This window comes from Cololabis saira, chromosome 7 (assembly GCF_033807715.1).
Source record: "Cololabis saira isolate AMF1-May2022 chromosome 7, fColSai1.1, whole genome shotgun sequence".
Taxonomy (NCBI): Eukaryota; Metazoa; Chordata; class Actinopteri; order Beloniformes; family Belonidae; genus Cololabis; species Cololabis saira.
The window spans coordinates 21,565,538-21,709,716 of record NC_084593.1 but is presented as its reverse complement, the minus strand read 5'-3'; the positions used below and the strand labels follow the sequence as shown (position 1 = coordinate 21,709,716).

The window sequence follows — 144,179 nt, the reverse complement described above, 5'->3', positions numbered from 1 at the left end:
GAAGGCTGCATTTAACTGCTGCTATGTCATTCCTGCAGTATTTCTGCAGGTGTTTTGGTCAGTGCTATTATTTGTAATATATTATATTATTTGTAATCAGCACAAATTATCTGCCCCCCTATGATAAAATCCACCATCCCCCCTGATTTTTTTTTACAACTCGAGTACTGGTCACACTGATGCTACAACAAGTTGTGGCAGAATGAGAGATAGCCTCTCTTTGTCTCAGCCACAGTTGGGCATATTTGCTCTAGATTGCGTAAAAGTATGTTAAATGCAAGGAGAACAGAATTTATCACCAAACACATATTGAAACACTTGCTATTACCAGGATGAAAACATCATTTTAGCTGAATTCTTCTTCATGTTTCACATGTAGGTAATGTATAAAATAGTCCACACAGTTTGGCTCCTTTGTTGATAGAGTCACTATTTTACATTTCAAATGGGACATAGAAAGTGAATCCTTTTACCTGAGACGTCTGTGTTTGCACAGTACAGTAAGTGGTTTAAAAGCTGTCTGTTTAATGGAAGGATTTTGACTTAGAAACACCCTAATCTGCTGTTACCGCTGTTGTGAGCAGAAATGTTCGAGACAGCTTTGTCAAAGGAGGAACCATCATTGCATGCGGCTGGCTTTGGTTCCTTTCTAACCAAATTATATTTTCGCAACACATTTTCTGAGGGTTCAATCATTTGGTTGGCAGCATTTGTTTGTTTATCCTGAAACGCTTGAAGCCAAATTGGTTGTTAAAGTCAATATCTTTGAAAAGATATGAAGACCGTGTCATGCCTCGCTGTCAAAAACACACTGTGTGTGAGTCAAATACCCTAGCTTAAAAGGTAATTCTTCAATATCCTGGCACATTTTAACCCTTTACCTCTACAGTATCAGAAGTAAAGGTCATCAGAGTCTTTAATCACGATGAAAAACATACATGCAATAATGTAAATTAATGAAAAAATTCACTTTACAGTAGCATATTGTGTGTGTGTGTGTGTGTGTGTGTGTGTGTGTGTGTGTGTGTGTGTGTGTGTGTGTGTGTGTGTGTGTGTGTGTGTGTGTGTGTGTGTGTGTGTGTGTGTGTGTGTGTGTGTACATATATGTGTATGTATAATGTAATTACCTTCTCTGACAAAGTCATATTGCCTCTCTGTCTTTGTATTTGTCTTCTTAGCAGGATTAATCCATTAATATCAGGCTACATTCAGGGAGAGTCATTAAGATGTGGATTATGAGAAATAAAGAAAGACCCATTCATTTGTAATTTTTTTTTTTTTTGGGGGGGGGGGGGGGGGGGTCACTAAAGAGACATCTGCTTACATAATCTGAACTTAATTTATTAATTCATTTTCAAATTTGAGGACATACATGTATGATTGTGTTGGATCACAGTCAAGGTATCTATGATATGAAATGTCTGACCGTACAGGAATCTGCAGAGACTTTCAGCTTCTCAAGTTTTTTTTGTTTTTTTTTACCAAATTTGGCTCAGGCAACTTTTAGACCGAAGGTCCCTCCCCCAGCATCTTGTAAGTTCTTTGCAAAGCCTCAGAAGAAGCAAAATTTGTCAGAAGAAGGAGATATTCATAGAAAGACAACGAGATTCCATGTACTGTATTAACGGCTAAGGCATGTTTACCATGATTTATCGCTGGGCTTCATGGACGTAATGAATGATGACAACTTAATGTAAATACGGGAAAACAATATCTGAATCAGATTTTAGTTTGTTCTTGTCTTGTGCAAGCTTTTCTTCTACTCTGACTTCATCCAGTTTGACTGCTCTGGAGTATCGAGCCAGGGAGAGAGGCCAAGTTTGATTGGTAAGTTTGTTAAAGGCATCCTAAAAGTTTAAGCTGAGTATGTTGGCAAATACCACTGATATAAAGGTTACCCCAGCTTTAATTTCCTTAAAATAGAAAAAGACTTAATTTAAATAATTTTAAATTTAAATAAGCTTCCATTTGCAGTGTTATAGCATAAAGTCTATTTATATAAAACCAAATCCAAAACAATCAAACTTCATCTGCACTGGGACAAAGCTTTATCTTCTGTCGTCTATAAAGTCAGATTTTACGTGGTGCACAAGCAGGTAACATGAAAACATTTAGTCTTTTGGATTTTCACATTCATGGCCTAAACCTCAATGAGCGACCTATCAGAAGAAGCCAATTACAAAATTACTTCCATTAGTTTCTGATTAGTCATTATTCAGTCTTACCCTATTTTTCCAAATTGAAGGTAATCTAGAAGTTCTCCATATGTGCAGATGATATATTGAGAAGCAATTGATTCAAATGGCTGCTGTATTTCTCACATCACAAACAACACATTTTTACAGCTGAAACAAATGTTTCTGCAAGATAAACTGGAACAATAGCTCGTTCAACAATGACATGCTCTGGTCCTTCCTTGCAGCGCCAAATGACCGGTTCTGATAGTCAGAAAAGGAAGCCGAGACAGTAATAGAAAAACCAGACTAAAGAAGGAACATCCAGATAGAGAGGGATGACAATGACAGAAAATCTGTCAATTTAAATACTCAGTTTATAATAATTCTCCCCCACAAGTCCTTCACAAACTATTAACATTTGGTAAATACAGACGCTTGCCTTGTCTTTTCAAGTTATCATATATTTATTTGATGTATGGTTTCAGAATAGGGAGCTAATAAGAATGGTCACAACCCTTTCTGCATTTCAAAACATCGACTGCAATGTTAACTTTTCCTTGAATGAAAACCAAATGTAATTTGTATTCCAGGCTGCGATTCTTCTCAGCTATAGCCTTGTCTCTATTCATTCACCTTGTTCGCAGCGGCTTTCGGTGACAAACCCAAACCGACACACTGAAAAGTGGTGCAGGAAGAGGGATCAGTGCCCAAGATATAAACACTGTCTGCCGTAGACATGCTCGTGTCAACGATCTGTGATGTCTTAAAGACACAGCAGCCCCCTGGAAACATTTTCATATCGATAGGGGTCAACCTTTGAAGTGGATCAAATGTTGATTACTCAAGTTATGCAATACCTTTGAACAATGTCTGTTCTTGTCTTAAGACAACTTTGATGAAACTTCCTGATCCCCTGTACAGTATTGTGCACATCTTACTACTAATAAACAGAAAATATAGGTACCTCCAGTTCTCAAACCGAAATAAAAAAAGACTAATATCACTGCAAACATCTTTATGATGGTCTCCTTGAAAACGGTTAAATCTGAGGATACAATGTATTTGCTTTAAGTGCTTTAAATTAAATTTCTCCTTTTAAAGTAGGGCAGCACCTTAAGTCAGTTAATTTCTTATTTCACTGTGGAGCTGTGGGTGGCCTTTGCCATACGTTTTGTTTTAACTTAATTCTGTTGCAAACAAAGGTGTTACGACTGAGGCCCATGTAGAAATAAATCATTTTATAGTTCATTGGTGTTTTGACTGCCTTTAGAGCTCAGTGAAAATCCCATTACCAATTACTGTAGCTGCCTGATAAGTTACCACATGAGGGTAAAGCCTTTATTAGAAGTCTGGCTCTTTTTCATTTTTTTGGTCAAATGCTCGGTAGCAACACAAGAGGAACAGCCTATAATTTCAATAAATCGTATCTGGAGCCTGTCCTAGCTGTCATAGGCTGAGAGGAAAGATCCACCGCTGACAGGTCGCCAGTCATCACAAGATGAACACACAGAATCAGAGACATTCATCCGACATTGTTCACTTGCATTATTCCATAATTTGTTTTGACAAAGCAGAAACGATGAAAGTGACAGCTGCATTTACACAGCAAACATGAACATATTTGTGATAACACTGTTTCTGCTGAAATGGTCAGGAGTATGCAATGAATCTTATCTGGAGCAGGTAAACTGACTTGTTTAAAGAAGTCAGGTCACTTATCTTTTCTCTAAAATTTTATACTGATACGGTATGTACTAAAACAGCTAATATTTGATAACAGATTAAACGTTACCTCTTTGTCATTTCTAAAATTTTTCATCATAGGACAAATTAAAAACAAATCATTTGGTTTTCCTTTGGTGTTACAGCCTGAGATCAGCGAAACATGGCATTATTGTTATGTTTAATATGTATTCAACAAATGAGGAAGTGCACTGGAATCAGCGAGGGTGCAAGAAGCTCTCTCTAACCATCTTTCTCTAACTCTGTCTCCAACCTCTTGACCCAGCGTGACTGTTGGAGTAACTGCACTTACTCTGCAGTTTGCCATGTTTACTGTGGCTTAATTGTTTTCCTCTGTTTTAACTCGCTTTGGATAAAGGCGGCTTCTAAATGAAACATGATGTTAAAGAAGTTAACCTTATAATCCTGGGTTGTATCGTATTTCATTCATTTTCTGAGACCCTGCACCACCACCAATTTGTGTTAACATGGTACCACAAATTGTGTTCAGTGTCACTTTCCTGTTTGACATGGGATTATTGCACACAGGCCCCTCAGCCCAGCCTGTTGCTGGGAGTAAGAAGAAGTGATGCAGCTGTAATAGACTAAAATAAAATGACCAAAGCATCGGTCACATGACCCATTCATTGTTTTTTTTTTAACTGTTTTGAAGCTCCTTTTGGACATAGACTATTAAAAAAGAAGAAGTATCTTTTATTCGTATGCTGTGGCTGCCAGCCTCTTCAGCTGACGCATGTTGAAGGAGTTGCACATCTGTCGGTGGATGTTTACAGCAGAATTACCAGTTTCAGATGTTGTTTCATAGAAGTCACATGCTGGGTACTGATTACTTCCTTAGCTTTATAGTATGATCACCCAGCATTGTTATGGATGTGAAGTCAAAAAATATAAACCAAAGTGGGTTTTTTTTGTTTATTTGTTTTAACAAGACTGTAAATAGGTTTAGTAAAGACAGTTTAAAAACAGTGGATATTTAATTGGACATCATATTGTGTTAAAATTTCTAAGATCAACATCAGTACTTGATGGACCAATATTTGGCCTCTCTAGACTTTCGTGTTATGTTTTTAACATAAAATAACACAACCACCACCATTTGTTTAAAGCAAGGATGCCTGTCTGCTCCTTTATTATTGTTTTTTGAAAAATATCTTTTGAAGCTAAACAGAAAATAAAAGAAAACATTTGTGAGATTAGTTAGCAATGGGAATCTTTCACAATTAAAACATTTAATTGATTGACAACCCTAATTTCAACACATTATAAATACTTTTAATAAAACATTTTCTCTGTATTATAAAGAGCCATTAAAGGGTTAAGTTGCTGCCCAGTATTGCTTACCACATGCAACTGATTAAGTGATAACCGGGTTTATTTCCCATCATTCTCTTCCATGTTCCTCCACCATAACTACCAAATGCAGAAAATTGCAGAAAAACAGCCCAAGGATACATTCACATCGATCACATTATTGTTCCCTTTTTAATTTCTCCCTCATGACATCCCATGTGACTTTCACAGGCATGGAGTCGATTTCATCTGGAAGTGACTTTGTGCCTGTGGTGACCTCTCAGACAGTACATGTTGTGTGAGAGTCCATTTTCTGGTAAACGGTTATGTTTCCCTTACCCACGCCAAACCGTTTATGCCTAAATCTAACCAACCCGTGAAAGAAAACAACCGTGACTGGGTCGGATTGGAAACAAACTCTGGTATTCCTAAGGACAGATGTGTGTAAACACTCCCTTCCATGAAGACTCCACAAAGCACCAGGAGATTTTCTCATATTAAAGTATGTAAACTCGATATCCTGTAACACGTAAACTTGAACAACTTTATAAAAGTACACACATTTCACTAATGGCTCAAATCATCTTGACTCTCCATAAAATCAACAGCGTAAACCGGGCAAAAACACTTTCAGGTTTGGGACATTTTCTGCAGGCTGGTGGCCACATTAAAAATGTGACTTCGGCCTCGGTGGTGTTCAGAACCATCGCAGGGTCAGATTATATAACGTCTTTATACTGTACAGCGGGGCACACAATGTCTCTCAGGGAGCTTGCCGGGTTTACCCCTTGATACAGATGCAGCATGATAGCTAATATAGCTTGAGTAGAAAAACAAGAAAAAGAAAAAAAACAAAGTGAACAAATGTGCCTACGTCCAGGCAGTAAAAAACATATTTAAAACATATAATCTGATGTTTAAAATTAATGAGCTATAAAGTGACCGCAGCTTTGTTTTTTCCTGATGATTAGAGAAGGCTGCAGGTCGGGGTCACCCGTAAAAGCTTCCTTTCCATTATTTCTGATCGCTAAGTGCTGTTGCAGAATGCTGCTTTTGTTCAAAATGTCCACGCCAGCAGCTCTTTTACCAGGAAACGCACACGTGCATTCCCAAATAACCTCAAGTCTAGAGCTCCAAACATTCAGCCATCAGAAGTCCGCAATGTGACAAATGAATACTGTCATTCAGCTAAACGCCTACTGTACGTGCACTTTTATTACAGTCATGTACTGTAGTTCAGTGTTTTGTTTTTCATCTTCGTGAACTGCTCAGAATAACGTGTTTTTCTTTCTCAAACAATGATTTAAAGCTTTCCTGGAAAAATTAAGTGAACTGCATAATAAATAGTTATATTTTTTGTTAAACTGATTGCTGTCGTCTTAATACAAACTCTACAATATCAGAATGTGTGACGGGAAGAGGCGGTTGAATAAACCTGTAACCCTGTGCCCTTCAAGCCACCCAGTTTTGCATGTCTGCCTGTGGGCCATTAGGGGAGTTGCTCAGGGAGTCAGTGTCACTCTGCATTAGTCCAGCTGCCTCGTCCATCCATCCCACCCTGTCTGATAGGATACACTCTTACATCATAACCTGCTGTGTCAAATCTGAGATCACACAGATGGCGCTGAGTGTTACGCCTCTGCTCTGACCCCAGTCACGTTGATGCATTCTTTCATTGAAACGGTTGAGGGCAAAGGATCCTGGTGAACATAGAGATGATCTTTACACATGAGGATTCTGCCAGTTCCCTGTACCAGGAGCTGAACTGTCGCTCACATCCAGAATTAAACGCGGAACCAAGTTCAGGAAATGTCAGTCTATGCTAGCCTCAATGGGTATGGGGCTGTGGAGTTGGCTTATAGCTGGAACTGTAACATAAGATATGACTATTTATTTTCTTCTTTTTCAATTTTTTTTAACCTTTTCATAATTTGTTTTAGCCATTAGATAATAGACTTTAAGACACATCTGTTAGACTGACACTTTACTGCATTTTTGGAATGTTTTGTTTGTTTATCTATTTTCATGAATTCTAAGATTGTATTGTAATTAATTTCTCTGAAACTGCAGGATTGAATGCATCATTAAAAAACCAGGACTAATAATAAACTTTTCTAAATTCATATTGTGTAAACTATTTTCTTTCTGTTGTTGCAACGTTTGTTCAGATTTGTAATGCTTCAAGATGAAAACTAAAGTCAAGTTAAAGTATTAAAAACGTATGACACTAAAACAGCCTTCATTTGGATTTTGACTGGTACAAAGTACATTCACACAAACACATCCATACAGATGCTTGCACTTCACTCAGAAGCATATTTTTGTAAAGCTAACAAAGAAGTTAAGGAGCAGAGCTAACCAAACAGTGACTTGAAGAGTCAAAAAGAAGTTAGGAAAAAAAAATGAAAAGAAAAGAAAAGAAAAAACGGCGAGCCTAACAGCAAGCTGTCAACATGAGTCATGACACTATTCTTTCCTATAATGACGTAGTGGGCAGTGTCTGCTATCGTCTAACTGGAAGGAAACCAAAACAATCCTCAGTCCTGTCACATGCCAAAGTGTCCATGGGCGTTAAACTGAGTCCTACATCACTCCGCTGCCAAGACCCAGCACCTAAGGGACCACAAGCCAGTGTTCTGGCCAGTCCTAAGTCTGGATAAATGGGGAAGGTTGTGTCAGAGAAATCATCAAATGTGAAACCTATGGCATATCGATACAATGCAATATCTATGTAGTAGGTGGTCCCTTCCCCTAAAAAATCCCCCAACTGCCCAAACCTCCACAACCCAAAAAGTAGAGAAAAAATCCATATGTAAAAAATAAATTATTAACTAACAATATGAGATGATCACGTACTACTCTACATATTTAGAAAAAAACTATTTATTGCCCAAAAATGGGACTATAGAGGGTATTGACTGACATTATTGCTCGTAGAGTTGATTTTCTAATCAAAGTGTTCATAGTCCAACCCTGTCATGTGCTCTAAGGCCCACAATTCATGCAAGAGAAGAGAGGAAAATAAAAAAAGTTCAATTTTACTATTACGAAGGAAAATGCCTATTTGCCAACAAGCAAGGAAAAACTAAATGAAATATTTAGACTCTGACTGCACTTGCAAGAGTGTAGGGTTCCTTAATTCTAATATAGATATATGCAAGCTAGAGCCTAATCTCTTATTAAGTCAAATCTAGGACCAGCCTCCACGAAGATGCTTATGTAAGGAAACAATTTAAGGTTACTTCCTTTGTTTTTCAGGATATCTGGGTTCAAGATGAATAGAAGAAACACTATGATGTTATTATGTAATTACCACAGGATGCACATTTAATGTCGCATGTAATTTTTAATTTTTTTGAAAAAAAGATGTAGAGGCTACAGTCACTGATTGTCGCGATGTTAAAAAGATTAAAAAAGAAACAACTGTCAGAAGCGGTTGCAGTTAAAATCTGATTTATCTGACACAGTCCTGTGCTTTGTCTGGAGTGCCTCTTAATGATGATGTAATATTGCTGCGATACATCTTCACAGTGATTAGTTTCTTTTTCTTCTCTTTTAGAAGAAATTATTTAATTAGCTTGGCCTTTTCAGGGAGCTTAACCTTTTTTTTAAATGTCAGGTGAGGAGATTTAAAACAAGTGCGTCATCTTCTCAAAAAAATCCCAGTTTTAGAGGAACATGACGACCTATAGAAATGTGGTAAAAAGAGGCTCTGACAGTGATGAATCTTACAGCCTTGAGCAATTTGTTATAGGGGCAATATTCTCCTGGAAAGCCCTTTTAAAGCAGAACTCCCACTCAGCTAAACTGACCCATCCAGGGGCTTGCATAACAATCACCTGTCTGCACTTTTTAAGAATTTAAGAGTTCATTATATTAACTTGTGCTCAAATGGGTGCTTTCTTTCTAAATAACATTAAAGAAAAACCTGGGATAGCTGGATCGGCAGTACAGGATGAAGTACAACTATTCCCCTCAGTGACAGGGCCATTTGTCTCATCCATGACAGATCAATCCAGCTCTATCTTCTTTGGGTTTCCTCTGCCTTTGTTGTTACCACTCTAGCTGTCTTTACTAATCATCAGCTTTCATGTCAAATAAATGAGGTATTTTATTGGTAGTGTTGCTGTAGCTCCACCACTCTTCGAAATGAATATGGGTTACTCTGCAAGGGCATGCGTGTATGCAGATCAAACGTAGCTCAGTCATAAAGGCCTCTGTCAAAGTAAATTGGATCACACAGATGACACATCCAGTGCACTTTAACTCTGGAAAGAAAAAAATAATAGAGAGGGGGAAAACATGTGAAAATTTTATGACTCTAAGAGGAATACGGTGTTCAGGAAAAGGGATGTGAAAAATGAGATAAACTGAGGTAAGTTCAAAAGTGCCACAAGCACAGAACGTAAAAATAACACATAAATTGTGGCTGAAAATCTTGTTTCAGTACGGTCATATCTGGATTATACTTTTATCTCAGAGATGCTGATAATGCCTTACTAGCAGTACAACATTTCTCTTATACCGCAGCATCCATACATGGCACAGCAGCAACAAAGGAAAAAGGAAGCACTGTTGTTAGAAAAACTACCCAAAGAATAACTCTTCCATTTGTCAGATGTATTGTGCAGTTAAGACATTCATTAGAGTATCTGTGCCTCATTAGCTCACCAAACAAGACCTCGTACATGCATCTTCTTCCTCATGTAATATATGATTCAGAATATATAGTAAGGCTTAATTTGTGCTATTTTTAAAGGGAAACGTGACACAACATAAATCCTTTAAGATATGTTGACATGTGCAGTTTGTTTTTTGGAAAGCTTAGTGGTAAATTGTAGTATTTTCTCAACAACAGTAGAAACCATGAGATATCCCAAGTCCTTTCACCTTTATTACAATGCTAGTCCATGTTAATCCTGAAATCTGATAAAAGGGGCAGTTACCATGTCAAATATTAACGATGAAAAGCTGTACTGGCCTGAAACTGCATCAGTTGAACTAATACAATGAAATAAAAATACAATTTTAAAAAGCCCTAAAATGTTGAGGAGCAGAAAACTTATTTTGAGCAAGATTTTGAACATTTTTTACATATGTATGTCTAAAACTGATTCCCTCAGTTATCAAACACTCAAAGGCTGCTGTCCCATTGTGGGCACATGATAATAATAAATATAAGACATAAGAAGAAGAACATAGCATTTATATCATTTACTTGACATTGCCACTTGTTTTTTATACACAGTTACAACTATTTTAGAAATGTAGATGTATTTTCAGGTCTGCTTTTCTTTCACCTTGTATAAGTGTTTATTGGGAGTAACTTTCCTGAGGGGTCCAGCTGGATGGCTCCAGCTGGACCTCCGTCTCAGGCTCAGCAAAAGTAATTTACAGTCGTATCCCTGTGCAGAGGTATTTTTTGAAGGCCTTGTGCTCTGCAGGGGATGTTTCTGGGCTGATGGTGGCCTTGTAAACGTTTTAATTATAGCAATAGCTGGATGCTGTAGTGAGCACTGTCTCTCCCCATACCCAGCTGCTTCCCACTTCTCCTGCTGGCATCACGCCACAATGAAAATATTTTTAAAAAACCTTCCAAATTGAGGAAATTTGGAGTGCATTATAGATTGTATTCCATGCAGGGTGATTTCAGATTTAAAAAAAGAGAAGGAGATAAAAAATATCTAGATGATTGTTGCAGCTGGATTCTGCTCACTTGGACAAAAAGGAAACTGGTCTCATTTTAACTTACACAGCTCGACCGTTCTCTTGAGAGCGTTGCATTAGCTTGATTACCATTTTATCCGTCAAATAAATGCACAGAAATAGCTGACATAACAATGTGTTGTAAATTCTATGTGTATTGATTGACAGTGCGCGATTCCCCAGGCCCATGTTATGGCTTCCTAAACCATTAGACCATATTGAGGCATTATTTGCGGGGGACATTTGCTGGGAGTAATTAGTTAAGCTCCTCTGGCTTTGGAAATTTAATTGCAGGTAGAGAAGAACTGGCTAACAATGGGATAACTGAAGCATAGCAGTCTGTGTGGGACTAAAAAAAAAGAGAAATAACAACAGAACCCTCGCTCCAGATGATTAGCACAGGAATACACACTCGCATCCAAACTCACCTGCATGGACACACACAGATACACTGCCACACTGCACACCTAACAAAAACATACATTATTAGTGATTTCTTCATTCTCAAATCCATCAATAACATGCAATATTAATTTTCCTGGCAATTTAACGTTGAGAATGTTTGTCATTTATCATGTGCTACGGGCGTTAGTGTGTTATTTCTTTTAGAAGTACTTGACCTTGAAACCAGATTACATACATGTTGGAAGCAGAAGCATGAGAGAGCGCCAGTATACTCATAACATGGAGTGAATGTGCCTGAAAACATGTTTGTCTGTTATATAAATATACGTTTTTTCTTTCCTTAATATGCCTCTGGTTATCATTATGTGCATGCAGTTTAGAGGAGCATGTACATCCAGTCCTGCTCATGTTTGCTCTTCAGTCTGCAAGGAGCCATATGTGAGGGTGTTGCTGAATCACTTTAAAAACTTTAATGTTTACTCACAGAGACTGATTTCTCCTTACATTAGCAGATTCATCTTAACAACCATAATAGCTGAAACATCAATCATCAGAACAGGCAACATGACACAGTGGACACAGTGGTAATTATTTAAAAGGGTCACTGACTATTAATGGTATTTTGCTTCACCTGTCCCATTATCTGAAGCAACCGGTTTGTTTTCCTCTCAATTAAACAAGCAGAGAGTGAACAACACCCATCTCCTATTACAGGGGTATGGCAGCAGAGGCCACGAGAGAAGTGAAAATAACGGGCTGCTGTTGTTACTACTGCTGCTGCCACTGCTAATGCTATAGAGGGATTGTTTTGAGCATTTTTTATCCTCGCTGCATTGACAGCATTTCATTTCTTTACCCCCTCACCCCCATTACTTGCCCTATCTTTAAACTTTTGACAATCCCCTTTTCAGTTTGGAAATGACTAGGTCACACAAATCTGAACTGAAACATTCTACTTTTATACTCTATATACGTTTCTGTTAGTATTAACACCTTGTGTAGCACTTAAAGGGGACCTATTTTTTCTTGCTTTAACATATAAAGTGGTCTCCCCTCAGCCTGCCAACTCAGAGAAGGAGGAAAGCAACCAAATTCTGCAATTTCTGTACAGCCGCCCAGATGAGCCATCCAGTGTGATGTGGCTTCTACGAGCCGTTCAGATTCTGCTCCCGTCGTTACGTAATGACGGGCCACAACTAACTCTGGCCGGAACAACAACAACTCCGCCAGCCGGAGCTTCTGCTATTTTTTCGTAGCGGTGTATCACGTCATTCAGGCAGCCAATCAGCACAGTGCCTCATTATCATAACCTCCCCGCCCTCTCAGAATCCCGCATAGAGAAGGAGGTTAGAGACTGGGAAGATAAAGACATGACTCAGAAGCTGAATTTCTAATTTATTCAGCAAAAACAATCAAAAGCTTGTTTTTAAGACATTCAAGGCCTGTTTAAAATAGGTATTAGATGCCATAATAGGTCCCCTTTAAAGATACAATAAATATGCAATATAAATTATAATATATACGTGATAGCCTAATATCATACTAAGCTACAATATATGTAAAGCTTAAGCTAAGGGCAGGGCCTGTGCAAGATTCAACTCAAGAGTTGTGTGAGGATTAATGAGACAAGCCAGAACTGTGCATTATATTGAATATTCAAAAGTTTAAAGGAGCATGAGGCTCCTTTTAAGAAATGAGACTCTCTAGCGCCACCCTTCACCACGACGGCCGTCGGGGGTACTGCAGCCAACAGCGAAGCCGGCACGGGAGAACGGGGAGAACGCACATGCAGCGTCATGTGACGTCACATCCACAGGACAGCGCGGGAAATTTGGGCCCGAATTGCAGCACATTATGCAGCACACAGCCTGTTCAAGGCAACGGAGAGATACACTAGAGGGCTCATTCTTTTTGGTTTGGAACGCTTCATCTGACATTATTACTAGAAAACTTAAAACGTATACAAATTTTTTTCATAAATCCTGCCTCAATCCTGCCTCAAGCTCCTTTAACAAAAGATCAGGAAAAAAAAAAAATCTGGAAAAACAATGAACAAACTAATATAGCAAAACAGTGACTAGAATTCAGTTTGAACAGTGTAAAGTTTCACAGCTTTGACTTCAACTAGTAGTTTGTTTCGAGGCACTTTTTAACTTTTTAAATAGTCCGTAGGCTACTTAGGTTACGAAACAAACATTCACAATAAATTTAATCTTTGATCAATTAAATCAAATCAATCATATGTCACCATCTTCTTAGATCAATTTCACTTTTGACAATTTAAAGTGATTAATATTTATTGACGCACTAGTTCTCTGGCTTGAGGCCTGCCAGTGTGGGGTAAATCTTCCTCAGAAATGATCCACTTCACTTAGAGGTAGCTCGCCATCCATCCAATTCTTTGTTCCACCATTAAAACCTTACAAGCGTTCAGCCGAATGATCTGATCCACAGAAGCAGCACATCAGAACCTCCAGCAATAGACTGAGTGATTGTGGATGTCTGTTAGCATTAGCGTGTTAGCGGGATAGCATTAGCATATTGGCTGTAGTGCAGGGGTGGCCAATCCTGGTCCTCGAGAGCCACACTCCTGCATGTTTTAGATATTACCCTGCTTCAGCACACCTGATTCTAATTAATGGTCCTAATTAGCTTGTTATCAAGGTCTGCACAATTCTGTTGATGACACAGGTACTTGTATCATGGTGTGTTGAAGCAGGGTAACATCTAAAACATGCAGGAGTGTGGCTCTCGAGGACCAGGGTTGGCAACCCCTGCTGTGCTTCCACACTTTTAAGTAGAAGATTTAATTCACAAAATCAAATGAATGTGAATGAATGAACATGTAAAAGTGGTTGGTTCACCAGTGTCCAGTCTGTTTAAGAATCTGCAGTCCTGAATAGTTTCACAAAAGTAGGATTCAGAAATCCAGGATGAGAGATAAATCCAGGCTGCAAAAACTCAAAATCTTACCAGGAATATTTGTCTTATTTCTAGTTAAAATGTCTAATTATTAGTCAAAAAATCTCAAAGTCAAATACCAGAAAAATAACTTGTTATTTGACAATTTTCACCTGTTTCAAGTACATTTTCACTTGAAATAAGTAGAAAAATCTGCAAGTGGCACAAGATCATAACAAGCAAAAAAATCTTGTTCCACTGGCAGATTTTTCTACTTATTTTAAGTGAAAATCTACTTGAAACAGGTGAAAATTGTTGTTTTTTCCAGTGATGAGTCTTTAAGTGTAATGAGATTTTTTTGACTAAAAATGAGACATTTTAACTAGAAATAAGACAAATATTCTTGTTAAGATTTTGAGTTTTTGCAGTGTAGCGCCATCAGTTCATCCTGGCTTCAGCCGTTTCACAAAGGCCAAACCAGGCTCAGGAGGTGCGGCTTTGTCAAGCCACGTGTAAGTCATCCAAGTAAATTTCTCCTCTGGGGGATCAATAAAGTTTATTCTATTCTATTCTATTCTATTCTATTCTATTCTATTCTATTCTATTCTATTCTATTCTATTCTAAATGCGCCTCCACAGATTTCTTCAAAAGACCATGAGATTGATCACAGATTCACTGGTTCCACAACGGATAAATTGCATGCGCCATAATTCTCACCAAATGGGCAAAATCTTATAAAGCACATCATACTAAAAAAAGGAAACACTGCCGCTATTATAAAAAAGGCCAATAAGGGCATGGCAAACAATAATGGATCACCTGAATCCGTAAATAGCCTAAAAGTTTCTAACCACTACTCTTAACGGAAAATGTTATAATAGTATAATTCAAGGATTTACCTGATATTTGCTCAGATTAACAACTTTAAACCTATAAATGAACAGTGGAAGTCTATGGTGTAATGTGTGAATCTGACAGCAGATTAATTCACACTCTGGGCCCTGGATAGCTCAGTGGGTAGAGCGGGCATCAATTACAGAGGCTACTGCCCTCGTGCAGGCAGTGAAGGTTTGAATCCCAGTCTGTTGCTTCTTCCTGCGTGTCTTCCCCCTCTCATTTCCTGTCCACCTACCTTGAATAAAGGTCACTACTGCCAAAAAATCTAAATCCCCTTAAAAAAAAAATTCATGTTGATCTTTTTGTTCCACATCTTATTAATATTTATACGGTACGAACATGACTGGACCAAAGAGGACTTGGCAACAGGTCAAGATTAATATAAGAACATTTTGCAGACTGGTTGTTGACTACAACGTACAATGTACTCTGTACAATGACTTGTTCTGATTTAGAAGATGCCTGCTTACAGATTTCATCCCCGTATTTATTTTAGCTGTTAAAAAAAAGGCTATTGTGTCTGGGACAGGGGGCAGCCCACATTCCCCAGAATTCACGCCAGCAGAAGAGCTCGTCCTTGACATAAATAAAGGGTGGTCTGTCTTAGAGGGGATCCAGGGGGGGACAGCCACTGACTGTGTCTCCGCCATAGGAACTGCCCCGTTCTTACATGGTACATCATTCCACTACTGAATGTGCAACATGATCACACATTTCTGTAGTCTGATATGGACTGACTGGCTGGCTAACATGAAACCAGTGAGTATTATTCAAAGGCAGATAGACTATTGGCAGCTGTCCACACCAGGTTGATACGAGTTTGGTTAATGGTGGAATGAGTGAAATAAATTAATCAATTTAAAAAAATAAATAAATGTGGGCGGGGAAGCTGTACATATATTCTTCTAATGCCAAAAAAACTCTTCCGATAGTGCGGCAAATAGTGGCTTTGCTAAGATTTTCGGCATCCCCAACTGCATGTAGGAACGTACCACATGTAAAATATCCGTTACACACATATCATCTGTGTAACGGCGCTCATGAAGGTAATTCACGCCTGTCCTGAAAAATAATTTCTTGTGTGAAAAACCTTCTAAATACAAGTGCTTCAAAATTGACAACGTCATTCAAAAATGGGCACGCCACTGTGAAGGACGACACATGTGTTTGGAGTTACTTATATGGCTTGACTTGATTGACAACACTTTTGCTTCTTTATCAGTCATTTCTCTAATCCCCTCAACACATGCGATAGTCTATTAAAGACCTTTCTGACATCAAACAGTAATAATGCCCACATGGATAATTCTAAAATTGATAATGATAACCATCATGATATTAAAATAATAATAGTACTTGACTGAATGTCAAAATGAATCACAGGTATATTATTGCAGGCTGATTTTTTTTTTTTTTTAAAGTCCAAAACAGACGGATAAGAAAACGGAATGACAGACAAAACACATTGATTGTCGTGACCGCGCCGACTGAACAGATAAGGTACCAGGCTTTACTAAGCCTGGCTGTTAGCCTGTTCTGGAGCAAGCAAGCTGCACAGGATATGTTGACATGGTAACTTATGTGCTACTGCTTTTGTGAAACCGAATCATGGCTTAATTCAACCAGGATATCCAGAAAAACCTGGCTTAATCTGATATCCTGGTTTTGTGAAACAGCCCTGTGAGGGCTGGCTTTGTGTGTGAGTGAAAAGGTTTTCCACTCCCAAAAAACAACAGGGGCAGATGACTGGTGGGAAAGATGACATCTGATTGGTTCAGGTGTTGTGAGTGACAAATCAGATGTCCAGTGATATGAAGGTGACTGACTGGTCTGATTGACTGTTTCAGGTTAGACCGCCATGAACTAGGGCAGAGTGATCCACTATTTTACCAGTGCTACATTTACTATTAGCTTCCTTTTTTCTATAGGATACATTGGGTTGAAAAAAATGACCATGCTTACCTTGTAGTCTTTATCTCTCTTTTTGTAAAATGGAAACTATGGAAACTTGTTCCATGTTCAGTTCAGGGCCAACAATGATAATTATAAAGTGACACATTATCCCCTTTAAATTGGTAAAATGACTGATTTAAAACTTTCAGGACACCAGTTATGCAAATTAAAGTGAAAAAATTAGGTTGAACCATTATTACAAGGCAGTGATTTACTATTTTTTTCAAGGGGTGACAACAGATCTTTCCTGCCTATTCTGGAATATCCAGAACAGAAAGACAATACATGTTTTCTTGTTATACTTGCTCTGCCACTCATTGTTATTATACTGGTGAGTCGTTAATTTTGATTTCTTCCCTTTTCAGGAATAATAAAGTGCTGTTTTGATTAGCTGTAACAATACCAACATTTTTTTCCCAATCTGTACTTGTGAAAGATGTAATTTGTAATGAGTATTTATTTATACATTTAAGTTTCAACATTTTAAATGGTCCACTTCATAATAGGATCTAACAAATTGGTAACAACCCCAGCTTTAATCTGTTACATCACACTAAGGGTTTCATTAGGGCCCAAGCACTTACAGTGCGAAGGCCCTATTGTATCTGTAGGAATTTTCCTTTTCCTTTTCCTTTTCCTTTTCCTTTTTCTTTTCCTTATTTTTCTTCTTCCGACGAAATGAGGGCCTTTTTGCCCCCCTAAATGTGCCCCAAAAGTCACCAAATTTTGCACGCAAGCCAGGCCTGGCGAAAAATTGGATATTTAATGGTTTGCATTAATGGGCGTAGCCTAATGGTTCAACAGCGCCCCCTAGAAAACTTTGTGCCTCAAGCCCCACAATACGGTTTGACTTACATGCACGAAAATCGGTACACACCTGTATCATGTCGCAACCTAAAGAAAAGTCTCTTGGCGCCATGGCCGAAACCGAACAGGAAGTTGGCTATTTTGAACATTTTGAATTAATCGTGTAATTTTGTCGCAATTTATGCCATTCCTTCGTCAGTTAATACGGCCCGAACCGTAACGTGCACCCAGGTGTGTTATACATCAAAATATGCGTTTCCATCCTGCGATGATGCGCATTACTTTTCTCAGTCAAAAGCGTTACCGTGGCGACGATTGACCCCAAAAAGCGCGCCCCCCCTTCATCTGGTTGGTCCATATTTGATAGTTCCTACTTTCTGCCATAACTTTTGAATGGTTTGACATAAAGACTCGTGGGTGGTGTTATCGGACTCGGTTTTGAGTACTTGACCTTCATTGGCATGAATTAGCCCCGCCCCTTCTTCTGATCTGTCTATATCTGATAGTTCCTACTTTCTGCCATAACTTTTGAATGGTTTGATATAGAGAGTCGTGGCTGGTGCCATCCGCTAAATGTCCAGGCCTGAAGAAACTACATGCAAGTCATACAAGCGCTTCCACTGTAGCACGCCTGAACGTGACATCATGTTACTACTTCATGAATGAAGTAGTACTGTTAAATCATATTGGAGATAAAACTAGCTTAACAAATACCAAAAACTACGATTAGTAGCACTTTTTTAAGCTAAGGGGTAAAAAGTAGCACTTCTAGCTAAAATGTAGAAGTGCTAGAAGTGTTTTTGCATATAAACATCTTGTGATATTTAAACATATTGTCTATATATTTTGTTGTGAACCACTAAATGAGCAATTAGTTAATAATTTCAGCAGTAAACCACATCAAATCCTCTGACCACACACTTGTATGCAGTGATAGCATAACCAAAAATGACCCATCATTTATCTTGTGCAGCCATGAGTGACCGTTCGAACATGCTGTACTGAGCTTATACATGTCTTAGGTGGGGGTACCCTTCTGTGTGCAGACAACTCCATTCTCATGTGGTCTACGATTTCTGCCATGCACAATGTGCTTACAGATGCAGTCACAGTGTCAGTCTTTGCAGTTAATAACATCGTCTATGTCACACTCAGACCAAAGAGTGTTTGCAGGGGACTCAAAGAAGCCCATGATTAATTTGTGATGCAGCATACAGTGGCATTCAGATAGTGAAACTGAGGTGGGCACTTTTTCTTCATCCCCTGGACTGTGTCATGTCATTTATTTTGTGCTACATGGTGTATTTTCATTTTACTCTAGGGAGTTCACAGGGATTATGCTGGAATATCCTCCATAATGTATATGAAAGATATACACATGCATATGTATATATACACAGACACCACTTTATAAGGTATACCAGGTGTGCCTAATAAAGTGGCCATTGAGCAAATAGACGTATATATTACACTTTTTATACACAGTATTTACAGAGTATGCTTTGTTTTCCCATCCAGTTTTGTTTTCTCTCTTTTAGCATCTGTGTGTCTGCTACAATGGCAAGTGCATCTCCCTCGCCATAGGCCATTGCCTCCCCCCAGTTTCTCTCAATGAATGAAGCACTGACAGAATAAAGAAGAGCTCCTTCAGAGCAGACTCTCTTATCATCCTACAACATCTGGCTGAGACTGATGGGCTCTTGGAACAGCTCTCCAAATATCATTGAGTTTGAGCTGCATAATGCTTGTTTAACTGCATCCTTCCTACAATAATAATTCAGCCCCTCTCAATATGTGTCTTTCACCAGAGGAACCCATTTCTATGATTACTGAAATTAGTTCCTCAGCAGGGCAGGATTGATGTGAGGCAGTACACCAAAGGGAAGTAAAAGGGGAGACTGAAAGGTGGGATAAGTGAGAAAATGAAATGAATTGCGGCATGACCGGTTTTGATCATACACTACATGTCAGAAGAAAACATTTCATTTACAAGCTGTAAGTGTTTAAATCTTTGATATGAAATGTATTTTTCACTGAAATGCACACAATTTTTGCTGAAAATTAGATTTTGTTAAATTGCCTTCATCTATTGTAACCTATCAGTTTCAAGCTCTGGGGAAATCTGTAATGGAATTAAAAACGTATCCAAACACCTGGTTCAGTGTCTGCAAGTCAGCTGGTGCCGAGCCTCTGATCATACGTAAAGAGGGTTTGAGCAGATTTACTGTACAGAGATACTTCAGTCATTGTCACAACAAAATCTTTCATGTTCATGTTTTGTTTTCTTTTGAGATGCAGATACATGTTTATTTATTTATCTATCAATGTATTTTTTCCCCCATTCATTGCCACTGGCTTTGCTTACATGTCAATGTGGAAAAGTTCATTCATCACATTTAAACAAACTGGTTGTCTTCCCCTTACTTATAATGGCCAAATCCCCATGTACTCTAGACCCTGCTGAGCTTTACTCCCACCACTCCTGCGGTTAGGGCCGTGTGATATGGCCAAAACACATGAAGTTGCCAGCTGCTTCTTTTGAATTGACAACAAGAGGCTTCACAGTGGATGCAGAGGTTCAGAAAGTCTCCTAAAGATTCACATACCTCCCACACAGTTGGCTTTAATTAATAGGATTCACCAGTGCAGGTACAGGATGAGGACTTTTGCCAAGTGACTCTTGTTGAGTGGTGGACACTAAAATCATGAATTAAAACTGGATATTATACACAATATTTTACTAAACCAGGATGTTGACAAACAATGAATGCTGACTGAATGCATGACCTCGTTGCTTCCATTTTTGCAATAGTAGTCGCATATCCATTACCCCTAGACTTGCACAAAAACCATATATTGAAAAGGAAAACCTGTAATGGAAATGCACTCTCATTAAAAAAACGTGCTTTCACAAAGTGGTTTTTCAAACATTTCAATAATCCAGTTTATCACAAAAGTGTAATAGAAACAGTTTTTGCGCATCTCTGCGTCTCTGGTGGCGTTGGATGTGACGTGGTTGGTCAATCTAAAGTCATCAAAATCTAGTTTCCAGCTGTTTTTTGCCTTGTTGTACAATGTATCTTGCATTGATTACACTGGTTCAAAAAAAGAATAACATTTTAAGTATGTATCAACTATATGGCACTGAGGTCTTATTTTGAGTTCCTAGTAAGAAAATAAAGTTAAAGATATATATTTTTTGGGATATCAGAAAAGATGGGCGCTAGTGGCTTTTACAAGCTCCCAGGTGTTAGAGGATCATCAGTTTAAACCTGGACCCAGCCGGATGCTTAATCACTGAGTGACTGATTGTGAATCAACTATCTCTGTTTCTCAGCTGTATCCAACTTCCCCAAACAGCTTATAAACAAATTAACAAATTACAAGATTAAACATTGACTAAATTGCGATTGATCACAATAAACTGCAGCAAATTATGCAGTTCATTTAGATTAAGAATTATAATCGCTTGAAAACATGGCTTTTTTCTAAAGAAACCCTGCAGCAATCACCTTACATCATTACTGAACATGAAAAAATAGAAAGATGTAATTATATGGCTATTTTTGTGTTATTCACAGCAAATATATATTCGTCTTAAGTTTATTTTTGAATATATGTTCACTCAAGGTAGAATGATGGAATCTGCTTTCAAATCCAACATTTTATCCCACACATGTCACGATTACTTTGTGATTATGGGAAAATATAACCCTGTAATGTCAAGATGACAAAATAATTATCTAGTAATCATGAGCAAATCAAGCCTAAAAATAATTGCACTCATTGCCTCTAGACTCCCATAGAGGCAGACACTGTCATTTTCTGACAAATGCTGCACTACTCTCCGACTTATTTGCTCATGTTGCTTTTAACAAGCAAAAGCTAAAGATTTTTCCTTGTGAAGCAAATGCAGAGACCAAATTATCGGTTGTTTCCGAGCTTAACCCTTTTAAGTGTCCTCTTTAGTTAAAAGACAACATAATCTTTTATTTACAGTTTTTGTGGTGCCTGTCTGAACATCACACTTTCATGTGCTTTACAACTCAAAAAGACAATCATGCAAATTATGTATTTACTTATCAATCACGTCTGTAATTTGTTTCACTTATTAAATATCCATAGAGTTTATGTCATGACCAAAATTACAAATAAAGTAGCTGTCAGAATTAAGGACAATTAGTTCAGTTCTTACAAATTATCAGCATAATCACCTGAATAGAAACCAATCTGTTTCTTTTGTAATATTTTATGATTGTTAACTGGTTTAAACTGAATTTAATCTCCACTCAAGCTACCAAAAAATAAGTCAACAAGTCATGGGCTCATAATGACTTCAGCCATTGAAGTCAAGCAGTCAACCTACAGTACAACAACTCTGACATACAGAGGCTCTGGTAGGGACCAGAGAATCAATGTCACGTCAGTGCATAAAGAATTATAATCACTTTACAACATTACACATTTCCCTGGAGAGACAGTGAAATATTGGTGTACACATCAACTTTGACCCCGATTGGAAAGAAATTCTCACTGTCTGGTGACTTACTCATGTCACATAATTACTTGATTGGTGTGGATGATTAACTACAGCAATCTCTGAAATGTATATTTACGTTGTGTTATTATATACAACCTTTAATAGTGGAAAACAGTAACACTCTTACACAATTATTTTTCACCTTACACCATGGCATGTATTCCTGTATTGTTTTGATTAATACTTACGTTCCATCACTAATAATTAATACAAGCCCGGTACTCACAGTTGGTTCTTGGACAGTAGCTTTCTATTTAACTGTAGACTTCACTGTACTATTCCCTTCAGAGAGAAAGATCAAATTGTAAATACATAGTACTTGTGCTGTCCTTGTTTAAAGGAAACTTGGTGGATTGTACTATTAATAGCTAAAACCTTAGCCATGTGCAATGCAATTAAAAGCTCAATTTTCAAGTGGCTTTGGAGAGGGTGATAAATGAGCCAATAATGGCTTAATTGTTCTCTCTTATGCAGAATCAAAAGAATAATGGATGCTTCATTAGAGATGGAGGAAAATGTCAAAAAATATAATAAAACAAAAAAAATTGATTAGTATAACCCTGTTTGCTATCACCAACCCCTCAAGGAATTTAGAGTTTTTGGTGAAATAGGTGACAACCAATGATCTTTTTTTTTTGTACTTGTAGTCTCGACCATTTTCAGAACCATGGACAGCTGCTGTCTCTGGGTCCCCTTGGCCTCTGCCAGTGAGAATGTTATGCTGGAACTGTCTTCTTGTTAAAAGAGAATTTTTAGTCCCCACTGTTACCCAGCATCCAGTGAATGCTCAGGACAGGGCATTGAATAATAATGACGATGTATTAAACTGGTTTCCTCAGCTAGTCTGCTTTTTAAGAATTGGCAGTATTTAAATACAGTTATATGAATTGGACTGATTGACTTGAATGAATCGAACTGGATTATGAATACCACAATGCGTGTAACTGGAATGTATCCAGATTATAATGAAAACTGAATTGTGTTGTATTTAATGGACTTACACAAACCTTGTTTGCCTTCTCTATAATAGGGATTACTTCTGAAATGAATTGGAGCTTTAAAAATAAGATAATAACTGAATTTAAATATTTCTTGTTTTGTTTTGTTTTGTTTGTTTATTTGTTTTCTGTGTGAATGTCCGCACATTATGCTTGGTTGTTTGAACTGAAATTATTTTAATGTTCATGTTTTCTGAACTGAAAACAAGGAGCTTGAGCGCAAACTTTCAAGGTATACTATAGTAGTAGGCATAACTTAAAGGGGATCTATTATGAAACACACGTTTTTTCTTGCTTTAACATATATAGAGTGGTCTCCCCTCAGCCTGCCAACTCAGAGAAGGAGGAAAGCAACCAAATTCTGCAGTGTCTGTACAGCCGCCCGGATGAGGCATCCAGTGTGATGTGGCTTCTACGAGCCGTTCAGATTCTGCTCCCTTTCGTTACGTAACGAAAATGCAAACCACGCCCACAACTAAACACCGTGTCCTAACTGCATGCGAGCGTCCGACTATCGCGTCGCACTGCGTGACATCGGACGCTCTCTGTCCATCTCCCTCCAGCCAGCTGCCACTTCAGGTTTTTGTAGTGAAATGAGGAGGTATCATAGAGATAACTTCTCATTTCAACTAACTGGATCAGCCGTTCCTCATCCGTGACCGTTTCCTACAGCGCTTTCAACCGGCTTTCAACGCGAGCGGCAGGAAGAAAATAGAAGCAGGGCGTCCGACAAATGTTCAGCTCAAAACGGCACAGCGCTGCGCAGCGTCGCTCCCGGCCAATTAGGACAGTCCAATAGAAAATAAAGCAATGGAATTGATTTTGTCGCTGACGCTTGCTCGCATCGCATGCAGTTAGGACACGGTGTTTAGGACACGGTAACTCTGCCGGCCGGAGCTTCTGCCATTTTTTCGTAGCGGTGTATCGCGTCATTCAGGCAGCCAATCAGCACAGAGCCTCATTATCATAGCCCTGTCCACTCAGAATCCCGCATAGATAATGAGGTTAGAGAATGGGAAGATAAAGACATGGTTTAGAGGCTGAATTTCTAATTTATTTAGCAAAAACAATCAAAAGCTTGTTTTTAAGACATTCAAGGCCTGTTTAAAATAGGTATTAGATGCCATAATAGGTCCTCTTTAAGTTACCATATTTAGCTGCTATGGCAGTCATGCCCCTTGTAAGACAATGATAACAAATGAATGGTCAAGGTGCAAATTCAGCATCTCCTGCATCCTTGCAAAGCACCAGCTGCAACAGCTGGAAGCAGTCAGGCAAGTCAGAATCATCAGCCACCTGAGATTGCAGTGTTTTTATTGACTTGGTCAACAGCAGGCAGAATATTGACAGGTGCCTCGATAATTCCAAGGTGTCCCCAATCTACCGGGCTGAGGTTTTTTTAATTTAACGTCACATCAAGTTTGACCATCACTGGCCTGCTGCGACGGGTCCAATCGGAGTTCAAATCGGCTCCTTCTTCCTCCACCAGCCGACCCCTCCCCTCCCTCCTGTCGCTCTCTTTGCTTCTCTATCTCTCTTTCTTAGTTGAAAAAAAAATTGCTCTGCAGCTGGGCTGCACCTCAATGAATGAATTGGTGCACTGTGAGCGACCACCATCTATTCAAGGGATTTCCATTTGCTCCCGGCTTTCAACGCAGAGCATATGAATTTGCTTAGACAGACCCTTTTAAGAAGTTGAACAGATTTGGTCGGAGAAAATGGCACAACGCGTGCTTTTCTTTCTACTGTGGCTCTCTGACCGGTCTTTCGCAGGATTTCCCAATCAGATTAACATCGGTAAGTATTATGACTCTGTTAAACAGCTGCAGACTGTGGTTTGTTTGAAATAATAAATTCCCACGCTGCAATTGTATACCGAATTCTGCGCGCAGAGCTCTTTGCGCAACGGTGCCGACTAACTTGATTTTTTCAGCGGATAGGGTGCAAGTCTAAAAGCTGCTGGTTTGGAAACTAAATCACATATAGTGTAGAGAGTATGTGTGTAATATTTTGCTTGAAAAACCATTTTTATTAAAGATGGTCGGGAGACGGTGAGTCCACTAAAGCACAAGAGTTAAGACACAAGCGCGCTGGTCAACAATGCATGACTTAAGGCTGATTTATGGTTCCGCGTTACACCAACGCAGAACCTACGGCGTAGGGTACGGCGTCGCCGCATAGCCCTACGCCGTAGGCTACGCCGTCGTTTTAACGCGGAACCATAATTGATGTTGGTTTTCATCTCTTCAAGGGGGATTGTTCATGCGGTCCACGGTGCAGGAGCACAGCGCGTTCAGGTTCGCTGTGCAACTCTACAACACCAACCAAAACACGACTGAAAAGCCTTTCCATCTCAACTACAATGTCGACAACCTTGAGTCGTCCAACAGCTTCTCAGTCACCCATGCGTGTAAGTGTGCTTCTTTTGTCAGTCATGTCCAGAGTACCAAGAATGAACAGAATCATTTATGGCAAACTCCTATGGAGCTCATAGAACTGTTCCTTTCACCTCACCGTGATTCACAAAGTCTCAGCGGATGTAACAGACATGCACTTTTTTTCAGTCCAAAAAAAAAACAGTTTTTCTCCTACTAGTATAGTCTGTAAATCCTAAAAACCGTATGTGTTCATGACAGTAATGTTTTTTACAGAAACCACCCTATAGTCTTTCCACATTTGCAGCTTACTGTATGGCCTCTATTTTCCAATTTTATGAATTCCACATTGAAAAATACAGTCCTTTGAAACCTAGAAACATACAATAACCATGTTTTAAATATACAAGGCTGGTGTGAACGACTGCTGGGGGACTTCATCTTTTTTTCCTAACCAAAAAACAGAGTATTAACTAAATAATAAATCTTATCTTTAAATAGCCAGTTCTTAAGAAAAAAAATTATTAAGTATGTAGCTATTTTTTCAGGATTTTGTCTCATTATTGGGTTATAATCATCTTGAATTGGTGTAACTTTATGTGGCAGATGTAGTTCTTCCTCCCTGCTCATTTTGAGTACAATATCTCGAATCAGGCAGTAACAGAGCAAAAGAAATGGACACAACAATCCCATTTTGCTGTGTCATTTTAAATTATGAATTTAAAATGTGCCCAACTTTGTGAGCACGGAGCTCTTTCTTTCTGACGTATGTGCTTGTGTCCCTCTAACCCCTGTGTGGCATGGTTATAATGGCCCTCTGACTCCCTGTGTGCCAGAGAAACTCTGCCTGCTTCGTCCTCTGACTCCCCCTGTGTTACAGAGCATCTCCCCCAGCATTGCAGAGTCAGCTCATTAGCACTCAGCCCTCATAGCACCTCACCGTGCTGTCATTGGGTGAAAGGGGGAAAAAAAATCCATAGCTCCCCAACCAACGCCAGCAAATGAGTTGGACTCAGACCTGCAGAGGAGGTGGGCCTGAGCAGTGAGAGAGATGAAGCAGAGCATCATCTCACAGGCAGCAGGGCTGTAAGAACCTTAACGAAGGCATCTGCAAGAAACAATAAGCAAATGAGAGTGAATAAATAATAGCTAATGCTGTGCAAAGTCACACACCTTGAAGACGCAAGGAAGCATATGAAAAAAATGGCTTAATATCAGAATCTAATTAAATTCAGGCACAGAAAGAGATTAGTTTTACACCAGTCAGTCACAACATTAAAACGACTGATATGTATGGCAGTCAGTGACATTGATCATCTCATTACAGTGCAGTAACAGACCTCAGGTCCTTACATTCTTGTGGATCTGAAATGAAACACTCACTCACTTATACATTGTCGCAGACCAAGCATCCCCCGAGACGGCAACAGCGCTTTGCACCAACAGCAGAGTACCCCAGCAGGACAATGTGCTTTGACACGCTCAAATAACAATCTAGAAAGTTGTACATGCAGGCTGTTTCAAGAGGGGAAAGCCCTTCAGAAAGTTATTACACGGAGTGTCTGTCTGTCACCACTTCTCAAAAATATTTTCAGACAACTAACATCAACAAATCACTGCAGCTCAGGCAGTTGGCAAACCAACTTCTCATTAAAACCAGTTAAAAGAAGAGGAAACACATTTTTTCCACCGCAAAGGAAGCCTTTAGGGATCCTTCTCCTTAAATAAAAAAACGTATCTGGTGCAACTGCACTAGCAGCATTTATCTTTGGTAATGTTATTGGTGATAAAAAAAAAAAAGCCAGTAAAGGATGACTGGTCTGACACTTGACCACAGACAAATAACTTGAAGCTGTTAGTTAAGCAGGAATATGAATGTTATTTTTATTTTGATCCTGCAAGCCTTGAGAGACTCTAACATACTTTCTCGACAGCTGCACTCATTCCTTGCCTTCAAACTAAAAAACTGATATACAGCATCCAATTGCAGTACCTCAACTAGCTCATTCTGTGGAGACCCCACCCCCAAAACCACAGTGCACTCAGGAATACTGTGTCCTATACCTCAGTGGGCCAAAGCTAATCTTTATTAAACACATAAATAATGCTTTGTAATTGTAAGACATTCAGCAAACAGTGAGCAAAGAATGTGCTTCAGTCAGGCAGAAGAGTACCTTTCCTTTTAATTTAATATGTGCAAACTGAAGACTTGCCTAGAGAGTCCCCCGAGACTCTTGTCAAGCTTAGCTCGTAAACCACAGACAGCTCATGCTGACTTCACAACAGTCCACAAGCACCTCAGATTGTCCCTGCCAATGCAAGGAACAAGGCAGAGATGACAGTTGTTAAATATCACTTATCTGCTGTCTTCTAAGCCTTTGTGACTGTTCCTTTATTGAGCAAAGACATTCCTTGGGCTGAGTTTTACATTTGTAAGTGATGCTGTTTGTTCTGCAAACAGTCACAATTATTTAGTAGACACTTAAAGTCAGTTTGTCACTAAGAGGTTCCTGCGAATGACTCGGATGCCAGAAGCACACATACTATTTGATTGGTCAAGGCTTTTTAAAAGTGTTATTTATTTGGGTTTAGAGCAATATTTTTGTTTTTGAAACATTAACTGTTTTAAATTCCTTTTTTATCTGTCATTTCATAGGCTTTACTGCTTTCATTGTTTTAATCTTCACAAAGGTCATTTTTACTAATTTCCCATACATATATGATTCTGAGCATTTAGGAGGTGTGAATACATTTAAAATACACACAAGTTTCTTAACCTTCGCGAGAAACAAAACAACTGAACTGCAAAGCCGTAATAAAACCTTAGTCTTGGCTAAGTACAGTTTCTTTCAAGTTAGTTTAAAGCTGTATGCTATTAATTGAATTAGTGACTGTCAAAAAAAAACAATGTGTGGCTTCAGTAATCCTCCAGGCTTGGCTTTGTACCACGGCAGCACGTTATGTGCTTTGGTGACAAGACTGTTGTTTCTTTGAAGTAACATAAGAAATTGTGAAATGTGTAATTATCAGCTCAGGGTCCATAATAGCTGTGGAAGCTACAAGTCGGGCAGGTTCACAGAGAATGGAAGAAGTAGTTCAAAGCAAAAAGCAGCAGTTTGAAGAAAGAAATGCAGCATTAATGTTGCTGATGGTCATGGGCAGACAACTTTCCTGTTTACCCTTCTTCCATACTTTGTTACCTGAGGCAACAAAAAAAAAGAAAAGGAAAAAAAAACAGCAAGCCTCCCACTTGCGCCTCTCTTTGCCTTGCTATATTTATGAGATTACCCGCCCTAACTCTTGTTAAAGGCAAATTTTGCACTGCTTGGGTTTTGAATCTCATCTCACTATTCTTCGTTCCTCATTCTGTCATTAAGCTAATGGTCTGTGTCCCCTCTGCCAGCCTTTTTACATCTGTCTACCCCGCTTTTATTGAATCCTCCTGGTCTATAAACCTTAGCAGAAACACAAGCCTCCTTGTCTATTCTCCCACCTTTTCACTGTTGTTGACTATAGACGAAACCTGTCTCACTCCACGAACGTTCATAAGAATGCAGGCTATAGAAGGACACCGTGCCTGCATTTGTATTTCATAATGGCAAGGAAAAGGAACACGAGGGAAAGGAAGAATGACTGTGATCATTTATTTACCGCCAGCCTGCTGAGGCTCCAGGAAGTTAGTGGTCAGGAACACGAGACACAGTAAAGTCAGCAATTTAAGATTTTAGTTTCTGAAAAGATTTGTAGAACAAAATATGTGTTAATCAGTGAGCTATAGAGGTGTACTTGAATACATTTTTGTTACCTATCGGCTGAGGGAGGCTCGTCTTCTCCATGAGCTTACTTGCTGTTGGCTCTTTTACAGCTACCCACACACAAAAAAAATCATTTTCTCTTATTCTGCCAAACATCTTTATATTTCATTCCAACTTGAAGTTGTTTGTTTTTTTCTTCTTTTCTTTCATGACTGCAGCCATGATTATTCCATTTATTAACCAAACAATTAGATGAGAAACAGTGTTTCTTTATTAAAGAGCCAGGAAAAATATACTAGGCAAAAGGAATATCACGGATTTCTATAAATAACTGCTTGGTTTTATTTTTTCCCCCGTTTTTCGTTTTTGCTTAAATTACTTTTTGGGATGAACTCACATGAAGATGTGTATATCAAACTCAGGGCTGCAGTTGCACATGGTGAAATGTTTAATCTGGTTGGGTGATTACTAAATCCTCTGCAAATTCATCGACAGCAATATACATCATTTATAAAAAAATCTTATGGATGAGCGAAAACCTATTTAACACGTAATATTTACACTATATACAGTAGTTCAACTTTGAAATGCTGCTCAGATAAATCAAGGCATTTACATATCAACTTGAGCTTTAAGAAACTAATATTTGATTAATAAAAATAATTGTTTTGCTAGAACTTTAATGTTAATGGCATCCATTAAAGGTGGAGTAATTAATCCTTATAAGACGCTGTCACCACGTGTGGTTTTGACACAGTTTTCATATTATTGGTTAAAATATTTTGTACAATTCTGATAGTCATTAATTAAATACATTTTTTCTGAGATTAAAAAGAAAGTAGGTCTGTCATCGGTGAACACAGGAGCACTGCAAAAAGATGGCCAATTAGTTCACGTGGGCTAAAGCAAATGATTTGTCGCTCTTTCTGCCGATCAACCTGACTCATTATTGTTGTTATGCACACCCTTCTCATAGAAGATTCAACATCCATTTATTGTCATTCCACCAGAGGAGCTACAAACAGAAGAATGACATTCTTTCTGTCAAACTGGCACAAAGCAGTGCACAAAAAATAGAGATAAATTTGAAAACAGAATGGAATAAGAAGAAGAATCAGAATAATAATAAGAATGGAAGAAGAATACAAAAAAACATGACAATGAAATATATATTAGGAAAAAATAAAAACATGCATAAAAAAGCTCAATAAAAATCCACCCTAAGCAGCAAAGTTATAGTTGTTCAATTTCATCATTATTAAAATGCAAATGTGTCCATGTAAAGTGCAGATTGACAGGTGATGAGCTGTCAGCATTCTCTTTGAATGGGAGGAGGGTTGGATGTGTTCATAGGGAGAAGGGGAAACAGTCTGTATATCATCCGTGAGAGTTTTTAAAATGGCTGTGACCCTGCGTATGCAGCAATGCTCAGAGATCACAAATGTATGCTCAGTACAAGTGGACGACAAAATCACTGGTTGTTTTCGAGACAGCTATAGCCAAAAAAGGAATGGATGCCGTAAGAATTAAAACTAGCCAAAGTGTCTGTTGTACACTGATGTAGGCTAGACTGTACAACAGTCGTAGCCTTTGGTGGTGTTCACAGGTAAAAAAAGCAGACAGGCAGGCTGTTTGGTGGTCTTATTTCAAGATTTCTAGGCACCACCTACTCTGGACTGAAATCTGTGTGGCATTCAGCCAACTCCAACCAACTCTAGAAATGGCGTCACAAGAACTAACTTCACACTGTGGCAGGAAGAATCAGAATTAGGGGTGTAACAATATATCGTGCCACGGAATTTCGCGATACAAAAACGTCACAATACGTGTCGTGGAGGTGACAAACTGTATCGCGATATTGGGTTATTAATATTAATCTATTGTGTTGACTAGTAACGCGCATCCGACCGCGCCTCGACCCGCGGACCAAAATCTTACTCCGCTCAGAAGAAACTAGTACCGTTTTGCGGTCCCGATCACGGGACTCTAGCAGGGTTTCGAGCTCTGAACTTTTAAGTCTGGTGTAGAATTAAGCCTTACCTTATTAAATTAAACCTTTTTCGGGTCGTGAGTAGGATAATACGGGAACAACTTCTGCTGAGTTGGAGTGTACTTTAATGTCTGCTCAACAGTGTAGGATTTTAGAACATCAACACAGCAGCTAGTGCTGTATCACTCCGCCCAATCTAAAACATACTAAGCACTACAGATAAACTGACTAGTGTAATTATAGTCCCTGATTTAGATCAGAATATAAAGAATATATTTATAAAATAATCAACCCTGAATTACCAAAATTACCTTCTTAACAAAAATAAATCTCCTCTTACACTTATAAGGTGAGCATGAATCAATCTTTTTTATGACGTAAAATTGTATGTATTTATTTACTTTTATTTATTTATTTAATTTTAGTTGTTAAATTTCTGGAAAAGAAAAAAGTCAAATCAGACATGAGAGAAACTATTCAGTTTGTGGCAAAATATTTTTACTTGTATGAAACTGAAGATGCATAATGCAAACCTGACATTTACTTTTAGTTCAGTTTGTGGAAAATGGTTGGCCTGGCTTTCTCTTTAAAACTTAAACAGTTATAAAGAATTACAAACTGTAACAATAGGGCAAATGCACAGCATTGTTTTGTATTTTGTGTCTTTCAAATAAAAGACCATTTTTTCCAGTCATATGTTCCTCATTCAAGGTTGTTAAAAAAATACTGCTATAATATCGTATCGTTATCGTGACCTCAATATCGTGTATCGTACCGTATCGTGAGATTAGTGTATCGTTACACCCCTAATCAGAATTAATACGGGCTATGTGTGACAACATATCTGGTATCAGCTGTTTGTTACTTTGATGGCATGCTAACAGGGGTAGTGTGTGGTTGTATTTGAGGTAAACCAATGCAACCCTCTTTTTACGTTACTGTAGCTGAATCACCTTTTGGTTGTCTGACAGCTGCTTAGGGTGCATTCACACCAGCCCTGTTTGGTCTGCTTTAAACAGACCACAGTTTATTTGCTTGGAAAATCCGGTTCGTGTGTGCAAATATGAATACGCAACCGAACTCTGATTCCGGTTAAAGAACTGGATGCTGGTCCACCTGAAAAGGCAGGTCTCGATCCGCTTCAGCCGGATGAAAGGCAGGAAGTATACTATGACGTGGGGGCATTGTGAGTTAACACAATCTAAACAAACGCACATGTAGCACCATTTCTGTAAAATGTTTCATGGTCAGACATGAAGTGAAGATGACGTAAGAGGTTTCATAGAACTAAGCTCAGACAAAAATACATCACAGTTGCTGGTAGACTGGTGAAGTTTGGTAATTAACTACCACGGGAGTAGTGCTGCATTAGCCAATAGATGAGCAGGTTTTCTATTTCAACGTCCTTCAGTTATTTTAGGTGTAGCACCACCACAGACGAGCGGGGGGACTACGTTATTCAAAGGCTTTGGTTCGTTTCACAAAGGGCCTTGTAAAAGCAAACTCAGACCAGCTGTTGTTGCCGTTCAAATCCAGTCTACCGGACTAATAGGCATGCAAACGACCTAAATTACTGCACACCTACAGGTGTGCTGACTCTAGTTTGTTACATTTACTATCAATTTGTTTCAGAAAAAGAATTTGAAAACTTCTTAATTTTACTTTGGACGTTACTAGGCTTCATTTAAATCTGCAGTTATTGTCATTTACATTAACATTACTTTCCGTCAGGTCGACTCTGAACTGGATGCATGGATTAACTGAATGCTATCAGCTGATGAGAAAAGGCATTAACAAGCTTGTTTTTTTATTACAACATGTTCACTGCAAAGAGTTCTCTTTTTTCCATGTTGATATGATCCAAAATATTGGAAATGTTGTCAGTTTTCTTCAGCCTACTACCTGTCTTCAACCTGTGCTTTTTGCCATTTTCTCATTCTTTCTCACTCCCCAGTTCATTTCACAGTCCTTATTTCCAGAGTGAGCTATGTATACATGTAATATATGGCTTAAGTGATGCTTCAGTAAAAACAAAATTGTCATGGAGATTCCTAATAAAGGAGTTATGCTAAAATTGAAACAGCTCCTGGATATTTTATTAAATTATATTTTTATTACATGAGAAATTGTATTATGATTGTGAAAGTGTGAAAGAGCACTTGCAGCACATGCTTTCTTCCTACAAATAAAACCATGACAGCTCACCAATATCAGAGAAACAGTGGGAGCCCTGAGTTTTCTTTTCTTGTGGGCAGAGGCACATTTGGAGAGCGTGAGCGTCACTCATTGCGTGTTCCAATGAAGCAAGTGAGAGCAGCCTGAATAAAATCAGTCCAGTCTCATCTTAAATACCAAGCAATGTTGGAAAAATGTCAAATATGCTCCTTTTCAACTGCCACAGTTTCAGAATTAAAATGTGCCATTGTTTGGACTATGCTGTTTCAAAGTCATTACAGCACAATTGCTGTATTTTATGTCATCACAATTGGTGTTAAGTGTTAGAACCCTTTAGATGCAAGAATAGACTTGCTTTCTTTACTGGTGACAAATAGAATTACTTTCTCGTATAGCACATAGGTGCAGCATTTTTGTTGTCACATCTCGTCTGAAACAGTTTTTTTAAGGCCTGATTGGTCATTGAATTGTCAAATGTGAGACAGCCATCTCTTCTTTGAGGCATGCAAAGGTCTTGCTTGTTTTTTTTTTTTTCAGTCAGAAGAAAAACAGGTAGCTCCAGTCAGTTCAGCAGGAGTTCATTCTAATTGAGACAATATCCCCCGTTAACCTTTTCAAAAATCCAAGCAAGAGTCCTGTACATGTTTGTATTAGCAACATAATTGGTTAGGATCATCATAAACAAAAGCACCTTTAAAATCATTATCTTTGCTGACCTTTACACCCACTTGAAGAGTACCATTTCCTGAATGTTGCAGACACACAAACCGTCTCAGTTCACACAGGTGCTCTACACTATGAACATATGTTATGCACAGTTAAAAGTTCTCTTAGCAAAGAGCTGGTTTTGGGGGGTATATTTGTGGCTCTGTGTGAATAGGCTGTAAACAAAGCATTGCTTGGGCTGCAAGCGGCGACAAAAAGAAGCCGTGGTTGGAAGACGCTCCTCCGAGTGATCGTTGTGGTGCCACAACTCTTGTTCTTGCAGACTGTAACTCAGCATGAAAGGTGTGACAAGGTAAATGTGTTCAGGGAAGCTGGTAAAGCAGAAGGAAACTGAGTAGTAGGAGGGCAGAGAGAAAAAAAAGCGCTGTGAGCACCAACAAAAAGAAACTTTAAGTTTGGGTTTTGTTTTTAATGTTGCTGCAGAAGGTTTTCCTGTGAGTACATGGCTACATGTGTGAGAGGGGGAAACTTCTCCAGGCTATGGGGGGTTGTGCCATCACATGCCATCACGGTCCAGCTGTGTTGGAGGCACAGATGGAGGCTTGTTTATGGACACGGCAATGTGTATATGCATGCAAGTGTGTACACATATGCACAGAGCTGCACTCACAGAAACATACACTGTAGGTGTATGCATGCGATCACGCACATCCCACCTCACATCCATCCCAGTCTCAAAAGAAAACCTGGAATATGACATCATCCTCTATGAAATAATCATTAAATCAATGGGGAGAAATCATGTAACGGCCATGTATCTGTTGGCTTTACAGAACATATTGGGACAAAAACAAAATAGATAGATTAACACAACCTTAAATTAATAAAAACATGCTCCCTATAACATTGTGTTATCATATTTGTAATACAAACTAAACCAAAAAGTAGAAGCACTGATTAGGAACTAAGTAGAAATCCTTACCGTGTCCACATGCATTAGGAGGATAAATAGCCAGGTGCTGCTAACTAAATACAGTTTATGCATGGATCCTTAGTAAATGTGAGCACAACTATGAAAGCAGAAGTTTCAGCAGTGCTCTGGTTGGGAGCATTCAGAGGGGCACTAACCCAATGCCAAGGATGAAAGGCATCAGTAATGAACTTAGAGAAGTACTGTAGCTGCTGGATCCCATCAATCTGGCAAGGGGTAAAAAGTCATTTACAATCAATTTTGAGTCCATTATTCTACAGTGAGAAAGATTATTCGCCAGTGGAAAATATCCAGGAACAGTTGCCAGGAGTGGATGAGCCAGTAAGTTGATTCCAAGGTTAGACTTTGCAGTGCTCACAGAAAATGCAAAACACCCAAGACTCTCCTCAGGCAGTCTCACAAGCAATTGCACCTTGATTCTTGTAACTAAAACATCTCACATGCTGAACAGATAAACAATGAAGAGTGGATAAAATATCTTAATACAGGAGGGATCGAAAAATCAAGAAACAAGTGAAGAAGTATCAACAATTCGCATTTGGACTAAACAGTTTTTAAGCCCAAAACCAGTCAGTTGGAACGGATGAAACGTTTTTGATGAATGGAGAAATATTTTCAAGAACCGTGTCTTCCAAGAACTAAGATAAAAAGTCCAGTTGCCTTCTACTCAGGCTTTTTAGGATTACCATGACCCAGATGACTGAGAATCTACACCAGTGCATCTGAGACTCTTCTCTCTTAAAACAACCTGGCAGCATGGCTTAGGTTTGCAAAATTGTGTCTGAACAAATCATAGAATCCCTGAAAAATGTGCTTTGGACAGACACAAACCCAAGTGAAAATGTTTGGCCATAATGCACAGTGTCATGTCAAGGCAAACATAAAACAGAACATCAGCACAAACATGTCATGAGAGCTGTCAAACATGGGGGTGGAGGAGGGATGATGCATCCACAGGAACTGGGAACCTTGCAGTCATCAAGTTGACCGCACGCTTTTGTTTTACACCATTTTAGAGTCAAATGTGAGAGCGTGTATACGACATCTAAATCTTAGTTGAAAGTGGACAATGCAAAAGAACAATGATCAGAAACATACCAGCAAATCTGCAATTGAATGACGTTCAAGAAAAGCATGGACTTAAATGATTCAATATTAACATGGAAATCTTATAACATTATATCAGAAACAATTACTACATCAATGTGTGTGTATATATATATATATATATATATATATATATATATATATATATATATATATATATATATATATATATATATACACACACATTGATGTAGTAATTGTATATATATATATATATATATATATATATATTAGGGGTGGGTTAAAAATATCGATATATAGATATTTTATCGATATGCATGTGTAGGAACGATTATCGATACATAAATCCAAGTATCAATTAAATTTTTTTTTTTTTTTTTTTTTTTAATCCCGATTTTTTTCCCCCATTTTATCACCCAGTGCTCCTACCTAAGTCAGTCCTGGGCATTGCTCCATCTACCAACCCCGGGAGGCCCTGCACTGAGCTCAAGTCTCCTCCTTACTTGAGGAGTGAGCAGGCTGCTTCTTTTCACCAGGCAGGGTGGGGTTTCTCTGGCCGGACGTGGCGCGTGGAAGGATCATGTTATTCCTTTATTGTAACCAGAATATCGATATCGTATCGAATCGTATCGTATCGGAAATCGTATCGGAAATCGTATCGTCTTGGGACCTAGTGTATCGGAATTGTATCGTATCGGGAGGTCAGTGATGATACCCAGCTCTAATATATATATATATATATATATATATATATATATATATATATATATATATATATATATATGTAAATAAATATTGATCTATTTTTGTCCCCTATGTAAGGCGTTTCTTTTTTGCAATATTAGAGGTAACGATTTCAAAAACTATGGAAAAAGCTAAATAAATGAAATAATAATAGAATGGTGATGTATTTGATAAGTAGCACAGCAAAAGCGTCTCAGAGAAATGTAAGCTACAGTACAGTAATATGATGGCGTGATTATGAGGTCAGCAGGGCAGGCGGTCTCAGAGGCCGGTTGAGTTGGCTCAATATGGGTCTTAGTTAAATGAGTGATACAAAAGCAGGCTGGGATGAGGTTACATGTTCTGGAAACTGCAAATGCCTGTGAGAGGGATTCGTGGTGTCAGCACAAGAGGGTGAAGGTTTGCTGATACTGTTCAGACATAAAGGATGAGTGAGGGATATGATAAACTCAATGACAAAAAGCCTGATTGTGTTCATAGAAACGTGTTTCTTTGTTTATTTTTGTAGAAAAACATATTTAATTAGCACAAATATTAATTTTACCACTGATAGTTGTATAGTAAGTGCAAATGCTTTACTACATTTTAGATCCAATGAAAGTCAATAATTACAGCTTTCAGTCATGTCTGCATTTTCAGGATCATAGATGCAGTTTTGTACTGGCCACATTTTACGTTTGTTTTTCTTTGTTTTCTTTTGTCAGCACAACACATAAGAGCCCGACATCATAAAGGAACATTATTTTTAACCTAATTTACAGGCCATGAGTTACCCTTTGCTGCACTTTTTTGATAAAGCATATAGCTGAAGCATCAGTGTGGTTTAAAATACAAAACATAGTACACAGTCAAAAGCAGATTCCACATGATAAATTTTTAATCAGAATATCAAAGATCCTTTTAAATTCAACCTGAGGAACAGGGCTGCTGTCAGGGAGTTATTTGTCTTGGAATCAGGGAAACTGGCAGATGTTGTTTGGTGAAACAACACATTTCTTCCCTCACTGCTTTGGTCTCTCCATATTTCCCTGCATCTCTAACAATCACTGGGCACTTGGCCATTTGAGCAGCTACCTGTACGAAGTATGACAGGCATGTAGTGCTATATTCAGATTTTAAATTTGAAAGATCTGTGAACATAGTCACGTCATAATTTGCTACTTTTAAAGATGTCTCCGGTCTTGACAGTTGCGAAATACCCAGAGATCAGGTGAGACTGGGAATTAAGAAGGAATGCTTAGAGGTAGATTATCCTAGAAACAGTGGGCTGTCAGACCCAAACAGGAAATGAATCACTTTATTTTGCAGTGTACGGATGTGATGACTGATACTTCTAATTCTGAGATGGCAAGAAAAGGTTTAGATGCCTCAGGACATGCACACTGCAAACCTATGACACATAATATTCACACATATAAAAGGCTTTTTTTGGTCTGCCGAAACCCTTGCACTTCCATTAACGAAAATTGCAAGAATAGGTTGTTGCAGAATTTTGGGCCAGTGATGGATGTGTGAGCTTTTTGGCAAAGGCATGAATGCAAAGCATGGATGGAGCTTCCATTTTCATCAGCAGACATGATGCAACATGACAGCCCATCTATGCTCCGCACATCTGTTCACCACTGTTCAAATAATGGGGTGGGTTCCAAACTATAAGTCAACAATGACAGGCTAAGTCTGGGCTCCCTTATTGAAGATGATATCAACACGGCTTTGTGATGAACAAGAGGCACTGGCCGACCATATGAAAAAGCAACGATAAACACAACAAGGGACCACACATAAGGACACAGACACACATTCACAAAATCTTTGTAACGCATTGCACACATACTGCTTTTCTCTGTGCAGAAAAAAACAACATTTCTGATAAGAGAGGAGGACTACTTGTTGTGCATTTTAAGTACAGTTGACATGGGGAAAGCTGCTCTCTGTCTGCTTTCCATTTTGTTTTCTCGGTGACCAAGACCTCTCAAGGAGAGTGGGTTAAGTTATTTGTGGGAAAAAAGAAAAACATTTTTTCATCTCAAAATGTCATTTGCCCTCATGCACCAGTATTGAAAAGGCAGGAAAGAAGAAGGTAGAAAATAAGAAAGAGGTGATTTTTCAATACTTGTATCCTGTAAAGATCTCTGAAACCCCAGTCAGTATTTTTACTTTTATTCTCCCTCTCTTTATTTCTCATTTTCTCTGCCCCCCACCCCCTCATATATATTTAACATCCCACTCAAAGCTCATCAAAGCTATTTTCCCTCAGCCATTGCAGTCGTACTCAGCTAGCTAAAGGCCATTCACCACACTTTGCTACAATACCCGTAATCACTGAATCAGTAATCCCCTACTTCAGCTGGAATAGCACATCCACATTGTGCCTCATCGGCAGCTGATGCACTGCTCGGGCTTCTGTGGGTCCTCCAGAAAGAGGGAAACTCCATGAGGTCTTTCTCAGTAGGAGGATATTCTGACTACTTTGTTCTTCACCAAGGTCAGACAGCTCTCTCTACCGAATCCAAATATTCCAAAGAGGAAAAAAAAGCCTAAAACCATGGGAGCAGTTGGCTTATATTGATTTCCTTTTCATATTTAGGGAGGCATATATTTTCTAAACTATAGAGAGTCAAAAATGAAGCAGACATCATGCCTGTGTTGTAATGAATACAAAATACCAACAGGGAGTGTCACAATGTAGTCTCCTAACTTGTAAATATTGGATCACAGTGTGACGGTGCTTCCAGTCTGCAGCTCTGCCTCTGCAGACTGAGCAGATTGATCTGCACGTTTCTGGACGGTTTTAGAAGAGGCTGTCACTAGCAGAGCACTGCCAAAGAGGCATGTCTGTTCAGAAACAAGGGCTCCATAATAAGTGATTGCTTGTGACAGGTCACAGTCGCCGGGCCACTGAAGCATCATAACCTTGTGAAACTAGATGGGCAATGTAGCACACAGACGAAAGGAGAAAAAAGAATTAGCATATTCCTTGCAGTGACGCCAAGATGCAAATAAGACATGCAGTGGCATGAAAAGCCTCTCTGCTTAATATTAAACACACCTTATATAATGAGAGACATTATGCAGACCAACTCTCTTGTAGATGGAGCAAATTTATGCAATTACTCTACTGCAACCGTGATTGCAACTGAAGAACAAGGCCGCAGCAGTGTCATAGAGAGGTCTGTCGATGTGATGGAGTAAACCCCTAATGATAATGAAACAGAAATATCTTCTGGCAAGGCCAAGCAACAAAAGCTGAGCCTCCTAAATCACTTTAGTTGGATTTGTCATCGTGACAAGTATATTTGAGATTGTTCACTGATTCACATTAAATGCATGAATTTAATCAATTCTGCATGAATGCTGTAAAGATTAGGACACTAATCAAACATCCGTGAGTAATAAGCTTTGAAACATTCGTAAGGGTCTATAGGGCGCCAGTGGGGCTATCGACTTACCGGCAGCTTGGTCGTCAAGAAAGACGTTGCCATAGCTGTCCATCAAATTGCTGAACTTATATTAAGATGATGTACATGTGTGCCGTGTGTCTTTACATGTTTTTTACCGCTTCTCTCCTGTCCTTATGTGCTCCCATGAGTAAAAATTAAGTGAACATGATGTGCTCTTTCAACCATGGCCCTCCTCTGTTTCTCCTTCCAGTGGCTAATTCGGAGAGAGTGGTGTTGTGTGGCTATTGCCATTTCACACATGACTATGTAAAACCTGTGGGTGGTCGCTCTCAGGCCGCTGTCCATGTTTGTGTGTCCATGCATGACTCTGAAGATGAAATATTCAAGTAGTTTAGCCTTCTGTAACATTCCATCGGATAGCAGTCTATTCCTGCCCCTACATTTTATTTTTCCGCCCTTCTTTATCTTGGTATCGTGGCTTTATATTCCGCAGTGTGGTGTGCAGATCAGGAAGGCAAACCTCATCTGGACCCATGACAGAACTAATCCATCGCAGCTGCCGAATGAAAAGGCTGTTTAGAGCGAATCCATTTCAGAGACCTCAATGGAAAGCCTCTCTCAGATACGGGTGCCCTTTGCAACCCTGACATTGCTAGAATATGATGACAAAGGACACACAAGTTCAGTGGTTTAGCTATGTTTATAAAAAAAATGGAATAGTGGAGGAGAGAGGCTCAGCATTAGGATGAAGTGACCACTGCTTATGTACCCACATTTGATGTCAACTGGACTGCGAGGACTGACATCTGACTTCATCGCAATCTCCAGAGTTAGTCGATGTGGGAGAATGAAGATGCATCCTGCAATCCCTTCTGTATGAGACCCCCTTTGGCAGTGAGCACATATTCAAAAATAGCAGTGTAAAATGATCTATATCTTATGGGAATGTATAGTATGTTTTAATGGTTAATCGAAAATTGAAAAGAGCTCCTTACTCACTGTGGACAGTCAGAATAAATAACAAAACTTCCAGAAACATTCCAAAGGCATATAGAGGTTCTCTTTTGATCTTTTGTCTTCTTCTCATGACTTATGCAATGTATTTTCTTGCCCATTGTAGCATTTTTCTTGCCTCTCCTGCTGCTACTGTACAAGACTCATCCCTAAGCTGTAAGGGGATAGACTTTGGGTCTTTTATGCATAAAGAAGCTTAAGTTTTGAAATTTCTCTCAAGTGGCCAAAGTTTATGAAAAGCCAGTAATCATTTCACTCCCAATTTCATGCGTTTGTCTCAGAGTAAAGATTTTTGGTCAGGGGACACCCTGCAACTTAAGAAAAGATTTAGGAGAAATGAGGACCCTTGTTGCATGCAGGTGTTTCCCAAGCGTGATAATTTGAAGTCCAAAGTCCATGGTCAGCCCTAAATGCCAGTGTATTTATTAGGAGCAGGCCTTTATTTTGAATGATCACTCTTATTAGCATGTCATATTTTTTAAACCTATAAACAAAATCTGGAAAGGTATAAATTCAATTTGATAGGAATTTCAAAATATCCTTTTTTTCCTCTGCAGCATTTTCATAAAGTATTTTAGGTAGTGAAGGTTTTTGAGCAGGTAAGACAGAGATGGGTCTGTGTGTGAGGAAGTTGGATACAGAAAGTGATGAACAGGGTAAGGAGTACTCACAGCAGCTCAGCTGAACCATGCCATGCCATGCTTTGACCCGTCCTCCTGATGTCCTTGCTGACCTTCCCTCAAATTACTCCAGTCACAAACATGCTTGAGCACAATTGGCTTTTGCACGTACGACATCACGTTGTTGCAGTATGCACCCATCTGTTTTCTTCATGCACACGTTGTCTTAGAGAATCAGCACAATGGAGAGCAGCACAGAAAATATGATGACAGTGCTACAATGACTTTCTTGCTGTTTTTACATTATGCCACTATGTTGCTAAATGATTGCCCTCATGTGATGCATACTGTACACAACCTCCACGTACATGTGCTTCCACAATGTGGCCACGCATACCTCTTCCAATTGTGCTGGAGACGATTCATGCCATGTGTGAGTGCATCTTGACAAACAGCTGTGTAATAAACTGTGCATCTAGGTTCATGTCTTTCAAAGACATAACTCTTCACAAAGCAACGTCATAAGATTTTCTCCCTTACTGTTGTTAGTCTCTTGCAGTTGTGGTACTAAACTATAGAATAACTGCTAGCACAGCCTTTTGCTGCAGTACAGTATTTGTTCATATTAAAATGAAGGCATTTCCTTATGCCATGTACCCTAATTTTGTTTTCTACTTTAAATGTTTTGAACCATAATAAGAGGTGTGTTGTTTAATTAACCCCTGGTTTTTAATTGAGGAAACGTGTGTTATATATTCTTAAGCCATCAGTTATAATGTCATTAGAGCAGATCTAAGCAGTCTACGAGAGCACAGCTGCATTGCTAAAAATAGATTCAGTCGGCCAGCAAACCAAGTCAGTCAATTTTACAGGCTGACATAAAGCCTGGGGTTAGACAAGAACATCTGAAAGAAAAAGATGTGCAAAATGGCAAATTTTTAAAACAAACTGTTCATTGTAGACTTAACTCTGAGCTCCAAAGCCACTCTATTCAATACAATATTGACACCCGTAAAAATCAAGGTAAATAAGATTCCTATCGGCTGATACCAGATTAACCATTGTCACTGCTTCCACGGTAAAACTGCAACCTTTTAAATGTGTGACTATGATGGTGAAAGATATGTTAGTACAGACTAAAAAGAGAAAAAAAACCCCAAAGCTGATACCTCGGGGAAATGGCCACACCTTCTTGTATCTGTAAAACATGTAATCAAACATGCACTGCATGTACTGCATTCATTTTATCAAGTAACCTTGGATGAAATATTTGTATGGAAACCACAAGCCAAATGTTTCCTTTACAATCAGTCACCTTGAAACAAGGAATGAAGCAGTGCTAGACCACTTTCCGTCATTACTTATTTGAAGCAGCTAAGGTGCCCAGGCAGCAACATTTCGACTTGGATTAACATGGATCAATGTGTTCCATTTAATCCAAGAAATATCTTCCTCTTTTCTCTAGGAGTGTTTGGAAAGCTTCTGCTAGAAAAGTGAATTAAGTACAAATAAGGAACAATATAAGGGCTTGTTTGCTAGGAAAGAATTAGGTCTTAATACCTCACATAGCCTTCTATTTTCCATTTCAATCTCTCTGCTAGCTTCTCTAACCTTATCATTCAGAGGCAGCATGATGTCTCAGCAAGGGCACTAAAAAGATGAAAAGTGGCATTAGACTCTACATACTTAAGTAAGGGAAATCTGTAGGTGATGGCCTCAAGGTTAGAAATCTGATCTGTTCACCATGCCCACTGATTGATGCTAGTATTCATCACAGAATAACAACGAGGAGACTGCTCATGTTTTTTTCTCTTTTAAAATGCAGTCCTGTGAACGTCCTGCTGAAATTCCTCCACTGGTACAGCTTGAACTGTTTCATCAAGACGATGTGAATTATTGGAGCATGATGTACAATTAGAAGCAACGAGTACAGGAGGGCAGAAGAAACAATCTAGCAGTCCAAGTGCTTCCAGACATGCTACTTTTCGTAGCTATTCAGACGAGTGAAGAAAAGGGACAGAGTTTCAGCTGCCAGGTATTCTCCTTGTTGCACACAATTGGATTCAAAACAAGTCAGTTGGGTTCAGCACATGATACATGAAATATCACCATGAATCTCCAAGCCAAGCATTCTTGTTGTCTATTCAGATCATTTTGAGTTACCTCCTAAACTATTCCTTTAATCTATTTGATGGGGCTGGATGGTTGTTTTTTTTTTCTTCCTTTTTTGTTTTTATCTTCATTTCTCAAAGGCAACTCTAAGGTGAACTGTCTCCTATGATTCAACAGAGGTAATCTGCCCAGGTTGTTGTGAAGGTGGAGGCCAAAGCCGCTTCTGACGGCAACAGTTTGAATATTTGCTGTTGTGATGTGACATGCTGAACTCTGTCTTCCTCTTCCTCGCTGTCCTTGGCTCCCTGCTTCCTCTAATCATCTCACTCCACCCTCACAGGTGGTGATTAGTCTGACTGTTTAGACACATTGGCACACCTTAAGCATCTGTCCTTATGCAGTTCTGCTGCATTCCCCTCTCCGGTTTGCCCCTCGAAACCGTGTGCTTCTCACCACTTAACTCCATTTTCCTCTCTTCTTCCACATTCATGTGCAAAAAGAACACACTTTATGTCCACCGTGGTGATTGGGAGGATTAGTGGTGTGTGAGGGACTTTGTCACCAGCTTTCTGGGAAATCCAATTACAGAATATCATAAGCCTTACATGTTTCATACTCTCTGCTGAATCCTCCTTAAAAATGCACACTGCCATATTCAGAGGGTCAGTGTTTAGCAGCTGTCCTCACGGTAAACTGTAGTGACAAGGTGAGAGGAGTGATCATCTCTAAAAGGTTAAGACGAGACCTGTAGCATACCTCTCGCCTCCGCATTGCAGCAAGTGGTAGACTGCAGGAGTCTGTCGAAGAAGATATTGTTATTTGCTCTACGTAATGGGCTGGGATCTCGACTTATGTCAGCTGAGGTGAAGTGAGGGCTGAAAGGGTTAGGTCTGTTATGGGCTCACAAAGATAGCCCTTAATTGCATATGTCAAGGAGATGACATGCAGCGCATGGGGGCATGCAAAGTGAGGTTTCTGCACTCATCCAGTCCTATCAAACTGATTATTATTCAGCAAATCATCCGGTCTGACAGCTGCATCACAACACCGTTATCTGAACTTTTGAAGTGGGTAATGTATTGAACAGCATCCTTGTTCAGGCCTCTTGCTCTTTTACTCTGCATAATGATGAATAGAAAAGTTTCGATGAGGAAAATGAAGACGTCCCTGCGTGTGGAAAAGTCTTTCCTGGAGTGTAGCGTGTGTTGCTGTGTGTTCAAACAAAAGCATGACTGTAGGACCTTGAAGGTGAAAATCTCTGTCAGGAGGAGACCGAGTTGAGTCATTGGCTCCCTTGAGGATTGCTCACCCGCCACTAGTACAGGACTATATCATCAAGATGGCAGGTGGAAGAGAGAGGCTGCTGATGGCTGAAGGGCTGTAGAGAAAAACAAGAGAGAAAAGAGAATAGGAAATGAGCCCATGTGAGTGAGATACACCTGGACGTGTACCATATCTGACCTCTGTTAATGTAGTCTGCAGGTCTGTTTAACATTCAGCACACCATATTTTCAAAGTAACTCGCAAAAGTCAAATATTGGCTGTGCCAGGTATCGTTGACAATTATGAGCATATATTCGAAGCTTTTATTGAGATTGTATTTTTTCTGTTTAAGAGAGGGATTCCATGTTTTCACACTGATGCATAGACTCTTACTGTTCCTGCTCGTGCGGTGATCTGTTTCTCTTATCTCATTCACACAAAACCCCAAATAGGAACGTTTTGAATTCAAGTTTAACTCGAGGTTAATTTCTGAGCAAGGTTATAAGTGTTATGTCCTAGTAATATATGCGTGCTGTAAAGCGCTGCAGAAGATTTCCATTTTCTCATTCTTCAAAGTGAATCCTGTTTTATTTATGAAGCTCTTTGTGATGCACTACATTTGTTGTGTTACTTAACAGAGATACAATAGTTTGTTATAACTCGCACACGCACACAAATTAACACATGTGAAAGCCTTGCCATGAATCTTTAAGAAAACTAAGCTTTGTCATTTCTCACATTGCATTTAGCACTCATGTATGTAAATGGTTGCCACTCAGGGATTAGAGAACTTCCTTGAGCTCTCCATCCATCCAAGCAACAGGTAAACAGAAAACCGTTCCTTTGAGTAATGTGAGCATTACAGGCTTATGTGTGGCTTTTAGATTCAAGACGTTCATTTTAATTTATACGATCTGAAAAGCAACCTCTGCCTCAGAACTGTTTGCTTGTATTTATGTGCAATTTCAAAGGTTTATGTGTATTTCCCTCAAGGTTTTCTTGCATAAATGACTATATTTCTGTTTTCTAACAACATTTTAGATTTTCAAGTGTGTTATCAAGTGGAACATAGAGCTGGACCAGAATGTTCGGCTATCTAGTTCATTATGTGAACATCCTGATTTTAATTTGGGTATTGAGTCTTGCATTCAAAGTTTTTCCTGGTCTCTGCACTAGTAAGCCACGTGTTTTGCCACAGTCCCAACCCGATGTACGATTTTTTTGGCTGCCTCTAGCTGTGTAGCTGCAATGTGATTGACTGGCACACAAATCAGAACGTGAGAAATTGAAAACCCTTCAATTTTTGTTGCCTCCACTATGTAGGGAACCCACAATTCAGTTCAGCAACACTTGATGTTCAAATGACTGGGCAATGCATTGCTTGGAAGAGGAAGATGTTTTAGTTCATTATAGCTCTTAAGTTTTTCTTGTTACAGCCTTTTAGACACATTTGAGGGATGTTGGCCAAGACTTTTAATAGTGTTAAAAGCATGTTAAAAATGATGTCACAATACCTTTAAACAACACTTCCTACTGGAGACCTCAGCTGTAAAGTACACAGTGATGAGTTATGACAAGTTGGCCAAGTATAAACTCCTTTTCCATTACATTTATTTCTTGAAAATAAGTTAAAAAAAAAATGTTTCTTTCTTTTCCACTGGCTGACAAGTTCCATGTATGCTTCTATTTCCTCAGTTGGTTGATCGCTTGCTTGCCCTCGTGCTCCTCGGTCTCGGGTGTGCACTCCTTCTGTTTTGCACGCGTGTCCCTCGCTCTCGTTCAATCATGTGTGTGAGGACTTTGTTCTTTCAGTGCTACGATACGCTTTTCAACTCTACTGTGATGTATCATGCTTTAATATACTGTATTTATCGTAATCTGCCGCCAAAGTTTAGGAACCCATAAAATTGGTTTCGGGCAAGCCAGTCCTCGTGGAATATCCCAGTAACTGACACAAACCAAAGTAAGTTTTTGAATATGGGTCTGAACTCTGCACGGCTGATATTTATGAAACAAATCCATGATTTTGACACATAATTCCACTGAAGAGTCGATAATGCTTGTAAAATACCGTAAATGCTGACACCAACAAACTGCTGGAAACATTGCATGTTCTGAATATGTGGATATCTTCTCATTTCGCAATGTGTGCACTGGTGTGATTTAACTGAGCAGATAATTTGAAGCATAAATAGATTCTAGAAGTTGATTCAGCAGGGCTCGTAACAGCCTCCCTTTATCGTCTCACGGCACCACTGCAGTTGAGTAGTTCTTGAATCTGGGTCTGCCATTTGAGTTAACAGTCTGAAGCACTTCACATCTCTGTATGACAAGAGCTGATGAAATCCCCGTGGGCACTTACAAGATATCTCCCTGTGACAGCGCTCATTCTTCAGTTCAGCACAGGAACGGCTGGTCCTGACGTCGGCGAATGGGGTTGGGAGGACGGGAGGGAGGTACCGGCAAGCGCAGCAAGGAGGACCAGAGGAAGAAGGAGACTGAGACATAAGCGGAAATGGAGCACAAGTGGCTGAGAGGAGAAACAAGTGAGCCAAAGAGGGAAAACGAGAATGCTATTTTGTGACAGCTAAAGAGATCCAATCATCATGACATTTACTTCCCCTGGCCCATTTCCCAAAAGCCGTACAATATGCTGTTTTATAGGCCGCAAAAGACCACAAAAGTCCAAATGCTATAAGAGCATGAGGATTTTTTTCCCTTTTCTAAATGATTTAATCTAATGTGCCTAGAGGACAGCGCATATCCCTCTGAACTGGCATTCCAAGCCAGCCGTCTCAAGTGATGCATCGGAAATGTAACATCCCTTTAGCGCAGCCGAGTGTCCTGATTATAAAAGGGAATGAGGGCGGCACACTGTGTGTGTTTGACCAGTGAACTGAAGATGGGTTGCATGGTTCCCTGCAGTCGGAGGGGGGGAGGGGGAGGAGGAGCAGGAGGAAGCACCGTTAGCTGCAGAGAAAAGGAAAGAAAAAGAAGACCGAATGGTACTGAAGAAAATAGAAAAAAGAGGGAGCAGATGAGAGTTTTATGGGTTGTTTACCGCCGAGCGCCTATACAAGCTTTGATAATGACTCTGTACAAGCACACACTTGTCTGGCTTAAGTAAATTAGTAATATTGAAATTCCAGGTGACGCTCCCAGAATCATATTAGCTGATGTATTATTTCTTCAGAGTTAGAGACAGGTTCATCCGCCTTTATTTCCACATGGAGCACAGCATTTGTTTCCCTTTTATTTAATTACTGAGAAATGAAGCGGAGGCCAGGCATTTCTCAACAGCAGATCAATCCCCTGACTGCGGCGTGCATCCTTTGTTTCTCCAGTCCAACCCCAATCTTTGGTCCACCGGTGGAGCGGGACAATATTATGAGGGAGACGATCTGAAAGGGGAGAGCAAGACGCACTCAGCTGCGGAGACATTCTGCCATGTTTGGAGTGGACGTGTGCTTTGGGGGATGACCAGATGGCTAAGGAAAGAAAAAAAAAAAGCAGGCTACAAAAGAAGAGGTCAAATAGAGTGGTGAGGATAAAGGAAAGTAGACCGGGGAAAGGTGGTGAAGGGGATCAGTGGTGTATGGAAAGACTCTGGAAGGAAGTGGATGAGAAAAGCCATGCTGCAGACTCAGAGAGAGAAGCTCTCCTGAGCTGCTGTTGGGTCATGCACAATTTTCTATAAGTAGAACATTTGAACATTATGGTCGGTTTTGTGTTTGGCTCCCAACTGTAATGACTGAAAGTACTTTTATTTGTTTAAAGTTAAAAAATAAATAAATCTGAGAGTTGAATTTACTATACACAGAAGATAAATGAAAAATTGGTTACCAGTTACTATTTAAGAAGGCAGGGTCTTCTTAATGTAGTAAATGTGCATTTTTCTTCTCTAGTTTATCAAGTACATGTTTTTTTTTTTGAGCTTTGGTAATAGGTACAAGTAAGTGAGGTAATAAAGTAGCCCACAACAAAAATATGGATTATTATAAAAGTTATTGCGTTTCAACAAATAAAGTAAAATGAGAAAAATCAATCTTTACAAGTATTCCCTGCAGTTGGTTGTAAAAGCCAACCCTTCTTCCTTTTGCCCCTTGAGCATCAGGCATAACGGGAAAGTGGTTGTCACTTTATCCACACAGCATGTGAAATGGTGCTTTTCCTGCCAGCCAAAAGAAGGGCCCATTTTACTGGTGGGATCCCATCCATCCATCCATCCATCCATCCATCCATCCATCCATCCATCCATCCATCCATCCATCCATCCATCCATCCATCCATCCATCCATCCATCCATCCATCCATCCAGAGCTATCTAAGTAGGATTGTGAGGATTCTGGCAGGATTTCCTTCCATTACTTCAGGACATCCGTAGTTGAGGTCTAAAGTGCCCCATCGTTACAGAGTTTTGGTAAAGCACTTATGTCCCGCCTGAGCTGCTGGTGCCCTTATTGATTAATCACAAGCAGTATTTCACCTGTTGGGATATTGAATAAGTACAGAAAAATTGTAGTTAAGTAAAAATGAAATTACTTCTGTACATCTGTTCATGAGAAAGTAAAAAGTAGGACAACAAGGATGTATTCTGAGTAAAGAAAATGTGTTGCACATTTGTTATAAGGAAGTATAATTAAGGAAGAACACATTCAATCCTCAATTCAGTTTAATTTAATTCTGTTCAAGTCAGTTTAATTCAATTCATTTACATAAAACCAAAAATAATCTCAGGGCACTTTACAGGGAAAGTAAATAGGTTCAGTTCAGTGCCATTACTATACTACAACAAAATCCTGGAGTACAAATCTAATTAAATACAGTCTGAATCAGTTCAGTCCAACCCAATTCTTTCTAACTGTATTCAATTAAAATCTTCAGTTTCCTTTTAATATCCTTTTGTGAAAAAGAGCTTCTGGTTGCACCGTAGAGGGAGAATTCCCTTTTACCGTGACTTGGCCTCCAGCTGATACAGACTCAGGCGAGGGGGGTCACCGGCCTCGACCACCGGTGGGCTGAGAAGAGGGAAAAGACATACTTATCAACAAATGCAAAAGCATTAGGTCAGGGACACCTACTCTGGAAAAGACTAAAGAATAAAGCACAACAATTCACATGACAAAAGTATGTGGATGCACAGTGAGTTCAAATAACAGAGCAATTGGAACATCTCAGGGGTCTGCAACCCAAAATGTTGAAAGAGCCATATTGGACCAAAAACACAAAAAACGAATATGTCTGGAGCCGCAAAAAATTAAGTCTTTTATAAGCCTTAGAATGAAGACAACACATGCTGTATGTTTCTATATTAGTTAGAACTGGGGGAAGATGTTTTAAAATGTCCACATTAAATGTTGAGAAAAAACTCTAAATGTCCAGATTAATGTTGAAGTACAATCTTGAAAAAAAGTCGGAATGTCGAGAAAAAAGTTCATATTTCGAGAAAAAAGTCGAAATGTCAACATTAATGTTGAAGTACAATCTTGAGATAAAAGTCGAAATGTCAAGAAAAAAGTCGAAATCTTTAGGAAAAAAGTCAAAATTTCGAGAAAAAGTTGAAATGTCGAGATTAAAAAGGAAAGCAAAACGGAAGATATAAAGGAAAAAGAAAAAAAGGTAAATAAGAAAAAAATAAATAAAAAGGGAAAAAAAAAGAAAAAAAGAAAAAAAGGAAAAAGGAAGAAAAAAAGAGAAAAAAAGGAAAAAGAGAAGAAAAATAAAAAAGGAAAAAAAGAAGAAAAAATAAATAAAAAGAGGAAAAAAGGAAAAATGGAAAAAATAAGAAAAAAAAGGAAAAAAAGAAAAAAAAGAAGAAAAAAATGGTCAAACATTTTTGAAAAAGCTCCAGGAGCCACTAGGACGGCGCTAAAGAGCCGCATGCGGCTCTGGAGCCGCGGGTTGCTGACCCCTGATCTAGAGACTCCACCCCCCCAGCAGTTTACACCTGAAGACATCTCAGGAAGAAAGGAAAGGACATGTTCATTCCACTCACATATGATGGACGGCAGGATTATTATTATAATTTTTTTTATCTGGTCCTTAGCAGGTTTTAAAATGACGAAAAGAGAAGTTTAGATGAAGAAAACCACTGGTGAAAAAGATGCCTCACAAGTGGAAACAATACAGTTGACAATCATCCCCAGGAGTGCATTTCCCAGCGAGTTCATCCTAAGGTTAGGCTGTGTAGTGCTCAGAGAGATTGTAAAAAACTAACAAACAAAAAACAGGAATCTCCAGACCTCAGTTGTTGAATGTGAGAGTTGATGGCAGTACAGGGAGAAAAACTAAACAAATTTACAAATTATACAAGTCTATCTCTTAATGAAGAGCATGGTAGCAGAGTTCTGGTTTACAATGTCAAATCTTAACAAACAACAAGACATCTTGACATTATCGTTGGGACAAATGAGACCAAAGCAGACATGTTTGGCTATAAGTGCTGCATTCAAGCGCAGCGTAAAAGCAAAAACACCTTATATCAGCTTCATCCATGGAGGGATGGGGGGAGGGTTGTGAGTTACAGTGGCAGGACCTGAACACCTTGCAATCATTGAACTGGCTCGTTTGAATTCCTCATTACACCAAACTATCAAATGTGAAGTAATCCATCCAGCAGCTGATGCCATTGGTCAAAATGGGGATCCAAAGCCCACACGTAATTAGAACAAAGGTGTATCAGTGTCCCAGTCCAAATTCTGATCTCGACATGATTCAAGCACCCTGGTGGAATCTTAGGAGAGCTGAGCATTTACAATAGTTTAGAACTTCAGTGAAAGGAAGAAATATTGTAGAGAAGACTCGAACGAAATCCTGTCTCTGCAACATTGCTTAGTTTTAAACACTGATATGCTGCCAAGTGTTGTTGTTTGTCAGAGGTTACATTTCATTCTTTTTAAGTAGGACCCTTGTTTATCTCTTGACTGTATAAATATCTTCACAATGAAAGATGGTGATCTTTTTTTTTCTTCTTATGACTACAAAAGTAAAAGTAATGGGAAGACTGAAGGTCACCTGAACCAGCCCTAACTTTAAACTTTATCTAAAAGAAAATGTTGAAGCTTAATCTTTAGGGGACTCCCTCCTAAATCAACCTTGGATATGGATCCAGCAGAGCAAAGTCTCACAGCTGAAGACTCGAAATCCCCTTCTGAATTTGGGACTTTGATTAAATGAAATCTACAGTCTGAGAGCAACTACTCTTTTGGGAAAATATGGAGAATAAGTCTTCTCATATAACTTTTGTAACAGCCTAATAAAATGGAATTGCAATATTCTGATTGTTAGGTAATGATTTACTGGACTAAGAAATATGTCAGATAAGAATAACCCAAACCAGTCTATAGTGCAGTATTTTAATCTCAATAATGTTAAATCCTATGTAAAATAATCAAGTGCAGTGAAATGTATTTGATTAATTGTTTTTTTCACATCAGTTATTTTCTAAAACACAATCATCTAATGCACCTCAAACTAAGATGTAAGCAGGGAGTCACAAGCCTGGTGCTCACTTTAATGGATTTTTAGGACATAACTGAGAGGGATTCCTAATTTTCTATAAAATTAAATGAAATTGGTTCTTTATATATGACCAGTGATTTTCCTTGTACGTGGTTGATTATTGTTCAACTGGAAGATGTTTGATCTGATCTGATCTCCTACTCCCCCAGTGGAGGGCTCCTTTGGAAAGATAATGAACTCATCTTATCTTCATTTTTCCTCATTTGCAGTTTGCTTTGGTTAACAGCTTTTTCTAAATCAATCTCATCTAATGTTCAACTTTAACCTTAGCTGAATGTGGAAAGGAGGAAAATGTAATCCTAAGTGAAATACCTCAAAGTAAACATTATAAGAGCTAATCACACCCTACTGTTTTTGTCCGAGGAAATATCTGACTTACATTTAAAAAAAAAAAAGAGTAAGTAAGAGCACTTTTTAAAAATATTTCCTTGTCTTATTTTTCTGCCAACTCAAATAATGTGCATATAGCATAGAAATACATTTTGTAACTACAATACCTGAAGCCTCAGGATGTAGCATCACTGGTTGGCCCCAGTGGAAGGGCCAGTGGTGATTAAGAGTTAGGAAACAAGAGTCTTGTGCACAGCTCAGCTTAAGGCACCTCACTGAAAATCAATAACACTGCTCCCTTTGACTGTATCCAGTGTTACACTAACCGTGATACAATCTATAGGGTAATGAATACTTATGACCACAGAAATCCCCCCTTTGGAATCTGTACAACTCTCCCATACGATGGGCAGATTGTGGAAGGAGAGGATTGTGAGTGTATTACTTGAGACAAAATATTTCAGGATGATTTGTGTCTAAGGGCAGAGTTTCAGGATGCTGGCAGATCTGGTGCAGTGTGAGTGCATGCCCCCAAAAAGACCTCATCAGTCCTTGTCTAAGCATCCTTATAAACCTCAACGCCAAGAGACAATCCTCATGTAGCTCGGATCAGTCGATAGTATCCCTTCTGGGATCACGGCAACATAAAAACCTTTCCATGGCCAATGAGGTGGTGAACCTGGGAAGGGAGTGACATGAAGACACCAAAGTGACCATAGAGTGAAGATAAGGACAAAAAAAAGGAAAAGGTGCAAGAGAGGGCAGTGGACACATTTGGTTTTGAAGTATTCTTGGTCAGAGCCTAACCTTAAAAATCAGTAGATACCTTAGCAGACAGAAAGAGGCAACTACATCTTCCCCCTTAGGATAGGTCTTGTGTCAGTACTGGCCCAAATTAAGAGTGAATCCAGAGGAAACTGGGCCTTGACGAGGGCAGGAACTCCTATTGCCTCCCATTCATTGTGGAAGATTGCACCACACTCACCCACAATACTGCTGCCCATCTCTTGATTCACTTATCAAGCAGCTCTCTCGTGTGTGCATATCTCTACAGTATGTGCTTGCATGCCTATATGGGCATGTAGGGCTGCTCATATGTGTGCGTGACTGTCACTGTTAATGCTTATACCTTGGGAGAGGTGTCTGTACGAGGACAGATAGGGAGGGAATAGAATTAAAACGGATGAGGCCAATCCCTCCAGTGACTAGATCTCTCACTCACGCTTCATTTGTGCTTGAGAGCCAAGTACGTGAGCGCTGTCATGTTGTCCTTTGAGCAGCAGCTTGCACATGCATTCACAAAGACAGAGGAATTCTCACGGGCTAGTAGAGAAATAAAGCAAACAAGCTTGTTTTGTGCGCACGTGTGTGATTGCATCTTCGGCTTGATTAGGACAGGAGCACAGAATACAAAATGTCATCAGGTAATGGATTGTTTTCACCAGAGAGGATACTAACAAGCCTTATTTAAAAGAAAAGCCAAAGCAATATCTCTTATATATCTCACGGTGTGACTTGATCAGTCCATCAGAAGAAACAGTTTGACACCAGCCATGACATAAAACTGGATAGAGCAGCCGTACCCCGTCAACCAAGCGCTTCGCTGGAATATTCAAAGTGTTTACGGATGTAGCGAGAGCCTGATTACCCAGCGGGAACAATTGAGAGTCAATCAGAATATGTGAACAGCCATTCATGATAGAGTGGGAAAGCAAAAACACACCTGTAGCTGTAAATATTCATACAGATTAATGGCTTGTGACTTAATGGAAGTCACTCTAATAGTTTACACCGTCCCATTAGGGTACACGATGAAAACACAAACCATTTGTTGTCTCTCAAGAAATGTCAAATGCACATGGTAATAAAGGGCTCGTGTTACAGAGATGTTCAAATGCTGAGGTACTTGTTAGAGGTTTGTTAGAATATAATCAAAATATTCAAATGATTTTGTCACTGCATTTTCTTTTTTGCCTTTGTTGGCCTCGGAAAGCAATACTATTGATCAGGGTTGCATGTTTTCCATCAGCAGTTTATTTAAATAATGCTTTTTTTTAATCTCTATTTTCATCTGAAAGTATTACAGCTATGTGGTTGTGACTGCTATTGTGATTTAAAGTAAAAAAATGTTTGTAGGAAGTTGCTGAAGATGAAATGATATTGACTTTTCACCAGCGGCAGAGAGAGTTGTCTACTTCAGCTGTTTTGGTGGAAGCCAACCAAACAAAGCCAAGACAGGTAGCAGCAGTTGCACTGGCGAGCTGCTGTGAATGCTGCTATGACTCGTTCACTTTGGAAGAGGAAGCAGAGCGATAACTGGTGGGATCTCCTAGTGGGAGCTGGAGACCTTCAGCGAATGCCTTGACGTTTCAATCCTTTGGCTGCCACTTCTTACCGGCACAAACATGCATGCTGCGCAGCACGCATTCGGGAGTCTGTATCCCCAGATCTGTGTGCCTCCTGCTTGAGCTGAGCCTGTCGTTGTGTGCGGGCTGCACACAAAGGACGTATCGTGCTCAATGTATATCACAGAGAAATTTAAGGCACGAATACGAACGTATTACGCCTATTTTAGGCTTTTTTTTTTCTATTTTTGCCACATAAAAATACAAATCATACTCAGACATTAAGGCAAAACACTGCAGGCAATATCTTCCAACTCCAAGATTAGGTGTTTATTTTTCAAGTCAGAATATGCAAATTTGGGGTCTATGGCTACAAGGGAGGAATCAATTATTACAAGCCTGTTTGTCCCCTCACCACACAAGCACGAGACTTCATATTTGCATGCTTGTGCTTAATCTGACTGCATACTCAAGAGTAAATAATGGCCTGATAATGAGTCAGCACATTGTTGTTAATTAACCTTGTATAAAGCTTCTCTGGGGCTCAAGCCACCATTTTGCTATTATTGTTGTCCCTCCTAAATCCTGCTGCCCCTTCACCGTGACAGGTTGAGCTGTTTCTGATTGTGATGGAGGTTTATTCCCATTTTCACCAAGTGCATGCCCAAGTTTGTGTACCCTGAGAATATTTCATTCATGAATTGTTATTATATCAGTAAAACTGAAACAGACCCATGATGTCCAGCATTGCTTTTAGTGAGTAGCACTAAGTGAGCCCTTCATCAAGTGTCCCACACTCGCAACTTAGTTTGACTAAGTGATAACACGTTAGTCATAGTGCTGCCGTCGCATTGGTGGACAAACACAGCAGCTGTGAGGGAATTTGACTTGAGAGGGGACATGTTCTGTGCTTAAAAGCATATATTAGTGTGTCTGCAATGACAATCAACTTCAAAACTGTTACATATGTCATTCAGTGAGAGGCTCAGATGCTTAGTTCACTGTGACATCACAGAACCAAACCAGAGTACAGTAGATGTAGCCCACATCTTTACCTCCACCACGGGGACTCAAAGTCTGTTTACAAAAAAAGTGTGTGTGGGTGAATTATAAGACTGAAAACTGTTTCTTTTCAATAAAGCAATGACAAAGTGATCCAAACCATGCTTATCCATGACTTTACCTGCAATAACTGCAGCAACAAGTTTTTTTTTTTCTTAGCATATGAGATAAATGAACAAGATAAATGAACAAGACAGGGTATATAGTACGCTCGCATTTCAGTGGGACCTAAAGCTTTTGCCTTGCATCTGATTATATATCGGTATTTTCAAATACTCCCATCCAGCACTGTTGTGTTTCTTTCTTCTTGCACAGCGTAGCATGCTCATCACCTTGTTTGACATTTTGTCGTAAATTGATTAATTGTGGGTTTATAGAAATTGTAACCCCAAAGGGTCTAACAGTTGGCACAATGTGATTGTGCCAACTCTATAAGGACTCTATAATGCATTTGATATACCTTATATATGTCATACATATCATAGTTTTATAGCGTTATGATTGTTTTGAAAACCAGGAAAGACAGTGTCCTGAAGTATTGGAGGGCAGGGTTATTAATTTCGACTATTAAACTTTTTATGTCTTCAATTTCCAAGCAGATGTTGACAGTGATTCATCAGGAGCATAAAGGGTGATTTAGGGACACATGGTCCCTTGACTGGCTGTTAGTGATGAGGCATGAAGTACGACTGCCTGAAGTGATGAGGCTCACATTTTAGCAAGTGCATTCACGCTGATGACTGTTGTAACACTTGTGTCCTCTTGCGCTCTGCCGTCCCTGCAGTTTGCTCTCAGTTCTCCCGCGGGGTGTATGCCATCTTCGGATTCTACGACAAGAAGTCCATGAACACCTTGACCTCGTTCTGCGGCGCCCTGCACACCTCCTTCGTCACGCCCAGTTACCCCACCGATAATGAGGTGCAGTTTGTCATCCAGATGCGGCCCGCCCTCCGGGGTGCAGTCCTCAGCGTGCTCTCCCACTACAAATGGCAGAAGTTTGTCTACCTCTACGACACCGACCGAGGTAAGTGAAACTGCAACCCTTGGGTGAGGACTTACAGCGCCATGAGCCGTGCAACAGTGACTCAACAAAGGAGATGAACAGCAAGCTTTCCAAAAGATATATTTACCCTCTAATAATCATGTAAATGCTCCAACTGTTAACACTGAACTCTTTGATACAATTGTTAGTTGTTATGTAAATGCAAAATATATTTACCAGCAGCGCATCGCACTTGTAATAACACATCACACTTAAAGTAGTGACATGTTTTGAGCAATAACCTTCAAACGTTGACTGGTTGGTGTCGGTTAATCTTCTGTTTAATCATGTTGTTGATATTGGCTCGTCTTTCATCTGAAATGAGCGATGTCACAGCTGCTGCTGAGGGGTTTTCTGCAGAAATCAGACTCTGTGTCTGCCCGTGGGGGCTGGTTATTGTGCTGCATCAATGGGGGTTCTGTGTACGTCCCATCTTGCACTGCATTGTTAATACTGCTTATGTGACTACCTGTCAAAAATGTCTGCGTTCATTCCTTAGATTTCTAATGTAAAAGAGAAAATGAGCTCATTATTATCTCTTGGCAGGATAATGATCCTCTCCCATTTTGCTCAAACAGCACCTTGGAAAGACAAAAAGGAAATGTTCAGTAAATGATAGACAAAATCCAATTGTAACTTCCTTTTTGTGAGTGTATCAGAAATACTGTTGCATTGTACGTTATAGTTTGTATTTTCGTCATTTATTTGTTCATTATAGAAAGGTCCTGACCTGCAGATATGCTTGAAGCCACCTGTCTCTGCGGTCTGGCATCAACCTCCCCTCCTCTCTCTGCATGTTGCTTTGAGGCAGAATATGTAGAGTGCTGTAACACAGAGTCCTCTGTCTGTGGGTCTCCAGGCTTGTAGGGTCCAGAGCTGAGTGCCTTAATCCTCCACACAGCCTGCAGATAATATGTGGTTAATTAGGGTCATTCTGACTAGGACACTCGTTGGATCTTCCCCGCGGACGCTAGCAACCCACATGTCCTTCAGCACAACCAATACAGCTCAGCCCCCATCCTCTTGCGTTTCTAACTTCTGTCTAGCAAGAGAGACTGTCTGGGGCAGTTGGCTCCGTTGTGACGGAGGAGGAAATAGCATGAAATACAAAAATGGAAGGGGCGGGGAGGTAGCGATGAGCCATCAGCATCTTTCTTAAAGACGTGAAATGGCAACAAAGGGCAAGAAAGGGATGGCAAAACAAGGAGGAAACAACAAAGCACCAGTTCACTCCAGCAATTAAGGCAACAGCAGGCACTTGTTATTTACAGCCTGTTACCTGTGTACAGACAATTCCCAGCGTGGAACACATCAGCGTGCTGAGCCCCATACCAAACCACTTTTACCTCTCCTCACTGCCAGTGGTGTAAGGCGATCCCTTATTAGTGGGAGGACATTGGCCCCAGGAGGTGATTAAAGTCGTTTATTGATGCACTCCATCCAGCACTTTGGGGGGCTTTGACACTTGGCTCATCAAGCAGACAGATGTGTCAGAGAGTCTCTACCTCTGCTTATCAGGTAGTGCTGCTCCCCTGGCGATGTGGACACTGCTGGCTAAACCAAGAGGAATGACAGGAAAAAATGATTTTCCACTCTGTACATTTCCCCTTTTACCCTCGAGCTCTAAAGTGAAATCATTGACAGACACCCCAATATGTTATTATTTTGAGTTATTTTATATATTTTTGGGTCATTTTTTTCAATGGATTTAAACTGATGATTAAAGACCATATCACAGTTCATTCAATTGAATCACTTTACAAGTTGACTCAGACATGATAAACAAAACAAGGGATTGTTAAAGTATTAATTAAATTCAGAGATTATGTATATATTCAAAAGCCCAGATTGTGTGCATTAACTTATTTATAATTTAATTTCAGGGGTTATTTGAATATGCTTATGTGGTTTAATGTTCAAAAGAGCATCATTTGACCGCACGCTGTGTAGTACTGTGGGAACATTCATGAAACGGTCTGGTTTCAAATTTCATTAAATTAACTTTTAATTTGAGCAGTATTTTCTATTTACCCTATAAAAACAATTTATTTATACATTTTCTTTTTATAGGAAAGTTATTTCAACTTCATTCCTAGTTTATGCTCATGTAGTGACTAGCAGCCGACTAAAGGGGGTGGGAGTTATTTTTAGCTATTTGAAAAGGATGGGTCAGTGATTTTGTTGTGACAGTTTTACTGAATATTGAATTTGTTATTATGTGTACGTGTTTCTAATTTTTTATTTACTGGATCACAGTTTAGCCATGCTCCGTTTAATTGGCAGAGATGATACGATTAGATCTTTTGTTTGTTTGTTTCGTCTTTTTCTTTTTTTTTTTTCAGGTCAGCAAACATTTTTTGTGTGTCTTTTCATTGAAAAGAAACTCTTCATCTTCCCATCAGCAAGAGGGGTACATTTAAACATGTGCTAAACAGTCCCTACTGCACGTGACGGTTGCATGTCTAATATTTGCTGTAGATAAGCACCGAATCATCAGCCAAATGAACCCACATTACGATGACCCTCGCAAAACGCAAATCACCTGTTGCAATGTATTATTTTCTTGAGTGCCTTTCTGCTTTTTAATTTGTGTTTGATAAAGGGCATTGATCATCTACAACACTGGAAGCAACTGTGTGATTATTCGCCAAACTATCCTATTAGAGAGGAAAGTCACAGCGCTATAGAGAGGAGAGAAAAAAAAACAGCTGAGTTCCAGCAGGAGGTTTTATTCAGTCAATAGAAAAGATTAATTACAGCTACACTATTCATTTAGCTCTGTTATTGGACTGGCAAAAAAAAAAAAAAAATGCTTTTAGTCTTTAGTGCAGTGCTTTCAGTCAGAGAGTGATGGTCTATATGCTTCGGGCTCAAATATATTGAATGAAAATGGAGGGAAATTTGTACCCTTAATGCCAATATCAGACAGGTCTTTGAAAGGAGACATTATGATGAAGGAACTTCAATGGACGCAAACAGAGACAGTGTTATAGCGGCGTAATGACTGGCTACTCTCTAGCTATCTGGGGTAATATATTGGCAGGCTACCTTATCTGTGTGTGTTTGAATATGTGTTGGCAGGGGGAGATGAAAGATCCATACAGCTATCACCCCTCTTTGCTTTGACACCCCCCCCCCCAGCATATGACATATGACTAGCCAGAAAAACTCCTCCACCAAACCTCTGTTCCCCCTGCTCTGGCCCCTGCTACAGGGAATGTGATCTTTTTACCACTCTCTGGTTCCGTTTCTATCGTCACACAAATGTCCCCTTTAAAACTGGAGTGGTTCAGGGTGATAAGGTGAAGGTAGATGGATCCTGCCCTTTCTGTTGTGGCGGTCAGGTATGGGCAGATAATTGCCAGGTCTCCGCAGCAGAGACAGATGATTACAGGCTTTATTGTCTCTCCCAGGCACAATCAACCCCTGATTCAGCAATCTCACCTCTTCTTGATTTATGAGTCACTTGCCCTCTTTCTCTCTTTTTGTCCCCCCCAATTTTTTTATTTTTTTTTACCTTTTGCTTTTAGCATTCTGGCGTTGCCATGTCTTGATCTTCCAGATCCAGACATCTTGATGTCCAGATCTTCCTTTCCTCAAAAGTGCTCAGTCACAAAACTGTGTAATTTATTTGAATATTTGACATAATGAAAAACACAATCAAAGTGTTTGGGATCAGTAGTGGTTTGCACATCCTCACAACAATAAGGTAGGGCTGGGCGATATGGACCAAAAGTCATATCTCGATATTTTCTAGCTGAATGGCGATACTCGATATATATCTCGATATTGTTTCTGTGCCTTAATTGGGGTTTCCCCCAAAGCATTATAGCATAGCATCTCTGTTAGCTTCATTTTTTTCTGAGGCAAACTCTTAAAAAAACAGTCAGTTTTAATACAAAGCCTCGTGCCAAATGTCACACAGGTACCTTTATTAACAGAGGTCTGCACAATATCAAAATGTATAAAACAAATGAAATAAAAATAAACTGCCTGCATATATAGAATAAAAATGCTTCTTGAATAAAATAAAACAAATATCCCTTTCCTGCATAACAATTAAATTAAAATACACTGTGCAATTAATACAATGTAGACAGTAACAGGCAGACTTTTCCACTGAGGTTGACAGTTGTGCAAATAACAAAACATTTGTGCAAATCTCAAATAAAACATTCAAGTCAATTTGTCACAAAATAAGCTATATCAAAATCATAAAAAAAAGAATGTAAAAAAAAAAAAATATATAATTTTTTTTTTTTTTTGAAAATCGATATAAACGATATTGCCTCGTACCATATCGTGTTTGAAAATATATTGATATATATTAAAATCTCGATATATCGCCCAGCCCTACAATAAGGTAACTGCTTTTAACATCAACTCAGGTCTTTGTGAGGATGTTTGGATGCTGTGCTTGCGCTCCAGCTTTCTCCCACCATTTAAATACATGCGTGGGAGATTTGTAGGTGATTCTGAATCGACTGTGGGAGTGTGGATGGTTGTGTGTCAGTGTGTTTGGCCTTGTGAAGGACTTGCTAGAGTCAGTCCGGGAAGTAAATTCTCTGCACTAAGCTTGTCAACGTTGCCTAGGTTCTGCAAAGTGTTTTACATGCTGTTTATCCATCACCTGTAAACACAAACACTCATACTTTCGCTAACAGAGGGCAAGTGCTCATCAGAGGTTCATGTGGGAATTGAATGTCTTGCCTTGTATGCTCAGGTGGCAGCTGTTTAACCCAGTAGCCTTTCCTCGGCGCATGATCGTGTATTGATCTGTTGTGTCCATGCATTAAGAGCACAGCAGCTGACATGTGGTTAGTGTTTGTGTGAAATAGAAAGAAATGTGCTGAATAAATGAGCTAAAAAGGGCTGTAAAAGAAACAAAAAAATCCAAAATGACATGTTAATTCATTTCTAAATAGACTACATCTTTCTTTTTTTATTCCTTTTATTCCTTTCTGTAAAAGTGGGCAGTCGTTCCTATTGTTTTGGAAACTCACCTCACATGTCTTGTTACCCTGTAACAAAATTACTTTGTATAATTTAGCTTAAATTCATGAAAGCATAAGCCTTAAAAAATGCAAATAGAAACTAGTAATTTGAGTGAGATATTCCACCTTAGGAGCTGTCTGAAACTGTTTGTCGGCAACGTGTGTCTCAGTAGTTCTGTGATTTCATTAATGTACTGCGTGAAGAGAAGGCCCTCTTCCTAGACATCTGCCTCTTTTTTTTTTTTCTGGCGGTTCATGACGGTCTGCTGGAGCCTAGAAACAGTGACTTGTGACGTGTTGGTTTGTGTTCAACATTTAAAACAGTTTCTTATGAAGACTGAATAACAACACTAACTATTCATAGGAGTTTCATATAATCCCATATTAACCTGAAATATCTGGTTAATAATGTACCAAAATTGTCTCATATTTCAAAATATGTTTGCTGTTGAAAAAAAACTGTACATTTTATGGCAAAGAAAACTTAAAATCCCAGAATGAAGATACCATTAGAAGTTTTCAGCTCGGCCATGCTTCTTCACAGCTAAATTATATCAACGATAATATTCCCAGAAGGCTTAGCTAACAGGTTTTTGAAACAAACACAACAATTTTATTTCTTGGGATCATATGTGAGACGTATGTGGACTCTTAAATAGCTCATGGTATTTCCCTTGGTGGACAAAATTAGCTGATTAATATCTGATTCTTGCCAGGCAGCCCATGAAAGAAGCTGATGATTGGTGCATGTACCCTCTCAGGCAGGCTCAATATTTAATTTTTTTACAAATACCTCTACAATTTTGTTTATCATGATGTTTTGACAGAAAGAATTGGAGCTCGTCTGGAAGCATCCACAGCCACACTGAGGCCCTGATGACATTTTAAGAACAATGCCGGCTCTCCTGTCATCTGTTTACATCATTTCGTAGACCGATCAATATTTTGAATGTGATCCAGTTTGAGGGAAAGCGCTCCAACACATAGCTGCTACGCAGAAAAACCATTTATTTTCTTTTTTCATTTAACTGCTGACACTTGAAAATGATATTGAAATATTTTTCTCATGTCCCAACCTCTTTATTGCTCCAGAAAGTCAAATGTTCTTAGAACAAAAATCTGCCATGCGGGAGCTGCATTCAGTCTTAAAAGATCCCCAGGGTTTGATTTCCTTTATCAATAATTCCTGTGACCTCAACAGCAGTCGATTCAGCAAACATATCTGAAACAGTAATGCACATATTGATCTTTAGAGGTTATAGTAGTATTTGTGCCCACAGAAGTTATAGATTGTTATAAAACGCATAAATCTACTTCTATTACATGTATATGGGCTCAGGATTATATGTAGGAATCTCAGCAGACGTTATTTAGGCACCAGGTTGTTACTTTCCTTAATAAACTGTTAGAAAATGAAAAAATGTTTCTACAAAAGTCTTACAAAATTGTATTCAATATTGCAATAACTTTTAAACCCAAGCTGTCATCACAAGAAATGTGTTTTTTATTGGGGCAGCCATCTCCAAGACAACAGATTGAGCCTAAATCCAATTCCAACAACCCAATCTGGGATCCTCAGAATGGAGGCCATGATTGCTGCCACTCATTTCTGAACAATAAATGAACAGGAATAATTATTAGAAATTAAAAAAAGCCTTTTTTTTGTTTAGTATTTTTCAGTACCTTCTTTCTTTCTCTTTTGTTCTTTTTTTTAAATCAACTCCAAATCATCAAATGATCAAGTAACCAGTAAGTCAGACGAGCACAAGAATGAAAACCCAGTTTTCACAGTAACAACCAAGTAGGACAGACGAGACGACTCCCGGGTGACGTGCCAACAGGAGTAGGCCGCGTGTGAACGGGAGGATGATTGCAGCTGCTGTAGTTAGCTTGATCTCGTCGGGCTGCTGCCAAGCCGCAGTACAGTGCAGAGGAAGATAGAGAGACAGATATGGCGTGCAGTTGGGGAGGTGGGTAACCAAAGCAAACTTTGCTCCCTATCCTTCAGCAGTCCCTCTAATTGGCTATCCTGAGACAGCTGCCTTTGTTCCCCTAAAAGAGTCAAACAACAAATGCCTCCTGCTGCTCTCCTAGATGCCTTTGATGGCAAAGCAAATGAAGTCTGTCCTTTAATTAGATTGTTGTGGCTTGGCATTGCTTTTACTGTTCTGCACACATAGTAGATCGAGCCATTTGATACATTACCAAACGCGTCAAGGACTGTCCCAACTAAAGTAATTGAACACAGAGAGGACATGAAACACTTGTTTTTTCATCACGCATAGCCATGAGTTGTGTTTTTTTTTTTAATTCTGTAGTTTGTACTTTATCTTATTAACGGCCTAGTTGGCAGATGCCTGGAAAACAAAGAAACAACATTTTGTATGTACGACTACAAAACTTCAGAGGCTTCTTTTAAAAATCCTTTTCATTTGTTATACATGCAGTTTTATGCCATTCTGACACATTTCACACGAATAATGTCTAGTCAAGTGCAATATTATCTCCCGCAATGCTTGATTTATACGCCAGCTCCTTACGATAACCTTCTCTGCATCATGCTCTGCAGTTTCTTCAGCATCGTGGTCCCATCTCAGCCACAATAATGGCACATCAGCTGCATCCAGACGCAACTTTATATCCTCTCGCACACAGACACACACGCACACACATTTGCCTTTTGTGCTTTGGAGGCCCTCTCCTTCACGGTGGCTTCATAACAACTAAATTATGCATGCATCAGGAGAATAAATCAGCTTGGACACGCTGACAAGAAAGGGCACATCAAAGAACCCATAAAATGCACAAGAAAAATAATATTAAAGAAATATGGATGAAGCTATGCATCACTGGTATTCTCTTTTTTTAATTTTACACACATAAACTAGTAATACTACCAAAGTGACATCCCAATATATACCGAGTCAAACTTGCGGTGGCAACCTCTGCAATTTGGTAACCTCTCTAGAAAGACTAAACATCAAGCACCTGCACTTAGAAAAAGAAGGTAAAAAAGTGATCCGAGAGCTATCATCTGTCACAATAAGCACTCAGTAAACCCCTCTGCTCTGGCTGCGTCCTCTTAAGTGAACCTGGAATAAAGCCATTTTACCATCTGCCCACTGTTAGCTTCAGCAGCCATGAAATTACAGCTGGGAGCTTCATTTTTTCATTATAACAGAATGTCTTGGCCTTTTTCTCAAGCAGGTAAATTGCTTTGATGTTACTGCATGACACAGGAACAATTTGTTTGTTTGAAAAAAACAAATAAAGTACATGTGTCATCCCAGTGAGCAAATGCAGCAGCTGAAAAAAAAGATTTTTTTTTTTTCCGTAAAAGGTTCAGGGTTCTTTTTTTTCTGTATTTAAGCTGATTAGACAAACCTACCAGATATTTTTGTGCTGCTTTACTTTCACATATACAGCTCTGCCCTTGTGTTACAAATGCTATTTAAAAAAAAATACAAAATCCCATGAAATTTTTCTGTTTAATCTGAAAAAATTTTTACATCTTTTTAACAGAAGATATTTTTGAATTTAATGGAAACAACACCTCTCAAAATAGTGTCAAAAAGTTGAGAAAGGATGATGTTTACCACTGAGTTGCATCCTCTTTTCTTGTTGATGGCAGGCTGGGAGCTGGGGACACCAGTTGCAGTTGGATATTTGGAGGAACAATGTTGTTGCATCCGTACGAGATAGGATTGGAGCTTCTCAGCATTCCTGGGTCGTCTTTGTCGCATTGATCATCACATGATGTTCAAATGTTTTTATCTGTGAAAAAACAAAGCCATCACTGCAGGGAGGCCAGTTCAGTCCCCTGTCTGTTCGACTGTAAAGCCATGGTGCACACACACACTTACACACACATTCAGAGATGCAGGCTTCTGAACTGAGTGCTACCCCCTGCAGGCCTCCATAGTTTCCTAAAAGAATTTCAGATTTCGATTCATCTCACCACAGGATGGTTCTCCCTTTGCCTAAGCACATTTTAAACATTCTTTGGCACAGAAAAGGCAGCGACGTTTTTGGATAATGTTCACATATGGCTTCACCTTTAACCTGTATTTGTGGATGGCATGTGCAGCTGAGCTCTTACGCAGCGATTTCTGTTACAGAATCTCTGAACTTGAAAGATTCTCTGAATCTTATGATTATATTATACACTGTACATGACGGGGTATTCAAGATCCTCACAGTTAGTTTTATGTCAAGGAACATTATTCTGATGAACAATTTTATCATGAACATTATTGTTTTACTTCTGACAGATTTTGCCTCTCTAAGATGCTCTTTTTATATGAATCATGTTACTGACCTGTTACCATTTAACTTAAATAGCCCCTCCAGGTGTTTCTTTTCATAACACTTAATGTCACGGTCTTTCTTTGCCCACATGTCCCTAACTTTTTTGAGATGTTGCCATCAGTGTCTCACCTTCAAACGTTGATGCTTTCTATGGCCTTATGAGATTTGCAAGTCATTGTATTCTGTTTTTTTTAACAGTTTTACACAATATCCCAACTGTTTTAATTGAATGTATGATCTCACGTGTGCATTATGTGTACTAATATGCAACTGTAGTGTAAGAGGGAATGGAAAATGGGGTAACTCTGAAAGGTCTGTGGGTGGATTTTCCAAAAGTTCCCCTCTCCTCCCTCATGCATGCGTTTCTAAAGATACAGACGGCGTGCTGCTTCTGTTTGATTTGACATGCACTGTCTTGTTGATTAGGACAACTCTTGGCAGCCAAACTGTTTTGGTTGTAGGCCTACTGTAAATACCACATCAAAGCTATGGCTTTTGGGCTACTTTGGCATTCGCTTCACGGTGAATCCTATGTTTCTGCCATTGCTGTAAAGGTCTAGAGCACTCTTCTCCTCTGGGTAAGGAGACGTGGAAACTTTTCCTCCATTTTTATGAGCTGAAGCCATGTTTTTTTGAGTCAGTTTTTTTCCCTTCATTTTCCTCCCCCACAGTTAATTACCGCTGACATGTATCCATCTTATCATGTCAGTTGAGCTTACAAATCCCTTCTTCAGAATAACGTCAGACATTCACTTGACTGATTCTGTTTGATATTACTGTATAAAGTTTCGTTTGTCAGTGAAGTCAAAAACATAAGTCATACAAAGCCAGGAAACCAAAGTGTATTTACCCAAGTTGCTGGTCTATGTCTGATGATACTTTGACAAGATATAAAGCATTCCTCATAAGCTCAAGATTTTGATCTTCACTGCACACATGCTGGAGGGTCTTCAGATCCCTGAGAGCACACTTAGCCATGAAGCCCAATCTCAGCAAGCTAAAAATACTGTTTTTATCATGTGTTCTTCAAAATAACAGTGAAGACAAGCCATCTCGCACTAAAACGGAGGGTGATATTTTGGTATGTTGAGAATGTCTAGTTAATCTTAGTTGTATCCTGTTGGTAAAAGCAACTCTCATCTGTTCTTTGTTTAACAGTTAGTTACAGGGTTGCTCTGAACAGAAAAGGCACACAGTCATCCTTGAATCTAAGGACATTATAACAAAAATAGCAATCACAACTTGATACATACTAGGAATGGGGGATATTTTACCGTTCACGATTTACCGTCAAAAAAATTCCCCACGGTAAGAATTTGTCATCTCGCGGTCAAAATGATAAATTCCCGTTGATGCCGTTTTTGTGTAAAGCTGATTTATGGTTCTACGTTAAATCCACGCACAACATACGTGAAGGAAGGAAGGAAGGAAGGAAGGAAGGAAGGAAGGAAGGAAGGAAGGAAGGAAGGAAGGAAGGAAGGAAGGAAGGAAGGAAGGAAGGAAGGAAGGAAGGAAGGAAGGAAGGAAGGAAGGAAGGAAGATATGAGCCTGAAAGAAAGATAGATAGATAGATAGATAGATAGATAGATAGATAGATAGATAGATAGATAGATAGATAGATAGATAGATAGATAGATAGATAGATAGATAGATAGATAGATAGATAGATAGATAGATAGATAGATAGATAGATAGATAGATAGATAGATAGATAGATAGATAGATAGATAGATAGATAAAACCGATAGAACAGTGTTTCGGGGGCTCCAAAGACTGAATGTGGTGATAGATTTATATTTAAAAAGGTGGAGTTGAATTGGTATTTTTTCTATCGTCATTTTTATCGTTATCGGGATAAATGCCAGAAATTATGGTGATAAATGTTTTAGTCTATACCGCCCATCCCTAATACATACACCATGTTAAAGCAGCACTTTTCCACCTTAATATAATATTTCCAGAGTCATTGTGATGGTACATCAACTTCCAACAGGTTTAATGACACCTCTGTCATGGTCTGAGGGGTCTGTATCGCCTTCACTGGCACTCTGTAACTTTGAGGTGCATGGTAGGAACCCTTCCACACTACTGGTAAAGCACTACCGCTTTTGTCCAAAGGAGCCGCCAAACTCAACAAAAGCTGAAAGTTACATTGTGTTGCTTTAACTATAAAACTACTGTGTGAATTTCACTATGTTGATCTTGTGTCATAAACAACATGGGACATATCATACAAATGCATTATTTATTTTTCAAAACTGGAAACTGTGAGAACCTTAACACATCCCATGATTCAACAGCTTGTATAATCACCTTTAGCAGTCATGTAGACATTTTGCTTTTTGTTTTTTTGTTTTTTCCTGTAAGACAGTAACGGTCAGCAAATACCAAGACATCTGCTTTTTTAGTAATCCTCACACTGATTTATAATTTAAAAGTAGCTGGCTGCTTTTCTACCTTTTTAATCTGGATGGAAGCACTAAGGGTGAACCTAATTTTTCACACACTGCTGTCACACACTTTGGCCTAGTTTTCAGTTTTGGGGAACTCAATGCTGTGTGGTGTTGTTTATCTGAGATACTATACCAAACTCTCACATAAATCTGCAAAATACATCTGTAAAAGCCACCACAGAAGTCTCTGCTCGGCTCCACAATAGCAGAAGTAAACGGTTTACTCATGGCACATAAAGAGCCCATATATCCCTGATGGATTTTGTTTTGTAAGAGACATTTAAAAAAGATTTTCAATAGTATGGCATCTGTGAAGTTGACTCTCAATTTCATTCTACTGATGTTCACGCAGTGTTCTTGCCAACCCCGCGATTACAAATCAGACATGTTATCTCTGCTGTTTCAGCTCAGTTTTCTCATTCCGTGTGAGACCCTGGGCAGAGCTCAGCAGTGTGATTCAGGTCACCAGAGACCCTTATTTACCACAGAATTGGCAGATTAAAATGAAGAGCAGACACATTCACTGTTCAGTCAAAGGCTGGCGCCTCTATTTCATGTTTGATTTTTAAGCTTCATAAATACACTCACACTGTTTTTTTTTTTTGTTTTTTTTTCGTTTTCCCATCCACCTCCCTCTTTACAGTACGTTCAGTGGTTGCTGCTCCCTTTATTTATTTTGAATAGCATCGTAGTTAGTACTATCTTATTTACTTACATTGCCTTATTTGATTAGATTAGTAGGTTTGGCTTCAGGATTATTGTAATAACAGTGATAAGAGTGTACTATGAGCAAATGGTACAGCTGTGTCTCTCAAGCTGACATTTAGTTTTAGCTGACGCTGAGGTGCAGGCTTAGAGGAATTTGCCATATTTCTCTGAATTGCCTAGTTAGAGCAGATTGCCTGTAAGATATGAGGGAGGGGTGTGAGAGGGAAAGAAAGCGAGACGGAAGCCTGTGACACTCTGCACCGAACCCTAATGAGAGGCAGGGAACCAAAGGAGCTGGGCAATGAGATTAGATGCAACTCAATTCAATTACTGCTGAGCCGCCACGGGTGACGCTTCAAAACTCATCCTGTTAAGATCTGGTTCAGCGACGAAGAAGAAGACTGCAGCTCTCACTCAGCCGCCGTTCGCTACACTACCACAACATCTCATTCCCCACAGCTATGATTTATAAGTACACAGGGCGTCTTTAGGCTCCATCTGGATGCAAGAATAATTGTGTTTTCACCCATCGCAGATGTTTATACGCCGCTCCACAAACTATACAGTTGTTTAGAGAGAGTATTTGAAGAGCAACTTAACACAGCATTCAAGCGTGAAAACATCCCCTTCACTTTTTCAGAAATTGAGTCCAGGCCTGGACATGCAACACAATCCCTCCGTTACGCCAGTGGCACTGACATTCCTCTTTCTGCTCCCTTCCTTCATATTAGCGCTGATCCCTACATTCATTTAAATGGCAGCCTGTACGACTGGGGCTAAAATCACGCTACTGTAAAGATAAATACTGTGAATGACCATTCAGAGAGTAACTACAAACCCTTTCCTGTCTCTCAAACATCTTTGAATAACCCGTCACCACTCCATGCACATTTAGCTGCACATGTACCTCAACCATGTTTCCACCTCAGTTAATCCAAACACATGTTTTCCTTGTCATTGCAAAGTCAGGCGTCATAGATAACCTTTATTTTGGAATGGATCCTGTGAATGTCAGCTAGCGGGAAAGCTGATGCATTATGTCAGACAAAAAAAAAGATAGATAAAGATAGATAGAATTTTTTTTTAAACGGTTGTGGTCACCTTGACATTTTCATGTTCTTCGCTTGTTGTAAAAGGACAGTGTCACTGATTTTTCTCAAAAATGTTTCACCTCAAGACAACAATAACAAGAGTAGTCACCCAAAATACCGATGAGAGTTAGAAAATATAGCATCCGTGCATTGGTGCGATACATTCCCGACTATTTGTTGACCTGAGGTGGCAGCAGTTGCGAGAGTTGAATGATAAATAAACAATGAATAATGAATCATCATAAATAATGATGATATGACAGTTGAAGCATGGTTGAGTGAAAAGCTGAGTAAGTGGGCCTGTGATTTCTTTAAATGTTTCTTTAGGTTTGTCTTAGTTCTTGAATTTCAAAATGAGTAAAAACAGCCAGATAGAAAATAGAAAAAGTTTTAAAATATAAGCTATCAAGTTTCAGAGTTTAAGCTCCAAACACAGTTGGTTAACGGCAGCGTAAGTATGTCCACTTCATTTCTAACCCAGAAGACATGTGGCACACTGACCACTCACAGGCTAATCTTTTGGGTAAACAAAAAAAAAAGAACATCTTCATATACAGCCTTTCGCTAAATACATAACAAGCCTTGCTCCAACTGTCTCAAATATCACTTGCCTCACCTTAACAATACCGTGCAAAAGTCTTAGGCACCCCGATTTTTGTGTTTCATCAAAGTTTAAACCCTTGATTGTCTAATAAATCTGTTGGTCATTTAATGGGTTCTTTTTTAAAATGTTATCACAATTTTACATGAAAACCAAACCATATAATTTCACTTCAAGATAATATTTGCACAACATAAAGCCACAAGATGTTCCGACTGCAATGAATCAACAAGACAAACTCAGTATTTAGTGAAACCTCCAGAACCAAGTCCATATTAATTTTTTAAGCAGACTGCCTCATGCAGACATTTGCAATATTATTCGGGATTCTGTCCTCAGATTTAAGAGAGGCGGGTTCCCTTATTTTCCGTCTGTATTTTAAATAAGTGAGAAATAAATACAGACGTCATTAGAGCTCTGATAAAATAAGAATTGCATGCTTCAGACTTTTGCGAAGTACTGTATACTGTTAACAAATAATAAGGATTGAAAATAATTTATTTACTTTTAAATTTGTGAGTAGGAAGTAGTAAATGGTATTAAAATATATTATTTTTATTTATTAATATGGAAAAATCAAACTTTGTGAACTAAGTTGTTTAATCTAAAATTCTGTCTGACCTTTTCTTTTTCTTTAATTTGTAAAACACTTCAGTGTCCAGGGTTTGACATTTGTGCATACTCACTCCACATTCACCCCTTTAAAAAAATGCTAATTTGAATAATGGAAAAGTAATGAACTTCACAGAAGCCACGGGACTTCGATCCAGTTCAGATTCCGCCACACCGCTGTTTCTTTTGTTTTGCGATAACATTTGGGTGTTATCTGCATTTCACGTGGCTCTGATTTTGTGAAAAGTCTGCTTGTTTGAATTTGCTTTTAATTTGAATTTCAAGGATTTATAGAAGGTGATAAAGAAGCCTTGTCTTGTCCTCCATAATTTACGTAGTTCACTGTATCATATTTTCAGATGTACCACAGCTGTTGGTAAAGAGCGTAGGAGTTATAGCTTTTCTCCAGGATGGAAATAAATACCACTATCAAAAGCATTTATGAGGGTCTCTAGAGCTGGATTCAATGATGGCTGAAGCTGGAAACTGACACTGGTCCAAGAAAAATGTTGTAAATCTACGCAGACAACTCTCGATGAACAAAAATACTTCTGATCTTTGCTTGCTAAGAGGGGTGAAGAAATAACTATCGCTCTTGATGCTGCTCTCAGAATAAATTACGCACTCTCTCATGGGATTTAGTTCTCTTTGGATATTGAAGTTGAAATCATAAAACATAAACTTTTCTGCTGACTTAAGAAAAAAAACAAACTTGAGCAAACGTAATCCATTTCTGGGCAGACTATTTACCGCCACCAGATTCCATCTCTTCATTTCCATACAAATGTAAAACTAGGCAGGCATGGAATCTTCTGTGAATCTTAAATTAATCCAATTGTTGCTGCACAGTTCAGGGTTTGCTGGAGGCAGGAAGGAGACAAATGCTGCCCAAATTGCAATTTCAAAATAAAAGGCCTCCGTGATTTTAATCTGATTGACATGAATAGTGTTCCTCTCTTCCACATATGAGTTTTTTTGGGGGGGTTTGTAGTTTTTGTTGCACCTTAAACCTCATAAAATGAAAATTTGATAGTTTCATACATAATATTATGCTTACATAAAAGACACCCAAGTCCCCATTTGTCATTTTTGAACGTTCTGAGGCATATAATAACGTCTGCCAAGCTGCTCAGAAATAAGTGTTTTCACAATGCTAAACAAATAAATGCCAGAGGCCCCGAAACAAATGCGCACTCACTTATCATTTTAACCCCTATTCCTGATATGTCTACCATGTGTTAAATGGCTTGTTGGGATTTTTTTCTCTTACCTTTACCGGGATTTTCAACAGTTACCAAACCAACAGAGACCATTTTGACGCAATTAATCTGCATAGAACCTTTGAATGTGAGAAGCTTTTACTGTTGGGAAGTATCCAGCTGGCTTATAGATGCTGAGGTATATGCCTCAGGAAGATGAATAATGCATCGCTTTTATTCAAAACGCCATTCAGGAACCTTTTCTCTAGGTGGAGGAGATGTGAAGATGTAAAGCATATGATGGATACTGCTGCTGTTTTTATGTAATAATGATGATAGTTTAGCTTCATGTCTTTGTGGCTTAACTTTTGTTTTTTATATATATTTTTAGGAGGAAATCTGTGGCCTTTATTCTCATAAAAAGGTCTGACTATCTAACATTTATACTCACATAATTCACTGTCTTAACTATACAGTGTTCAGTTGTTGCCATTCTTAAAGGGATATGCCAACAGTTTGGTATTTGGTTGATTGGTCATCAAACCCAGAGTTTGTTGAGAGTATGTATCATGGCTAATTCTAGGAGATGTGACCTGATAAAGGAACTTCCTTGTAACTAGAATTCTTGGATGTGTTTTTATGGAGAGAAAATCGACTCAATATAGCTGTGCGTGCATAGCACTTAATTTGTAGCTTTGTGTACTTGTACTTACCTGAAGTCACGCAAAAGGAAAACATATATATTTCTGCATTTATTTAGATTATGTCAGTTTAGTTTTGGTCCTTGATAGTCCATTACATAGCGGTCGTTGCCTTAACGATTTAATTACATTTGTACTGCTCATAAATGCAGATATGTCCATATAAGAAATTACAAAGTAAATATGTTATAACCGTGGGATGTGAGATTGTCATTTTCACATAATTCATTACAAATTCAATGGGAACTAAGGAAATAACACTTGACGAGGAAGAAAATTCAGATGACCCAGCTTTCCGCCAACACTCCGACGCACCATGTAGACGTGAAAAAAGTCTCAAAAAAACGCTCGTTCTGATCTGTGTGTAAATGTAGATGTGTGAAAATAAAATAAAAAAATAATAAAATTAAAAATAAAAATAATCATTTTGTTCGTAACTTTGGGTAAGTTACGGACAAAATGTTCTTTACGTTTTACAAATGATGTTTTATACATACAAGTGCACAAAGCTACACACAAACAGGTATACGCATGTACAGATATATTGAGTCGATTTTCTCTCCATATGTGTTGTTTTTAGGGTTGTTTTCGCCCACTGTGTGCTCCCACTCTTTAGGACAGATGATGCCGTACGGGTCGACCTCGACGGCTCTCTGTGCCACATGACGTGGAATAAGGTTATCTGGTGGATATGTGGCGGTGTGCTGCAGCTGTTGCACCATACCAGGATGGCAGGTGCACTGAAAATGTCCAAGTGAAAGGCCTCTTGACCACTCGATAGAAAGAAAGGACAGAACATGAAAAAGAGGAGAACAGAAGAGAGCCCCAAAGTTGTTTTCTTGTTATACCTCTTGATGTTTCTTTGGTCTCTTTGCCGGCTTTGTTAGCTGTGTGCAGCCGGCTCATGGAGATAAGCTTGCACAGAGGCAAAAAAAAATCCATACATGAAATGTTTACTTTGCCCGCTGCTCTTCAGACAGTGTCAAGCAATTTGCATATAACCAATCAAATTAACTATCCTATAAAATCTGCAAATATCTGCCAAAAATGTACTGTTGTTGAAAACTCTGGTTTTCTTTCTCCCTATCAGTTACGCAGCATATAATAAAACATGAATAGACATATGGAAGAGAAGTACGGAAGCGCTGAACTGCCACCATCTTTAAAAGAAAAATTAGAGCTGTATCCTGTCATAATGTGAAATGTTAATATTCTAACAATATATTTTTTACATTCTTACAATATCTTATCACGTTATTACAAAATATCTTTCATCTTTGAAAAATATATCATAACGTTATTACAATATACATATTTATCATGGTACGACAAAAAAAGTGTGTTGTACAGTGTTGTGCATGAACGCGTTCACACGTTCATTTCTGTGACAACGTTGAACTGAACACAACATATTTGCAAATAGGGCTTTGTCGCCAAGTTGCATTCTGGGATGCGGCGGCCATGTTGGCAGCCTCGTGAGTGTAAACAAACAGCCGTGTAGTAGCAGTGTATTAGCAGTTGGTAGCATCAAGTGAACAGACGGAACGCAAAAAAAATGTTAAAAAAAATGGTCCGAAGAGCAGCTAAGGTAGCTTCCAACATGCCGGCTCTCCCAAATGATGACGTCAAGACGACCAAGCCCTATAAAGAACTTGAACGTGAACTTGTTCATTCTGCAGATCACGAACTGGAATTTGAACTGTTCAGATTATGTGAGTTTCAGCTTCACTGTTTAGGTCCAATTATTACGGAATACTTTTCACAAGCGGGCGGCGCACACATTTAAAATACTCAACGAGATGACGACTTCACACTTCATTACCCACAATGCAGTGCATACACTAGCTTAACAACGGGCACCTGAGCCCGGTGCACGCTTTACAATGACCAGTGAAGAGAGAGATGTTGCGAGACGTCAGATGAGGCCTCCGTGGAATTTTACACATTGTCTCCCAAAGAGTCCAACGGTAAGAATCTAGAACCTTTCTGTGCAAATTATGTCCACCTGCGCTGAGAAAACAAGTCCCAACGTCTGCCTTGTCAACTTCAAATTTGAAACGTCATGTGGAGTTAAAGCATCCTTCCAGTGTGAGAAAATATCTGTGAGTCCTTGACAGTCAAAAAATGTCATCAGGAAAGGCCAAGCAGACCCTTAACAGCCCCAAATGACCCCAGTCCCACTGCTGCACCTTCAGGGGTTTGATTTCCCAGCAACAGATAGAAACACTGATAATGGACTACATTGTTGGAGAATTACAGCCTCTGAGTAAAGTTGAAAAGCCAGTAGGACAATACATTAATTTGTACATCTCACCTAAAAATATTGAAATGAACTGAATTTGAACTAGTTCAAAATGAAAATGGTGAACTATGAACGTGAACTTTTCATTATTAAACTATGTGAACTGAACTTTGAACTAGTTCATGAGAAGTATGAACTTGCACAACACTGATGTTCTTACAATATAATATTTAAATTATAATAACGTGATCATATATTATACAAACGTAAAAAGTTTTTCGGAATGACTTGATAAACATGTATCAACACGGGCGGCAGTAGCTCAGGTGAAAGAGCGGGTCGTCCAATGATCGGAAGGTCGGCGGTTCGAATCCCGCTCTGTCCCAGTTTGCTGTCGTAGTGTCCTTGGGCAAGACACCTTACCCAGCTTGGCCCGTGTGAATATGTTTGAATGTGTATGAATGTTGGTGGGGGTCGGAGGGGCCGTTTGGCACGATATGGCAGCCACGCTTCTGTCAGTCTGCCCCAGGGAAGCTGTGGCTACAAAATGTAGCTTACCACCACCAGAGAGAATGTGTATGAATGAATAATGATCTCTGTAAAGCGCTCTGGGTGCCTCTATATAAATCCAAGTCATTATTATTTTGTATATTGTAATAACCTGATATATTGTTCAAACATGACAAAACAATATTCAAATTACGTGATAACATATTGTACAAACTCGAAAAAGATATTGTTTATACAATAAATGTTCACGTTATATCGCGATAATGACTTTCTTTCACTGAGGTGGCAGCTCTGCGCTTCCGAATAAAAGACTATTGGACATTCAGCTTGCAAAAGCATTGTTCTTGTTTTAATGGAACACCAGCAGCATGTTTGACTTCCATTAATAATCTTCATGTTCGTTCCTGTTCGTTCAGCAGCGGAGACGGACCAAGCATTTTTATTTAAGCTTGTGCTACATGCAATCCATCCCTCCAGAAATAGGCCTACATTATTCATTCTATGCTATGTGATTTGGCTATAGTGTTTCTGAGCACTCTGTTAAATGAAAATATTTCACGTGTGAATTAATCATTACAAGGACTCATTCTCCATTCTTTCCGTAGCATAATGATCTCTTTCTAACGCTGGTCTGGATGAATCTTTCATTGTCTTTATCTTTAAATGCGTTGGCACGATCCTCCAAGGAGACAAGGGCCGCGATGCGCTTCTCAGCGCTGTCAAAGTTAACATGTGGCTGGGTTAAATGCCTTAATTCAATTGATGCCAAGTGCAATAACATCATCAACAGATCTTTTAATAGCACGGAGAAACAATTTCAGTTTTTTTCATTTCACTGAGATATTTCCCTCTTTTAAAAGCAAATGTAAATTCACTCACTTATATGCACGAAAAGTTGGACTCTAGACATTTTTGGAATTCTGTTTAAGATTATAATGAGATGGCCTTTAACCTCAAGATGTAACAAAAAACTCCTCAGAATACTTAAGAAGCTAATTCATTCTTGCATAACTTCTACCGTGTGTCACTCCCGGTTTTTAATGCTTTGTTTTTCTTCCCCTCACAGGTTTCTCCATACTGCAGGCCATCATGGAGGCTGCGGTAGCAAACAACTGGCAGGTGACGGCCCGCTCTGTCAGCAGCACAACAGATGCAGCAGAGTTCAAGCGCATCATTGAAGAGATGGACAGGAGGCAAGAGAAGCGCTATGTGATTGACTGCGAGGTGGATCGGGTCAATACTATATTTGAACAGGTGAGTTTCTCACGCTCATTGTTTACGTGAAGTCAGGAAGGCATTTTGGATAATGTAACAAACAGCTATACTTCTCCTTCCTTTTTATTCTAGTTATATAATCTTTAACAGCACCGTCACTTTGACATGCAGAATTTGGGTTTAACCTATGAAAACTTATGTTTTCATATATTCTGCATAGGATAAATAACAAGATCTCAGCGCTTTAAAGAAAAAAGTCAGTTGCATTGTAGGAAATTTATGATCCATGTTTCGAAATTGAAAATTTACCATTTGATTTTTCTGCAAAACCATGGATATGCATGATCTCAAAGTTTCTAAGCACTGAAAAAGGACCTTTTTTCACTTACTATGATTTTGGGGAGTTGATTTATTTAGTTTTTCCTTCATTTCAGTGACTTCTCTCTGCTCACTTAAACAGGGGTAAATATTACTTTGCCTGCATAAAATAAATACATGTTGTAATCTAACGTTTTTTTTAAAAACGATGGGTTTGTATCAACTCAAGAAGTCTAAAAGCAAATAGTTTCTTGACTTTGTGTCACTTGGGAACCTTATGTGAAAAAACACTCAGTGTTTTGAAGGGTTATATTATCCAGAATTTTATTTTTTTTGTCTTTAACCAGTTTAGTGCTTTGAGAGCGTGTGATTTTGGACTTGATGTGGCAGTTATAGTGACTGCTAATAGTCGGTGCCAAATAGGTACTTCAGCACTTGATTATTATGTGATCAAGTACTCAAAGACTCATCAAACGTGATCGCTAACAGCACGTCAAGCCATTGCTGATGGTCGAGGAGATTTGAACCATCTGGCAGCTTCTCATTCATCATACATCCAATGGAAAAGTTAAAGATATTGGTTCACATTGCGATAGGGAATCCCGAAGGGGAAATCCACCAACTATGAAGATGCATATCGCGTGCCATACCACAACAGGAGCGGGCAGCTATTCTTCCTGTAAGACAATCCCTGCTGCCCAGTTGTCCTAATCCATTCCTTCACCCACGTTCTTTGTCTTTTCTTCACATTTATTCTGAATAATCGCAGCAGCTAGCACTTGTAGTTTTTACCCCCTGATCTTTTTTAATTACTTAAAGGGGACCTATTATGGCATTTAATATATTTTTAAACAGGCCTTGAATGTCTTAAAAACAATCTAAAGCTTGTTTTTTCTACATGAATAAGAAATTCAGCCTGTGGGCCGTGTCTCTAGTTTTACTGCTTCTAACCCCTTTTTCTGTGCTTCATTTAAGGGGCGGGGGGGCTATGATAATGAGGCTCTGTGCTGATTGGCTGATTGAATGACGTGTAGGAGGGGAGGAGGAGACAAAGCCTCTCCGGCCAGAGCAGCCAGCTCCGTACACAAAGCGTGTCGTGTCCCATGCGAGCGAGCTTCTGCGACAAAATAAATTCCATTGCTTTATTTTTTTGTATTGGACTGTCCTAACTGGCCGCGAGTTTAACGGTTTCAGCGTGGAAAGAGAGCGTCCGATGTCATGCAGCTCGACGCGATAGTCGGACGCTCGCATGCAGTTATGACACGGTGGAAACTGATCTTAAAGCCTGATTAACGGTTCTGCGTTAAATCGACGCGTACCCTACGCCGTAGGTTCTGCGTTGGTGTAACGCGGAACCATAAATCAGCCTTTAGTCACCTCGTCTTCACACAGAAAGATTTAATTTAATTCTAAACAGTTACACCACAGTTATTTACTCCGATTCCTCATTTCATTTCATATGTTACAAGACAAATTAAATCATGTTAACAGTAAAGAAATTACAACACTGAATTTTCACAAATGACAACTTTATTGTTAAAAAAATAAAACATAAGTTTTATATAACATTTATGTACTATTGCTGGCTCAAGGAAGGACCGTGCGTCTTCTGAATGTGTCGTTGAACAGCTTCAGGTGCATTGCTTAGAAGATCTGAAACCATAAACAGAAAAAAAATTATTACTAATAGAGCTCCGGTGTTACCTTACGCCGGGGCCCGGGGCTCCTCACCGCTCCGGTCCTATGAGGAGTCCCGGTGTGTGGCCTCCGGTGCTCTGGAGCTGAGCTAAATACTTAACCCATGCAACCCATACTTGTAGACAAATATAAATAACATAAAAAAAATAACGTCACTTACTGCTGACTCGTGTGCAGTTGCCGGGTCCGTACTGCTGCTACTGATCCTTTTATGAGGAAATGTCGGAAATGTAAATGTCGATACAAAACCTCATTTTAACTGTCCCTCGCTGTGGAAACAGCCACCGCTTCCAAACAATGGCGGACGCTCCAGCCGGCAGAGAGAGTTATGGGCGTGGTTTCAGCAGCGGAGGCCGACCTATGGAAATCAGCGCCTGTCGTTACGTAACGACAGGTGCTGATTCTGAACGGCCCGTAGAAAGTCACATGACACTGGAAGATTCAGCAGGGCGGGGGTACAGACCCTGCAGAATTCCATGGGATTTCATCTTCCCTGTGTTGGCAGGGTGAGGGGAGACCACTTTATATATGTTAAAACAAGAAAAAACTTGTTTTTCATAATAGGTCCCCTTTAACTTTTAGGTGTGGGTTTAGGCCTCAGTTCCTCTTTGTTGTCTAAAAGTGGTTTATGGGCCAGTCAGGTGACCGTCCCTGTCAGATTGTGTAGTGCGTGACCATCCAGTGCCTTTAGTTATATAATGTGAACAGCACAATGACTTAATGAGTCCCGATTAAAAAAGAAAGGCAGATGGCTCGACTGTGCAGACATGACTCGCTGACTTTCAAAAGGCGCTTAGACACTGACATTTCTTTGTGGAATGTTTCCCCCTTTTGCTGGTCTCGGTGCCTGTATGCAAGAGCCATTTTCCAGAAAGGCCATTTTCCCCGAGTGAGAAGTGTGAGAGTTTAACAACTTTCTAATCACATTGTACGAGTGCCAACCAAAGTCATAAGCACCAAGGAGCTGCGCTTCACTCTAGGAAGTAGTTAAAACGAGCTTACACCTGAAACAGCAGCTGGTGAGGAAGACCCGGACACTTCCAGCTAGTGAGGAAAACCTGGACACTTCCAGCTAGTAAGGAAGACCCGGACACTTCCAGCTAGTGAGGAAGACCCGGACACTTCCAGCTAGTGAGGAAGACCCCGACACTTCCAGCTAGTCAGGAAGACTCCAACACTTCCAGCTCCTGAGGAAGACTCCAACACTTCCAGCTAGGGAGGAATACCCGGACACTTCCAGGTAGTGAGGAAAACCTAGACACTTCCTGCTAGTGAGGAAAACCTGGACACTTCCAGCTGCTGAGGAAGACCCCGACACTTCCAGCTAGTGAGGAAGACCCAGCCACTTCCAGGTAGTGAGGAAGACCCCGACACTTCCAGCTAGTGAGGAAGACCCCGACACTTCCAGCTAGTGAGGAAAACCTGGACACTTCCAGCTAGTGAGGAAGACCCAGCCACTTCCAGGTAGTGTGGAAGACCCGGACACTTCCAGCTAGTGAAGAAGACCCGGACACTTCCAGCTAGGGAGGGAATACCCGGACACTTCCAGCTAGTGAGGAAGACCTGGACACTTCCAGCTAGTGAGGAAGACCCCGACACTTCCAGCTAGTGAGAAAGACCCTGACACTTCCAGCTGCTGAGGAAGACCCGGACACTTCCAGCTAGTGAGGAAGACCCTGACACGTCCAGCTAGTGAGGAAGACCCGGACACTTCCAGGTAGTGAGGAAGACCCCGACACTTCCAGCTGCTGAGGAAGACTCCAACACTTCCAGCTAGGGAGGAATACCCGGACACTTCCAGCTAGGGAGAAATACCCGGACACTCCCAGCTGCTGAGGAACATCCCAAAACTTCCAGCTGCTGAGAAGGACTTGGACACTTCCAGCTAGTGAGGAAGACCCGGACACTTCCAGCTAGTGGGGAAGACCCGGACACTTCTAGCTAGTGAGGAAGACCCTGACACTTCCAGCTAGTGGGGAAGACCCGGACACTTCTAGCTAGTGAGGAAGACCCTGACACTTCCAGCTAGGGAGGAAGACCCTGACACTTCCAGCTAGTGGGGAAAACCCGGACACTTCTAGCTAGTGAGGAAGACCCGGACACTTCCAGCTAGTGAAGAAGACCCGGACACTTCCAGCTAGTGAGGAAGACCCTGACACTTCCAGCTAGTGGGGAAGACCCGGACACTTCTAGCTAGTGAGGAAGACCCGGACACTTCCAGCTAGTGAAGAAGACCCGGACACTTCCAGGTAGTGAGGAAGACCCCGACACTTCCAGCTAGTGAGGAAGACCCCGACACTTCCAGCTGCTGAGAAAGACTCCAACACTTCCAGCTAGGGAGGAATACCCGGACACTTCCAGCTAGTGAGGAAGACTCCAACACTTCCAGCTAGGGAGGAATACCCGGACACTTCCAGGTAGTGAGGAAGACCCGGACACTTCCAGCTAGTGAGGAAGACTCCAACACTTCCAGCTAGGGAGGAATACCCGGACACTCCCAGCTGCTGAGGAACATCCCGAAACTTCCAGCTGCTGAGAAGGACTTGGACACTTCCAGCTAGTGAGGAAGACCCTGACACTTCCAGCTAGTGGGGAAGACCCGGACACTTCCAGCTAGTGAGGAAGACCCGGACACTTCCAGCTAGTGAGGAAGACCCGGACACTTCCAGCTAGTGAGGAAGACCTGGACACTTCCAGCTAGTGGGGAAGACCCGGACACTTCTAGCTAGTGAGGAAGACCCGGACACTTCCAGCTAGTGAGGAAGACCTGGACACTTCCAGCTAGTGAGGAAGACCTGGACACTTCCAGCTAGTGAGGAGGCCTGGACACAGCTAGTGGGGAAGACTCGGACACTTCCAGCTAGTGGGGAAGACCCGGACACTTCCAGCTAGTGAGGAAGACCCTGACACTTCCAGCTGCAGGAGCCGCAGTGTTGCTGTACTGATGCTGTACATGCAGCTGAATCTGTATAGTTACACTCCTCAAATTTCCCGTTAAACTTCTCCACACATCAGTGCTCCGATCACCCACAAAGTCACTCTCTCGTCCACGTGCCTCTCTTGTGCAGCTACACATGCACACTTATACACACTCCTGTTAAGAGGACGGTAAAATTATGAAGAAAGCTGACAGCATCTTCTTCACTATGTTTTTTTTTTTTTTTTTAAATTATCAATATGAGTGCAATGAACGTGACCCCTTTCCATCTCGTTTCAAGCACACAAAATGGAGTCACACTTTGGTTCTGGAATGCCAGTTTTGTTTATTTAAGGACACATGTTTGGGGGATTTTCCTCTCTTCCTTGGCCCAGTATGAAAAAGGCCAGTGGAGTCAAATTGGTGTCCCACATTTAAGGAAGTGTTACAGAACGGTAAGCATCTGAAGGGATCTAGTCTGAAAGGGGATGAAAACTAACCAGACTGTGAGTGAGAGTAATGGTTTAAAAACAAAAAGAAAAGAAACAAAACAAAAAAGCACTCTGGAGACGGAACGGGAATATCCTCACACATGGAGGTTTACTTACCCTGTCTCCCTCCAACTGTGGCTTCGCCTGCCGGCTGATAAGGCTCAAGCTTGTGAAGGGCTGTTGCCAGAATGACAGTCGGTAGTAACCTTACCTGTCGTTTTTTTTTTGTTGTTTGATTGCTGCGGTCTTATACGAGAATGATTGTGTTGAAGCAGCGAGGGCGCCTGAGGTGGAGAGGTCTGAGTGTGAGCAGCCATTTGGAGAGGCCACAGAATAGTCAACCTATTTAATCCCTCTCTAACAACCCAAAACCCCTCCATTCGTCTATCAGGTCAATTGCCTTAGGAGCAAATGAAAGGTCCACCAGTCCTTGTAGTGGGGAAAACACAATTACCATGAATAGATGAGTGGCTATTCTGCTGTGCATCTCCTGTTTTTGCCCTCCTCGCTCCACCCTGTACATCCCTGATTTCCGCTGCCTGCTTATAAGGCAATCAGCTCCAGAATTGGATCGTGCTCGTTAACATTAATTTAGATATTGGTTTCTCATTACCTCGCAATATCCCCCCAATGATTGTTACTTTCACATGTTTTTTTTTTCTATGAATATAATTTGATCCCACAGTCGTAGTCTAGAGCAGAATTGCTGTTAGTATTTATTCGCTGTGTCTAATTTGATTCTCAAGCTGCACATTTGCTCCCCTTACTTGAGAAGACTGAATGTATTCCCTTTTTTGTGTTAACAGCAAACATCAGCTTTTAACAAAAGTTTAGACTATTCATTACAAATCACATGAGGCATATTAATGGTTGTATCTGTAATTGCTTCTGTCCCCTGAAAACAATAAGGATACACAGCAATTATCTGTTTGATGTTCTCTTCTTCTTCTCTGTTTACTCATTAATAACTTCATTATTTTTCTCATCATCCATCAATCTCACGCCATTACCTTCGGTAATTTTGCTCTTTAAACTCTGCTTTAGCCCAAAAGGATAAAATAAGCTGCTTTTACAGCAGCTGAGCTTCAAAGCAATAGTGCGCTTGGGTTTGTCCCTTGTTTCAGTGACAACCACAGCATGGGACTTTTTTCTTCCCTTTTTGGAGTTAATTGGACTAATCCAGCCAGCTCTGCCAATATGAATGAGTCACAGCCATTCAGGGAAGCTGCTGGACCTCTCCCTGTAACTGCCCCCCTACTGGGCCACTCCATTATACATTGCAACAGGAATGGGCTGTCTCCCATGAGGCCGATCACACCAAAAATGGCCCCCACTGTCAACTGTGTAGAAACCTGCTGCTTCTACCTGCTGGTGCAGTTCTATTAAGGAACAGTTGAGGACAGATACAGATACATCTGAGGCGATCTGGCGGGACAGAGTTTGAAGAGCTGACGCCAGCGTCTGCATGTCGTAATTCTGACATGCCGCTTCAGTCTGTCAAGGTCAGTGCCTGTTGAGAAAGAATCATGAAGCAGGACTGATCCAGAGAGCTGATTGCTGGGGGAAATGGGAATCAGCTCAGTGGCTTAGTTTTATGATTTCACTCTGAGTAATCTCACAGCCATGAAGATCTCCAGCCAATGAAGGTCCTGGAGTGCACAATTGCATCACGGAAAGACAAAAAAAAAAAAAGATTATATGTTGCTGAACCTGAAAATCGTTTTCAAGGATTTTATTGTTTTTTTTTCCTCTGTCAAAATGTTTTTCACTCAATCTTACTAACATTTAACTCAAGTACAATGTGGAAGCATATAAATATGATTTACTACTTTCTCAGCTGCACATATTTTAAGCATATTTGCAGCTATTTGCTTGTTTTTCTACAAATCAATAGCAAAATACAAATGTTATTCAATCATTTTGTAAATACATTTTGATTAAGGTTATTTTAACTTACCATTACACTATTATCTACCTTTAAGGAAAGACAAAATGCTGCATATGTGGTTATATTAATAATAATAATAATATTTTTATTATTATTATTATTATTATTATTATTATTATTATTATTATTATTATAATACATCTGGTAGTATAGGGTCAACCACTGCTATAAGTCTAAACATGGGGGTAAACTGGAATAATGCTTTAAAGCTGCAGGAAATAATTGTAGAAATCTGATAACTGATAATGATTAAACAATTATCAGTGTGGTTTCTCACCAATTTTCTGGTTGGTTAATAAACTAACTGAATCTGTTTTTTTTTTCGTTCTTATCTAACCTCCCTAAGGAGTTTTTGCTCTGAAAAACCACCGTGTGTGTCTCCTCTCCACACTGCACAACTGATGTCACTCTGTGGTGTCGGTTTCTGCATGCGACACGTTTTATTAAAGAGTAGAATGAGCCTCGCTCTGATTTTGTTTGAGGATGCTGAACTAGAAGATTTCTCCATCACTACTGCATTGCAGATATATCGAGCCAGTGTCAGTACTTCCCTTTTACCTGCTTCACTCTTTCAAACTTATGTCATCAATATGTTTTATTGAACTTCATTGGTGATAAGATTTGAAGAAAATGTTAATGTCATTTAAGAAGGCTGTAAACATTGCAATATTATTGAAAATAAGCTAACAATCTTTGCATTTCCACTACTTGTCATAATCATTTTAAGCCTTGGATATAAAGTGTTTTTTCTCTCCTCGGGGTGTAAGTTATTATCCCAGCATGCATGTCTAACCATGTATATACATTTATACAAAGATGGGAAGTTTTTGCATGTCAGGCCTGCAACGCATTCCAAGAAAGTTGGCACAGGTGCAATGTAGTTAGCAGTTAAGGAGGTAATTGTGTGTTGTTGTTTTGTGTCCAAAGAACAATGACGTCAGGTGGATTGTAATGGTGATGCGGTGCCAAAGCAGAATCCATGAAAGGTTGAGTTTTTAAGATCTTCAGCACAAGATAAGCTGAGAATATCCACTGTGTAAGAAATGTATGAGAAAACCTCTGGAAGGTCACTTATCATAATGGCTGCAATGCAGCAAAGCTTATAGCAGGCCTGAAATGCAGTAATCAGTTTATATTAAAATGAAATGAAGTTTACAAAACAAAAGAAACAGAATTATCTCATATTTTCTTCTCTTTTATGCATCATCTCAACTTTCTTTCTGCCTTTGGATTATAATATTGCTCATAGCCATGTTGATGCTCCTTGCTGGCTCTTTTTCCTCGAGGGATTCCAGAGCTGGAGTTTGCTCAGAAGCAACAACCTGCTCATCACCAAAGTAAAGAGAGGCAGACACACGGAAAAAAAGGGAACGAAAACGAAGAAGCAAAGCCTGGGACAGGCCCTGGGCGAGCAAGCTGTTCAAAGACAGCCAGGCAATGAGCATTCTGCCAGTCACAAAGCTGCATTTTCAAGCAGTGACAAAAAAAAAAAAAAAAAAACGTATAAGAAGCGAACTGGAATCAAAGAAGGGAGGTTAGGGAAAGAAGAGGAATCTGGGGATTTGTTAGAACAACATTCTGCCGCCCGTAGAGGCATTAAGGGTGGCCGCTTTGCGTCATGCAGAACTGGAGCCTGTCCATGTCCTGCTTTCTGGTATGGAGGGAAGCGCTGAGAAAATCGCAGTTGGACGTATTATAGGACCGAAATCTTTGTGCAAAATCAAATTAAAGAAATGGAAGGAAATCTGACCGTGACTGATAAGAAGTTGCAGGAGAAGGGAGAGAATGGACGATAGATTTACTGCAGCAGATAAAAAAATGTCAGCAATAAAAACTAGGCCCTCAATCAATTTTGGAGATGACAGTGAGAACTGGAAACAGTATCGGCATTCTGCAAAGCCAAGGATGACATATTGAGAAGTTGAAGTATTAATAAAATCTAAATCTAAATAAATGAACTATAGTACTTTGTAATTTCCCAGACACAGGCCATCTTCATCAGTTAGACCCCCCCCCCCTTTTTTTTGCCATGAAGTGGCACTTCATGGCATACCTCTAAATTAACTTGAAAATTAAAAGGACAAAGAGGGAAAAAAGTGGGTAAGTTAATGTCTCTGCTGCAGAATCCTTACTGCTGGATAAAAAGCTGGAGATACATGCTGCTTCCGAACCCTGGAACCAACTTTAGCTGTTGAGGGCCATTTACGAACTGTGATTATAGAATTAAATTGGATTAAAGTGTTATCATTAAAGAGAACCTTGACAATGTCACCTGCTGACTCAACGACAGAATAAGAGGCTGAAACCAGTGCACTGCGACTGCTACGACTGCATAAGAATACGTCAAATAATGGCATGCAGAGGAACCCTTTTTCCCTTTAACAGTCATCTTATGAGTCAGGTGGGGGTTTTTTTTTTTCTTTTTAAAGCGCTCTGTATTTGGTCAAAGGCCAATATTTCTGCCACTTCGGGGGCATATATTGCTTCTGCCAAGAAAAGCATCTCGCCGACAGCCAGTACTGGCTGTATATTAAAGGGAGTTTAATGACAGGCAACTGTACAAAGTCTTGAAGGTAAAAAAATATAAAAATGTTTGTGCAATAGACAGGCACTTTCTGTCAAAGACATATCTGGACTGAATTTTAGAATTAAATGATTTCTTAGCACCCAACACTAATTCATTCTTTTGACAGTGCAACTATGTTTATATAAGCAGGCCTTTCTATTTTGCCCTATATAAGCTGCATGAACATTTATTTTGTGAGTAAGCCAAAGTGCAAAATAAGTGTGTTGATCATTACCTGTATTCACCGCAAGCACATCTCTATTTTGTCACCGAATCAAAACCTTTCAGAGGGAAATAAACATCCTTATAGTCCAAAATTAATGCTGATACACAGTATTTATGCTAAATTACATACAGTTTATTTTCAAAGTAATTGGACAAGCAATCATGCCATCTATTTCCCATGGGCATCATGCCATTTGTTCTGGATTGATAAACCAGCAGACCAACATCAACCAGCATTAATGGAGAATTGTCACACGGCCTCTCTTATCATTTTAGATGCATCACATCATTGTTTCGGTCGAGCTTCTTAATTAGCGGACTGAAATTCTTCAAATAAACCCAGCATTCAAGGAGATGACTCAGCTAAATTGCCAGTGTTCTGCAATTAATAGATAAATAAGCATTCATGGACATGATCAGGTTCCTGGGGTTTGCGTTGGTTTAGTTGGTGAAGACGTCCCTTATTGTGAAAAGCTGTTAGCCGACCTACGTAGATGATTTCCTGACTGACTTTCGTAACTGAGCGCTTTGACTGTTGCAAGAAAGACACTAACTATTTATAAGTGTTTTTTTTAAATAAAGATAGAAGGAAAAAAATAACCCTGTAACAACATTCAATGGAACCTTTTATTTTGAAAGCACTGACAGGTGACCAGCCCCCGGGTCTCCCACTCAGAAGGCGCGCCGATTTTTTCCAGTGGCCAGCCGCGGTACTGCAACCAAAAATCCCATGCGGCCCAGAAAGCTTTTTTCCCATAGACCGCAATAGTAAAAGAGAAGCCTCTAAAACTGTTCACAGGACACCTCCAGCTGTAATCACCGGCTATTACTAATCTTTGTATTCTATATTTTTATGTCATGGACTTTATATCCGTCAAAAATGTTTTATAACGGCCAGAAAAGTCAAAGAAAAGTCTCTTTCTGGGCGTGACGTCACGGCTGACGTCACAGCCGTGTCCGTGCATTCCACGGATGTTTATATTAATATATATTATGTAATTATATTATATTAATACATTAATAATATATGTAATACTATACATGTAATAATATACATTAATTAAGATATTATATTAATACATATTATATTAATACTCGCGTCATTGCCCCGGGGCATGATGGGAGGCCCCAGAGCATCATGGGAGGTGACTCAACTGCGCATGCTCTATGGGCCGCTGTATGCGGAAGTAAACCCGGAAGTCAGAGATTTTTTCGGCTTATGCGCTGGCTGAGCAGAATGCATTGAAATGAATGGGCGGCCATTTTTGACGTCCGATCCAGTTTTATAATAGATCCATGCAGGTGACACTTCGAAACAGGAAGCAAAGTCATATATTAGCAATGCCATCAGCTATAAAAAGTGAACTTGATTTACTTGGTATTAAATATTGATCAAGTTCAAACATAACAGTCAAAACACCTTGAATGGTTAAATAAAGTGATTTTTTTTTCTTAACAAATACTTTTATTTTATCTCCAGGTCAAGAGATGTGATCTTTTCTTGTCAATGATGCTACAAACTGGATTTCATCAAAATCTTTGTGTTTTCACAATCTCTCCACAGTTCACTCCACTGTAGAGAAACTGTTGGGATAGCCGCAAGACCAACCCTCAACAACTAATGCAGATTTTATATTTCTGCATTCTCCAGTTCGCAAAGCCATGCTTTTAACATGATCCGATCAAGTTGCCATGGAGACTCTGCTCTGCTGAACTGCATATCCCCTTGTTGTTGCTCACAGCTGTTTTTTTCTTTATTTTACTCTATCAAAAAATGATTTCACTGACCAATAATCAACTACCTAAAACACAGAAATTGAACCAGGTTGCAATGCAAAAATAGATTAATTAATGAATTAATCATCTATTAAATGAATAAATAAAGATGTCAGATGTTGGTGTTGTAGTTTATGGGTTTATGGGTTCAGATGATGGCTAAAAATAATTGCTTCCATATTTACTCATCTTTCATATGCCTTGGTGATATTTTATCAGCTCTAGGGAATCATTTCCAGTCTGCCTCTTCGCCTGTTCGGACAAACGCTGCAGTGGAAAGTTCATACTTAGTAGAAAAAATGTATTAAAAATATGAAGCTGTAGTTTTACACTTAGTTCTGTCTGTCTGAGGCAGCATGCTGGACTGGCTGAAGCTGAAGTCAAGGTCATCCATGTCTCTGGTCCCTATCAGGCTTTGAAGAAAACTGTACGTGGGAACTACAGTTTCAATAAACTGCAGGACAAAAAGGTGCTGGAACCAGCTCGAGGATCGATGTGCAAGAAAAACGGTGTCAGCGGGAAACTGACTGATTTTCTTTTTCTTTTTTTTTTCAGGCTTTTGCTTATATGCATTTACTCCAAAGACAAGCATCAGCAACAGAAATCACTTGAGAGGCAAAAACTAGGGTGATAAAGAGTAATGTTAATTCGCCTTGTTAGAATAATCTTGAAAAGCTAATGCAAAACTTATCTTTGATCTGGTTAATATTGACTTAGAGCTGAAGATGACTTGAAAAACCGTACAACTTAGTTAAACATTTATCCAGACAGATGAGAAAGTTTTGAAAATGAATGTTACTTTCACATATTAAGCTTAGAATAAAATAAATAGTAAAGGCAGCAGGAAGAGTCAGCTCTTATTTATGTGAAAGAAGAAAAATAGTGTGCTATGAGCCTTAGTTTGCCTATAAACGCATAAAAGGTATTTTTCCAAGTGCCTTTGAAATCTAATTTTATGAAATGTTTTTCTGTCATTACATGTCTCTGTCAGGACCATATATCACCTTAAACACAAGTATCTTGACCTCCGATGACAAGTAATGGGTTTTGTAGGGATCTATATTCTGACATTTTAGAATCTACAGTTTCCTAGAAAAAGATTAATCAATATTCAAGACACATCCTGCACTTGGGGCTGCGTGCAGATTTTGAAATGTCTTTTTTTTTCTTTTTTTACATTTCATCACAACTGATGCAGGCAAGCGAGAGGGTCCTGATCAGACCCTTGATGCTGACTAATAACAGCAGACTGGGATTTTGGGGGAAGGCCGGTGGCCCCTGTAGTTTCACTTTTTACTGTAAATACCCAAATATGTGTAAGATAACATTGATTTTACATTGTAGAATAGAGGAAGTTCAGAAGACGGAGTTATTGAAGTCCATATGCAAAAACAAGACCTGGTTGAATTGTGTATCAGCACTAGACAGCCTACATTGAATATTACTTGAATTCATGTTGAAATTGTATAAATTATTTGGGTAATGAAACACAATCTAAATCATGATATCGATACAACATAATGTTAAGACTTTTATTTGTTAGCTGGGAAATGGCGTGGTGAAGTCAGAGAATATGAAAGAAATGGACATAGTTGTGGTGACATGATTGGGACGATTGTTCTGTATTTTGGTCCAGAGGTGATCATATCTGGATGAGAAATATCCAAAATGAGATTACTAGGTTATCAATGAATGCAACAGCTAGCAACATAGTTAGACTTCAACTAGGATCTTAATGACTTTTTGTTAACATTTGTTACATATTGTACTTTACTTACCACCGGAATTGCACATAAAAGACATTCAATTTGGAAATCATTAAAGTTCCACTTGATAACTTGAATAATAATGCACTGTACTCATATGTGATAAAACTGTCCCTGTGCCCTGACAGGATCCTCATAATCCTCTGCTTCTCTTTATGTCTCTGATATGATTTACAAGAATCCTTTATATCTAAAAAAGACAAAAGAAAAACAGATCTTACAGACCTAAAACTCCTCATCATACGGGCGGGGGGGGGGGTTTGGTGGGAGAGCTGAAGCAACATAAAGCAGAAAAGGGATGTGTACTACCTTTAACAATTTAAAAAGTCGTTTCATTTAGTTGTTTTATTTTCATTTTTCTATCTAATATCTAGATATCAGATTCCCTCGAAGAGTTGCTCTCCTAAAGGACTTGTGCAACCAATTACCCAACCATCCTGAAGAGAAGGAGCAAATACCATCATAACGAACTGAAGGAAAAAAATACTTGACATTGCATAAACTTTATATATATATATATATATATATATATATATATATATATATATATATATATATATATATATATATATATATATATATATGTATATGTGTATATATATATATACATGTATATGTATATGTATCTTATTTTGATTCATTAATGTTTGTCATTTATTTCATTTGTACTTTATTGGAGCCAAATTTATTTCATGTCCAACGTCCAGTGACCCCGTAGGGGGTGTAAAAAGATCATGACAAACCATCTGTGACATCAGCCATAGGTGTCTGAATAATAGTTTTGAAGGCCGTGTTTCAGTCCTGTGGGGAAAGCCATCCTGGCAGGAGCCGACTGACTTGGCCCGCGCCCAGAAGCTGGTGTTAGCTTGCTAATAGCCTTCTGCTGGCTGCTCCCGGCGAGCCACCTTCACCCCTGTACCCGGCTAAGCCAATACAGAGCCGGCCGCAGCAGGCTGGAAAATTCACAGCACCAGTCATAACATCTCTGAAATGAGAGTCATTTTACCCTCTTGACTTCCAATACACAGCTCACATGTGAAGTTTACTGAAAATGCTAACTGCTATAAAGCTATAGTGATGAAGCCTCGTCATTTGTCCCTGCAGACTGCATTGTAAAAATAAAAGGGTTAAAAAAATAAATAAAAAGTAACACATGCCTAATCATGCATGTACTGTATCATGTGACCCAATGAGGTTCCAACTGGGGACAGATCTTGCTGTTTGGTTAATAAAAGAGGTCGAGGAGAAAGATTTGTGCGTTCTGCCCGAGGTTCCGTGCATCTCTGTGTCATCAGTGTCTTGCCGCGCTTCATCCCAAGGTTGCTGCCTGTAGCCGTGGCCAGGTTGGCCGTTAGCTGCAGGCTGCATGCAGGGGTGAGGTCTTCCCTCGCCCAGCTCCAGGGCAGGTGTGAGGAGGCTCACGGCCAGAGTCAAGGTTAGCACTAGTAATGGGGTGTGAAGCGGGGGCTTTGAACAAGTAAATGCATCTATGCATCAAGTCCAAAAAGGCAGGATTGCGAACAATTACTTTCTTTGCAAGCCCCCATTTCATTTCATTAACAGAGTTACGTAAAATGCTTTTTGTGATGCTTTTTTGATTTATATTCAGTTTATATTCATTTATATTTATACTCATTTATATTCAGACAGATGAATTCTAAAAGGCAATTTCTTCTATGTCTGCATTATAATCAGATAATTTCCTCTTTGTTTCTATTTCTTTGTCACCAGCCCGTCTGTCTGACCCCCGCAGCCTTGGTGGTCTAAAGCCTTTGTGATGCAGACGCTGTCAGAAAATAAAAATGCATCCAGAAAAATTGTCAGCAGGGTATTGTTAATGTGGACCAAAGTTGACAGTGCGTCCTTACATGACCTCAGTGACCTGTGAGAGGTCAGGTCTCTGAAGAAAGCCTGATGTAAACCATCCCTTGAGCTGTGTGTTGCTAACATTAGGGCAGACACTACAATGGAGAACGATCCAGTTTAACAGGTCATATATACCTGCTGTTATCAGCCTCGTAAACGACAATATACACGGGTAAACTGTGTGTAGTACGGTTGATTTATTGCTGGGTGTTTATATATTACTGCCGTCTGTGAACCATTTGTACCGAAAGGCGATAGTGAAGATACTTTGAACCTTGAACTTTTCATTTATGAGCCAGACTGTGTGAAAAATGACAACCTCTCTCTCTCTCTCTCTCCCTCTCTCTCTCTCTTTTTTTTTTTTTCTTTTGCTAGCGTTAACAATCTTCTCATGTTTATTTTATCTTTGAGGGTTTCCGAGTCCAAGCAAGTGTAAACCTATGCACCCGTGTCAGTTCAAATTAACACGTCTAGGTTAGAGAAAGTAATTTGCAGATAAACTTAATATGTTTTTCAAAGATTTTTGCACCCTGAGCTGTGAGGATCCAGGAGTGTTTCTTTTTTATTCCCTCCCCCATCACTATCTCCTACTCGGTGGGGATGTTGTAAACGATACAGAGCAACAAATATCCAATGTCCCCAGCCTAACACGCACACACAGAAAGATGATAAACTGACAGTTTGTTTTTGTGACGGAGCCGCAGCCAGAACATGTGCAAACATGCTGATTTTGCTGTAAACTTGTGTTGCTGTGTTTGTAGAGCGCAGATGAAAGCTGAGACATGGTTGACAGGTTTCTGCATGGCAGCCACTCAGAAGTCCATCCACAGCAGACAGCAAACTCATAAATAACACTCCTCACAAAGTCGAGCTGAAATATCACTGTCCTGCATGTAATGCACGGATAAAAAAACGTGAAAAAGAAAGTGTAACCTACATGCAAACATATGGTTTGTATCGCTGTGATAAAATAGCTTAGAACATCACTTACTATTTTCAGACAAGCTGCGTGGGTTGAAGCCATGCTGTTCTGCTCCAAAGGTGTGATATTTTCAAAGCATAGCGAGATCTACATCTGACTGTCTCACTGTAAATTGTTTTCAAACATTTTTTTCTTTCCATTTCCCACATTCAGTCCAGCAGATGTTGAGCAGTGAAGCCTCCACTCTGAATGACTTCAAAGTGAGAATATTCAAGGATGCTCCACTTTGCTTCTATTTCTTCCTCGTTATCATCTCCATATTAATGAACAACTGGTCCCACCTTTTCTCATTCCTTTGGGGACTTTGCATTGTCTGAACCTCCGGGACATCTGTGGTGCACATTGGTCATCTCTGCATTCACAAAGATTGTTGCAGGCGCTCAGATTTGCCGTGACTCTTAGCTCTCATCTCATGGGTGGTTAAATGTATTGATGTTTTTTTTTTCCTCCCGTAGGTTGTGGCCCTGGGAAAGAACAGTCGTGGGTACCACTACATTCTGGCCAATCTTGTGAGTAATGACCGCGCTGATGGAAAAGTGCATGCACAAGAGATGGGTTATGGTTTATATATATATATATATATATATATATAAATAATTTATACATAACATTTTTAAAAGTGGTATGTGTTTTGCTGTGTTTTCCTCTATGTATAGAGCTTATTACTGTATATGTGTTCCTTATAGTTAGTTAGTTAGTTAATTTTATTTGGTCCATTAGTGAATCAAAACATGCACCACAGTAAGGCTGGACACATAAATATATGAACCAAAAAAGGTGTAGACTGAAGCCGTAGCTTATATAATGCCTACCCTTTTTTACAATACATCACAACAAATCAAAATAAAAGGTATTACAGAGATCAATTACAACAAAAGCATGTGATATAGAGGATTTACAGGAGAAGCTGCTCTTGGTCATAGTTTATTTTTATCAATTGCCCTAAGTTTAAACATTTTTTTGAATTTGCAGATAGAACTACACATTTTTAGCTCATCACAGAGACTATTCCACAAGTTTACCCCTTTAACAGAAACACATCTACTTCTAAAGTTTGTCTTTACCTTTATTTTTTTAAACATACAAGTGCCCCTGAGTTCATACCGACTTTCTCTGGGTGAAAACATTTCCTGAATGCAGTAAGGAAGTAGGTTGTTGTGTGCCTTATACATTATAAGAGAAGTCCTTAGCTCAACTAGATCTACCAATTTTAAGGTATTTAGTTTAATGAAGAGTGGGTTCGTTGGGTCGCAGTATTTTGAATTATTTACAATTCTTATGGCTCTCTTTTGTAATTTGATTATTGGATCAATGTTTGTTATGTAAGTATTTCCCCATACCTCCACACAGTAAGTAATGTATGTAATGCTTATTCTCCATAAGCATGTATTTTGCTCATAAGAAGTGGATAAAACGGCTTAACCTTTTTAACTATCTTTAGAGGGCAGCCATGTTTCCCACAGGCTGTGCAGGGAAATGCTTATTTAGCCTTGATGTTAGTTTGAGAGTTTCAAATCGAAGGCCAGGCCTGCTTTCTCTCGCTGATCTCCCGCTGCTGCTCTGGCGTTAGAGGATGTGATTATGCAGCAGTCAGGCACATGTCCTTGCACACCACGACACAACGCTGCACTTAAAGAATAGTGATTTGACTATAAAAAGAAATAACGGCCGTGGCTCTCGGGTGAAGAGGGAAATTTAGATACAGCTGGAGCAGTGTGAGTTTTTGAAAGGTACACGGAAATGTTTTTTTTTTTTTTTCATACATGGCAAAGTTTTGAGAATGAAAGTAGGCCAGCTAGTTCAAGAAGAGTCTAATGCGTCACATGATGTCACAAAAACTGGGTGTTTGTTTATCTTAAGAGAAATGCAATGGAAAACTATGCTTTTTCACATAACCTAGGTTTCTTAGTAAATTGCATTTTCTGCACTGCCTTTGTAGCTGCAAATATTTTGTGAAGCTTTGCCCCAGGTTGTATTTAAAAAAAATTCACATAAAAACAACTTACATGAATCTCATTCTCCCCTTTTCCCTCTTTTCCTCCTTTGTCTCGTCTCAGGGATTTTCGAATGTGAGCATGGACAAAGTCTTTGCCGGTGGAGCCAACATTTCAGGGTTTCAGATAGTCAACCCTGAGAACCCGATTGTGCAGCAGTTCATGCAGCGCTGGGAGCGCCTAGATGAAAGAGAATTCCCAGAAGCTCGAAACTCTCCTCTGAAGGTACTAGGCTTTGCAAGGCCTTACACTGTGCATGCAGAATACAGTGATCACCCCCTTCTGAAGTGCACAGTTCTTCTTCCATCCCCCGTCTGCCTTTGTCATTCTTGCGTCCTCTTGCCCCTCGCTTCCTCCGCTGTCTTTGCTTTGCATCTCTCCAGGCAATCAATATATTGATAAGCGGTGCAAGCCAAGGTTATATTGCAGCTCCAATTTACATCTAATTTAACAATGATCAGGGAAGAAATGGATTTTGAATGCCATTTAATTAGATTTCGCCATGGTGGAGTGGTCAACAAACAAGTGGTTCAAAGCTATGTGGTTAAAAAGGTCAAGAGAAGTTGGAGGGGAACTGAAAGAGAGATAAAATCACTCTTTAATTTTCTGTTTATATCCTAACTCTGCACTAAAGTTTGGGAGGAAGTCCTGACCGTTCGACAAGCCCTGGCATTTCTAATCAAATCTGTCTGATAAAATTAGCTTTGTCATAGGCAAGGTGTCGAAGCTTGGATCCACCTGCTGCAACGACCTGTGAGGCAGTGAGATGCATTAGAGGCAGAAAAGAATGAATGAATGAATGAATGAATGAATGAATGAATGAATGAATGAATGAATGAATGAATGAATGAATGAATGAATGAATGAATGAATGAATGAATGAATGAATGAATTGTTTATTTCGGTTACATTACATTATTTGCAATTCAAACTGTGTGTGTGTGTGTGTGTGTGTGTAAATGACAAAACACTTTCATACAAGTTTACACTCATCAGTTTCACACAAAAAATAATAATAAACTCTGTAACCGAAAAAGGAATAGGCTGAAGCCAAAGCTTATATTTGCCTACCCTGTACTTTCCAACAGAAAACCCAGATTATCTGCAATATGAAAAGAAACAAAAAGAGAAATTTCCCTTTAAATTGTTCTGCTTAACCAAAGAAAAGCACTTGGATTACTGCCGTGTCTCCTGGATGCTCTCAATTTCACATCTTCACAACACAAATAGTCTTTTTTTTTTTCGTTCTTTTTGTTTTACCTCTCACAATGTGTCTTTATCTTTCTGTACTGCGCTGCTTTTGTTAAATGTCCCATTTTTGTACAGTACACCTCAGCTCTGACCCATGATGCCATCCTGGTGATAGCAGAAGCCTTCAGGTACCTGCGGCGCCAACGCGTGGACGTCTCCCGCCGAGGCAGCGCCGGAGACTGTCTGGCCAATCCCGCTGTACCTTGGAGCCAGGGTATAGACATTGAGAGAGCTCTCAAGACGGTAAGGAGGGGTGGAGGGCTGGAGGGGCGGCAGCAGCGGGGGGCGGTGGGGGGGCTGGCACGTTGAAACCTAAAGAAAAAGCTGGGAGAAGTGAAGCAGAGATAGTGAGCGCGTGTGATAAAGATGGGAAGTGACAGAGAGAAGGGAAGAGGGTGCAGAGCAATTCTCCACTCTCTGCCTCCAGATATCACCGCACAGAGCTCACTCAAATCCAGTCCCTCATTACCATAAAACTACATCTTTTATTAAAGCGTATCCAGTTCATCATTTGATTAACAGACTGAGTGCACTCCGGTTACTCGGTGGACATGTGCACCTTAATACCAGCTATATATGCAAAGCGGGGGCTGTAACATGTTTCCCTTCATCTGTACATCTTTTTGTCCATCAGGTCCAACTGCAGGGGATGACCGGGAACATCCAGTTTGACAACTATGGCCGCAGGACCAATTTCACCGTAGATGTTTATGAGATGAAAATAGGTGGGCCGAGGAAGGTAAGACTAATGTTACCAAAAACAATCTTGTTTTTTTATCTGAATGCAGCTAACAACTGGCACACATCACAGTTTTTCTCATCACTAGTTAAGATACTCAACTTCAAAAGGATTTAAACTCTTATGATCATTCATTCAAGTTTTTTATATTTTTTATTGAAGTATTGATGGTTTTTAGACTCATGTGCAAACATAGGTAGTATATAAAAGATCAATAAAGCCTTTCGTCTCAAAAAGATCGCTATTGCCCTAGGGCTTTAAAGCTGTGTTCTATCTAGTAACCAGCAGGGGGCGACTCCTGTGGTTGCACACTGTAGTCCAGTTGTCCAGGAAAAAAAGGAATCGTCACACTTAATTCATTTTAGAAAGTGGCTGTGCTCTCATTTATTAATGTCAAGGTTTTAATTGGGTATATTGATCATTTTGGTATTTGTAGTCACATTTGTAATAAAGCTTGGGAATTCCTACTGTTTCATGTGACCGATATGATGTCACTACCCTGTGAGTATGAAAACTTTATACAATTAAATTCATCACTCTTACAACACTGCAAGAGAGCTGGGTGACGTCACGGCTACATCGCACTCTGCCCAGCGATATCTGTGAGCACGACCTGCAGCCCCGTGGGGTTTTCTCACACATTAAACTCAGTCATAGATGTAATATAGGACATAATTAATCTAAACTAGCAAATCTCATTACAATCCAGTTGTCTACCGAGATAAACATAACAGTGGCTGCATACTGTCTTTTTTATAAGGTCTGTGTGTGCTTTCAAAGGGTCTGAGAGGACAGTGCAGAGTAATGCTGCAAGCCTGTCTCTTCCTCTGCTCGGCAGTATAACTGCTGAGCTAACGCCAAGCATCATAAAGCCAACAAATCACATAGCGGCTAGAATCTGATTGCTTAAACCTTCCTATCAAAAGAGTAAAAAAAAGACTATTGTTGCCGTAGGATAGCGCAAATATGATTTTGGTCCTTTCTCGAAAGTAATTACCATTCCAATAACCCAATAACAATTACTGTAAAGAGTATCCAAGAAGTCTCCTGACTTTTCCTAAAGATGGTAATTCCCAGGAAAACATTGACACTATAACCGGTACCGCATGATGACCTCTGGTTTTATTTTTTGACCTCACCTAGTTCCTAGAGGCAGCTGTAAATTTCTCGTTAGCCGAATAAGTGTGGGTTCAGGCTGATATGATCCGTTATTATGCTGGCTGCCTCGTAGGCGTCTAAAGCCCCCACTTCAATTAGCATTGCATAGCCTTCACAGTCATCCTCACACAGCCGAGGAGAGGAGGAACGAGACGGGAGATGGATGGCAAGTGTGGGAGAAAGGAGGTCAGCGGGAGAGAGTGAGGAAGTGAAGGAAGATGAGACAAGACGAGCGGCACTTTGTCAGGACTTGCAGCCTCAGTCACCCCGGTGACAGTCAGAGGATGAGGGCTCTTAGCTGTGACTGTCACATGTGATGTATGGGCTGATATCTGTCCCAGCTGGTTGGGGTAAGATCAGGATGTTGTCTCTGGAGCAGCTCTCCATGACACAGGTCTCAGTGGTCCTGCCCCATAAGCAGCCCCGCTCACATATCACTGTTGGATAAGAGCTAAGAAAGAAAGAAAAAACAAAACAAACAGAACATTTAAGAGCTTCCCCTCATCTGGCCACATCCACAGCTTTAACCACAGTTTGGAGTTCTTCTAAGACTTTTGCTGCTTTATAGCACCTCCTTTTGGTGCTCAAACTTAATGCACTGCTGTACACCTGTTTGTCCCAATCACTGAAAGATCTGACGCAAAAACAAGAAAACTGCAGGCCAGATGTGGAAGGGGGAAACTCTCCAGCAGCAGTTGGACTATTGGCAGGAACATATGCAACACGTTTCATCATGAGCCAGAGCAGACATTATTTCAGATGGGCAAACAAACACTTGAAAATGGTTTGACTTCGGCATCTGTGCAGCAGAGTACAGAGGAACTGCAGTGGCAGGATTGTGCCAGAGAAACTGTGCAGCCACTGAAATATGCTTAACTGAAATATGCTTAATTATTCAATGTGTATGCAGTTCACAGGCATGACTATCAATAATTTACAATAAAACCATGGGAGGCTGAAGGTATGAGAGATTAGAGTTTTTCTGCCATATGTTCACATATTACTCTGGAGTCGCTCGGCTCCTGCACACAAACATAAAAAGCCAATAGGATATTTGCAATCAGGAGAGGCAACTGAATGGTGAATGAAAAGAACATAAACTCTGCATTAAGTGTCTGACTGAAAAACGTGGCGCTGCTTGCATCACTGATGTTCCCATTAATATTTGTCTCTTCTACAGGTTTACTTTTAATCTTTACAATGTGCTGGCAAGCATCACCAACCCCTGTTTTTTCTTTGCAGATCGGGTACTGGAACGAGTACTCGCGATTTGTAAATATTATGGACCCGCAGGTCTCCAACGAATCCTCGGTGGAAAACCGAACCATTGTGGTCACTACTATTATGGTACACTTTCCATGCAGTTTTAAATGTTTCACGTATTCTGCCACTCAAGGTCATGGTGTTGATGCCAATGAGTGCTACATTCTGTCCTGGGCGGGTAGAACCACATCTTTTTTGTGTTGCTTTCCATCCACTCACTACACGTTGAAACAGTCGACCCGGCCCGGGGGGAGTGTTTCAACTGTATCCGTGTGGGTGTCAAAGCATTTTAATTTTCCATACTTCAGTGGCCTGTCGTAGCAGTGACATCACAATAAATGGTATAAGTGATAATGGTTGACTCCATCAATAACAAAAAGCATACAAACACATACGTAAGTAGACCTGTCTGTCCTCATCAAGTAAATGTTCAATGACACTTGGGACAGATTGGCTGCAGAATGCCTAGAGAATGATCCTGCAAATGTTTCACAAGCTGGGCAAAGCTAAATAGACAGTGTTGGAAGGATAAAAAAGGGTTTGGTATTTTTCCTTGTTATGGCTTCGCCAGTCTATTTTTATTTCTCTCCATGTGTTCTGTGTTGAAGTATATATGACTTCCCTTCAGAGCGTTAGAAGAGCATCATTTCCTCTTTGTTTTCCCCAAACCAAATTATGACAAAGAGAAAAAAAAAAACCTGTTTAACTTTTATTTTAACTTCATTCACTCAGCTAAATGTTTTCAGGCTTACCGGAAAGCTTCCATTGCAAATTTATTTACTGATTGCATAGTTGCACAATGACATCCGGATGCCGTACCCCATTCACTGCAAACAAAGACTGAAACGAGAGCGAAAAAGTGCCTAGAAAGCAATAACTATCTCTAGATATGTGGTTAGATGTAATCTGGGTTCCAAGACATAAACCAGCAACACTCCGGGAGACGTTTAGCATCTCAGGATAAGATAAACAGTCGAGAAATAAACACGTGTTAACTGGGAAGGAATGATTGAGTGGATCCGAGGTGAGGGGATACATTCAGCACAGAACAAACAAACCATTGCTCTTGCACTTGCACTTTAATTGTGTGTGGCTGTAATGGCGATGCGTGCTCTCCTGAGCAGCCCTATTGTTGGATAATGAGGATGTGCTCAGTAAGAGAAAAAGATGAGCTGCACCAGCGTTTGGGAAAAGAGAGGAACACTAGCACGCTCCTGCTCTCCTTTTGTGATTATTTATGTTATGGACTACTTTTGGTTTTGCATTATTCTGGATAGCAGATAACAGCTCTTGTTTTTTTTTATTTTAATGTTTTGTTTTGTTTTGAATTATTATTATTTAATGTTTTTTGGAATGAAACAGCCTTTAACTGCCCATTGGTGCAATGTGCTTGACTATGTTGAGACACTAGGGGCACTCTGATCCCTCTCCTGTCACTGGCATTTACTTGTGAAACCCATCCCCATCCCCATCCCCACCCCCGCCCACTTCTGAGCTGACCCACACCTTGCCTAACAATGACTCCCAGCAATGCTAAAGCACACTGTGTTCTTGCCATGAAAGGTTAAATGACTTTCCTTTTTCTTCTCACTTACACGAAGAAAAAGTTTTGCTCCCTTCACTTCAAACCTTCTCGATTGTGTCACAGACTTCCACAGAGAGTTGGGCTCAAAATGGGTTGCGCACACGAGGCTTGGTGTCTGCTGGCTGCCACAGCGTGATGAGAGCAGTGCGACCCCATGATCGTGCTGCTGTCATCAGTGCATATTTGTGCATTTGCAGGGCATCATCTGTGTATGCATGAGTGCATGCATGTTGTAATTGCAGCTAATGATATTTTAACTGTGTGTGTGAGTGAATTACATAATGAAAATGTCCTTATATGGACAAAATGCAAGTCCTACTGAAGTAGATCAAGTCCTAAGTAAAGACATGTATCAAGGGTTACTGAAACTTGGTATCCCAACTTGTTACATACAAGTACTCAGTTAGGAGCCTTGGCTTAAACCTACAGTAGTAAATTCAGCACCAAAACCCCAAAAGGCCTGGGAACAAAACTTAAGACAAAAGTTGAGGCTTGAACCGCTCGAAGACTACAGTGTTGTGATCAGCTCCAGCATCCCCCCTACCTTCCTGCGCTGCTGTTATCACCTGCTCATAAGGCAACAAGTTGTCATCGGGTGGGTTTAAGTTGAGGTTAGAGTTCCTACCTTAGCTAGAGTTCAGTTTGGAGTGTTTGGGTGTTTGTGTGGGTGTTCGTGCATGAACAAACATTAGAGCATGCATGCATATTTCTGTATAACTAAATCTGTGCAAGGGCATGGGAGTGAATAAACCAGCGTGTGTTTGAATCAACAGGAAGCTCCTTATGTGATGTACAAGAAAAATTATATGCATCTGGAGGGGAATGACAGATATGAAGGCTACTGCGTCGATTTAGCATCTGAGATTGCCAAACATGTTGGAATTAAGTACAAACTGTCTATAGTAATGGATGGAAAATACGGCGCCCGAGACCCTGAGACCAAGACGTGGAACGGGATGGTGGGTGAACTGGTCTATGGGGTGAGTACTGGGAGTCTCAATTTCGCTGATTACATGACAGTTTGCAAGGAACTTCAACATGAGAGGAGATCTCATTTTTCTGTCTTAAGGTGAACACCAACCCATTATGAACTCATCAGTTCTTCTTGCCCAGTTCAAAGGCTGATGCTGTCTCAGGAAGCTCAGCCGTGAGTGAGTTTGTCAAATGCAGCCTCGAGCATTGGGGAGTTGGTGGTCATCTTGAGACGGAGAAAATGAAGTCATTTCTCAGTGCTGTTCACTGCAATTAATCGGTCTTGCTTAGCTTAGAAACTTCTCTGTCCTACAGTTGGAACCGAGGTAGGTACATGAAAACAATGACTCCATATGGCAAACACACTGTAATCACTTTGATGAATGAAAGATTGTACGCCTTTGAAGTGATTGTGTAATTATGTTCAATGTTTCATGCGTTTGATGAATATCCCACATTCACAGCTGAGAAAATCTGCTTCAGAATCAACAGCTAAATTATGGTCTGCGGTTTGGAACAACAAGATCCATATGCGTAGTGCTCCACAGAGGTTGAACCTCTCACACCGTATTTTACATCTGACAGAGCGTTCGGGCTCTTGCAATACCTTTAGCATTCCAAAGTTATCCCCCGCTCTCTCACACCCCCGTCCTCCACCCTCCCCCCCCGGCCCAGGCACTTTTCTCTGACGCTTCAGCCATTGAACAGTGGCCAAATTCAAAATGCATGAGGGTTAGGCTTCCTCCCTTGTTCAATATCCTAACTATCAGTCTGAGAGATTGCTTGGTTTGATGTGCTATCGCCCTCCAAATTATCTTTCAAATGGGAAAAGTCCACCTCCTGCAGATGGGAGGTGAAGGAAAAAAAACATTCCAATCACATCTCTGTCAAGTCCTTCCAGGCCCGTAATGTTACAGCAGGTGGGCCGGCACTAATAGTTTCGTACACTTTGACCTTTTGACCGGTAAATTAATTTGATTTTAGTTTTCTTTTAAAGGTTCTGCCCGAGGCCAATCTTTATTGCTTTGTTTCCCTCACAATTGATTGAGTGCTGTTTACACCCGCGTAAGGATTAAATGGTTATAGCCCTTCCCACCGTTGTGTTGACAGGGTAAAGAAAACAGTCATGTTTATTGGCTCCATTTGTGTTGCTCCTCGTCTGACCTTGTAAGAAACATTTTCTGCCTCGCGCTGCTTCAGTTCAGCATTTTCTGCGTTTTGTTTTTTTTTTTCTCGATACAAAAAGACAACACAGCACAATCCAACAATACACGGCTTCTCTTTGGCGGGGTGTCTTCTTTTGAAAGCAGCATTATTTAATTAATCTTGTATAGCCAGACTGCAGTAACATTGTCTAACATGATTAATTATTTTCTTCTGCGTTCACATTGTGATTTCTAAAAAGGCAGCACCACCTCCATGGATGTGTTTTGATAGCATAATGTGATTGAAGTTGCAGAGCAAACGAGAAAGATAAAGAGAAACAGCTTGGGAAAAAAAAAATCGGTGCCAAATTAAGTTGTGTTTGGTAAACTCAGTGTTGTGAATGTCATTTGTACACAGGCTCACTGGTTTCTTAATACTGACGTTCTGCAACTTAACACTTTTAATTAGATACACACACTGCTAAGGCTCATATTCCATTAATATTTCAATCGTATGATTTTTTCAGTGTTTCATTTGAAACGTTTTCTTCCCTTCTGCGTATCATTGGGACAAAGGAGCATCTGTCTAAGTGGATTTTTTTCTTTCCAAGCTGCCTCTCCGAAGCCGCTTGACCCCTCTCTTTTCCTTACCTTTAAATGTAGCAACATTTCATCGTGAAACTTTGATTGATATTACTGTTTTCCTCTATTTGCTAGAATCACAGCAACTCCGCTGTTCTTGTTTGAGTCATCTTTCTCCTTAAGCTCTCCTTCAAAAGTAGCAGTTGGTCGCTTATTCCTGAAAATCTCATGTAAACTGTGTGATAGAAAACAGCTCCAGTCACTCACACATGAAATGCCCTATTTTGAATGCAAGTCATGACTAATGCTTGCTGTGCATGTTCCTGTTTCCAGAGAGCAGATATAGCTGTTGCACCTCTCACCATTACTCTGGTTCGAGAGGAGGTGATAGACTTTTCCAAGCCGTTTATGAGCTTGGGCATCTCCATTATGATAAAGAAGCCGCAAAAGTCCAAGCCCGGTGTTTTCTCCTTCCTGGACCCGCTGGCCTATGAAATCTGGATGTGTATAGTCTTTGCCTATATCGGGGTGAGCGTGGTCCTGTTCCTGGTCAGTCGATTCAGTCCTTATGAGTGGAACCTAGAGGAACAGGACGAGACCAAAGACCCTCAGACTCCCCCCGACCCTCCCAATGACTTTGGCATCTTCAATTCCCTCTGGTTCTCACTGGGCGCCTTCATGCAGCAGGGCTGTGACATCTCTCCCAGGTGGGTCAGCTTCAGTAAACACCACGATTCAACAGCAGAGCATAGGGCTGGGCGATTTTGGACAAAAATAAAATCCCGATTTTTTTCTCTGAAAACCTGATTTTCGATTTCTATTTATTTGGTAAAACTACAAAAGACAATGGAATAAATTGTTTCAAATATTTTATCTTTATTTTTAAAGAAAAATAGCAAACAAATGTCCCTATTGGGAATGAAGTGCAATTGAAAGATACTGTAAATCCTCCTTGAGTTTAGTAAAGTGACAACATTTACAATATTCTTGACCAAACAAAGATGACTAGACGAGCTCTGTCTGTAATGCAGCCAGCTGCAAAAAAGGAAAATCGATTTTCCTTTTTTTAACATCGTCTTGATTAATAAATCCGATTTAGATTTAAAATCGATTAATCGCACAGCCCTAGCAGAGCAGAATAAGAAAAACATGTATTAAAAGATAGGGAAGGAACTGCTACATGAAATTTTAACTGCAGTGGATGAGATGTATTTTCAGTCTAACATCTTGCTTTAGTGTTTATTATTTTCTGACAAGCAGGGTGTTTCACAGTCAATTAAGGACTTAGATTAGAGTACATATAAACAACTTGTACTATTTTCCTTGGAAGTGGGCTCCTTTTGAGTGCTGACGCAGTCTTGCGTTAAGGATTTACAAGGAAATTCTATCGACTGGTGCAGATACGAACATCACACACAACTGGTAGATGTTAGTGGCTTGATTGGCACCACATGTCCAGGAATTACATTCTGTGTTTCCCTGTCATCAACTCTCCCTCTCTCAGGTCTCTGTCGGGCCGTATCGTCGGCGGTGTGTGGTGGTTCTTCACTCTCATCATCATCTCCTCCTATACGGCCAACCTGGCTGCCTTCTTGACCGTGGAAAGAATGGTCTCGCCCATAGAAAGTGCTGAAGATCTGGCCAAGCAGACAGAGATAGCATATGGGACTCTGGACTCAGGCTCCACAAAAGAGTTTTTCAGGGTGAGTAACCCTTAACCCCTGCCTTGGGCTTTACCTTTCACTGTAGTCAACATGATTTCAGTCACTGGACTGTTGCAGGTTTCAAGTCCCCAGGATAGATTCTCATCCCCGACCCTTTCAGGGTCCGGTTTTGCTTCACTAATCAACCACTGGCTCTTTTCATTTCACTCGCTAAGCCCTAAATATCGACTCACAAATCGACTCCCTATTATGTCCCTGATAAACTCCTCCTTGCAGATTTCCTTTTCCGTGCCTTCACTGCAGCACTCTTGACCCGTGCAAGATTGCTCCAATTGAGGCACGTTGACAAAAGAAAGTCGTTCTTGAACTCTCGTGACATGAGATGTCAAATTTATGCGGCAGCACTGCAGTGTGCAACCTTGAGGCACCGGGGCTGTCAGCAGAAAGTGTGATAACAACGTCGAAAGACTCGGAGGTGATAAAAACAGGAGGCTAATCAAAGCGCCCACATACGACTCAAGCTCAGAAGGGTCAGCCCATGAAGTATAATTAGCGAGCCGGTAGTGGACAGCAAATTGGACCTGATGAAAAAGAACCCCACAGGTCAAACATAGCAATCCGAGACACATTATAGGAGGAATAAGGAATATATCCACTGGTATGGAGAACTAGCACAGCAATTAAATTATGAATTAACTACAATCTGAGGCAAAAGCATATTAGCCTCTTAGAGGAAACCACATGCTCACGATGCAGGTTTTAAAAAGTGCCGCATCCATCAGCCTTTTGCTGAGCGAGCCATAGACGACTTGGCTCATGGCATGGCCACAATAGCAGTCCAAAGCTGAAAACAAATTATTGAAACAGCACTTTGCCTGTGATGACGAAAAGGCAATATGACAGTCTTTTATCTTACGCTCCCTCATTACTCATCAGCAGGAGAGAAACAATTCATATGCTTCGCAGCTGCAGCCTGTTGGCAGAGAGAGCACTTCATTTGAGTTACCCCTGGGTTGAATTGCTCACAACAACAAAATGCGGAATCACATCCATATTTTTCATAGAAAAAAAGAAAAGGATAAGATAGCGTCTGCCGAGCGTCACGCTTAAAAACCTTTTGTCTAAAGTCTGTACACAGTCGAGAGCGTGTTATAAAAGGCTGAATACAATCAGGATAATACTGTGCAATCAGGGAATCATTGCCTGTGTGACGGCATCACTTCATTCTACATATAACACGCTCAACACCAGTCACTGCTCTCCTTTTCATTAGATGGTGCACGTGTGCGTGCACTGTACAGTTTACAGTAGGTTTTTGCACCACAGATTCAGTGGACGTAAGTAGGAGAAAAGCTTGCCAGCCTGACAGGGATCTTCTGCGTGGTAGAACAATCTGATTAGTTGTAGGGCAGTTGCGTTTTCCTGCATTCTGTATAATGAGTGTCCCAGTTACATCCCTAAGTCTTCAAATAGGAAATGACATGTGTGAACTGCTATACCAAGGGACTTTTAATTAAAGCTGTAGAGGGCTGACAAGGAGAAAAAAACCACTCTGATTAATAAGAGTTCAAGTTCTATTTCAGATCTGTTTTTCAGAAAAATAAATTCAGGTTTAATTAGATCCATACGGCATCAGCCAGCTGGAAATTTCAGATCAAGTCCAATGTTTCAAAACAGACATATGTTATCATGTCTGACACGGCTGGCCTCTAATTTTTGATTTTTTTTTTCGCCGGGTTTATGATCCAGAACTCCTTGACAAGGAGAACACACTCTCTGACGAAGAATCCTTTTTTTTTCTTCTTTTTTTTGCTTTCATTTGCAAACCTGAAGATACAAACATGAATATCGTTATTTATGTGTTATTGATTGGACCGCTGAACATCCCTTCAAAGCTTAGACATTTTCAACATATGGTTTATCACCTCTCGGAGACAGTACTCCACTCAGTGTGCGTGTCTTCATTTGGGAATGTGGAGAAGGTACGGTAGGATTTTCAAAGTGAGTTGTCTTAGAGTAGATCCCCCAGAAAGCCCAGGAACTGATGCTCACAAGCAGCGAGGACAGCTGGCCTGGGATGCCGTAAACATGCCCAGTGGAAGTCTGCGTCGCTCTCAGCATTTGGCAGAGTCTTTTCCACCGGCTCATCTTCCCCAGACTGTCTCGCTTGTTTGGACACCTTCGTCTCCTCAGTCTCCAGGCGTTGGTCTTCTCTTTTGCCTCGAGACGGTCTGGGATAGCTTAAAGCGTCGCGTCGCCCTTCCCCGGCAGCTGTCATGCGCCACTGCACCACTGTGGTTCGTTTCATCAATTTAATTCCTGTCATGAATCTCTTCATGCAGTCATTTACACATTTGTGTTTTGGATGATTAGAAAGTGATGAGTTGTAGCAGCGAGGCCATGTTTATCCTTCTGATGAGGTTTCATTCCATCAGCAGGCTGAGCTCGGTTACATTTTGAGACGTACATTGAAGGAGATGCGGGAGCAGAATCATGACTTGGATGATAAAATGAGCTGATGTGGTTGCTTAATTACGTGTGAAGACTGGGGTGAAGACCATCAAAGGCAACCACACTGCTGTCCCTTCATGCACCTCATTTAACAGCAGAACAATGAAAAGAATGATAATTACACATAGAAATGGGACTGCAGCATGCTTTTCTCCTCAAACGATTATACATTACCCAAAACCTCAACAGCAACCATCATGCATCTTACTGATTTGCAGGTGTGGTGGAGATGGGGGACAACAGCCTTGGTGCAGGCACCAATACATTTTACTAAGCATGAAAATCAATTTCACGTCTCAGCTCTTATGGCACACACTATCACTTCAGGATGGTCCAACACAATGTTTAATAAGTAGCTTTTTATGCAGAGCAGGCTTGCATTAGAGCAGGGTTGCATGAAGAAGGGATTCATACAAGAAATCCTTCCGCTGCCCTGCAATCATATTCATCACGTTGTAACACTACTCCCAGAGCTCTTGTCACTTTGTGTTTCACTACGGTGCTGAGTAAAGGGGAGGCTCATATAAAGATTACAGCCTGTTTGCATGAAAGAGAAAGCTGCCAAAAGTGCGTGCCGCATGATAGGGATAACCTCTGAGGAAAAACAGTCTTCCGAGGGCCTTGTCGAAGCTAAGATGAGCAGCAGCAGCAGCAGGCACTGGAGAAGAGCAATTGTAGTCCAGCAACAAGCATCAAAGAAGGACATTTGGTATTCAGGGTGTAGCATGTGGCAGTTCACAGACATAGTACATCCCCAGAGCCTCAACTTTCATCTCTGCATACTCGCGCTACAGGTAGTCCTGGCATACAGGATATTGAAGGGGAAAAAATGAGGTCCACAAACAAAAATGGAAGGGAAGTAAAGTCAAATCAAATGAGGTGAGGTGTTTGGATATGGCCTTTAAATGCACAAACAGTGGAGCGTATGAGTGAGAGGCTGTAATGAAAGCAGCCCTGCGACGCCAGAGGGAGAATTAAAAACAGGCTGCAGTTCAAGGGGCAGTGGGCAGAGGTCTGGAAATGCTGCGTAACTCAGAATCAATACAGATTAAATGGTTATTTAGAGTGAAGAAGTCCATTCTTTGACTTAGAAGTTTGGCTTTTGTCTCCTCTCAGACATTTTAATAAGATGGCTAAAGTTCTAAAAGTAGAAAAAAGAAATAAAAGCTATATTTACCAATGAACTAACACAGCATTGGAGTCCCTGCCTGGCGTTCTTTACTCTTTTATAGCACAGGAAACTAAAATTGCTTTTTTTTTTAGCTCTATAAGTGATTTATCACTACAGTGCAATGGTGCGCCTGTAGACGGCCCCCGTTTTAATAATGCGTTTCAATACTGGTTTTATCAGGCGGTTGTAGGCCAGTAGTTGCCAGTCACTGACAGATGCTCAAAGGTTTGCACTTCTAATATGTTCTGCAAATATCTTTTCCACATAGATTTGCTGTGTCCTCCTGTGAGGCAGGTACTGATGTGTTTTAGATACAAACATATTTGTCTTTGATTGGACAGGCGTGGACTTTCCTCAAGGCATTTTACACAGAAGACAACTTTTGTTGTGTACTGGCACCAGACAAATACAGGTGAATTTTATTAGGTATTACATGCTCTTCCATCCACACAGCAAAACATCAAGATGCTTCAGTTTTCTAAATTACTCTTTTTTATAACTTTGAATTGAATGGAAATCAGTTCAATTAAAACTTTTGTAAATACAACTCAGTTCCTGTAAATGCGCCCATGAAAGCAGGACTATTTAAATCCTGGTTTCTTGTGACTCAGCATAGAGTAATCTTTTCAACCAATAACAATGTCATCTTTAAAAGCTGATGACATTTTCCTCTAAGGCAATTAGATTAACGACAATACATCTATTCAAAAATGAAATTTACAAGCGACTGTTAAGTCTGGATGGCCTGTTAAGTAGTCTTACTGTGACACTTTATTAGCACTTCAGTACATATTAGCACATAAATTCAGAGAGAGCCCTGAAACAGTTGAAAATCCCACATATTTCCCTGCAGAGTTAGTGGATACTGAAACCGAGTTAAAAAGGGCCACCGGTGTCAACCTGCCACCGTCTTGCTCGAGGCAAGTCCTGTCTTTTTTATTTCTTGCTTAAGGTCAAGAGGTTTGAAAAACAGCTGTGACTTTGTCCTCATTGCTATTAGCAGTCAGCAGGAAAGTCGTTGTTGCGGGCAGATTTGCAGGATGAACACCTACACAGAAGCTGTAACTGTATCACCGAGGGAGGACGGTTGGCTATTGAAGCCATCCATTTTGAAGACAGCAGCATTGCTTCGGAATAATTTTAAATACACACAGATGAGTACTATAATGTGATTCCAACAAGGAAACATATTTCTTTTTTTTTATTTCTCCAATTGATACAAAATTAAGCTACTCCCTCTGAAATTAGTTTGAAGCTCATTCTGAAAACAGAGGTATTCTTGAAGAGAGCTATTATGTGACACGAAGGAGGGCCACATGTACTGTATAAAGCGGTATTTATGGTGGTATTTAATTGTTCAACAAATTGCCCGTTCATCGCTCGTGGATTTGTGAAGTCATTGCTCCCCTAATTGAATTTCAAATGACCGCCCAAGAATGTGAATTATAGCATTTTAAAGGAGACGTCCAGGGATGTGTGCATTTATGTTGCTTTACTTTAGGTGCGTTGTGTGTATGTGCACGTGTGCACATCAGCGTACCTGCAGTTAGTGATCAAATGTCTCATCTTTTCTTGGTCCTATCATCCGTGAATCTTGTTTGTGCTCTGTGCGTCTGCTGGAAGCGTTCCAGCTGGGATTTTTACTTCCAGTGGAATCGGTATTTAAATGTTTTGTTCGCATTTTGTCCTCGCTACGATATTGATGAATCGACTTCATAAGGCACGGAGGCAGCACAGTCCCTTGACACTAATCAATGCCCAGATCCATTCTTTTTTCTCTTCATCCGATGATGCATCTGCAGCTTTCCCACAGCTGAGGAGACTAAGGCAACGTCTTAGGGGAAAGGTCCTCAAAGCTGGCGTCATTTGATGTCATTGTCAACAAAAACATTACATCTAATTCTGTTTATTGCTTCCCTCATCTCTCGTATTTGCATTCAAATAGAATAGCTCTCACAACTTGGAGGCTTTTTCATTTGAGCAGGGAGCATTCATCAAATAGATTCAGTTATTTGTGTAATGTTTCAGTCTCGAATCATCACCCATAGATAGATAGATAGATAGATAGATAGATAGATAGATAGATAGATAGATAGATAGATAGATAGATAGATAGATAGATAGATAGATAGATAGATAGATAGATAGATAGATAGATAGATAGATAGATAGATAGATAGATACTAGTCTAGAAAAAAATATGATAAAATAAATCAAACAACGTGAAACCCCAAAGTTAATGATTTTGTTGGTTAATGTGATGAGTCTGTAATGATCTGTTTGTTTGGAGACAAAGTGTCACAGAACTCAGTCTGTGTTATTATTAATTAATACAATTATCAACTTGAAATGAAGATGTTCACAATAAAAGATCTAGTTTACGTTGTAGTATTTCTAAACCAAACCATTTTCCAATAACCCAAATACTTGGTTTACGATCCAAAATCTGCATAACTCATGACGTTTAAAGGTAATGAAAATGCTACTTTTTACCGCTCTATCTATATATATATATATATATATATATATATATATATATATATATATATATATATATATATATATATATATATATATATATATAAATTCAAAAATGCTTAAAATCAAAAAGGGAGGGGGGTTTTCCTTTCACTGCCGTCCTACCTGCCTCTTCCTGGGGCTCCCGGTCGGGCAACTGGAGTCTGGTGGGGGCTCCTTCTCGCCTCCCTGACGCCCCGGTCTGACCTCACCCCCCATTGCAATATATAAATTACCAATTCTAACTCTAATAATTTTTCCTGGCATTATCATGATATATTGTTTCATAGTGTATTATTATATTCAGTTATGAAATCTCACGGGATGTTAAACTATAATATTATTATATTGTTATATATTATAGTATAGTGATATCATTTTGTTATATGTTATAATATTATAAAAATTAGTATGTTATATTAAGATATTACTATATTATTACGCTATATTTATATTATATATTATATTTTAATTATTTATTTGTTTACTTATTTATTCTCGAATTAATATTCTTAATTTATGTATCTACTTTCATCATCTTATTTACACGCACACACACACACACACACACACACACACACACACACACACACACACACACACACACGCACACACACACACACACACACCTAGATACATGTCATTGTAACTGATGTCGTCTTTTGTCGCTGTTTGCACTGTATGTTAATAAAAAAACAAAAAGAAGAAGTTAGGTGGTTGGCGCTTGGTTTTAGCTTAAAACCCAGATCAGCATTCAGCTCAAACCACTATTTATAGACTGTTGTCTTGTAAAATTAATTGTCCAATCTTAAATTGACTGATCCTGGTTAAAGGATATGTGTCCCGGGAAGGTTATAAGAAGAGAAGCAAAAGCAAAATGTAAGTGTTTATCATGCATGGAAGTAATGATGTGGATGTTGGTGTATGAACTGACAATACACTCTACACACACATCCGTTGGTTGGTGGTAGAACTTCTATTACTGTTCTTGCTTTTCTCAAGTAAACGAGAGCACACACACAGAACCCAGTGCATATTAGGTCGTATGGCTCTTAAGTACTTGGACCAGGATTACACCATGTGTGACGTGTCTAAATAAATCCAGAGGCACAAAATAATTAAATAGATAATTACTATAGATAGCACCCAACTCTCCTAGATTTTGCAATCTGGCTAAGCGGTACCACAGGCAGTGGAAAAAAAGGGAAGGAAGAGGACGCTTTGGAGGCTTCTGTGTTGGGAACAATGACATGAACTCATTAGAAATGGACTTCCAGATAATACCATTGTTATTTTTGTTGGTTCTATTCACTCCATCACTACTGTAAAGGAAATACAATGTGACAGACCAGTTGCACAATATCCATGAAGCATTATGGGATATATTGGGTGCACAATACAGGGTAAAACAATTCTCAGCACAACTTTGGACAGCGCTACAAAACGGCGAGCACATTGTGTCGAGCACGACTAGTGGTTTCTGACACAGCTCTCATTTCCTCTTTAGACCCATCCCCAACCACCAAATAAACCAAATAAAAACAATGAACAAATCCAACAAAATGTTGTGTGCAAATATTTTCAATTATTTTCTCATATCATTTTGTAAAATGTCCAAGAAAAGGCTAGAAATAATGTCTTTGTGTATTATGTTCAAACAGTTTGGAACAGTCTTTGAAGCCTTAATGGCAGCAGAGTGAGGTTACCATTTGAAGCTCTGCAGCCAAAGGCCTGCCGCCATCTCCACTGTCATTATTGAGGAAAGGGTTCCTTCTAACGGCAGGATGCTACCAGTCACCTTTTAAAAATGGAAATGCAAAGTCTATATTTAAATATTTTCATTTAAATTAATCGACTGTGCATGTGACATTTCAAAGAATAAATGTAAGTCCCGATCATTATGGGGAAGCTGTTCTGGGAATGTAAAATAATGTAATGCATGAAAAGAAAAAAAACTGGTTCTTATTAATAAATAGCGTAAATGATTTATTATGTGTCCAGAAAGAGATAAATATCTATCAATCTAGTTGCTTGCTCAAGATTGGACTACACGTTTCAAGATAAGCATAAATACGCACCACGGTGCAGCATATCCCATGCAGCTTGATGCTACAAATGCTAAGTAAAATAAAGGACGTTTTCTAACTATGCTTGGTAAAGGTTGTCACATCCGCAAGAACGGAGACATTTGTTCTGTTTCTCGAGGTGGAAAGAAGAAGAACAAAGTTCCTTCTGCCCAGGACATTTCACGCTTGAAGAGAAACTGAAGTGCAGAACTCCTGGAAGTCCTGACAGGACACTCAAGACTGTAGCATGTGTATTTTTCAGTTGATGGAGGAGTTGGAAGAGAGCAACGTGTTTGAATCAGAGGAGGAGGATTTATGGTTACTACTCACGATTGCTCACGAGAAGCATAGAAAGAGTTGCAGCACAAGCTCCCGCGCCAGCAGAAATGCAGATTCTGGCCAATCACACAAGAATTCTCAGACTCCACACGATAATAAAAGGTCGTGCCCAAGTGTTGAGAACAATCTGCAAAATCTCTCAAACCAGGACTGTGAGAAAACAATGATGTCATTTTTGTTTCTCGTAGCCCTGGGAACAAGAACAAACTTCTCTCTTTTTGAGTATATAGAGGCCGTAAATTAGCAGCCACACAAGGCTCTCCTATTCTCTCTACAGAAAAGTGCAAACAAGCCTCAAATTCTTGTGTAATTACTAGGTTACTGTATGTACGAGACGTATTAATGGTTATTAATGTTGATGGGATTCTCAGTGTGAGATATCGAACAGGTTAAACTGTGACTTTCACGGTGAATGTGTAAGACTTGGCAGTCCTGTCTCTGTCTTTCTTTCATGGAGTTACCTTGGAGGTCACTTTTTCTTCTTCTTCATTCACAGTGTGTCAGGGACACACTTGAGACATTTCCTTACTGATGTTGTCAAAATGAATGACAGTAATAAGTTCTACGAGTTAAATTAGGACTTTAAACCCAGGCTGAGTTTACTCATTGGGGCTGAATTTTCAACTCTGGTACAGAACTTTTCTACAAGCTCTTTTAAATAAAATGATCATAACATGCGACTGAACATCACAAAAACTGAACTATTAAGGCTATTTTTACAGAATGACACTACGAGTGTCCTTTTTTTGTAAGAAAACCCAGTTTTTGTGATGTAACTTAATGTGGATGATGTGTGATCATTCACATTCAGTGAATTTGAGGTGTGTTTACAGTATGAGCGTTTGTGAGGAGAGATGGATTTTGTAAATTCTTGTACTTCGTGGTTAACGAGCAATCCACCGAGCATATTTACTGGAAGTATTTAAAGATATCAGTCCGCTGCTTTTTCTGGATGTCTATAAATACCTCTCAGCGCACTTTGTATCGTATGATCATGAAGCGCAGAAATCCTGCAAAATCCATCCCACAGACCTGATATTTTTGTCAAATTACTAAATTTCTTCTCTCGTTTTTTTCTCTGCACAGCGATCCAAAATAGCAGTGTATGAGAAGATGTGGTCATACATGAAATCTGCGGAGCCCTCAGTGTTTGTTAAGACCACGCCTGATGGCGTGGCCAGGGTACGAAAATCAAAAGGCAAGTTTGCCTTTCTCCTCGAATCCACCATGAACGAGTACATCGAGCAGCGGAAGCCGTGTGACACCATGAAAGTGGGCGGGAACCTCGACTCGAAAGGCTACGGTGTGGCGACACCCAAAGGCTCAGCATTAAGGTGGGTGGAATAATATAACAATATCCCCCAATGTTGTTATAGTATTCCACCTACCCTGATGTTCCCCTGTTATCATTCTCTTTTCTTCTTATTTTTTTATGGACACAGAGGTAACGGTAGTATGCCTTTCAATGTACTTGGATTCAAAGGTTTATTTAATGATAATCAGTGTTTTTCTCAGATATGGAATAAGAGCTTTTTTATAGCAGAGGATTCAAATCGAGACTGTAAGGCTAAAGCTAATAATCATTTTATTTTTATGTCTTTCTTACTGCTGCTTTTCTCTCTCCTTCGATCTCTCCTTCTGTCCCATGTGCTGTCCTACCTGACTGTTGTGTTGTCACTTTTAATTTAACAGTTCAATGGTTTTTCAATTTAGCCTTTAAAAGCTGCGCTGTCACTTGTGACGAATGTTAATTGCATGATGTTTGTTGTTGTTACTTTTCTTCTCAATGACAAGTGTCCCCATCCCGCACACTTCAGTTCTAAACTACGTAACCCTTCATGCCACCTTTTCCAAGATTTAACACTGTCTCCACTTTATATGAGCCTCTCTTATCTCTCCATATTCCTTAAATTCTTAAACAATTTGTCCTTTCCCTAGACCATTCTGATTAGCAGGTAGCAGTCTGTGCATAAGCCCCTCCTTTGACGGTGGTAGTCTCACTACCATAACCTATTATTATGATGCTTAGTACAATTATTACTTTGCATTAGATTTCTCACGAACCTGTGCATTTTCTTACAAGTTATGTTTTATCGTTTCAAGAAATGCTGTTAACCTGGCAGTTTTAAAACTGAATGAGCAAGGCCTCTTGGACAAATTGAAAAACAAATGGTGGTACGACAAGGGAGAGTGCGGCAGCGGGGGAGGTGACTCCAAGGTCAGCCTCGATGTCACCACAATCGGGTACCATAGTGCAGAGTAATCGGCAAGGCTGTAACGACCAAACCCTCTCCAGACCAAGTGCTGCGCCAACCAACCTCCTGCCGCCTCAGGGCAGGTCACCAGATTAATTGATAGACTCGGCATATGATTTAAAAACTCACATCAAACTAGGGAGCTCTTTCTTAACCAACAGAAAAATATCACCGGTAGAAAGTGGCTGTGAAGTTTACAATGTAATGTTTGTTATCACTGACTATGTAGTGGGTCCTGAAGGCAGATGTGGCTGCCCGGCAGTTGTGAAAGGATGAGCATTGTTTACCCTTACACATGTGTAGGGCAGATCACCCAGAATCACAGGGACTTTATTTGAGTACTTTATTTTAAATATTAACTCACATATAGTTAAACAAGGACAGTTTGCCAGTGACATGCAGCAGTACAGAGAAAGTAAAGACCTCCATACTTCCATAATTCAGAAGGAATTTGCTAATCCTGTAAAATATGGCTTTGTAGTACTTCACTGCACGACTACTTCACATCCAAAACACCAGTGGAAAGCCTGTGGGCTTAGAAGTCAATTCTCTTTAATGACAGGAATATAGAAATGGCTGCTCAGCTGAGGCCGACAGGAAAGCAAGGGGAACAGCGGCGTCTTGAGGGGACTAAGCATCGCAGGCAAACGTGAGAATTCTAATTAAACCAAAAACTTATGATTTCTTTTTAATGAGTGACCTGATAAACCACCTGTGGTTTGATTCCTCGGCACGCACACCCTCCCTCAACTCATTAATAACCAAGCTGTGACCCTCTTGACTATCAGACGTCTCCATTTTTTCTGTGGTTCAGTGAATGAATTTTTCATTATGGCAGCTAATGATGCAAATTGTGAAACCACGCTCAGATTATAATGCCGGAACACGTAAGACTGCCGTATTTTGTGAAGATTTCACAAAATAAGACAGGAACATTATTGCTACACAATGCATGTCAGTTTAAAGTCAAATGTGGCTATCGGACCGAACTTTGTTAGAGCTCCACGGTCCTTTTTCTTTTTCCCAGGAGATGACAAGTCTGTGTGATGAAGAAATGAGAAATATAGCAGTTAAGTTCGGTTTGTTAAAAAAAATTAATAAAAAAATGTAAATAATGATTGTGAAGAAAAATGTACACGTATTGAAAAACATAATGAAAGAAGATTATTAGCTAAATATCTTTACTGTTTGAACTAAGGATTTTGTAAATTTTTTGTATAAAAGAATACTTGGAACTTTTTGAAATGTGCTTTTTCTCACTTCAATGAGCTTGATATCACCATAAAACATGTCAAACTGATCAGAGCCCCGCTGACTGCATAAACAACCCCCACCACTTCTTCATCATACAGATAGACCCCCCTTTTACCAAAAATACACCAAATATAATTTTTTAACAAAGGAGGTTTGAACCCCAACTGACAGCATTTAATTTTTAAAGTGGACATGGCATGCTTTTCCTGACTTATATATATGTATATATATATATACACTGCACAATCACTTTCAAAGCAAAACTTGCCAAGTAATGACTGCTCAGCTTCTGTCTTGTACACATTGTTTTGCTTTTGTTTCCATATTTTGAAAGAAATGTGTTTTTGGTTGTGATGGACATTTTCCAACTTTAGCCAGCCATCCCAAACGTACGATTTTGGCACGTAATCCTCGCTGCTGCGGTTCCTCTGCTTGAGGATTTTCATACTCCAGATCCAGTTCTCAGTAAATTTCCGGATTTCCGCTGTTGTCATTGTTTATATCTTCGGTAATCTCCCAGAGTTCTGTTTATCGTAGTTCGGTTTGGAGATCCGTGGTTCAGTGCCAGCAGACAACCTGGCATGTGCATGCTCACCAGACACTCTCACCCCTCACCGAAAACGTGCAGAAATTTCACCATTCAGAAAGCACTTAAAGCAGCACAGAGGAACTTTTGCCATTTTTATCACTTCATTGCCTACAGGGTCCACCTATAGGCAGTGGAGTTTGAGCTGTTTTTTATAAACAGTGTCTTAGATTTTCTTTGGTTTGGTTTATTCCTTGTCTTTTGCTCTGTGAGCTTGTTTTCATGTTGTTGATGTTTGACATAGTGCTGTAAACTGTTCCCAGGCTGGTTTTTGCTGATAGCAGGGACAGAAGATCGCTGCAGTCACTTGGTAAAAGTAAGCAAATATTCCTTCAAATAAAACTGAAACTGATATTTTAATATTAACACAAGTCCTTTGTGCTGCTTTAAGACAACATCTGGTCTCTGGAGGTGTGATGAGTGCGAAGCTAATGTAGACGTACCCTAGACAACAACAAGAAAAAGGGTGGAAAAGGCCATCTCATGTCCACGTTAAATGTCTTTTCTACAAAAATCGTTATGAAAAACACATCAAATACCTATGCCAGTCTTTTCTTCTTGTCTCTTGTGCTCACTCGTCTGTTACCATGCATAGATATGTACTGTCTGTCTGTGTACCTGGCTTGCTTTTGCTCCCCAGAACCCGGCAGAAAGTTGGAATAAAGCAGACTGGAGCGCTGTGTTTCACGCAACAAATCACTTGGCCCAGTCCTACGCACGAGTCCATGTTCCAACAGACATCAGGGATGCACATAATCATGCACACAGCTGCATACGCATCAACTCACACGCAGTTGACAGCAAGTCCTCACTTGGCCTCTGGCACAACACAGTGTAGCCTAGATTGAGTTTTAGACACAGAGCATGTTGCAAGGTAATTGCATTGTTAATCAATGTCTCTCCAAGTCAAGACAATGGTCGGGTCTTCACAGTCCGGTTGTTTCCAGATTGGCTCTGAGGGATATACAGTGGTGTAATCTTCTCCCAATGCTTTGTGCATTGCAGGGATCCCCTTGGGGGACAATGTTCCCAGGGAGTACTCAGGTCACTCATTTATCGATGTACTGTTTTCCTTTGCCTCCAATTTGCTTTTCACCTCTAAAGAGAGATACTACAAATAATGTGTTTTTTTTGCCATTGTAAATACGATGTCCCACGATATGATTTTTGGGAAAGTCCAACCGTTACATCACACATTTGATTCCAGTAGCTGCAGGTGAACATGAGATGAATATTGCACTGACACTGTTGTACTACAGCTCTGCATGCTTTGGCTCAGACATACTCATCTGTCACTAATCTGACTTAAGTAGAAGATAGGGTTTCTCTGTGATGTATTGCAACAGAACATGCAGGAACAAATTAAGCTTTCATTTTTGGGCACAGTTTATTGAATCTGAAATTGGAATTAAATTCCTCAAAATCTATAGAGTTGCCCACCAGAGAATGAGCACATGGGAAGGATTTTTCTGTTTGATGAGACAAAGCTTCTGATGGAATGAGGTGCTGCTGAAAGCCTCTGAGACTACCTGCCCTTAAAGCAATGTACCTTGGTCTTTTTTGACACTGAGACTTGCAGATTGTACTTTCAGTACCTGCTCGTCACCCTGTTAACAGCGTCTGCCGATTACTCAAAGCGATATGGGTAGGTCCTGGCTTTAGACTAGGGGTCATACAGGTAATAGGTAGAATGCCTGCTCTTTGTGATGTTGATACAGCCAGGTGTCCTGCTTTATCGCTTTGTAAAGTATGTAGTAGTTTAAAAGTTGAATAACATAAAATAACATAATATAATGTTATTTATGTTATTTCCCACGTGAAGAACTCCTGTAAACCTTGCAGTATTGAAACTCAGTGAACAAGGCATCTTAGACAAGCTGAAAAACAAATGGTGGTACGATAAGGGTGAATGTGGAACCAAGGACTCTGGAAGTAAGGTCAGTCGCTGCAGGTCTTTTGTACTGATTCCAAATTGCATTTTGACGTACTGTTCATATGCAAGACAAAATTTTCTCTAACATCTACAGTATGCATTTTTGTTTATTTGCTACACTTAACCATTCTTTTGGTAATGTTTCAGAAGTTCTGCCACGAGCTGTAACACAGTTTTCATGTGGCTTTACGACAAGGCACTGCTTCCCCAGATTTTCTTTTTTTTTGTTTTTGCTTCTATGTCATAGAAATGAGACACATTTTGATGCAATATAAAATGTAAAAAGTCTCTTCTTTTTTTTGGTGACAACTGTAATGATAAAGTTGTGGGGAAATTGCACAAGTGCCTTTGCGATATACTATTATAACTGAATCACAGCAGTTAAAAGTTGTCAATAATTGCTGGTTTTGTTCATTTTCATTTTTGACATTCATGATTCTTTGACCATTATGCTGCTGCTACTATTTACCAAACTGTTAATGAAAATTTGATTTATTTGTGTTCTTACTAGTTTGCATCGAGATGCGTCTATTAGATTCTTTGGCCTCCTGTGGTGTGATGAACAAGCGAAGCCTCTTATTGTGATGGGTTTTGCAAATTCAACCTCTTCAAGCAGCCAGATCGCCGTAGGGTGTCTTCTAAATCTTTGGGCTGGCTTCAAAAGAGGTTCAGAGGCTTTGTTTGCACATTATAAGAAGTTGAGGAATGTAATAAACCCACTATTTAACCCTCTGAGATCCAGGCGAAGCCTCACATTACAGCAGGGTTGCTACTTAGCTTTGTGCTATGTCCATGCTCATAGGGTTAAACTGCAAATAGTAAAACTCTAATGAACAAATTTTTAATGAATATGTCTGGTAGGTAAGCAGCAGCAAAATGGTTTGGCATTTAGTGTTTTTTTTTTTTTTTAAACATTAATTGATCTATCTTTTATCTATTATGAACTTGACTGTACTGTATGACAGTGTTGCCATGAGAGTACATGTCGCTAAGAGTTTTGAAAGGACAGGGATTTTCAGAGCTGTGGACCTATGCGATACTGACCAGCTTCCTTATATGGTCAAAAGCAGAAGACATTTTATATACAAGTAGCCTAAGACAAGAAAAAGCTCTACATTCACCAACACATAGAAGACAAAGTTTTGGCTTCTTTCTCCTCAGTGGAGAAAATATAGCAGTTTAAGGTTTATTGTCAATTTATGGTAATTATTGGAGGAAGACTTGAGTGAGGATAATCTTTTCTTGGTAGCATCAGTAAGAAACAGCGTTATAATGTAGAACATCAATCTTACTGTTGAGTTGAGACCATAATATGCTAGGCTAGGTTTCCAGGATAGTTTGAGGGCTGCATTTTAATCTGCTGTACTTGCTCCACTGCAAAACTCTTAACTCTTGTATTCACTTTCTCCCAGGACAAGACAAGTGCTCTCAGCCTAAGCAATGTGGCGGGTGTCTTCTATATTCTGGTTGGAGGGCTGGGGCTGGCCATGATGGTAGCTCTGATAGAGTTCTGTTATAAATCACGACAAGAAACCAAACGGCTGAAATTGGCTAAGAATGCCCAGAATTTTAAGCCGGCTCCCCCGACCAACACCCAGAACTTTGCCACATACAGGGAAGGTTACAACGTTTACGGAACTGAGAGCGTTAAGATCTAGAGGTACGTCGCCTTTCTCACTGTACGCAGGGTTCCAGTACTCTCTGACAGACTAATTGTTTATCTTTCTCTCATATATATTGACTTTGACTATATGAATTAATTAATTATTCATCTGTTTACTGCTTGTGAATTGCTTTTGGTTGTGATTTATTTTTTTCACCAAATCAGAAAATACAGTTTCAGGACTGTCCCTTCGACTACATGAATGGATGGTTGGTGAAGTATTTGTTCTGCAATGACTTGTTTCTCAACATAAGAAAAAAGAAAAAAACGGGGCGAAAGAAACTTACTGACATGAAACCCAATATAATTCCACTTTTTTCTCATCTTTTTTTTGTTGGTTTTTTTTTTTTCCATGAACTCCCAACACATTTCAAACAGAGCTGGCAACAGTAAAGCTTTTTACCACTTTGCATGTTGCTTTTCATTCTCAAAACACTTCCAAGCCATTCTGGCTATATGAACAAATGAAATGAAACTGAGACACAAAAAACATGAAATATTTTGGGTTACTGCTGTCTGCAAAGAAATTAATGTCAGAATAAATATAGGAACATCCATTGTTACAACTATTGTGCTTTCGATATTTCTATTCATAGATATTAATTATAGGAGAAAATCATATAGTTGTGCATGAATGATCTAATGATTTAAATCAGTGTGTCATCATAAACACTAGAATTTGTTTGGGCAATTTGTTCACTTGGGGCTCATTTTCATCTACTTTCTTTAATTTGATCATTCATTTATACTTTAAACAAAATATTGTTTTTAAAGAATTCACAGTAATAAAAAACAAAAGAAAGAAACTAAACATTAATGGGTTCATCAAAATAGCCAGTTTTCCAATTAATTTAACCCACTGGGGTTTTGGGTATAATTGGCCGTTCTTAACCACTTTTGAATTTGCCTCTATAGTCATTGAATTTGCTCCTATATTTCACCAAAACTGTTTACTTTGACTTGTTTTGACTTGTCATTAACACATGTGTGAATTTACACGCATATCTTTATTTTGACAAAACTATTAAGTGTGAAATCGGTATTCCATACAGTGAACATGTTTGATTAACCATTTTTTATAGCTCAGAATGAAAATATCAATTGTAATTATCAAAAACGTATGTACAAATTTAAAAACAACAAAGTGATATATGCTTTTTACATTGGAATGTAGGCAATGCCTCACACATTTTTGGGACCCCCCCCCCCCCCCCCCAAAAAAAAAATCAAGTGCCAAACAATTTTTGCTACAAAAAAGATATTTCTTGTCCATCACAAGACAGAAGTTCACTTTACAGTCCTGACACCCCCCTTTATCCAGATGGAGGCAGCATCTCAAAACTGTCTCTGTCTCTTTTACTCCTACAACTTTCCTCTTTTCCTCAACAACCGAAACTCTCTGCGCTACCATATAATTTTTTTTGATTGGTTAATGTGGTGCATTTTTCCACCAACAGGAAAGGGGGTGTCAGGTCTTTTTTTTCCTCTCTCTTTTGCTTGCAAGCACTTTCCTAAAAAATGGCCAGTTTTTACAGTTTCTTCCTTGCGCTAACCCATTACCAAACATGATGGCAATATGCAGGGGGAAAAAATGCTGTATATTAGTTATCGTAACTCTGGTTTTATTTGGCCTGTCAACACAAGTGGAAAAATTGACAAGACAAGTTGAAATAGACACTCAGTGAATCTGCGTCTCACTGGTACGTCATTGTAAATTGTTCATGTGATTTGGAGACGCCAGCACACTGGTCGCCTCCTGAGAGTTAACTGACTAATTCTGTAGAGTTAGTAGTAAGTAGCTGCAATTCAACAACTCTGTCTGATGTTTAAGATCGTACTATTTGTGTCCTTGAAGTTGCTCCAGTCCTCCAGAATATTTCTCACGTGTGCAGTGCCTCAGGGTTCTATTCTTGGCCCTGTTCTGTCTTCCATATTCTTGCTTCTGAAAAAACTGTATCTCGTTCCACTTTTATGTCAATGACAGCCAAATTTATGTTCCACTAAAAGATGAAAATGCTTACCGTGTGAGACAATTGCTAGAGTGCACTGGGGAAATGAAGGAATGGATACATGTTTATGATTCAGTTTCGTTTGTCCCCATGTTTGTGTTCAACACTTTGGCCACCCTTGTTACTTTTAAAGTGCTTTATAAATCAAGTTTAGTTGAGCCTATATGACAACAGAATTTAATTGAATTTAAGCTGATCAAATATTCAAATATTTATGCAGCTTTGATCATCATTCAGTTGAGTCTGATATATTTTTTAATGGTCTGATGAATCATTTAACTCAGTTTTGGTGTCCATCAAATACTGTGAAACCCCCCCACCAAAAAAACCCTATTTACCTGCCTATATTTTCTTTTATGTCCTTTGGCTGGAAACATTGAGGGCAAGTTGAATTAACCAAAACAGTTATGATGCAGGCAATAAGAACTAAATTAAATGAAGTGAGAAATATTATAGTGCTCTGTAGAGCTCAGGCACCAGCAGTGATTTCTGTGGGTTCATTACTACAAGTGACCCCTGCCAACATTGCGCGCAGTCATTTAACCCAATGTTAATATAATTGGCAATCATGCTGAGCAGCTTTCTGAACCGAATTGTCTCTTACCAGAAACACAAATCACATCACACAGAACACTCTGCTAACTGTGTTCACACCATTTCAACTTTCAGGTTTCCGCAGAAGAAATACAATCAGTACTTCCAGGGAAAGCTCTTTAGAAAATATCAATAAAGAGCAGTAAAAGGTCATAAAATAATTATACAGCAATTGTACGGCATTGCGCTGAACAAAAAACAGAATTAAGTGTTGGCTTTGTTTTGATTGGACTGATTACAAGTGTGTTCATGTGAAGCAGACGCATGATGTTGAATACTCTGAATGCCACAAGAACATGTTTTCTCAATCATCGTATTACTTTGAGTATTGGAATCCACAGACGCACAGAGTTTTCTTCCAGCGAAGAAACATTTAGATCATTTATATGACAGACATCTGTAGTATTTTTCGCTTTGCTCTTTTGATTGGCTTGAAGTGGGGGGGACACGGTTAGAAAAAAGACAATGTCATTTACGTCACATCGTCAAAATCTGATAGCTATGGAGGAGAGTGTTTGCCTTTACTGCCCACACTGTCATCCAATCTGATCAAACCAAAGCAGCAGTCCTGATGATGCTGATTAGTCAAGTCTTTTGAAGTTAATATAGTCAAAAACATTTCCTGTTGCTGAGTGATTGGGAGGGTTTTCAATCCAACCCGTCATGAAGGATAACACCGTAAAAATAAAAGGCCAACTCTCACAGTCACACAATTTTATTAGCACTAGACCTTTTTTTTCAATCCACTTTAAAATGCTTTCAGCATAACTTCTGCAGATGTAAGTAACCTCAGTTTTTCCCGTTTGCTTCTGCTCTGTATGTTGAAACAGGTTTACAAAAAGAAATTGCCATATGACTGTGACAAAAAAGAAACAAAAAAAACAAAAAACAATCGACGAAAGGCACAGGATCATTGGTTTGGTGCTTCAAACCAAATCCTCTCGGGCGGAAACAGCACGATAATCTGCAATGACGACACGACTGGACTGGTCATGGGAAGAGTCGACGGGGTTCGTTCCCCTCTCTCAGTGCCTTATGGAACTCCACGTCAAATCAATGCAACTCATTCACAGTGATATTGCTTTTTGCTTGAAGCTCATACAAAATGGAAGAATTGTGCTGTGACATACATATATATGTATATGTATATGTATATATATATATATATATATATATATATATATATATATATATATATATATATATATATATATATATACATAGCTAGATAGATAGATATAAACCATGGATGAGAGATCTAAAGCCATCATTTACAACCCCTAAGCACATTTTCAAGTGCCAATAACACAATGAATCTTACATGACAAGTGTCTAATTGGTTTCTTGTAATCAATATGATTGGATTAGTCTTCATCTATCTGCTGCCAGATTTTCACTGGTTATACTGTATGTGTTCAAATTATTTTATTAGATCTACTCAGCGCACTGTAAGACACTGGTTATTAGATAATAGCTTTTATACTCCTGTGAGTCACTTGTAATGGCCATGTACTTATTGCTAACGATAGATGAAGCTCATTGGAGTGAAACGCCATTCAGCCCGAAACAAAGATGTGTGTTGTTTGTACTCTAAACTCTGGTGCTGCTGCCAACGTCTTCTGAAAGTTTGATGGGACTTGTGAAGATGAGAAGATGATCCGGTTCAGCGCTGACAGCTCCAGAAACTCAAGAGCCGGGTCATGATTCACACTTCCAATACTGCCAAGAGGGTGTTTTGTAAGACGAGTGTGTAAAGACTGAGTTAAAAAAAAAAAAAAAAAAGAAAGAAAAAAAATGTTTTTGAGTTACACTCTGTAAAATATCAATGGTTTGATGCTCCAAAGAATCTTTCTCTGAGATCTAGAGTCATTCAAGTCTCCTTTACATCAAAGCAAATCCGAACAAAAAGGGTAATTCAACTGTAGATGTTCTGCAATCCAATTAAAAGTATAACAGTTATGGCTTTTTATCCGTATTTTATTTTTTAAACTATCTTACCATTTTCTCTGGAATCTGCACATTTTCACCAAGCTGTTTGCTTTACAGTATAATTTGGTTCCTTTAATGAGAATTATAGTGTTTGGTGACTTCACTTAGTAAATGAAAATGAAACATATATGAATACAACAGAAAATAGATTTATACAAGGTTATACTGGGAAGAGCCCTGATGCTTAGCACATTACCACATTGCTGTAATATTTTTTTTTCTTTTATAAAGACTGTGATTCCATAGGATTTGGGGAGATGTTATCACCTGAAACTATGGGCAGATGTTTTATATAAAATAAACACAAGAAGATAATGTGAAGAAAAGAACAAGCGAATGAGAGATGTGTACATTTAGATACATTAGAATTATTTATACAACAGGATAAAATATTGTTTTTTTCCCTCTCTTCTTTTTTTTTCCCTCAAAGAAATTGCATGTAAAATCAATGATGCTTGACGAGCTCTGCTACTCACAAACTGACCTTAGGTTAACGTTAGAAGTCCAGCCCTGGTCATTCTTTTATAAATCGGTTCCACCTTTTTTCTTTTAAGCACATCTCACATTCTGCAGAAACAAAAATCTCCAGGCATAGTCGTGGGTACAAAAGAGCAAAAGATGCATGCATAATTTGCTGAACCTCATTAGAGGGGCGCTGTACAGAGAATTTTAATACATTTTGTAAATAAAATGTACAGAAAGGGTCCTGTGTTTGTGTTATTATTACCACGTGTCTACATATGAGTAATAAGGAAGTGTTTGGCCTGCAGGGACTGCAGGAGCATGCTCAGTTCTGGTTAAACATGGTGCATGTTTTACTGTGTGCTGCTGGGCAAGTGTTGGTACCCTGAGACCCTATGTAGATGAGTGCACAAAGGGATGAGGGCTTCCTGTAATAGTCCAGTATTGAGCTGTTAGTCAGTAGAAGTGTGTGTTTTGGATCAATAGTGAGCACCATCTACTTCGATCCTGCTATCATGCCTTGTATCCACTGATTGAGGGCTCCATTGACAGCTTCATGTGCCATGTGATCTCTCATTCCTCTCTCTTCGCTTTGTGACATGATCGATAATGTATTATAACACCCAACTGCTTACAAGGCATAGTAGCAGCACATGTGTCGATTGTGATTCTGACATAAGCGCCGAACTTCAAGAATATATCTTTGGGAACGTGTTTTCATCGGAAAGCACAGTTAATCCCGAAAATCCTGTTTATTCCCCAACTGCAAACATTTACAGCCAACCTGAACAATGCTCAGTGGATTGCCCAGTCTGTGTCACTTTTCTGGCCTCTGGGTCTGCTTTGTGTCATAAAATGATTTCCTTTTCACAGAGATCCAATAACAAATCCAACAAACACGGCGAGTCACCAGTGTCATCCTCCCCTCCCTATTTCATTTTTTGGATGCAGACATTGTGATTCAGGATTTATTCACTGCACCATTCCTGTGGAACCAACTTGGGCTGCATGAAATACTATGCCACAATCCAAACAAGGCATTTCTGACAAAGCATGAAAGGATATTGCTCATTTTGTTTTCCCTTTGCTCCAGTGACTCTCCTTTTGTGTGTGTGTGTGTGTGTGTGTGTGTGTGTGTGTGTGTGTGTGTGTGTGTGTGTGTGTGTATTTGTTTTTCTTTGTTATGCCTGAATTGCTACCAAACAGGAATAAGGCTTTGTGGGGGAGTGGCATGCGCGGATGGCACCGCACTGCAGTACATGATGCTCATGAGATTGTTCTCCAAGAATTAGTTTACTCACCTATTAAAGAGTCGTACAATAGAGGTGTTTGTCCTGCAAGAATAAGAGAAAACAAAGTGACAAGGTGTTTAGGGTGAGGTACGGGGAAAGGAAGCATTAATCTAATCAAAGAAGCAAGAGCACATTGCCTTCCACCAGAGGATAACTAATCATCCCCCACCGCGTCTTCACACGCTTGGAACCGTGCGACTAGGAGCTGGCTTCTGGTGCTCACTGCCTCTTTGGCCTGTGGCTATGAAAGTTAATCTGATCTAACATGGGCTCTGTCACTAAGGAGAAGATGGTTATGTAGGCTATTTGTGTGCGTGAGAGAGTATGGTGTGTGTGTCTGAGAGAAAGAAAGCGAGGAGAAAAATCAAAAGGCTGAAGGAGGACACAGCATGGGGAGGATACTTTGATTACTGTAGGAAAAAATGACGAAAAAAAAACTGATTCAATAGCACCCTCACTTCTCTCTTCAGTCTTTGACCCTAGCTTTCTCTCTCTCTCTCTTCAAGGACACAATGAATAAATCAGATTCCAACTCACTTGTTCCACTTCCCCCTTTTCTACACTTTAGCTCCCCACTTATCTTAAAGTGCACCTGAAGAGGCCTGCACTTGGCAGGTTCAGCAGGTATTTATCAGCCTCCCAAGCATATGCTCTCTTACTTAAGAAAATAGTTTACATTTTACAACATCAATAAAGCTTTTTTTTGGCATACATTTGTCCTGAATGCAGCTCCTTCTGTACTTTGTTCTTAATATTAACAACTTCTATATTTGCTTTGTGAAGCTCTCTGAAGCACATTTTAAATGAATTTAAAGGCAACAGATAGGAAAATGACTCATGAAGATCATATGTGAAACATCTTGCACACCACTGACAGACGTAAAGTATTAGCCCAGTATTGGAAATATTTATTTACGTGAAATGTCACATACAATTCTTTTTTTATACAGTCATAAAACATATTATACATAAAAACATATTTGCAATGCTTTGTAGGCATGTTTCCCTGTAATCAAAGCAGGAGGGACTTGGAAAGCATACATGGAATAGATCCAGTTACTGTTTGATTAAACCTGAGTGGGCAAGATTCGTGATGTGATTCTGCCCACAGTGTGATTGCTGGTGATAGATGTGTCAGTTCCAGCATCTACTGCGACAGCAGCCCTTGTGGGAGTTTTGTGCATCAGGCATACAGATCTGCCCTTAATATAGAACAACTGCTGCAGCAAACAAGACACCTTCAGTCTTGACGGCAAGTGAACGGTCAGATGACGATGGCCGGGGTTTCAAAGGTTGACAAGAGGACCTCATGTACCGACTGGCTGACTGCATGTCCGGTGAAAGCCTTATTTATGCAACAACGTGCAGGAGGCTCCGTCAAACATTTCTACCTGTGTGCAGTGCACTCCCAGGAGAATCAGTGTCTAAAAGACAGGCCCAGTGATGCTTGAATGTGTCAGACATCAGTCCCCATGACAAATCTCTCTTGGTAACAGTTTGGAGTAAAAATAAAAAGCTAAAACTTTCATTAATTTGGGAGGAAAATTGAATTGAGTTTATTTGAATGCTACTTTATTTATTCCCATAGGGGAAATCGTGTTTTTTTCCCCGTATAAATTATGATGACAAACATAAGGTGAGAAACTGTCAGATCGTAGGTGTGGTTGAAATCTCTGGAGATCATTGTGAATGTGCTACAGTGTTGTGTTTGTCACCAGGCAACAACTACAGTGGTGGCATCACATGCAGCATTGGCAGATGAGGGCAGGTAAAATGTCTCAGAAAGTATGGACTGAAAGCTGCATCCACTAGTGGAACCTCTGGGGTGCAGAGGCGCTCCTTCACAGTCACATATCCGGTTGGTAACCAGTAATCCTGCCCACTCTGCAATTTATCTGCATTTTAGCTCTTTTTTTGATCACTAGCTGGTCATGGTCAATGTGCTGCTTCCACGTGCGAACAACTTTCCATTGTCATGGATGCTTCTCATAAAAAAATTTTCAAGAGTGCCAGAATTACCAAAAGACATCATTTAGGAATGACAGCATCCACACCAACTTAGGAAAATGGTTCAAAAATCATTGTGTCAATTGATAAAAACTGTCCCGCTGTTTTAGAAGGAACTTAATAGTAAAAGGTGAGTTGAAAAAACATTCACATGCTAATCATGGTGAAGAAAACAACAAGGACAGTTACGTCGCCCAGATCGGCGTCACCGGGGCCCCGCCCAGGAGCCAGGCCTGGGGTTGGGGCTCGTAGGCGAGCGCCTGGTGGCCGGGTCTTTGCCCGTGGGACCCGGCCGGGCTCAGCTCGAAACGGCGACGTGGGCCCGCCTTCCCGTAGGCCCACCACCCGCAGGAAGGACCATGGCAGGCCGGTGCCATGTGGACTGGATAGCAGTCGTGGCGGGGTGCCTCGACGACCCAATCCCTGGACTAAAACCCTCACAGTGGGGACATGGAATGTCACCTCGCTGGAGGGGGAGGAGCCGGAGCTTGTGCGTGAGGTTGAGAGATACCGGCTAGAGATAGTCGGGCTCACCTCCACACATAGCTTGGGCTCTGGAACCCAGCTCCTTGAAAGGGGCTGGACCCTCCACTACTCTGGAGTTGCCCAGGGTGAGAGGCGGCGGGCTGGGGTGGGCTTGGTTATAGCCCCCCAGCTCAGCCGCCATGTGTTGGAGTTCACCCCGGTGAATGAGAGGGTCGCTTCCCTGCGCCTTCGGGTCGGGAAAAGGTCTCTCACTGTTGTTTGTACCTACGGGCCGAACAGCAGTGCAGAGTACCCGGCCTTCTTGGAGTCCCTGGGAGGGGTACTTGATAGTGCTCCAACTGGGGACTCCATTGTTCTACTGGGGGACTTCAGCGCTCACGTGGGCAATGACAGTGATACCTGGAGAGGCGTGATTGGGAGGAACGGCCTCCCCGATCTGAACCAGAGCGGTGTTTTGTTGTTGGACTTCTGTGCTAGTCACAGTTTGTCCATAACGAACACCATGTTCAAGCATAAGGGTGTCCATCAGTGCACGTGGCACCAGGACACCCTAGGCCGGAGGTCAATGATCGACTTTGTTGTCGTTTCATCTGACCTTCGGCCGCATGTCTTGGACACTCGGGTGAAGAGAGGGGCTGAGCTGTCAACTGATCACCACCTGGTGGTTAGCTGGATGCGCTGGCGGAGGAGGAGGTTGGACAGACCGGGCAGACCCAAACGGATTGTGAGGGTCTGTTGGGAACATCTGGCCGAGCCCTCTGTCAGGGACATCTTCAACTCCGACCTCCGGGAGAGCTTCTCTCAGATCCCGGGGGAGGCGGGGGACATTGAGTCCGAATGGACCATGTTCTCTGCCTCCATTGTCGACGGGGCGGCACGAAGTTGTGGTCGCAAGGTCTCCGGTGCCTGTCGTGGCGACAATCCTAGAACCCGGTGGTGGACACCGGAAGTACAGGATGCCGTCAGACTGAAGAAGGAGTCCTACCGGACTATGTTGGCCGGTGGGACTCCTGACGCAGTAGATAGGTACCGGCAGGCCAAGCGAGCCGCGGCTCGGGCGGTCCTGGAGGCAAAAACCCGGGTCTGGGAGGAGTTCGGGGAGACCATGGAGGAAGACTTTCGGTCGGCCTCGAGGAAATTCTGGAGGACCGTTCGGCGACTCAGAAGGGGGAAGCAGTACTCTGCCGGCACCGTTTATGGTGCGGGTGGGGAGCTGTTGACCTCGACTGGGGACATCGTCGGACGGTGGAAGGAATACTTCGAGGATCTCCTCAACCCGACTGACATGCCTTCCACTGAGGAAGCAGAGAGTGGGGACTCTGGGGCGTGCTCATCCATCACCCAAGCCGAGGTCACTGAGGTAGTTCGTAAGCTCCTCAGTGGCAGGGCACCGGGGGTGGATGAGATTCGCCCTGAGTACCTCAAGTCTCTGGATGTCGTAGGGCTGTCTTGGTTGACACGCCTCTGCGACATCGCATGGAGGAAGGGGACAGTACCGCTGGAGTGGCAAACCGGGGTGGTGGTCCCTCTGTTTAAAAAGGGGGACCGGAGAGTGTGTTCCAACTAGGGGGATCACACTTCTCAGCCTCCTCGGGAAAGTCTACGCCAGGGTACTGGAGAGAAGATTACGGCCGATAGTTGAACCTCGGATTCAGGAGGAACAATGCGGTTTTCGTCCCGGTCGCGGAACACTGGACCAGCTCTATACCCTCCGCAGGGTGCTCGAGGGTTCATGGGAATTTGCCCAACCAGTCTACATGTGCTTTGTGGATCTGGAGAAGGCATTTGACCGTGTCCCTCGTGCCATTCTGTGGGGGGTGCTCGGTGAGTATGGAGTCCGGGGCCCTCTATTAAGGGCTGTCCGTTCTCTGTATGATCGGAGCAGGAGTCTGGTTTGCATTGCCGGCAGTAAGTCAGACTTGTTCCCGGTGCATGTTAGACTCCGGCAGGGCTGCCCTTTGTCACCGGTCCTGTTCATAATTTTTATGGACAGGAATTCTAGGCGCAGCCAGGGGCCGGAGGGGTTCCGGTTTGGGGACCTCAGGATTTCATCTCTGCTTTTTGCAGATGATGTTGTCCTGTTGGCTTCATCGGACCGGGACCTTCAGCATGTGCTGGGGCGGTTTGCGGCCGAGTGCGACGCGGCAGGGATGAGAATCGGCACCTCCAAGACCGAGGCCATGGTTCTCCACCGGGAAAGGGTGGCATGCCTTCTCCGGGTGGGTGGAGAAGTCCTGCCTCAGGTGGAGGAGTTCAAGTATCTCGGGATCTTGTTCACGAGTGAGGGAATGATGGAGCGGGAGATTGACAGACGGATCGGTGCAGCGTCCGCAGTTATGCGTTCGATGTACCGGACCGTCGTGGTGAAGAGGGAGCTGAGTCGAAAGGCGAAGCTCTCGATTTACCGGTCAATCTACGCACCTACCCTCACCTATGGTCATGAACTTTGGGTAGTGACCGAAAGGACAAGATCGCGGATACAAACGGCCGAGATGAGTTTCCTCCGCAGGGTGGCTGGACGCGCCCTTAGAGATAGGGTGAGGAGTTCGGTCACCCGGGAGGAGCTCGGAGTCGAGCCGCTGCTCCTTCACATTGAGAGGAGTCAGCTGAGGTGGCTTGGGCATCTGTACCGGATGCCTCCTGGACGCCTACCTAGGGAGGAGTTCCAGGCATGTCCCACCGGGAGGAGACCCCGGGGAAGACCCAGGACACGCTGGAGAGACTATGTCTCTCGGCTGGCCTGGGAACGCCTCGGACTCCCCCCGGAGGAGCTGGAGGAAGTGTCTGGGGTGAAGGAAGTCTGGGCATCTCTGCTGAGGCTGCTGCCCCCGCGACCTGGGAACGGATAAAGCGGCGGACGATGGATGGATGGATGGATGGATGGATGGATGGATGGATGGAGTTGAAAAAAAAGAAGAATTATTAATTAATGATTAGTCACTAAAAGTTTATCCTCAATAATCCCAGTGGAAGGATTATATTGTTGCTAATGATGAGTTCGTGAGAGTACAGAACTTACTACATCCTTCAATATAAGTTATCAATTTTGCTGCACCTAAAGTAGTGATTTAAACATAATAAAAAATACCTATTTACTGATTTGGGTTTTAGTAAATATTTGTCTCATCAAATATCACAAGGTATGCATGTCAATGCATATTGATCTAATCATGAAGTAAATATGACTCCCTAGTCAGTAAGTCAATATTATGAGATTCCTGGGTATTTTTTTTAACTGGTGAAAACATTTCATCTCTCGAGCAGATGCCTTAACAAAATGGTTTCTTCTGTGCAGATGAGGAAAACTTTCGAAGGACAAAGAAAGGACATCCAGTCATCCTCTTTTCAAATATTTACAATTCCCACAAACTGGATGACGGACAATATATACAGATGGACTGATTTATTATTATTTTAAGATGCTTGTTCATACTGTGTGTGTTTTTAAAGTTTGATTAATAAATCAATATTTTAACTTTAAGGAGTGAACAGAGTAACTCTGCATTCTCCATTGTTGAAGGTAATATTTGCTCACACTTCCATTACGGATTGATGGACTGGCAACATGTGTTAGGTGTACCTCAATTCTCCCCCAACCACAGATGGGGTAGCTCCAGCCTCCATGTGGAACTGAACAGGATAAAGTGGGTAAAGATAAAAAAGGATGAATAGATGAATGGCTAATTAATGCTTGATTAGTGGATATTTTTTAATTTCTTCAAAATGTGTTCCCTCAAGTACTTAAATTGCTTGTGCCTAATTAAGTGTAAAGGCCAACCTGATCTCACAAAAATCTGTGAAATGCCCACGACCTCTCACCACTATTTTCCGTGGCACCAACACGGAAATGGTATAATTCCGTGTGAGCACCACGGATATTCTACCTATGTCAATGGGCTCCGTTGTCGTGATATATACACGGAGTATTACATTATTATTATGTATATACTATTCTTTATTATATATTATAGTGTCTAAGTTATGAGTTTTTGACGCACAAGTTACTGTTTGTACGGTGGCTTAGTGGTTAGCACTGTTGCCTCACAGCAAGAAGGTTCCCGGTTCGACTCCCAGGCCCGGCAGGGGCCTTTCTGTGTGGAGTTTGCATGTTCTCCCCGTGCTTGCGTGGGTTTTCTCCGGGTACTCCGGCTTCCTCCCACAGTCCAAAAACATGCATATTAGGTTAATTGGTGATTATAAATTGTCCATAGGTGTGAGTGTGAGTGTGATTGTGAGCATGGTTTGTGTGTCTATATGTGGCCCTGTGAGGGACTGGTGACCTGTCCAGGGCGTAACCCCTGCCTCTCACCTAAAATAAGCTGGGATAGGCTCCAGCAGACCCCCGTGACCCTGCAAGGGATAAAGCGGGTAAGATAATGAATGAATGAATGAATGAAAGTTACTGTTTGTTACTGTCAGTTTGTAAAAGCATGTTTTTAACGCTGCTTTAACAGTGTTTTAATGGTGTTTTGATGATTTTTAACAGTATTTTGATGGCGAGTATTTAACCGTGTTTTCTAGTATTTAACGTAAATTCGAGTATTTAACCATGTTGTTTGCTGTCGCCATGACGACGGAGGTGGCGTAAGTGATGTGAAATTATTATTTTTAGCAAAAACCACAAGCATTTCCTACTTCTAACCAATCATAAGTGGTGCATTAACCTAACCAGACCTTAACCAGAGCGTCGTCCAGCCACAAAATATTCTTGTTAATTGCTTTTGAACCAGGAAGTGGAGACAGGCGACATTTAAATTCATTGTTTTAACCATTCTGCCATTTCGTCAAACAAAGGGAATTCCCTGGGCATCCCCTCTACGTCATAGAGTGACGAGCGGAGATCCAGATCACGTTACGAGTGCCTCGATCGCGGATGTGTGGTCATTGATTACTCTTGCTATGGAAGTGGAAGTGAACCGTTTTTAAATAAAGTTTCATCCAAAAAAAAATGGAAGTAAACCGTTAAATATATTGTGCTTTTGAACGGTAAATATTAAAATAAACCGTACACAGGTACATTTAAAACTTATATTGAATCACTGTGAATACATCAGTCAGTTACATGACGTTAAATAGACTATCCTAAATAAATAAACATATTTACAATTCCTTAACATACATCGTCTCTGACTTCCGGTTGAACGATGTAGTGGAAGGACGTGTGGTGTAAGCCTCTGCATCTTTTCGACTTTTTTTGTGTTAATTACGTTAACTTTTCATCTATCTTTAGTATAACAGTTTGCTTTAATCATTGGCAAGTCAACTCTGTGCGGGAATGAAAAAATCCACACGAGCAGGCGGAAAGATTCAAGAACAGCGACTTTCTTTTCCCTCCGCGAAAGACGACCCACATGGAAAGAACCTATATGCTGCATATATGTTTGTAATATAGGGCCGCATATAAAAAATTGGCCCCTTTCCTATATGTATATGTACATATATGTACATATATGGTAGATATATGTACATATATGTACATATACATATAGGAAAGGGGCCAATTTTTTATATGCGGCCCTATATTACAAACATATATGCAGCATATAGGTTCTTATATAGGTACCTATATGCTACATACACATATATGTTACATACCTATATCATCTATAAAATAGGTTAAATAGGTAATAGGTGTACATTAATAAAATCCAATAAAAACCCAAATGTAGAACTTAAACACTTTATTTAAAAATTATTTTAAAGTGCAACATTAGCTTAAGTGGCAATAAACAAAAAACAAAAAAGTGCAACATTAGCTTTCAAATAAACAGAAACAAAAAAGTGCATGCTTTCAAGTGGCAATAAACAGAAACAAAAATCAAATACAATGAAAAATAAAAAGATAGCCAAATATTATTATTTTTTGTGTGCTCTTCGGAGCTCTGTCAGCTTTTGGTTGATGGCTGCCTATCTGAACAAGTGGTTTCCATGTTCCCTTCCCGTGCACCAGGAGTCCTTTCAATCTTGTTCGTAGAAGAAAATGTTGTTATACTCTTCAATAAATTAAAGTGCAAATACAGCAAGCTATTAACACCATCAACACCATTAGCACAACATCAAAAGTCCCTACATGTGTATGTGTCCCCCAAATAAATAACAATAACAATAAAGGTAATAATAATAACAATAATGGTAACAACAACAACAGAACAATATGACAACAATATCAATAGAATAAGAAAAATAACAAACTGCGCGCAAAATAAAAGAAAATAAAAAATAGTGTTGTGTTCAATCTGTATCGTCTTTTCTTTCTTTGTTATGAGCTCAGTGGTTTTATTTCGTTGGGGCCCTTTAATCTCTATGTAGCTCACTGTCCTACCACACCGCAGGTTTGGGAGGTAAGTTCAGTGGTCCTGCATTCCTCTGTTCCGGCTCGCCATCTGGTTCTCTGGATCCGTTGATCCAACAGGTATCTGGAAGCCGCCTGGTGGCTATCCAGTGCTGGTATCCTCTCTCTCTCTCTAGCGTCGACTACTGGTGTCGCTGATGTCCTCTCTTCCGACATCAAGTGTCACCGAATCAAATCCTCTCAAAAAACCTATAAAACATATTCATTCATTTCAGTTAAATGAGCTTAGTATAGGTCATACATTCTTAGTCAAGATAAATAAAATAACATAAATATAACCTATGTATGAATTTAAATAAACAAAAGTATTTATTTATAATAATAAAATATATTATCACTTTTTTCTTACAAATCTATTTTTTACCAGTGTAAATCCAGTGTAAATCAAATGAAATTTATCAAATAACTCAAATAAAACCGTTTTAGCATCAATTATTTGGGTAAAATGATGAAATAAAGAAATAAAATGAATTTCTCCTTTTTCCCTCACACGCACACAATACACACACACACACACGCGACACACACGCGGCACAGCCGATACACGGTGTTCACGAACCACACACACACATTCTCTCGTCCATACATTCACACGGGAGCTTAGCATTTAGCAGCTAAATTAGCACTGGTGGCTAACCCACTTTTACTCGACGCTAACTCCGTCAAAATGCACAATAAACTCACCGCCGAGCTTGTATCATCACCCATGAACTCTGTGGGTTCGACTCGCGGTGGATTCTGATCATTTTACTTTGTTTTAGACATTTAGGATGAGTTTTCAGGCAGAACGTTCCTCCTGCAGCCGGACAGCGCAGCTTCTCTTCCCGGGCTTCAACGCGATTGGCCGTGACGTCATGACGCACTGCTCTCTAGTCCAAAATTAGCTTGTTTTCCTCACTTGCCATATTCCATAATCATTGCCTTGTCACATGTATTTAGGAGCAAATGTGATGACGTTACCATTGTGTTGATGTACACATCCCAAATGTGCTAATTTAGTCTTGCATGATATTTAATGTTATCACATTACATTCATTAGATGTGATTCATGCAGCAGGCAGAATCTGCCACTGAGCTGAAACATTTACTGTATGCAGGAAACCGTACTCATGTGGCCTATAATAATGGGACACAGGGTCTACATATTAAGAAGCTATATAGGAGACTTATGTCTTGTATTATGAACAGATAAGCCTATATATGGATAAAGAAGCTATATAGGAGACCTATATGGCTTGTATAATGAACATATATGACATATGAGGGTATAAACAAGCTATATAGGAGACATATATGGCTTGTATAATGAACATATATGACCTATATGAGGGTATAAACAAGCTATATAGGAGACCTATATGCCCTGTATATGCACATATATGCACCTGATTTTGACCTATATGTGAGATATATGCAGCCTATATGGAGCATATACCAGGCATATATGTGGTATATATGCGCATATATGATGCTTATATGTAGCATATAGGTTACATATAGTTGCATATATGCATCATATAGGTTCTTTCCATGTGGGGACAGCAAGATGGCTACCGGACCTGCTCCGCTCACGCTGGAAACGCTCGTCATTGAGCTGGAAAAATCAAGGAAGAGCATGACTGCGGAGCTCACCGCCTCTCTTAGCGAGGCCCTCGCCCCGATTCATTCATCCCTTGAATCTATCACCACCACCGTGGCCAGCCACACTTCTACTATTACGGGGATGGAAACGGCTCTGTCGTCTCATTCGGACAGCATTACGAGCCTGGAGCGGGAAGTCGTGGAGCTGCGGGCCAAGCTGGCTTCACTAACGGAGGGAAACGGTGCGCTTCAGACCGCTGTGGATGACCTGATTTCTCGCTCAAAGCGCCAGAACTTGAGAGTGATTGGCCTGCCCGAGGATGCTGAGGGCACTAACCCAAGGCAGTTTATGGCGGATTTGTTCAAAGAAGTAGCCGGGGATGCGCTGGATAACACCTGCCCGGAGCTGGACCGCGCTCATCGGAGCCTCCGTCCCAAGCCCCGCCAAGGATCCCGCCCGGTGATTGTGCGTTTTCACCGCTACATCGAGAAGGAGAAGGTGCTGCAGTGGGCGAAGGAGCACCGCAACATGACCTATCGGGGCCACAGGATTAAGTTTTACGAGGATTTCAGCGCTAATGTGGCAAAGAGACGGGCTGCTTTCAACCAGGTGAAATCCGCGCTGTTTCAGAAGGGGATACGGTTCGGCATGATTTATCCTGCCCGGCTGAGAATCACCTTCAACGGCGTGAACCGTGTCTTCGACTCCCCGGAGCAGGCTGAATTGTTTTATCGGGAAAACATTCAGGATTCGTAAAAAGAGAGCCTGAGTGGGGGATTTCGCGACCACTTCATGGGACTTTGCGCACGGGAGTTTTTTTCCTTTTTTCTTTTTTCTTTTTCTCTCTCCCTCGCCCTTTGCCCGTTTGTGTGTGTGTGCTGAACTCATTTAAGGTAAGATATACCTTCAATATTTGGGCGGACTAAAGACTGAGTTTATTACTCTGTTTACCTCAAGTTAAAGGGGACTTGCTTATGTTGTTTGAATAACGACATAATTAACGGTGTGTGCGCGCTCGTGTGCGCGCCAGCCCCGGTTCTTGTCAGGACACACACATACCTGTTTTTCTAACTGAAGTCGGACGCGGAACTTCTTTCTCTCTCAATTTAAAATGTTTTTATTTTTTATTGTACTTTTTAAAAAATATATAAATCTGGCGTTTGTTCACTGTTTATGATGTTCATGTGACGTAAACTTTGGATTGTTTGGAGGCGGAATCCACTGCAAAGTGAATCGGTTGTGTGCAATCCAATCCTGCAACTCGTCTTGCGTTTTATGACGAGCTTAGGAAACACTTTGACAAGTTTTGAGTTATATCATTTTCAACATTTTTGTTTTTTGGGGGTATGTGTCTGTTTTTCTTTATTTTCTCCATTTTATTTATTTTTCTTTAAATCCAACTTAATTATCATCTGGATGCTGCTGGGTGCTCACTTCTTTTTTGCTCATACTATTGGGTTTTTTTCCACTTTCAATGTGATCAATGGTTAACCCAAATATGTCCCAGGGAAGGAAAGATAGGCCCTCTGTCAGGCTGGTGAGTTGGAATGTTCGGGGTCTCGGGGGCCCGGTAAAGCGGTCCAGGGTGTTTTCGCACCTTAAGGGTCTTAAAACTGATGTAGCTTTTCTTCAAGAGACCCACCTTCGTTCCTCTGATCATAATAGACTGCGCAAATCTTGGGTTGGGCAAATATTTCACTCATCTTTCAACAGTAAATCTAGGGGTGCTGCTATTCTGATTAACAAACGTATCCAATTCTCTCCTGCACAGGTCATATCTGACCCTGGGGGGCGCTATGTCTTGGTGAGTGGGACATTGTTCCAGACTTCAGTGGTATTGGTGTGTGTTTATGCCCCTAATTGGGACAACCCAAATTTTATGACCTCCCTTTTTTCCAATATTCCAAACCTGGATACCCACCATCTTATTTTCGGTGGTGACCTGAATCTGGTGATAGACCCTAAGCTTGACCGCTCACACCCTAAGACGTTTGCACCCACCTCCATGTCCAAAACACTGTCTTCTCTCACAAACCAGTTAGGCTGCATTGATCCTTGGCGCTTTCTCCACCCTGTTGCGAAAGAATTCTCCTTTTTTTCTAAAGTCCACCAAGTCTACTCGCGCATAGATAATTTTTTTATAGATAGAGCCCTCCTTTCGTCTGTAAAATCCACTGAATACTCTGCCATTGTTATTTCCGATCATGCACCACATATTTTAGATTTGTCACTTTCGCCTGTAACTAAGAACCACTGGAGACTCAACACAGCGCTATTAGCCAGTGATGGGTTTTGTGATTTTATCTCTAAACGAATTAATTTTTTCATTGAGACAAATAGATCTGAGTCGACCTCTCCTTCTCTTCTTTGGGAAACCTTAAAAGCTGTAATACGTGGTGATATTATTTTATATAGCTCTCACTTGGCCCATAAAAATAAACAAAAACAGCAGGAGCTGATCGACGCAATTCTCAGCGTAGATAGGGAATATTCCGGTTCCCCCAGTCCAGATCTATATGCCAAAAGGATCAAACTACAGTCTGAATATGACTTGCTTACCATAAGCAAAGCTGATTATCTCTTGAGACGAACTAAGGGCACATACTATGAATACGGCGATAAGGCCAGCCGCCTGTTGGCCCTCCAACTTAAACGTCAGTCAGCCTCTCGTTTTATAACTGAAATTTATGACTCGTCTCACTCCATAATCACCGATCCAGCCAAAATAAATTCTACCTTTGCGTCTTTTTACTCTGACCTTTATAAATCCGAACACCCTGATAACAGGGTGACGATGGATAATTTTTTAGATAGCCTAGCTATCCCCACTATAGACCCTAACATCAAAAGTAAACTGGATGAACCCATACGGTTGGAAGAAGTTTCCTCTTGTCTTAAATTAATGCAAAACAACAAAGCGCCTGGTCCTGACGGTTTTCCGGCTGATTTTTATAAAAAATTCTCTCATCTACTTACCCCCCTACTTTTAGATATGTTCAATGATTCTTTGAAACAAGGCTCCCTTCCCCCAACTCTAAATCAGGCTTCAATTTCGCTCATTCTTAAGAAAGATAAGGACCCAAAAGAATGTGGCAGTTGGAGGCCAATAAGTTTGCTGAATTCGGATGTAAAGCTCCTGGCTAAAGTCTTAGCATGTCGGTTAGACCCTTGTGTACCGGACATAATCTCAGAGAGCCAGACAGGGTTCGTCAGAGGACGGCAACTGTCGTCTAACATCAGGCGGCTGTTAAATGTTGTGCTTTCTCCCAATGTTGCTCAAGCGGCTGAAATGGTTATATCGTTAGATGCGGAGAAAGCGTTTGATCGGGTTGAATGGGACTATTTGTTTTCTGTTTTGGGGAAATTCGGTTTTGGGGCTAAATTTATTTCTTGGATACAACTTTTATATTCTGCTCCGACAGCTTGCGTAACAACTAATTCCCACAGGTCTGATTATTTCTCGTTAACGAGAGGAACCCGTCAAGGCTGCCCAATGTCCCCCTTACTCTTCGCTATAGCAATTGAGCCTCTCTCTATAGCACTCAAATCATCCCCTCTCTTCACCGGTATTTATAGATCTGGACTGGAACACCGGGTATCTCTTTATGCTGATGATCTTTTGCTGTATGTCACAGATCCGGTTAATTGTGTTGATAATATTTTACAAATTTTGAAAACC

At 40.1% G+C, this 144,179-nt stretch overlaps 1 protein-coding gene across 6 annotated transcripts; it reads left to right on the top strand.

The window, feature by feature from the left end:
* Nucleotides 1-24,998: 24,998 nt before the first annotated feature.
* On the top strand, nt 24,999-129,016 carry gria3b (glutamate receptor, ionotropic, AMPA 3b). 6 transcript variants are annotated; one of them, XR_009782887.1, is made up of 16 exons: nt 24,999-25,215; nt 25,670-25,828; nt 57,635-57,874; nt 78,378-78,565; nt 95,535-95,588; nt 97,137-97,298; nt 98,400-98,567; nt 98,959-99,063; nt 101,464-101,568; nt 103,843-104,049; nt 106,102-106,475; nt 107,273-107,471; nt 117,123-117,370; nt 118,140-118,254; nt 121,954-122,068; nt 123,477-123,608. XR_009782887.1 is itself a non-coding variant. In XM_061725048.1 (16 exons), the coding sequence occupies exons 1-15, from the start codon at nt 25,137-25,139 to the stop codon at nt 123,720-123,722; spliced, it is 2,649 nt and encodes an 882-aa protein (XP_061581032.1). In that variant the 5' UTR covers nt 24,999-25,136; the 3' UTR covers nt 123,723-123,724; nt 127,161-129,016. The 6 variants fall into 6 exon arrangements, 5 of the variants coding, with proteins under 5 accessions (XP_061581032.1, XP_061581031.1, XP_061581037.1 ...); XM_061725048.1 differs by lacking the exon at nt 118,140-118,254 and adding an exon at nt 127,161-129,016 and having other exon boundaries at nt 123,477-123,724; XM_061725047.1 differs by lacking the exon at nt 121,954-122,068 and adding an exon at nt 127,161-129,016 and having other exon boundaries at nt 123,477-123,724.
* Nucleotides 129,017-144,179: the final 15,163 nt, after the last annotated feature.

Excerpts from the sequence above, each read along its gene's own strand:
- gria3b (XM_061725048.1), top strand. The coding sequence starts at position 25,137 with ATGGCACAACGCGTGCTTTTCTTTCTACTGTGGCTCTCTGACCGGTCT. Across the intron at positions 25,216-25,669 it reads TCCCAATCAGATTAACATCG|GGGGATTGTTCATGCGGTCC; the intron begins GTAAGTATTATG and ends CATCTCTTCAAG. Across the intron at positions 117,371-121,953 it reads CCCAAAGGCTCAGCATTAAG|AACTCCTGTAAACCTTGCAG; the intron begins GTGGGTGGAATA and ends TCCCACGTGAAG.